The sequence below is a fragment of the Geotrypetes seraphini genome, chromosome 5 (genome assembly GCF_902459505.1).
Source record: "Geotrypetes seraphini chromosome 5, aGeoSer1.1, whole genome shotgun sequence".
NCBI lineage: Eukaryota > Metazoa > Chordata > Amphibia > Gymnophiona > Dermophiidae > Geotrypetes > Geotrypetes seraphini.
Genome location: NC_047088.1, coordinates 196837223 through 196981401, shown reverse-complemented (window position 1 = coordinate 196981401; position 144179 = coordinate 196837223).

Below are 144179 nucleotides of genomic sequence, written 5' to 3'. Positions count from 1 at the left end.
TCATACACACGGGCACTGTATAATCATAGAGATCAGTTATTGCAGTATAGGGAACCTGCACCTAAAAGTGACAAATTAGTCTGCATATTGAGACATTCCCAACAGGCACTTTTTTTGGAAAGATATTAAAGAAAAATTGGAATTGTTTATCAATTCATCCGTGCTTTAGAGATGTGCAGATGACTATAGCTTATTCTAGAAATAAAAACTTGCAGAAATTTATCTGCCCTACTAGTAAAGGTGCGATTTTAACTGAGGCTCAAAATGACCAGGGAGGGAGGAGTGGACATTCTAAATGTAATGTAATGTAATTTATTTCTTATATACCGCTACATCCGTTAGGTTCTAAGCGGTTTACAGAAAATATACATTAAGATTAGAAATAAGAAAGGTACTTGAAAAATTCCCTTACTGTCCCGAAGGCTCACAATCTAACTAAAGTACCTGGAGGGTAATAGAGAAGTGAAAAGTAGAGTTAGAGGAAAAATAAAAATAAAATAAACATTTTAACAAGACAGCATTGATCTAAATACTTTGGAAGGTAGAAGAGAGGAGAGAAAGGAATAGAAGCAGAAGGGGGAGCCGTTGAACAGTAGAATTCTGGAGAAATTTAAATGATAGAAATAGAACAAAACAAAGACAAAAGGCCATTGTTCTATCTGCTCTATTACCTTAGATTGCACTTCATTTATTAATCCATCGGACAACAAGAAGTATATTTTGAAATATTTAACCTCTTGTGAAACGAGTGGTGTGATATATGCAGTAAAATGTCCATGCAACCTGCTGTATATAGGACAGACGTCAAGACCTTTTAAAATACATATCATTGAACACAGATCTTGTCATACTTGCAATAAGTTGGAAGCACCTATGGTGCAACATTGTTTGGACTTTCACCATTCATTTTATGAGATGCAATGCTGAATTATTGAAAAACTGTACCCATCACAGAAGGGAGGTGATTTCAAGGAAGTACTGCGACGACGTGAGCACAAATGGATTTTTCAATTACAAACATGTACCCCGAAAGGCTTGAATGCCAGAATTGAATGGCGAGCCTTTTTTTGAGAGAAAAAAAAGGTAATAAGAAAAGAGTCATGTTTTTGTATAGAACCATAGGGATATTTTTTGATTGGTCTGCTCAATTTTTACCCCTTCTGATTGGAGAATACTGACGTCAACATACACTCTTAAACCAAGACAAACGCCGAGTCGCCATTTTCTCCAAGAAGATTTTTGAAGCAGTAGCTCATTTTCAAATGTAAGTGATATTGAAATTTGACTTTGTACAGTGTTTAAAGAATATATGTACTGGGAGTTATAAGATGGTAGTTACAAGATTTTCATTACGCTGAATCTCTGCACCGTGAAAATCGAGCAGCGGTGATCTTTCCCATACCTGAGAATAATATTGAGATAAGTGCAGGATTCTTTTTTGCTATAAGCATTCTTTTTTGCTATATGCATTTTTGATAATATATTTAAATATTTACTGCACTCTTACAGAGTTTTTCTATGACTAAGGATGTGCTCTCTATGACAACTTAGTAATTGTCATAGTAGTTTCCCGAGTTTATTCTTAGGGAACACTGAGGTCTTTTCTCCGTATTAGGACCCTGCCTTAATCAGTCTCAGATAAGAGGGTTAAATAGAGTGAATACTTTTTGGTGATATTTTTGATTTGTCTGGTATTCTGCTTGTATTATTTTTTTTAATTTTCCTAAGCTTTATGTGCCATTTCTTCATCGTCTCTTGATGTAAAGATAACTTAAGTTTACCTTTATAAGTATATACCTCCAACATCCAGTCTCCCCTCTTAATGGGACAAGATGGTGACGGCATCTATTGGCATTTATTTATATGTTTAAATTTATCAGCTGACTTTCCTCTTCACCAATACAAAACCTCCTGAACTATATCAATGGTGTCCATTCAAGCTCCACATTAAGTTCATTTGAATTTTATGGAACAAAGGTGGATTTATGATTTAAACACAGGTAAGCCTAATGGACTTACCCCTCTCCCCCTTTTACAAAACTGTAGCGTGGTTTCTAGCACCTGGCATGGTGGTAACAGCTCCAATGTTCATAGGATGCTAATCTTTTTTGATATCAGAGAGATTGTTCATTATGAATTTGTACCAACTAGACAAACAGTTAACCATGTTTATTATTTGGAAGTGCTGAAAAGGCTGCATGAAAAAGTTAGATGAAAACAATCTCAACTTTTCGCCAACTCTTGACTCTTGTATCACGACAATGCACCAGCTCACATGGCACTCACTGTCTTTGAGGGAGCTTTTAGCAAGAAATCAAATAACTGTATTGGAACACCCTAACTTGATCTGACCCCCAATGACTTTTATCTTTACAGGAAGATAAAGGAAATATTGAAAGGAAGACATTTTGATGACATTCAGAATATCAAGGGTAACATGATGACAGTTCTGATGGGCATTCCAGAAAAAAGAGTTCCAAAATTGCTTTGAATGGTGGACTAGGCACTGGCATTGGTGCATAGCTTTCCAAAGGGAGTACTTTGAAGGTGACCATAGTGCTAGTCAGCAATGAGGTATGTAGCACTTTTTTTGAGGATGAGTTTGTGAACTTAATTGTCACACTTCGCAAGTGCCAGGATTTACACCTGGTTTCAGTTAAAGATTCCTCATTCTGGAGTGCCACTTATAGAATAGAACTGAACACTATTTCTCAAGTTTCTGAAGTTTATCAAAATTTGGTTCACTGTTATTTAACATAGAAACATGATGGCAGATAAAGGCCAAATGGGTCATCCAGTCTGCCCATCCGCAGTAACCATTATCTCTTCATCTCTCCAAGAGATCCCATGTGCCTATCCCACGCCTTCTTGAATTCAAAACTTACCTACAACCTACCAATCATTTTCTATAGTGCTACTATATGTACACAGAGCTATATAAATTATATACAGGCACTTTCTTTGTCCCTAGTGGGCTCACAATCTAAGCTTTTTTTGTACCTGGGGTTGAGAGTTACAAGAGGCTGCAGTAGGAATTGAACTCAGTTCCCCAGGATCACAGTCTGCTGCACTACTCTTGTTGAATCTGGTCCCTAACTTCTAGTATTCTATAACCTGTGTCTAACACCAATTTCAGCGAAATACTGTGGGGGAATCTGTGGGACTGTTGGATGATCTGATTATTTATGTTTATTTGTTTAAAAATATGTAAGATTTTGTAAACTGTTTACGCTTTAGATGGTATAGAAATTTTTAAAATAAATAAAAATAAATGATCAAGGAGTAAAAGACAATTTAGATGCAAAGCATAGATAAAGAAAGGTAAACAAGAATATAAAGAACAACTTGCCAAAGAGGCAAAAACTCATAGTACCAATTTTTTTTGGTACATCAAAAGCAGAAAACCTTTGAGGGACAGTTGAATGATCAAGGAATAAAAGGTGTGCTCAGGGAGGATAAGGCCATAGCGGAGAAACTGAATGAATTCTTTGCTTTGGTCTTTAAGGAAGAAGATGTAAGAAATCTTCCTGAACCAGAAAGGGTTTTCAAGGGTGATGAAGTAGAGGAATTGAATGAAATCTCGTTGAACCTGGAAGATGTACTAAGCACTGGCCACAGCGGTAACAGCTCCAATGCTCATAGGATGGATAAATGCTCATAAGATGGATAAATCACCTGGACCAGATGGTATACATCCCAGGGTACTGAAAGAACTCAAGCATGAAATAGCTGATCTGTTGTTAGTGATCTGTAACCCGTTGCTAAAATTGTCTGTAGTAACTGAAGATGGTGGTCAATGTTATGCAGATTTTTTTAAAGGGTTCCAGGGGAGATCCAGGGAATTACAGACCAGTAAGCCTGACCTCAGTGCCAGGTAAAATAGTGGAAACAATTATAAAAAATAAAATTGTGGCAAATGTAGACAAACATGATTTAATGAGACAAGAGTCAGCATGGGTTCAGCTGAGAGAGGTCTTGCCTCACCAATTTTCTTGACTTCTTTGAAGGAGTGAATAAGCATGTAGATAAAGAAGAGCCGGTTGATGTAGTATATCTAGAATTCTAGAAAGCTTTTGACAGTTTCTCATGAAAGGCTCCTGAGAAAATTAAAGAATCATGGGATAGGAGTTAATGTTCAATTGGTTAGCGGACAGAAAACAAAGGGTAAGGTTAAATGGCCATTTTTCTCAATGGAAGAGGGTAAATAGTGGTGTGTCGCAGGGATCTGTACTGGGACCAATGCTATGTAACTTATTTGTAAATGATCTGGAAACTGGAACTATGAGTGAGGTGATTAAATTTGCAGATGGCACTAAACTGTTCAAAGTTGTTAAAACGCATGCGGACTGTGAGAAACTGCAGGAAGACCTTAGGAAAATAGAAGACTGAGGGCCTCTTTTACGAGGCCGTTTAGCACGGGCCGCTGCGGTAACGGACCTGAAGCCCATAGAGATTTAAAGGGTTCACCTTGGGGATCAGCGCTCAAGAAAAAGATCTGGGTGTCATTCTGGACAATACGCTGAAACCTTCTGCCCAATATGCAGTGGCAGCCTGAAAAGCAAACAAGATGTTAGGAATTATACGACAAGGGATGGTAGAAAAAAACTAAGGGCTCCTTTTACTAAGCTGCGCTAGCGGTTGACGCTAACGCCTCCATAGAGATGGCGTTAGATTATCCGCGTAGTGCAGGGGTTAGCATGCACTAATCTTCAGCACGCGCTAAAAACACCAATGCAGCTTAGTAAAAGGAGTCCTAAGAATGTTATAATGCCTCTGTATCATTAAATGGTGCGACCTCACCTTGAGTATTGTGTTCAGTTCTGGTCTCCTTATCTCAAAAAAGATATAGCTGGACTAGAAAAGGTTCAAAGAAGAGTGACCAAGATGAAAAGGGGATGGAACACTCGTATGAGGAAAAACTAAAGAGGTTAGGGCTCTTCAGCTTGGAAAAGGGACAGCTGAGGGGAGATACAAGGGCTGTTCAAAATAGAAGACCTTTATTCATAAAAAATGCTCGTATTCAGATACAACAGTCTTCAAAGTAGTCCCCTTGGGCTGCCACAACTTCTTCCAACGGTTCTGCCACTGTCGGAAACAGTGCTGAAACGCCTCTTTTGAGATTGCTTATAACTGGTCTGTCGCATTCTGCATGATGTCTTCTCTTGACTGAAATCTGGTCCCTTTCAGGAGCATTTTCAGCTTCGAGATAAGCCAGAAGTCACATGGAGCCATGACGGGAGAGTAGAGGAATCAAAGGTGTGTTGTGTTTACCAGGAAACTCCATATCAAATGTGAAGAATGGGCAGGTGCATTATCGTGACAGAGCTGCCAATTGCCCGCTGCCCACAGGTCTGGCTGTTTGTGTCTCACAGCGTTATGATGATGACGCAGAACCTCTTGGTAGCACCCCTTGGTGATTGTTGTGCCATGTGGTGTGTACTCGTGATGAACCACACCACTGGAGCCAAAGAAGATGGTCAGCATGACTTTGACATTGCTACAGACCTGCCTTGCATTTTTTTGGACTTGGGGATGTTGAATGCTTCCATTGTGATGACATCAATTTGGTTGCTGGGTCGTACCCATAAACCCAGGACTCATCGCCAGTGATCACTGTGCTGAGAAATTTAGGATCACTGTTCACAGTCTTCAGCATGTCCTGTGTGATCTCCAAACGGAGTTGCTTCTGCACGATCGTTAGCAGCTTTGACACAAATTTCACTGAAATTCTCCTGAAGCCCAAATCCTCAGTCAAAATGGAATGAAGGATCCAACGCTGATGCTTGCCTCATCTGCAAGTTCTCTGATTGTGATTCGACAATCCTGCATCACCAGGGTCCTCACTTGGTCAATGACAAACTTATTTCTGGATGTTGAGGGCCTACCAGAATGTGCTTCACTCTCCACTGATGTGTGGCCATCTCTGAAGCAGTTGCCCATTGCTTCGGCCCCGAGAGCCTGTTGAATCTTGCAGATCATTTCCACTTGGGAATTGCCAAGCTTTACACAAAATTTAATGCAGTAGCGCTGTTTGAAAATCCAACAGCGCTCACTTACACTTCCTTACTCATCAGCGGTCTGCCGGTGACTGACAGCTTCTGTAGGCGGAAAAAAATTCAAGCATGCGCATTAGGGTCACCTACATACGTGCACCAAACCATGCCTCCTTAGCTTTATTTGTTTACGTAAGAAAAATTAAGGTCTGATACTTTTTGAATGGCCCTCTTATGATCAAAGTCTACAAAATCTTGAGTGGTGTAGAATGGGTACAAGTGGATTGATTTTATACTGCATCAAGATTTACAAAGACTAGGGGACACCCAATGGAGGAAATATTTTTTCACTCAGAGAATAGTTGAGTTCTGGAATGCATTGCCAGAGGATGTGGTAAGAGAGGTTAATGTAGCTGTTTCAAAAAAAGGTTTGGACAAGTTCCATAAACTGCTGTTGAGACAGACATGGGAGAAGCCACTGCTTGCCCTGGATCGGTGGCATGGATTGCTGCTACTATTTGGGTTTTTACCAAGTAGTTGTGACTTGGATTGGCCTCTGTGATGACAGGATACTGGGCTAGATGGACCATTGATCTGATCCAGTAAGGCTATTCTTATGTTTTTAATTGTCTGTTAACTACAATTACTAGCCAATGCAATTAAGTTGTGCATACAACTGCCCTTTGTTCCGTAACTTGCATGTGCAAATTTGTGCACTAAGCATAATTTTGGGTGGTCAAATTTATAGAATCCAGGAAGAAACATCAGAAATCATAAAATGCACACAAATTTTATAAATAATTAAATTACTTAAATTAATTACTTAAAGTACCTGATTAGTTTAGTTTTGTGGTCATTATTGTAAACTGCTTTGAAGCCTGCATGATTATTTAGCAGTATATAAACTCTGCATTAAATTAAATTAAAATATATGAAAATCATGATTCTGCTTGCATGTACCCAGACTCCACCCCTGAACAAGCCTACATGCTGATCATGCATGGTATCTTGTCACTGTGCAAACTTTTATGTGTATAAAACCTGGGGTAATTTTATGAGTCCTTGCACATGCATACAAAGGCTTTTTATGCATTAAAATATTTTATAAAGGTAGCCCCTCAAAGTATTTGCTAATGACACATGCTGCATATTCTGTATTTGTGGGTTCATTGCAACATATGTTATTATCAAAATGAGAAAATAGGAGATTCTGTTTAGTTTTTCCAAAGTATGCTAAAATGTGATTATCTCACTTTTAAAAAACATAAGAATTGGTATTAGAAACAGAATTAAAGTGATTACTACTGGAGCCTAGGGCCTGTTTAGCTTTGTTTTACAACCACAGAATGATTCTATCAGCATTTTCACTACATCAATCTACTGCTTGTACTGCAGCAAAATTGCTAATGTGATATCCAATGAGTCTACATTTCATGATACTCAAATAAATCTTTGATATTTTTTGGATCCATAAAAGTAGTAAAACTGTGTAATTCCAAGTCAAGAAATGATGATGGAAAGTCTAATGTTCAGAAGCTTTTTTAAAGTGCTGCAGAGTGGATTTGTGGTTACTGCAACAAAGAATCAGTAGCACTAGACATTTTAGAAATATCAATTCAATAAACTGTTATTTACTATGCCTATTGGTGTGCATTAGGGATCTGCATTCATTAGTGTGTGTTTGGTTGGTGGCCTATCTCAAAAGCTTTAGTGGATGCTAAATTTATTAATTTTATATACTTTTAAAATTTATATTCTGCACTATCCAAAAATTCTAGGCAGATGATAATGCACATTCATAGAAGTCATGTCATAAGAACATAAGAATAGTCTTACTGCTCCATAGTATTAGAGAGGGTGCAGCAGCTTTCATAGACTTGAGACTCTGCTTTTGTGCACCCCAAGTGGCTCAGGTGGACATAACCACTCCTACTGTGATGCTAAAGAGTTTTAATGCATGTTTAAACATTTTTCTTAAAAGAAATATGTGAAATGTACTGCATAAAGTCCAAAAAGCAAAGAAAAAAGCCTAATAGATAAATTCTAAACTTGTCTGGGGCTCATTTTCAAAGCAGTTAGACACATAAAGTACCTTAAGTTTGCATGCATAACTATGGTACTTTGTGTGTCTAAGTGTTTTGAAAAAGAGCCTCGTTGCCGTGGTGCTGAAAAAAATGGGTGCTTAATGCTATTCTATAAACCGTTTCTGAAATTAGAAGCGGCTTATAGAATTACATGTAGTACCCATCCACATAAGTAACATTTAGGCTCAGGCATTTATGCCAATGAAAATCAGACTTAAGTGCTTATGTTGTACATTGATCAGGCACCTAACTTTTGAGAACACCCATGACCCGTCCATGCTCCTTCTCTGACCATGCCCCTTATGGAATCTGCACACTAGAATTTATACGTACAACTTTATAGAATGCTCTTAGAAAGCTGTGTATGTAAATTTTAATTAGTACCAGTTTGGGGGAGGCGACTAATCATAATAGCATGCACTAAACACTAAAAACACCTATTATATTCATATGGGTAGTGCCTGTTGATGTATTCCCCCCCTTAGTGCCAATAATTGCCTGTTAATTAGCAATTATTGGTTCTGATTGGTTTGCTAAACAATTAAGTTGCACATGCAAATTTACAATGTGCGCAGATTTGCATGCGTAACTTTGAGCGCAGAAAATAAAACTGGGGAGTAAATGAATGAAAAGCGAACGGAACATGTGTCTTGAGCACATCTCTAGCGTATATTACTTGGATCATATGAATATAATTCAGACCAAGCAAAACCCTGAGAATAAGTCAGAATGGATAAATTACTGTACATTATGAGCAGTCCATCTGGGATTACCAAAGCTTAGTTTACAATACAGTTTATATAAATGCCATACATAAATACTTGATTTTGATTCCTGAAACTTGTTTATTGGGTGTATAATGTTCCTTGCCCTACACTATCATTTTACAAAATGGAATTTCAGATTGCCCTGTTTGGTAGTTTATTGAGCACCAGAGAAGGAAACCAGCAGCCTTAGTGCAGACTCCCTTTGCAAAGAGCTCGTTATTGTTTTCAGTGTCTGTGTCTGACCAATAGGGGTCTCCAGTGTACCATAGAACTATCTGCAGCCAATTTTTCACACCACTTTTAGTGTTCATGCAGCATATACGAATTCCAAGCTCTCTGTCTCTCTACTTATATACATATACCTGTACATTTAAACAATATAGTTTGTTTTAACCTCAGTTTTAAATATTAGATTAAGAATTTTTTTTAAGCTGTCATACATCTAACAGCAGATGAATTAACATTTATAAGAACATGAGCAAGGTTTTATAAATATTTTTTACACCTTTTGCCCAAGGAGAGATTTGTCCCAAAAGCTTAGAGTATTTTGAAATGATAATGTAGCTGCAGAGTTGGTGACAATCTACGGCAGTTGATGAGTTAGTTCTAGAGGCTTTTGAATTTTAATGATGTTGGAGATGATATTGTGTGTCCTTCAGCTTGTTACAGTGACACCAGCACTCCATAAATCATAATACCTATGTATTGTAAAATCAATAGAAAAGTGCTACCTCAGCGCCAAACCTTAATAAGTTGTTCAGTGCTCTAACAATGTAAACTTTGCTGTAATGCCATTGGACCTGTAGGTTAGGTTTGGAGCATGCTTAATTTGTTTTTTTAATATAGACTTTCTAATCTTTAATGAAGGACCGATTAGTAAAGCTTTGGTTGCCACTCTGGTGATCAGTTGGCAGAACAGCCTGTGCAATTAAACTCATGTATCTCTGTCCTGAAGCAAAAAAGCAGGCTTTAAACAGTCAATAAATGTTAATCCAGTCAGAACCTGTCTGCGCCTTTGAAGACTGCTCATGAGGGGTTTTTCGGCTCACATTTTTTCATCGTGTTTTATATGTGGTGGTCCCAACAGAGTGAGTACGTAGCGTACAAGGCCTCCCACTGTTCTGTAATAAGATCTGGCATGCTAACAACATTCTGTACAGATCTGTCATTTACATGCATCTGTCCCTCCCTCCTCCACTCTAGACATTTGTCTCCTGCTTATGAAGAAATTAACAATTTTAGACTCTAAGAAATGGCAAACAATGAAGGAACTACTGCTTAGGATAGATTACGGTGACAATTCCTCTGTATAATCATTTTTTCACAGCTTTGATTAAGCTTTTAAAAAGACCTTTAAAATTAGGGACGTGCTTTTTTTCAATTTGGTTTTACCAGTATACGAGTTACATTTATGTTTAAAATGTGACAAATGAAATTGAATGGAATGAAAGAAAAAGAAATAAAACAGGACAAAGCACATAAAAAACAAAATCAAAAACTATGAACTGATATTGAAAGACTTATACAATTGACATTGATGCCAACTGCATACAAATACATCTTTTTTTTTTTTTCAAAATATACACCAATTATATGCTTATTTTCATACATAGATGATGATGATGATAAGGAGGAGGAGCTAGGAATTAGCTGGGATGAGCATTAAAGTTATTGTGGTCCCATAATCAACTCTAGATATAAGTTGGTGCACGAGTCACGGTACCTAGCAGGGTTCCCAAATAACTCCACACAACCAAAGGATTCAACAAGAAAAGAAGTATAAAGTTTATTGAGCAAAATTTTGTGAAGAGCACTAGGTAAGCTCTTCAAGGTAGGTACCAATTTGTAAGGCTGGATGGCATTCAGCAATTGGCAAGCTTGTTGTATTTACCATTTAAAGTTCATAACTTCTATGTACTGTATAAGTTAGACCAGCAAAATGACAGGCCTAACTTAATGTATCTATAATGTATTGACTATTGAATGTACAAATAAAATACAGTACTGCTGCTGGCAGTGCTTTACTTCATTTTGAGGCAGACGTCAAAATAACATTAAAAAAACCATGCTAAGCCAAACCAATGTTCCTTGAGCCCAACGGCTTGACTCAAACAGTGGCCCATCCAGATCACCAATATCCTGCATATCCTGAAAAGCAGATCTTTTTCTCATAGCTCATTACCAAAGTGAATAATGGCACTTCCTAGCTAATAACTTCTTAATGGAATTTTTCCTCCAGAAACTTATCCACATTCCCTGGCAACAATGACCTCATCCTTCTGTTGCATGATGCAAAGTCTGATATGAATTTGTGATAACACTACTTTTGGGACTTTTGACCTTGAGGCAGGCAAATAATGTGTAAATGCCAACAACGTCTTTTGATGATGTCAGCTATTTTTGATCATTGCTACAGAATTAGAAAATGTATACCTCATGTTCATAATATAAGCACAACGTTTTACATATATTCATGATACCACCAGTTTTGGGGTTTGCTGTTTGAGAAAAGAGTCAGCAAACTACACATGTATATAACAGAAATAGGTGATTATACTATTGTGGTGCGTTTCAGGTTTATTTAAAAATTTGATATACCGCCTTATTAAAATTCAAAGCGGTTTTACATAATATAAAAACAAAGTATAAAAAGAACATACGTTAAAAACGAATTACAAAAAATGCCACAAACAATCAAACGCAATGGCAAACATTAACTTACCGATCCAGGATGGAGAAGGGCAGAAATACAATTTGTATAAAGAGAAAGAGGGGAAAAGGACCGAAACAAAAGGAAGGGGAACAAAAAAAAAAAATAGTCTAGAATAATGTAAGATTAAGCTAACATGATTAAAATATGGCAAGGAACAGATTTCCATTACCGTCCTTAGAAGGACTATTATACACCGAATGCGTCTTTAAAAAGAAAGGCCTTAAAGTTACTTTTAAATTTATCCAGGGATGTAATTTCTCTTATATAATTTGGTGCTGAATTCCAGATGGTAGGGGCCGTAACAGAAAAGAAGCTAGTACGCAAACTGTGTGCCACCACAGCAGATTCTAGGTGTGCCCCTAGAATGAAATGCCAGTAAGGAGGAGAGGTGCTGACATTGTCTGACTGCTTATAGGATGTGCCTCTTGCGGTGAGAGGCACATCCTATAGGCAGTCAGCTGGTGCCGACAACTCTCTTCCTCTCCCTGCACCTCCCCTCCTCCAGGATCCCCCACCAAAGTGACAGGTTCAGGGTCGCGGCCAGATGTGATGTCATGCGTGCACGTGATGCCATTGCGTTGACTTCTGCGCACTTCCAGGTGCCTTCTGGCCGGGGCACTGGTTTTAGTGTGCCACTTGGTCGAAATGTTTGCGGGACACTGAACTAGACAATTGGTATTTTGAAGTGCCAGCTCATTGACATTGGACTATGTTGATATGTTCCCTGTATTAAATTATTAATAAACTGTTGTGACATAGGCATTTGGGATTCCTCTTGTTTTCCTTGTTTGGCTAAGGTATAAGTTTTGGATTTCCTTTGGTTCTCCTGATGCTTTTGTAAACATGCACTCTAATCAGATGAAGGCAGATTTTACATAGAATATTCAAATTGTAACTGAATACTTCAGCAAGCTCCTGAAATTTAATTTATGAAAATAATAGATCCTGAGGTGAGCTACTGTAACATCTTTGTTAGACAAATTCCTCATTGATCCATCAAACACTTTTTTTTCAAATTATTTTCAAAATTAATTTTCCAAAATAGCTCTTAGCTTTAACAAACACTTGATTTAAATAACCCTTCCCAACATGATATCATGTTTTCACCAACTGTATCAGGGTTGGGGTACTTGTATGAAAAAAGAGTCAAAACTCATCTGTGTGAGCAGCCAATCCACACAGAAGTGTGTTTTTGACTCTTTGCTTACAAGTACCCTGACCCTGATGCAGTTGATTGAAAATGTCATCATGTCAGGAAGGATTACTTCAATCAAGTGTATGATAAAGCCAAGTGCTATTTTGGAAATTCGTTTTGAAAATAATGTGAACAAAGTGTTTGATGGATCAATGAAGAATCAGGTGTTTGATAACGAAAATGTTGCGGTAGCCCATCTTCTGAGGATCCATTATTTACACAAATGTGGTGAGGGGCTGGTTGGTGTATTCTGTTATTATAGAAGCCCATTACATTAACAGGTGCTAGAATATATGTCTGTCTGTCTTTATTTCTGTCTCTCTTCCTCCCGCTGTCTTTCTTTCTGTCTGTCTCTCTCCCTGGCCCCCTTTGTCTGTCTTTCGGTGTCTCTCCCTGCCCCTGTGTCTTTCTTCTTTTCTTTCTGTCTCCCTTCCTGCCCCCTATGCAGCAGCATTTCTTTCCTCCTCCATTTCCCTGTGCAGCATTCTACTGCCCTGATGTACTCTGGCACGTCCCTGATGACATCATCAGAGACGCGACAGAGCAAATCAGGGCAATAGAAGGCCCTGAAGCAGCATGTGTAGAGTGCTGCGGACGCTGCTGGAGTCGGCAGGTTTGTCAGGACCGCGGGAAGGGGGGGGGGGGTACGGCAAGGGACTAAGTGAGCCGGTCAGACAGCAGGAAGGGATGGGAGGGTTAGACCCCGATGGGAGGATCAATGGGGGTTCGGGTGCATCGAGGAGGGGTGCAACGCTTTTGGAATGGCTCCCTTAGTTGTTTTGTGAAGTTTATTTTTTAGTTCAAAGTCGTCGCGGCTCCTCTCTCGATCCCCTCCTGCATCGGAAGCCTTCTCCGATGCAGGTGCGGCTCGAGAGAGGAGCCGCGGTGGCGGCTTTGAACTTAAAAATAAACTTTGTCTGTCAAGTGTAAGGCATCCGGAGCCGGCAAGCCCGCACATCACCTTGGGGTCTGCGAGAGATCCATTGTAACACGCATGCGCACTCCTGCCAACCACAGACCTACAGATCAGGGATCAGGGAACACGGCGGTAAGAGTGCGCATGCGCACTTAGCATTTTATTATTATAGATACCCTTTAGGTAAGATATTTAAATACACCACAGTTTATAGAGCAAATTGTAATTGAGGCATCCAGGTCAGGTTATATCAAATTCTGGAAGTATTTTCGGAAAGGGTCTGCCAGCCTACAGCCTTTTCTACAATACATACAGCAATGAATGTGCATGTGCCAGCTATGTACAGTGGGAGCATCCAAAATCTGAAACACCAATGGGGGCATTGCAGCAACATACAGTGTAGGGCCTACACTTAGGGCCAGATTCTATAAATGGCACCTAAGCATGCCTATGTGCTGCTTGGCATGGTTATCAATCAACCACTGGGCGCCGCTTATAGAATCTCACCTAGTGGTGCCTAGGCAAGCTTAGTTATCGCTAGGCGTCCTTGAAGTAGGCGCTGATATTTCAGGCCAGGTTTTACTTGGGCTAATTTATTAGTGCCTAACTCAGATGCCTAGTGATGCCTAAGTCAACCACATCTATTCTCTGCCCCTAACCACGCCTACTTATCAGGTAGGCGTTGTTAGGCATCAGAGGGCACCTTCACTTAGGCTTTGCTAGGCATCCTAAGAATTCGGCTCCAAGCTCTTAATTGGTCATTTTAACTGGGGGGTTCTTTTTTATTGGATGAAAACGGGCATGATCAATTACTTCGCCAATTAAAAAGAAAAGTTGAGCGTAGATTCCAAAGTTAGGTGTCGCTAGATGTCGTTGATTAGGGTGCCTAGTGGCATCTAATGTAGCCATCCTATACAGAATCTGGCCCTTAATGTATATTTTGGTCTTTTGGAATATAGATGTGTAAGTGCTTACAAATAGATGTGCATGTCAGAAATTTTGGAACTTACATGTTTGCATTTCCCAACTAGGTACTGAGTTCACAATCATTTAGAATAATTGATTCTTTCGGGGGAAGGGGAGGGATGGAAGGGAGCAAAGAACCACTGGGGGATTTCAATCCTTCCAGGAGAAAGCCCAACCTACTGGAACAACCGACTAACCCAATCCACCTCAACCAGGCACAGGAGAACCCATTCACTATTCACACACCCACCAACCAAAAATGTCAAAAGAGGAAAACTATATGACAACCTAATGACCACTAAAGCAGCTAAACTAGACAGACAAATCACAACAGTTTGGGCAATAAGATTCTGGAATTAGAGACGGAAATGAGGAACGCCGACCTAGATATGGTGGTGATATCCGAGACTTGGTTCATGGACTCCCATGGGTGGGATATGGCTATACCGGGATACAACTTACTTTGGCGGGACAGAGAGGGCAAAATGGGAGGAGGGGTAGCACTATACACTAAAGAGGACATCAAAGTTACCAAAATCGCAGATGTCAAGTACACCGGGGAATCCCTCTGGGTGAATTTGGCTAGGGGGAAGTATACAGTATATATCTTGGTGTAGTATACAGACCTCCAAGTCAACAGGAGGACATGGATATAGAATTAGTCGAAGACATTGAGAATATCACTTTGCGTGGAGACACAGTATTGTTAGGAGACTTCAATATGCCTGATGTGGATTGGAACAAACTTTCCGCTGCGTCCAGCGGCAGCAGGAAGCTATAAAGGGAGCGAGACTCAGACAAATGGTTTTATCAACATGGTTTTACGAAGGGAAGGACCTGCCAATCAAATCTGATCAGCTTCTTTGACTGGGTAACAAGAAAGCTGGATTTAGGGGAGTCCCTGGACGTTGTGTACTTGGACTTCAGCAAAGCGTTTGATAGCGTCCCACACCGCAGGTTATTGAGCAAGATGGGTTCGAAGGGACTGGGTGAAACATTAACCGCATGGGTTAGGGACTGGCTTAGAGGTAGACTTCAGAGGGTAGTGGTAAACGGTACCCTCTCCGATACGATGGAGGTGATCAATGGAGTGCCGCAGGGATCAGTTTTGGGCCCGATCCTATTTAACATCTTCGTAAGAGACTTGGCTGAGGGGCTTCAAGGTAAAATTACATTATTCGCCGATGATGCCAAACTATGCAACATAGTAGGCAACCGCACAACAGATGAAAGCACAGTGCCCGACAAAAGCTCAATGCCCGACAATATGACGCAGGACCTACTCCTGCTGGAACATTGGTCAAAGACTTGGCAACTAAGTTTCAATGCCAAAAAATGCAAGGTCATGCACCTTGGCGGCAAAAATCCATGCAGGACTTACACCCTAAATGGTGAGATCCTAGCAAGGACTGTAGCAGAATGTGACTTGGGGGTGATTATTAGCGAAGACATGAAGACTGCCAATCAAGTGGAGAAAGCTTCATCCAGGGCTAGACAAATCATGGGCTGTATCCGTAGAAGTTTCGTTAGCTGTAAGCCCGAGGTCATAATGCTGTTGTACAGATCCCCATCTGGAATACTGTGTACAATTCTGGAGGCCGCATTATCAAAAAGATGTGCGGAGAGTTGAGTCGGTTCAGCGAATGGCCACCAGGATGGTCTCAGGACTCAAGGATCTCCCGTATGAGGAACGACTGTGTAAGTTGCAGCTGTACTCACTCGAGGAACGCAGAGAGAGGGGAGACATGATCAAGACGTTCAAATATGTCACGGGCCTTATCGAGGTGGAAGAAGATCTCTTTTTCCTTAAAGGACCCACGGCAACAAGAGGGCATCCGTTGAAAATCAGGGGTGGGAAATTTCATGGCGACACCAGAAAATATTTTTTCACCGAAAGGGTGGTTGACCGCTGGAATAATCTTCCACAACAGGTAATTGAGGCTAGCAGCGTGCCAGATTTTAAGAAAAGATGGGATTGGCATGTGGGATCTCTTCATGGAGGTAGTTAGGGGGTGGGCCATTAGTGTGGACAGACTAGATGGGCCGTGGCCCTTTTCTGCTGTCATTTTCTATGTTTCTATGTTCTATGTTTCTATCTACGACCACAGACTACAAAACCTTCAAAAAAGAAACTAAAACCTTACTCTTCAAAAAACACATAAAACCTGTTTAACACAAGTTCCTTCCCTAACTCCACCTACCACACACTCTACCCATATCTAATCTAAAATGTTTCGAATTACCCAACATGTTGCTCCTTAAGTTCGCGAGAATTCTTATATAATTCTTAAGTTCTCGACAATTCTTATGTAATTCTTACGACAATTCTTATGTAATGGTACAACACCTGTAACCTCCTGACAACTCTTGTATAATCCGCCTTGAACCGCAAGGTAATGGTAGAATAGAAATCACTAATGTAATGTAATGTAATGTAGAGTACTGCCCAAAACAAGCACTTTTCTAAAACCTAGGCATGCTTGGAAGCGCTGTAAGTTTCAACATTGATCTCCGCAGCCATAGACATGCATTCCCCTTCTGAAATGGGGAATACATGTGTATTTTTTGGTGCTTCCAAAAAAACCATTTCCAAAACCAATTCCCCTTTGCTATATGCACATATTTGCAATTTATATGTATAAACATTGGCTTTCTAAAATTGCATTTTGTATGTGTATGCAAAATCCATGTGTAAATGTCGGTGTTTGTACACGTAAATTGTGATTCTAGAAACAGAAAATGACAGCAGACAAAGCCATATGGCCATAAGCCATAAGCCAGTTTGCTTATCTGTACCATCTACTAATCTCTGCTATCCCTTTATTTTATTTATTCAGAATTTGTTATGTTGCCACACCACAGACGTTACAAGGAAGTTAGTCTCAAGATGGTCACGGAAACATAGGAAAGGACAAAGAAACCATAATAACAGGGACATTAAGTTATTGAAATAAAAAGGAGTAATGAATAACACAACATTATATCCCTTTGGACTATTAAATAAATAACAGTGAAACAAGAGGAGGGCTTTGAAAAGGAAAAAAAGAAGAGACCTGCTGCATAGAAATGGATATAGTCAGTTACCATGTGTCTGGGAGAACAACCAGGTCTTTAGAGGTGACTTAAATGTCTGCTCTGTGGGTTCAGAAATTCAGAACGAACAGCCTTTGGCAGTGAATTCCATATAGTGGGGGCAATGAAAGAAAAAGGCTGTGGAATGAGAGGTATGCAGCCAAATCCTAGTGAAAAGTGGGACCATAAGGAGGTTGGTGTTTGCTGATCTCAGTAATCGAGCGGGGACAAAGGAATTGTTAAAGAAGATATGTTTTATGGTAGGCTAGAATATTAAGCCTGATGTACAAGCATAAACATTTTGAACTGGATTCTGTGTTTGACTGGAAGGCACTGCTGTTCAGCCAAGAGGGGTAACATGATTGGATCTGTTTGATCCATTTATTAACTGCTGTATTTTGGAACAGTGAAAAGTGTTTAAACAAGCAGCAAGAATGAACTGCAATAATCCAGGTGGTTCAAAATATGTAAGATCTAAGTGACCTAACTTTCCAAAGAGCATAGACAGATTTCTGAACAATTCAAAATACATGAGAAGTAAATGACTTTGAGTCATCCCAAAGGATTCCTAAAGACAGAACTGTATTCTTTGTTGGTACTGATATGGACAAAAAGGAATACGAGACTTATAATGTGATAACCATAGAGTTTCTGGTTTGGACGGGTTCAGAATAAGTTTGTTAAGTACAAACTAGAATGCTATCTTGTTCAGATTCTCAGAAACATTTTGCTGAAAAGCTTGGTCCCAAGTATTGCGTGAATCAGTAGCCTAAGTTGAAAATGAATAGGTTTGTACCCACTCAAATCCCCCTGTAGCTATGCAGTTTATATCCTTTAGAACAGTGGTTCCCTACCCTGTCCTGGAGGACTATCAGCCAGTCAGATTTTCAAGATAGCCCTAATGAATATGCATGAAAGAGATTTGCATGTAATGAAGATGACAGGAATGCAGATTTGCTCCATGCATATTCATTAGGGCTCTCCCAAAAACCCGACTGGCTAGTGGTCCTCCAGGACAGGGTTGGGGACCACTGCTTTAGAAGGTACAGTCTCTAGAATTATACACAGAGGGGTATTTCAAAAAACATGCTAGGCAGAATTAGGACCTCCTGCTCATAACGTTCAACCCCTCCCCATCTCACAACCCAAATGCCCAAAATGAATAGCCATTTTCCAAAATGAAATGCACCACTCATGAATGGCATCATTTTGAGATAAATGGCCACACAGACATTGAGGCACAGCAGAGGGGTAGGCTAATAGTTAGTGCAGTGGACTTTAAACAATTCCTACTTTAACTCTTTTAATTTGTAATAGTGAGCCCTCCAAAAACAGAAAAGTACCTACACCATTTAAATAGCCTTCAGGCTTGCAGGTGGCTTACATATTATAGGATAGCAAAATCCTTTAGAATAGGGATTGGCCACAGACCTTCCATAACAACATAAAAATACTTGAATAAAAACAGACCAAGGGCCTTGCAAAACTACAATGTCCACCAGAAAATAAAAACAAATGAGCCTAGGGATCCAACATAAATCCATGTTTCCACATGGAACGCCTACTTCAGGAGTCACAATTTCTAAACATAAAACAGAAATATTGAAGTAAATGAATTCATAAAACAACTACACATCTAAAATAATATGAAACTCATAGACATCACAAAAAATACATTAAGAATGACGACCTTAATTGAAATAAAATACTGTACAACCTAAATGTGTGAGTACTTAATAAAACAAAATATACATGTAACTTGAAAATATATAACTATAGAATAAAAAGAACTGTCTAAACAGAAAATCTAGACCCCTCTTTTACGAACACGTAGCGCAGGTTTTAGCTCCAGAAAGCAGCAGTAACTGCGCCGATGTTCATATGAGCCACTGCTAGTGCTAAAACCCGTGCTATGCATTCATAAAAGAGGGGGGAGATGAGTTACACATTACTTAAAAACATAGCTAGGTGACAAATAAAAAACTACCTAATAGAGAAACAGAGCAATCTACAGCATACTTGCAAAAAACTTAGCAGCAAACATGTCTAGTGAGCACAATACTAAAAGCAATGTTGAAAAAATACTTCAGTATGGACTGTAGTACAGAATGAGAATGACACAGGGACAAATTTGTCCCTTTCCCTGTGGGATCTCAATACCCTCCATCCCGTCCCTGCGAGTTCTGTCCCTGTCCCATTCCTGTAAGCTCTGCCTTAACTGCACAAGCCTTGAACACTTATGGTTTTAAAGTGTTTGAGGCTTGTGCAGATGAGGACAGAGCTGGTAGGAACAGGGCAGGGACAGGGACAGAGCTCGAAGGGACGGGACAGAGATAGAGAGATCCCATGTGGACAGGAAAAATTTGTCCCCATGTCATATATCACCTAAACAGAAAAAATATAAATTTCAAGCTTAGTTTTTGCTTGATATACTGCTTTTAACAGCCTAAGTGGTTTACATTTAAAACATAGTTTAAAAAGAAAAATAAAAAAAAAATAAAAAAAAAATAAATATATATATATATATATATATACTTACAGGGGAGGTTAACACAAACTCTTTAAAATGAAAAGGGGTCTTCACAGGAGACAGAAGGGAAACAGCTAGGGTTACATCATTTCGAAAAATAAAAAAAATAGGCTGGGGGTAATAAAAAACAGAAGAGGGTACAGATAGGCTTGAGGTAAACTGATTTCAAAATCTTAATCTATACGATGAAGGCATCTCAAAAGAGAGAGGATTTTAAGTCAGATTTAAATTTGGGTGCATTTGGTTCTTGTCTCATGTTCAACGGAAGAGAGTTCCACAGGGTGGGAACTTTAACTGAGAAAACTGTCATAAGCACAGGCAAAGCAATGCAAAAAAACTTCATTAAGAACATCAATATGTGAGCATAAATAAAACAAAAGGCTTCATAAGTAAAGATGTGTGTATTTATACCATGAGCCGAGTACATTTAATGTGAATGAAATCCACAATCTTAAATAAAGAAAACCAGAGATGTCCAAAAAGCGGCATAAAGTGGCATTTGGATTGTCAAAACAACTAAATCACTATTTTTGAAACCTACTTTCTAGATGTTTTTCTAGGCTGTTTGGCATCAGTGTGCCTACATCTCAAGGGGATGTATTAGAGCAGTGGTCTCAAACTCGCGGCCCGGGGTCCACATGCGGCCCGCCAGGTACTATTTTGAGGCCCTCGGTATGTTTATCATAATCACAAAAGTAAAATAAAACAGTTTCTTGAACATGTGTCTCTTTAGCTATAAATGACAATATTATTATTAAGACTTGGCCAAAAGGAAAGATTTATAAACTATAAAGAGTTCTACCGCATGCAAAATTGTCATTTCTTTAATAAGACATTAACTATTTTTTCTGCGGCCCTCCAAGTACCTACAAATCCAAAATGTGGCCCTGCAAAGGGTTTGAGTTTGAGACCACTGTATTAGAGGCATGTTTAGAGTGGGAATAGGGCAGGCTTAAAACTTGGATGTTTTGTAGCGATAATCAAACTTTTCACAAATTGTCCAGGGCACCATTTAGACATTTGGGGCTAGTCCTGTTTTAGAAATGAATAAGGACCAAAAGGTATCCAAACTGACCAGATGACCACTAGAGACGTGAAGGAATGATTCCCCTACACTCCCCCAGGGGTCATTGACCCCCTCCAAACCCCAAAGATGTGAATGAAACAGTACATTTTTGTCTCTAACAGCTTACAGATGTAATGGCCAGACATATTAGAGCAGCAAGCAAGTGTCTGGAGTAGCCTAGTGGTCAGTGCAGTGGACATCAGAGAAGGGGACCCAGGCCCATATCCCACCTTAATTAACCACTACACTAAAAAGTGTTTGTCCACCAAACCCCACCAAAACCCTACTGTACTGGCATATAGGTGATACCTGCTGGTATAAGGGTTATAGGAGTAGTAGACAGTCAGGTACAGTTGTTTTGGGGTGAGTTTTGGAGGGCTCCCCATACACTGTAAGGGGGTTATGGTGGAATGTGTACGTGGGACCCTTTATGTGAAATTCACTGCAGTGCCCCTTGGGTGCCTCACTGGGATGTCTGTGTGGCCAGTGTACCAAAAATTCTGGCCCCTCCTACATCCATAAGGCTTGTTTTGTATGTATTTCATTTGTATGTTTTGTTTTTCGAAAATGGCCAAAAAAGATAGATGCACAAGGGGCGAACACATCTAGAAATGTCCATTTTTGAAAACAATAGATATTTTTCGGTTTTGAAAATGGACATTTTTCCTACCCGATTTTTGGCCCTCCACATATATTGCATATATTCCATAAAAACATGAAAGGAAAAGGCCTTAATATGCTTGAAACGGAACCATAAATGATGCCTAACTAATTTAGGACTCCTTTTATCGATTAGCGATAAAGCCTTTTACCTCAGGCTGGTGAGGTAAACTCTCCAATGCTCATAGGAACATTTACCTCACTGACCAATGGTGAAAGGTTCTACTGCTGCTTGATAAAAGGAGCTCTTAGTTAATGCTGGGATTATTCTTATAAAAAAAACGTTACAATCTAGCATACACTAGAGCAGGGGTGCCAAACTCAATCACTTAAGGGGACAAAATCTAAAACACAGGCTAAGTTGCGGGCCAATTTTTAAAAATTGAGACACCATATCACACGCCATCCTCGTGCATTAATCATGTTCTGAAAATACCAACAAGAGCTGTGAGGCACTTGTGTAGAACGCCCTAGCTTTTACACTGGGACTGGGTCCTTCTGCCTGCAAATGGGTACTGAGGCAGTGCGGTGAGGCGCTTGGAGCACTGCTGGGACTGGAGCAGTGCGTTCAGGTGCTTGGAGTGCCACTGGGACTGGGGCTTCACGGTCAAGCGCTTGGATACGGCACAGTCACCGTGGGCCACATAAAACAGCCAGGTAGGCTGGATTTGGCTCGCGGGCCTTGTGTTTGACATGTGTGCACTAGAGGATGAATAGTGTTAATTAAAATCATTCTGTACAAAAAAGCCATCCGATTTTGTAGTGAGGCGCATAAATTAAAATATAACACTCACTGCTTATTTAAAAAGACAAAGGACAGTAAACAATAAGCAGCAGTACTCGATAACTAAATAATTAATTGGAACCACAGAAAATGTTATGAAATATAACTGTGAGAAAAAACATAATATAACATAACATAATATATGGCATTATAGCCCTCTAACACCTTGAGGTTCAAAATGAGTTACAGCTTTTTTATAAAAACAATGAAAATAAAAATGGAGAGGAACAATTACCCTGCTAGCATAAGGTTCTTGCTCTCCTACTTTTGTTACTATAGGTACAGTAGATAAATTTCTATTTTTGGAGAGCTCACAATTTAAAAAAAATCAAGCTTAAGTGGGATTTAAACCAGGGTCATTTGGTTTAATGTCCTCTACACTGATATGTGATTCCAGTGCCGGTTTGGTGTTTATCTTGGAAACTTGACTACTGACGCTTTTAAGTTACATGACCTCTGCCCTGTAGGCTATTCGAATTACTGTAGTTTCAGACTAACAGGCGGAGGGGGTGGATTAGCAATAGATCAGTCTGTAAACTATGCTTATCTTCCACACAACAAGATGATTTGGAAATTCTGATGCTTAGGCTAGATGATGATTTTAATCGAGGTCCATTATTTTATTGGTTTATCATCCCCCTGGGCCCTGGTCAAATATTCAGTCAGCTCTCTTTGAATCGATTATGTATATAGCTGCTCAATTCACGAAAGTATTAATTATTGGAGATTTTAAAGATATACATGATGATTCTAATGCTACAACTCATAATATTATTGCAAAATCTTCATTTTCATTTAACACCTGTTTTTCCAACACATGATAAAGGATATTCCCTTGATGCCATGGCATACTCCGATATAATGGTTACCTCTACTCAAATTTATGTTCCACTGCCCTTCCAAAAGGAACAGTTTTCAAGTGTATGGTGCTATACTATAAGGGTGCCGAAGCGGACATTTCTGCAAGGACATCCAAAAGTTGGGTCCAGAAAATAACCATTTTTGAAGCTGCATGATATCTATTTTTGTTTTTTTTTTTAAAAATGGCTCATCTAGACATTCTTGCCCTTAGAACTTCTATCTCTTTTGCTCATTTTCAAAAATCAAAATGTCCAAAACAAACCCATTAGGACAAGGGAGGGGCCAGCATTTTACTGGCCACACAGAAATACCAACAGAGCAACAACGTCAACGTGCTCCTCGCAACCATGTCAGCTCCCACTGACGTCACTTCTGGATGCCACACATAGGAAGTGATGTCAGAGGAAGAGTTGCCTCAGTTGCGAGGAGCACGTTAAAGTTGTTGCTCGTGGCAGTGAATAACTAGAGGTACGGGGGAAGGGAAGGGGGCGTGTGTGGTGGGGGATTAGGGAAGGAGGGGGACAGAGACAAGGGATGGGGAGGGTGTCACCACCCCAGATGCCTTTCATCCTTGCTATGCCACTGTAAAGAATGCCAGCTACACGTTTCACTATAACCTCCTTATAGTGTATGATGAGCTCTCCATAACTCCCCCACAACCTACTATACCTGCCTATGTACCACCCCAATAACCCTTATGGCTATAGGTGTCACCTATATGGCAGTACAATAGATTTGGGTGAGTTTTAGTGGCTCACACTTTCCACCATAAATGTAATGGGTAAGGTGGGATATGGGCCTGGATCCTCCTCTCTATGGTTCACTACACTGCCCACCAGGCTACTCCACACAGCATCAAGATTCAAGTTTATTTTTGCTTGATATACCACTTTTAACAGCCTAAGCGGTTTACATTAAAATATGGTTTAAAAAATAAACTTACAAGGGAGGTTAACACAGACTCTTGAAAATGAAAAGGGGGACTTCACAGGAGACAGAAGGGAAATAGCTTGGGTTATATTGTTTCAAAATTTTTTTAATCTGCCTTCAATCACTTCTGGGAAAAGGGTCAATATGTAAGAAAATTTCCCTAACACCCATACCTACTCACCAAAAACACTGAATTTCTTCTAAAACAAAACACTTGTATTGAAAAATTATATAGTAACAGCAGCAAATTACTATACAGAACACCTAAAGCAGCCACAAAATAGAAGAGGTAGGGTATATCTGAGGCAATAAAACATGATGATGATTCTCTTGGGCAATGGAAGACCCTTTCCAAGAAAAGCAGGGTATGGGTAGGACCTGCCAATCCCAGACAACCAGAAGGAGCAACAGGCGCATTTCATCACCAGTGAAGCCTGAGCCAGGGAGTGGGCAACCTCAGTTCTTGAGGGCTGCAATCCAGTTGGGTTTTCAGGATTTCTGCAATAAATATGCATGAGATCTAATTGCATGCACTGCCTCCAGATAGATCTCATGCATATTCATTGGGGAAATCCTGAAAACCCGACTAAATTGTGGCCCTCGTTGCTCACTCCACGCTCCAGCTCCATTGGATAAGTGTCTAGATTCTGGCCTTCATGCCTAAATGTAGGTTCCTATTTTCAGTAGGTACCTATATTTCAATGTCAAAAAAGTGGGCAATAATAGGGTTAGATTGGGGGGTGGGGATGGAGGCAGGAGATTCAGGAAACTAAGTTAGACACCTAAATCTAGGCAAATGATTTATAGGCTTTAATTTAGGATTGTGAGCTTCAGATTTTTGCTGAAATTTAGGATACTTTTCAGCAATGTTTGGATGAAAATTCTCTTTAATCTAGGATGCTGAATCCTAGAGACATAAGTGAAGTACTGAACATTTTTTTGACATTGATTCTTTAGGTTTCAGAAGTGTGTGGCTGGTAAGAAATCAGAATAAGCGGTAGACAAGAGACTTCTCCCAAGGTAGCAGGACCCTGCCAGAAGATAAGGAACAGGTCAGGTACTGCTGTTATCTGTCTGTCCATGCACCAATCATTCTGTTCATGCAGCACATTTGCCATACTACCCCTGGATTTCCACCACACTTCCATCTGTGAAAACATAGCTCCTTTAGCACAGATTTGATACCTTTGTATATGATGAGCAAGTGTGAGTGGAGAATCCAATGTTCTGGCTCCATGATTAGTATAGGAAAATTCAGGCCAATATTCAGCACTATTTGGCCAGCCAGAAACTGCTAAATATTGGCTTGGCTGGCTAAGTATGTGGTGGCGAACCTTGCTCCAGTTATTCAATGCCGGTGACTGAATATGGGCCCAGCATTGAATATCCAGGATTGCCATGGACCACGGGAGAAAGCTGGGCTGCCTTCCACAGTTTAAATATTAGGTCCATTGTGCATAGGTGTCAGTGGAGTGAGCTAGTGTGACCCATCTGGGATGTCTCTGATAGTAAAACTCTCCTGTTAGTTCTAGCCTAAGGTGACCACATGTCCCGTTTTGAACGGGACCGTCCCGTTATTACATTGCCTGTCCTGTTGTCCCCACACACCACTTCGGGACGCCAAAATGTCCCGTTTTCAGTGGTGAGGGCAATCTAATAACGGGACGGTCCCGTTCAAAACCCTGGAAGAGCTGGAGACATAACTTTCTTTACCTGCTGCCACTATTCGTGATCCTACTCCGATCTCTTCCTGTTCCTGCACTTGGATTCGCCAGTGCCGCCTCGACCTGCCCCTTGGAGCAGCACTCTCCTTCGTAAGAGGCTGGCCCAGCAGCTTTCTCTCTGAAGTCACGTTGGAGAGAGGCTTGTGCAGGGCTGGATTTAAAGATGGGCATGTGCCTCGGGCCCGAAAATAACAGGGGGGGGGGGGGGCAGGGCCAGTGTTAGGTGTTTCCTGGCTGCAAACAGCAGCGGAAGCTGGAGTGGGCTGGACGATTGGCACTCGGGGACAGCAGAAGCAGGTGGCAGGTGCCCAGAGGAAGAGAAGACGAAGGAGGAGGAACGGCAGCAGCCGTGCTGGTCGTGGACCCATCGCCTTCTCCCCCTGCTCAGCAGCGGCATGTCTTTGACCGGCTGAGGTGTTCTGGCAGCTGCCAATGGCACTGAGGTGTGGCCTCCTTCCCCCTGGATGTGCTTGTTAGCAGCTGATTGCCCCAGGTCGTGCGGTTAGACTGGTGAGTCGATCTGGGGGCAGTTGAGGGGGGAACTCCAGTGCAGAGTTGGCACTTAGCATGTGTAGGGATGGAGGGGGTGAAAAGAGGCTCCACTAGGGAAATATCAAGGTGTTTGAGGGGAGGAGGGTGACAAGGGTGGCCTTGTTCTCTCTAGAACTACACAAATTGCTATTTACATGATTACGGTTTGTATACATGTTATTTCTTGTGTAAATGAGGTAAATCTTTATTTTTAAAAATAATTTTTATTGAAAAATTTTCATATTATAATAAGAAATCAATGTAAGGGATAACAAGTTTATATGACATAAAAATATTCAAGAATACTTTATAGCGTCCAGCAAAAGAATAGGAAGGAGGCACTGGGGGCACTAAGGACATGGGAAGGAGACACTGGGGGCACTAAGAACACAGGACAGAGGCACTGGGGCACTAAGGACACAGCACGGAGGCACTGGGGGCACTAAGGACATAGGAAGAAAGGAGGGAGGGAATAGAAAGGGACAATTGTTGGGCCTGAGTGCAGAAAGAAAGAAATGAAAGAAAGGATACACGGTCAGAAGGAAACGCAACCAGAGACTCATGAAATCACCAGACAGCAAAGGTAGGAAAAATGATTTTATTTTCAATTTAGTGATCAAAATGTGTCAGTATTGAGAATTTATATCTGCTGTCTATATTTTGCGCAATATTTGTCTATTTTTCTATAGTTACTGAGGTGACATTGCATATTTTAAAGTCATCTGCCTTGACATCTTTGAAACTCCCCAAATATAAATGATAGTTAACATTTTCTCTGCGTATAGTGTGCTTCGTAGTTTTAAAAAATTTTATGGTTACCATTATGAATTAATAAGATATTATGTGTATATGAAAAATGAATAGAAGGAAGAATCTGGGGGGGGATTGGGGTGGGGCTAGGGCGGGATTGAGGGCGGGACTGACAATTAATAGATGTCCCCTTTTGATGAAAAAAATAAATGGTCACGTTACTCTAGCCTAAAGCTATCTTCCCTTTTTGAGGCTTATTCTGAGGAATGTGAGCCTTAGTTGCATAGTTTAGGAACATTAGACTTTAGGTCTCAGTACAATTTTTCATTATGGATCAATATACAAGCTTTGTCAGAGGAGTGCCAAGTATCATGCAGAGTGAGGGGAGAGCATTGGAGATGGGGGGGGGGGGGGCCTTCTGATGTTAGAGCAGCCTACTGGTTTCTATTAGAGGCTTACCGAAACCAGGATCTTCAGTTTCTGCTGAAATCTAATCTGTGACCAAAATTGTGCTCAAGAGGAGGTGGGCCCATTTTCAGGAGGAGGCTGCCACACAGTTTAGGAGAGGGTTCTTGGTGCTATGCTATTTTCTGCTGGGGGGTGCAAAGAGCGATCACAAGGGGGCAAAGTTATGGTTTTAGTAAAAAATGCACTGGCTGAAACCAAAACTGAAACCAAAATTCAATCAGCCTCTACCTGAAATTAAAGGCTAAGCTTCTTTCCACTCTTATCTGTGATAGACACCGGTTGATTCAGCCTACGGTATTCAGTATTTAAACCACTGACAGTATCAGACTGAATTAAGCCCGGATATTCAATGCTGAGCTATATTTAAGAACCAGCATTGAACCTCTGGGATCAACTGCTGACCTGGAAGTTATATGATTGTCAGTCTTTAAGATACCTAGGTGTTATTCATGATGCAAATCTCAGGTTTCTTCTGTCACAAGATCCTGTTTCTTTTCCCTGTGTACTATTCACTCTTTATGCCAGCACCTTGATGATAAATCTTGGCTACACTTCTTTATGCCCTTGTATCTTCTAAACTGGATTATTGTGACATCATTTATTCTGGTCTTCCATCTTTCCATTTAAAGAAACTTCAGTCTACTCATGCACCCTGTTTCTGAAACACCACAACTGGCTTCTGATCTTTTTCTGAATCTAGCGTAAGATATTGACTTTGACACGAAAGTGAGATCCCAGTGTGTAGAATTTTGTCTTTCATCTCTCATTGTCCAATACTAACCTGCCCACATCCTCTGTTCTTCTACTAATAACCAGCTATCCATTCCCTCTGTTCATTGTTCTCACCTCAAATCTACCAGACACTCAGCTTTGTTCTTTACCACACTTTCCCTCTGGAATTCTCTGCCTGTAGACCTCAAAGCAGGGCTCTCCTATTTCTGATTTCAGGCATCCCAAAAGGCTTATTTAATTTCTTTAGCCTTTTCCGGAAACCGCTAATTTAACTGTTTCCAGTGTTTTTCTTTTCTTTTTTGTCCTATCATCATCAAATTGTAGTTCTTTTCTAACTTCGTGTTGAAATGTCAACCACTTTGGGCTAGATTCACAAATCAAACCAATTGTGTACCGATCAGTTTGCGACCCCTTTATGATTAAATTTTCCTCCGGCCCCATTCACTAACCTCTCCAGCGATCCGCTTCAAATCCATGCATCCAAACCGACTGGGCTGGCCGATCAACCCAAGAAGCGACTGCTGGAGACCAGTCGAAAATGTCTTTCTGACTCTCCTTCTCCATAGAAGCCCTGCTCTGCCCCGATCTGTCTCCTGCCTGCTCGCCCCAATCTTCCAGTCCTGCTCTGCCCCGAAAACGAAACATGAGGTTCCTGTCCCTGTTGTGCTCTCTGCCCCAATCTTCCAGCTCTGCTTTCTATCCATAGCTCCTACTGTCTACCGCCTGTCCTGCAGTGCGAGCCTTCGGGTTTAAAGTGGGGCAGCACGTCGCAGTGCAGCTCCACTTTAAACCTGCAGGCTCGCACTACAGGGAAGGTGGCAGAGAGCAGGAGAATCTGAGTGGTAAGATTGGCTGGAAAGGGACAGCAGGAGAGCCAGCCCGTGCAAAGGAAGAGGCTGCCACCGCTGGGGGATAACAGGAGGAGAGTCGGGCCTGAAAAAACCCCCCAGTAAAAAAAAACAAACGAAGCAGACACAAAACGCATGCATAGACCATCTGCAGGGACAGCAGATGGTCTGCGCATGCGCAGGGATCACACACTAGTGATCCGGGCAGGCAGATGGGGGCGTTCCTCCAATCAGTGGCGTACCTAGCATTTGTGACACCCGGGGCTCATCAGTTTTTGACACCCCCCATCTATATGATAAATATGATTTTTAGTAACAATCCACATATCGCACAACAAGAGTGTACCTAGGAAAAGGCAGCATCTTAAACACTGCAGTGAGCACTAGAACACCAACACATACATTGTAAAACTAAACAAGCCAGATCCTGCACAGTCAATTGATCCTGTACAGTCGATGCTATCAGAAAGCCATGTCCCTTTCATACACACAGACAGATACACCCTCGCCCAATATGGAATAATCACAAACTAAAAATAGAAATATGTAGACAAAAGTTAAACTGAACCGCCAAGAAACCAGACTCAGCATACAATGCAACACCACAACACCACAACAGTAATACATGTCTTCTAATACTGTGCAAAATATAAAGACAGTAGATGTAAATTTGAAAAAACTGATACATAACAATCACCACTTTACAAATTAACAAATAAAAATAAAACAAATAATGAGAAATAAGAAAATACCATTTTATTGGACTAATCCCCGTAAGCTCGGTCCCCATCCCCACAACAGTGGTGTACCAAGGGGGGGGGGGGCGGTCCGCCATGGGTGCACGCCCCAAGGGGGTGCATAGCTGTCCACCCACCGGGGAATAGGCTGCCACCAGGGAAAGGCTGCCACTGCCGCCATCAGGAACAGGCTGGCGATGAGTTCCCCCTCCCTGCTTCTCTTCCCCGCGGGCCAACCAACTCTCGCCGCCCGACGTTAATTCTGACATTGGAGAGGACGTTCTGGGCCAGCCAATCGCTGCCTGGTTGGCCCGGAACGTCCTCTCCGACGTTAGAATTGACGTCGGGCAGCGAGAGTTGGTCGGCCCCGCGGGGAAGAGAAGCAGGGCGAACTCGGCACTGGCCTGTTCCCAATGGCCAGTGGCAGCATTTCCCTGGCGGCGGTGGCAGTAGCATGTCTCCCAATGTGGTGGCATGGGGGAGGGCAGGGAGAAAGAAAGAAAGAAAGAAAGAAAGGGAGGGGAGGCAGGGAGCCAGAAAGAAAGAAAGGGAGGGGGGACAGGGAGCCAGAAAGAAAGAAAGGGGGCAGGGTGAAACAAAGAAAGAAAGAAAAAAATGGGGCATGGGGGAGAGAGAGAAAGACAGACATAGAGAAAGAAAGGGGGCATGGAGAGAGAAAGAAATAAGGGGGCAGGGCAAAAGAAAGAAAGAAATGGGGCATGGAGAGACAGAGACAGACATAGAGAAAGAAAGGGGGCATGGGGAGAAAGAAAGAAAGAAGGGGGTAGGGTGAAAGAAAGAAAGAAATGGGGCATGGAGAGAGAGAGAAAGACAGACAGAGAAAGAAAGGGGGCATGGAGAGAGAAAGAAAGAAGGGGGCAGGATGAAACAAAGAAAGAAATGGGGCACGAAGAGAGAGAGAAAGACAGACATACAGAAAGAAAGGGGGCATGGAGAGAGAAAGAAAGAAGGGGACAGGGTGAAAAAAAGAAAAAGTTGGGGGAAGGAATGTGGTCTGGAGGAGAGGAAGCATATAGGAGGCTGAAAGAAGGGAAGAAATATTGGATGCACAGTCAGAAGAATAAAGTGCAACCAGAGACTGATGAAATTATTAAACAAAGGTAGGAAAAATGATTTTATTTTTAATTTAGTGATCAAAATGTGTCCGTTTTGAGAATTTATATATGCTGTCTATATTTTGCATTATGGCCCCCTTTTACTAAACCGCAATAGCGATTTTTAGCGCAGGGAGCCTATGAGCGTTGAGAGCAGCGTAGGTCATTCAGCGCAGTACCCTGCACTAAAAAACGCTATCAGGGTTTAGTAAAAAGGGAGGGGGTATATTTGTCTATTTTTGTATAGTTGTTACTCAGGTGACATTGCATAAAGTCATTGCCTTGACCTCTTTGAAAACCTGCGGAGAGGACGTTCCGGGCCAGCGAGGCAGCGATTGGCTGGCCCAGAACATCCTCTCCAATGTCAGAATTGACGTTGGGCGGCGAGAGTTGGTTGGCTCACGGGGAAGAGAAGCAGGGAGGGAGAACTCATCGTCAGCCTGTTCCCGATGGTAGAAGTGGCAGCCTTTCTCCAGCGGCAACCTATTCCCCGGTGGGTGGCCAGCTGTGCATCCCCTTGGGGCGTGCACCCGGGGCGGACCGCCCCCCCCCCTTGGTACACCACTATATTTTTCTTTAGTGAATTCGTCGGACCTGCCCGGATCGGGCCCGGATAGGTCCCGATTGGGCAGGTTAGTGAATCTGGCCCTTTGACTCTTGAACTGAAAGGCGTATAACAAGTATTGAATAAACGATGAACAAATAATGAAAGTAGGCCCCTACTTTCCTTTATAGAGTAGGCTTCAAATAGGCACCTTTTTGGACCTAAAAATAGGTGCTTCTTTATAGAATTACTACCAAAGAGGCTGATTTTGTAAGTGAAAACTATCACCTGCTGCTTGTTAGTCACGGACAGGTACTACTTACAGAATCATGGCCAGCAACGACCCTAGGTGCCGGAAATATAGGCCAGGGTTTTACAGGACTACATTTCTGGCACTTAGGGTCTTGTAGAATTGTGACTAGCAGCGCCTAGTAACAATGAAGTCCAGCGCCACCCCTAAACATGCCTACTTCCAGGTTTCAGCATCACTAGGCACCATGGACCCAGGCACCGGTCCTAGAGGGTGCCTAGCAACACCTAATTTTTAAAAAAAACATTAGTCACTGATGAAGGCGGAATATTTGGAAAAGAGCTGGAATATGGTAGGTTAAACATTTGATATCTCAACAGGAATGAGTTCCTTTTCATACTTTAATGGAAAAGCATAGTTTCCCTAAGCATCAACATTATAGATGGATCCAACTTGTGCATTATATAAAATTGGCTCATTTGCATGTTAAATTTAAAGATGAACAACCAAACTGTTTAACTCTTTGTTCTACGTTTATGAATATAAAAGGTGCTGCTTCTCAATGGTATAAACATTTAAACATGGCTACCTATAAACAACCAAAAGAGATGCAAAGTACATGGGAGTTTGATATGGGTATAAAGGTGAATGAAACACAATGGAAGGCGGTATGGTTATCTCTTATTAATTCACTTCATTCGGCAAGTATAACGCAGTCTTAACTTTTTCCTAATACATAAAACTTTATGGATGCCACTGAAACTATCCAAATTAAATGCTAATCAGCAGAACTTTTGTTTGTCTTGTAAGTCAAGTTTGTCTTGTAAGGCAGTTGAAACTGTGAGAGTATATGATATTTGCTTGTCCTTATGCCAATGCATATTGGGGGAAAATATGACCAAATAGTGTATATTTGTGATACTTTGTACAGTATATCAGAGCCCTTAACATATACAATAATTTTTTAGGTGCTCTTGGTTTGGATCCTGAGTTAGATGTTTATAAAGTACATTTGTAAAAAATCAAAATCAAAATCAATAATAACTGTTAAATCTATATTATCAAACTGGAAAGACTTTTCAAAAGTGGATTAAAAATTAGATTATAATAACTGGTGAAATATGCTATGTTTATATGTTAAATATGAAAAATCTTTTGCTTTTAGTAGTGGTAACTTGGGGAAATTTAATAAAAAAATAGGAATTTTTATATACAGTAGGTATGGTGATTAATGTAATATAAGATAAATGCGAAAAACAAGAAAGAAACTGCAGAATGGAATGTACAAGGCGCAGAAAACTTTATTTAAAAAACATACAAAATTGTGATCCTTAAAAAATGGCTCTCATATATATCCCAGGACTAATTATAATTATAACTATAATTTTTTTTAAAAGTATAACTTAGGTTGTTTGTACGAGGAATATTATTTAACTGTTTTATGGTTTGTATGCTCAAAAACTTCAATAAATTATTCTTTAAAAAAAATTAGTTTTTAATTGTTTTTAATGATTTGACCAATTATTGTGCCACTTAAAACCAATTAAAACACTTAAGTTAGGCATCTGCCAGTGCCTCACTTTCGGTGACATTGTGAAGAATCCAGCCCATAGAAAGAATCCAGCTTATTACAAAGACAGACACAGAACAAAAATGCTGACATATTTGTACATTTGCTTACATTTTTGCACTGTTTAATCTGCAAAGCCAACCCCCCACCCAGCATGATACTGCATTTTCTTTCAAGAGCAATATGTAATTTGTGGACCAGTTTGATTTCAACAAAATACTGTTTATATTATTTTATTTTACCCTGTTTATTTTATTTTATGTAGACAAATATGTCACAAGCAAAATAGTCCTTTGAGGCATGCCTGCAATATCCAATCTAAAAATAAATCTTCCATCCAGCAGTTTGATGCCTGTAAGGTTGTGCTCAGTTTTTCCTGGATGACAAATCCTTAGCTATTATATTTTTATCAACAGCTGACTGGCTTAAAATGTTTTCACCCTCAAATAAAATAGCATATTCTAAAGAAAAAAAATCATTAAAGCAGTATACTACCGGACGATTAGATGCTATTACACCACAGGGCTCATTTTCAAAGAAGAAAAGACATCCAAAAAATGGCATAAAGGAGCCGATGGAGGTTTTACTTGCCAAATCCTTCTAGTTCACTATTTTTGAAACCTATTTTCTACACAGATATTTATGCTGTTCGTCTGCAGTTTGTCTAAATCTCAAGGGTCCATGTTAGGGGCGGGGTTTGGGCAAGCTAATGATTTGGACATTTTTCTGTTATAATCAAACATTTTAGAATACGTCCAAGCACAATTTGGACATTTGGGGATAGACATGTTTTAACGAGGAATAAGTGCCAAAAGGTGCCCTAAATGACCAGATGACCACTGGAGGGATGTAGGCATAATACCCACACTCCCCTAGTGGTCACTGATCCCCTCCCACCCATAAAGATGTAAATGAAACAGTACATATCTGCCTGTATGACAGCTGCAAAGGTTATGCCCAGTCCTAGTAGATCAGCAAGCAGGTATCTGCAGTGGACTATAGAGAAGGGGACCCCGGCCTGTATCCCACTCCAACTCCTACACTTGTGGTAGAAGGTATGAGCCCATCAAACCCACCCAAAATCTACTGTACTGACATATAGGTGACACCTGCAGGTATAAGATCTATTGGTATGGTGTACAGTTGGGTACAGTAGGTATTTGGGGGGCAGTGGTTTGGAGGACTCACCATACAATATTAGAGGATTATGGTAAGGTATGTACCTGGGACCTTATATGTAAAGTTTAGTGCAATCAGTGGCATAGCGGTGATGCCCCTCTTCTGCCCTCCTCTCTGCCCCCCAACTCCATCCGCTCCTTCCCCGCTCCCTCCAGCCACACGCTTGTACCCCTTCCCTTCCTGGAACCTCTTTAACGTTCGTGGTGTGGATCCAGGAAGTGGCATCGGAGGAAGAGCCGATGATTGGGGTTGCTGCTCGCGCCATGAATATTAAAGAGGTACGGGAGTAGGGAAATGGCATGCGTGGTAGTGGAGGGGGGCAGAGAGGAGGGCGGATGCTGATGCCCCCATTAAGACAGTGCCCAGGGTGTACTGCCCCCCTCCTTACTATGCCACTGAGTGCAGTGCCTCCTAAGGTGCCCCACTGCTCTGCTGGGGTGTCTGTGTGGTCATTCTACTAAAAACTCTGGCTCCTCCTACATTATAATGGCTTGTTTTATGCGTTTTTCTTTTAGACATGTTTTTTTTTGGGGGGGGAATGGTTCAAAAATATAGACACACATCTGAAAAATGGCCATTTTCAAAAAAATAGGATAGATATTTTGCAGTTTTGGAAATGAGCATGTTTGGTACTGGATTTTTGTGTTTCATCCGCAAAACATCCAAACTCGAATTTGGATGCCATATTGAAAATGGCTTTCCATGTCTCAGGAAATTCTAGGAATATGTAGCCAAATTTATATAGTCGTTTTAATTAAATAAAAAAAAATTAAAAAAAAAAAATATATATATATGAAAAATCTTGCTTAATGTAATGTAATGTAATTTATTTCTTATATACCGCTACATCCGTTAGGTTCTATCACATGTACATTGATAAAAGAGCACTTGAAATGGGCCCATGAGAGTACCTGAATGTACAGAGTTTTCATTCTTTTCCAGCAATTTTCTTATTGCTTCTCAGAATGTTCTTGACATCAGACACACCAGTTCTCATTCTGATAGTTTTGGCATGAAAAATTGTTTCATCCCTAAACAAAATGAACCATTTTGTCACAGTCAATGGTGAGATGTAACGGGAAAGAGTGTTTTGAGCTTTCTGAATCATAATGAACCAGTTTGTTTACAATATCGTCTGTCCTACAAAATTTCTGAGCCATGCAAATGACTGAATATCTAGACATATTTTATTTTCTTACGGGGAAGAAAGGAGAATCAGTTCAACTGAGGGTGGTACAGTCGTTCTGTATTGAAAAGATTTACTACCATATTTTGTACACCTCAGAATTTTGGAATATAGACTTAATGTGATCATCAATGTACACTTTTCACAGAAACGTATATAAAGAGAGGGTGAAAGAACGAGACCTCAGTCCCACATAAAATTGCAGAATACTGGTATACAATATCAAAATGGGTAAAGAATGCAGACAGTGTCTGGGAATTATCTAGCTCTTCTGCATATGTTTGTATTGGTATATGTCTTCTCTCTGGGGCAATGTCTCACAGTAGATTAGTTTTGTGCATACCATGATAGTAATCAGTGACGTAGTAAGGGGGTAGCAGACCACCGCAGATGCCGTCTTCACAAGGTCGCTGGCACAGGTGCCTCTCCTCCTATCTGCCCCCTCCCCCTGCGTACCTCCTTAAACGTTCATCAGTGTGAGCATCTTCCACTTGCTGCTTGCGCTAGCTTTGGCTCCCTTCTGATGTCATGTCCTGGTCGCAGGACCAGGATGTGATGTCAGAAGGGACCTGTGGCTGGTGCGAGCAGCAAGTGGAAGATGCTGCTCATGCCGGTGAACATTTCAAGAGGTACGCGGAGGCCACTCAAGCGGTGGAAAGAGTGGGGGGCGCTCAACATAACATAACAGAAGAATAGCCTTACTGGGTCAGACCAATGGTCCATCAAGCTCAGTAGTCCATTCTCACTGTGGCCAATCCAGGTCCCCAGCACCTGGCTAAAACCCAAGGAGTAGCAACATTCCAGAATCTCAAAGAATAGCAAGATTCTGGAACCCGCAATGAGAGCAACATTCCAGAGCTGAGATTGTGATGTCATAATGCCTCATACCACAGTGTCTCAGAGCTGCCTTTATCAGTGATGCTACAATGGCTCGATTGTCCTATACTTGGTCAGACCAATGGTTCATCAAGCCCAGTAGTCCATTCTCATGATGGCCAATCCAGGTCCATGCTACCAATCCAGGGCAAGCGACGGGGGAGTGTGGGACGCACAGCAGTGCGATGCAGGGTGTCACTGCCCCAGACGCTAACCTCCCTTGTTATGCCACTGACAGTAATGCCTAAGCCAGGGGGTATAGAGTATGATTTCCATCTCTCAAATTTACTGATCAAATTCACCTTATTATTTGCATCACAGAAAAAAGAGTTTGCTTCTGGAGTGTGTAAGATGTTACATGTATAGGCGACCTATCCAGCTTTACTTGGAAATTCTTTGCAATCAAGCCTGTGGCACCCAAAATTGTGGGCGTTATTTCTTGGTCTCAGGCTGCATTTCTTGGTGCTTGAAGATCGTTTTGCTTTCAAAGAATAATCATTTGGAACTAACAGTTCTGTGATCAATTCCATTGTTTTTCTCTTTTACCAGTGTATCTGGTTTCCCTGCATCCAGCTTTGTTTTTTTTTTTTTTTTAAATTGGTTGGGATGGGGACATTCTATCCCGGTATAATCTGTGTGTACATATTTTTTGCATCTCTGCATGTATCTGTGCTGAATCTGTGTCTGACTAGGAGGATGAGGGCAGGATATATTTGAATAAAGCATTTTCAAAACATTTCTTTGGGTTTGAAACGAAAAGAAGTAAAATGAAAAGGAGACTAAGGAGGGAAATGATCAAAGTGGGCTGCCATTAAGAGCTGTTATTTTTCTGTTAACCAGTTATTAGTAACTGTAGGTCTCATTGCATAAAATGGGGCTTGTGCTAAAACAGCATGAATTAGGGGTAAAATAACATCTTAGTGGTAGCCCATGTTTTTAAGTAGGCCCCTAAATATGATAATGGCCCCAATATTTAGACCGTTGGAGACAGCCAGGCTACCTTCCACAGTCAGTGGTGATCCGGATATTCAATGCTGGGGTTGTATCTGGGTAAAGTTCACCACCTCGGACTTAGCCAGTCAAGGCAATATTCAGGGCCTTGCTGGCTAAGGCAAAGAGGTGAAAGGCCAGTCTATCTAGCTGCTAGCCATAGCTGGACAACCGTTGAATAATGGCTGTGACATAGCTAGTCACTGGTCAATCCAGTGAGCTGGATATAACTGTTATCTCCCACTGAATATTTTTGGGATAGCTGGCTAAATGGTACTTAGCTGTCCAGAAGCTGATTCCAGCCGGCTAAGTACAGTTGAATATTGGGGTGATATATCTAACCATCTAACTATGTGAAGAACAATTTTGTAAAATAGGCACCTACATTTACATACCCTTTGCATGCATAAATGTTTCTCTTCAGCAGCTGGTAGAATTGTGTTTCCCAGAAGACTACAATCCCCCCAAATGGTCCATGTCTAATTCATCCCGTGCTCAAATTCAATCTGTCTTTTCTCTGTTCTTTTCCATGCTATATTTGGACCTGCTCAGTTCACTTTTGGGCGAACTATTTTACTTCCAGATGGATGGTCAAACAGTTATTAACATGCAATTTATTTATTTAATTTTCTATACTGAATGGTTTACATGAATTTATTCAGGTACCCAAGCATTTTCCCTGTCTGTCCTGGTGGGCTTACAATCTATCTAAAGTACTGGGGCAATAGGGGGATTAAGTGACTTGCCCAGGGTCACAAGGAGCAGCGTGGGTTTAAACCCACAACCTCAGGGGCTGAGGCTGTAGCTTTAACCACTGCACAGCAAACACAACAACCACACCGTCATGATTGTGTGCTAACACCTTTAATTCATGTTATTTTACTGCAGATGCTATTTTATGCTATGAAATCTAGTTACTAATAATGTGTGTTGACAGAGTTGGTGCTTGCTACCTTGCTAGAATATCAGGGGCAGGATCACGGCAGAGAGAACATACTGTTGAGGACCAGGGGCAGCTGCAGGGATCGCTATAACACCAGCGAGCCTGTAGGCTGCCCTATTAGCTTTAAGGAGGTAAGAGCGGGGAAGGTGCCGTGTTGCGGGGGGAGCAGGTGTTCATTCATAGCGGACAGGAGGAGAAAGAGTGCCTTTGTGGCGGGGGGGGGGGGGGGGCAGGCCTTCGTGGGGGGGAGGAGGAGAAAAAGTGCCTTCGTGGTGGGGGAGCAGGCCTTCGTGGGGGGAACAGGTCTTCGCGGTGGGGAGCAGGCCTTCAGGGCCGGGAGGCAGGCCTGTGCAGAGGGAGGAGGAGGAAGGAGTAAGAGAGGGGACGAGGGATGCCAGACCTGGGGCTGAAAGGTCACTTTGGTCAGCCACAAAAGTTAGAGACTTGAAGAAAACGACAGGTATATCTTATACAGCATATGCGGACCCCTAAGCCCCAAGCTGGTAGCTTCAGAAGTGCTGAAACCAGGAAGTTACAGAGATATTTATTCATTTTTCTGTCTATACAACTGAATTCTAGAAAAACTTTTTACGTGTTACTTTTCTTAACAATCATTGGTCCTAAGCTCACACTAGCAAGTCACTAGCAGGTCACTTATCTAAGCCCTACTGTCTTTCTGTTACATGTCCAGGAGGGCGGAATACAATATCATGTATGCTGAGATAACCATAAGAAGCTAAAATGCCCAAGCTAAAACATCCAGTTCAGGCAGGCTAGAACATCAGATAAGTTAGGTCTGCATCTAAACATAATTCAGCATTTTATTAAAGAGAAAACTTAATTTAAAACTCAGGAAACCAGTCCCAGACTCCTTCAGGATGAAGTGAAGGGAAGAGAGAGACTAAACCAAAAAGAGGAGGAGGAAAGCAGAGGAGAGGTGCTGGACTAATGGAGAGAGGGAGAGGGGAAGAGAGGGAGAGAGGGGAAGGGTACAAGAGGGACAGATACTGCTCTAAAGTAGGTGGGCAGGATGCAGGATGGCAGGAGAGATAGTAGGAGAAAGCCTGTACCTGGGGAAGGGGATACAGGAGGTAAGGAAGAGAGAAAGAAGAAGCTAGATATGAGGAGAGATAAGATGCTGGGCATGGAGGAAACATAGGAACAGGGACACAAGGGGGACAGTACTGGAGAAGAGAACAGGGACACAGAAGAGAGATGCTGGATGAAAGGGTAGATGAGAAAAGTAGAGATGGTGGATCTGTGGATGGTGGGGTCTATTGCTGCAGCTGCAGGGGAATGGAAATGAAAAAATGAAAGATGCCAGACCTCCGGAGGAGGAAAGGGAAACAGAGATGGAAGATGAATGGTTAGCACGGAGAAAGAAGGAGAGCCTGATCAGAAGACCACCAGACCAACATGGGACCAACAAAATTTGAAAAATGACCAGACAACAAAAGGTAGGAAAAATAATTTTATTTTCTGTTTTGTGATTATAATATGTCAGATTTGAAATGTGCATCCTTCCAGAGCTGGTGTTGGACCGCAAACGTGAGCTAGGATTTAATAGAGAGAGGAAAAGTATTTTTTGTTTGTTTATACCACAGGACCAGTGTAGGTAGAAGAGGGCAAAGGGGGTGAAGAGGCTATAAAATAAACCCACCAGGATGTGTGGAAAAAACCACCCAATTGGGCAAGAAAATCAAATCGAATCGAATTGAAAAATCGATTTAATAGGTTGAATTGAATTGAATCAAATTTTTTTTTCCTGAATCAGGCAGCACTAGTACTTGCTAAGATTGAGTAACATAGTTCATTTTATTGAAGCAATATTTACTGCAGGAATCACTGTGGTACGTCAGTACTGAAGGCTAATCTTGCCTATGTGACATTTATAGAATAGCATTAAGCATTTTTTGTGCTGATTTTTTTGGCACCATATATAGCATTTAGTCCCAACTATGCAAATGTACTTTTATAAATTTATCCACCCTTTATCTGGATAAAAGTACAATGCCATGTTATTTGCACTTTTACCTGCTATAGAGGAGATACGAGAGGATGGGGCTTGGAACTACATGTACATACATCTTAATTCATTTTTAAAAACAGAAAAATTATCCACACAAGTTAGGAGGTGAAAATGCATGCAGCTGTTTTTCTTGGGCTAATTTTCAGAGTGGAAGTAACATGGTAACACAACGAATGATAGGAGATAATGACTGAAACAGCTCATCCAGTCTGCCCAGCAAGCTGTTTAGGGTTCTATATGCCAATTCACAATTCTAACAGTTGTTATTAGATAAATTACAACTACTATAAAATTCTACTCCAAATTTTCTGAAATCTTTGCAAAAGAAAATTATATTATTCTACTTGCAGTTTACTCTTAGATTTCCTGTAATGTTTGACATTTTTAAAGTATGTTTTTCTTCTGAAAATTATTTTTGGACATTCTATAGAACTAGTACTGGATTGTTAGACTATCTTATCTACTTTAAAATGGTCCTACTCTGTCTTCCTCACTTCTTCAGAAGTATTACTATTCATGTCATGTTTGTTCATTAAAAAAAAAAAGAATCTATTTTTACCTACAGCATTAGTTTGAAATCCTCTGCTTTAAAATGCTAAAGATCTTTCTTTAAATCAAGCTTGTCCAACCCACGGCCTTTGGGCTAGAACTTGGCCTGCCAACTAGAGAATGACACGGGGGCAATTTGTCCCCATCTCCGCAGGAACGCAATCTCCCTATCCCGTCCCTGTGAGTTTTGTCGCTGTCCCTGCCCCATTCCTTTAAGCTCTGCCTTAACCGCACAAGCCTCGAATACTTATGATTTTAGTGTTCGAGGCTTGTGCAGATGAGTACAGAGCTTACAAGAATGGGGCAGGGACAGGAAAAGAACTCATCGGGACGGGATGGAAAAATAAGTTCCCACGGGGACAGGGAAAGATTCATCTATTGCCATCCTCAGCTTTTCGGCCCACAGAAGCTCTGTGAAGTTCTCCATAAGATCCTTGCTTCTATGCTGTGACTAGTCTTGAGCTGTGTGATGGTGGAAGTTGAGGCTTTCACTCTTTCTCCACTCCATTTGCAGCAAGAGAGAGAATGAGAGAAGGACAGTGAGAAAGAGAAGGAGACGTTGCCAATGGAGAGAGGAAGAAAAGTTGGAGTTATGTAGGGAAAGAGAGAGATATTGGTTGGGTGAAGGGAATGAGGTCTGGAGGAGAGGAAGCGTGCAGGAGGCAGAAAGAAAGAAATATTAGATGCACAGTCAGAAAGAAGTGCAACCAGAGACTCAAATCACCAGACAACAAGGTAGGAAAAATGATTTTATTTTCAATTTAGTGATCGAAATGTGTCAGTTTTGAGAATTTATATCTGCTGTCTATATTTTGCACTATATTTATCTATTTTTCTATAGTTGTTACTGAGGTGACATTGCATATTTTAAAGTCATCTGCCTTGACCTCTTTGGAAAAAAAATAATATAAATAATAATTAACATTTTCTCTGCATATAGTTTGTTTGTGTTTTTTTTTAATTTTGTGGTTACCATTATGCATTAATAAGATTATACTGTGTGTATATGAAAAATGGATGGAAGAAATTGCATTACAATTAGTACTATTATTATGGGGGTGTGGTCAGGGTCGGAGCTTGTGTGAGTCTAAGGCGGAGCCTGGGTGGGGATACTCAGTTGATATTTGTAAGACTTAGGGGGTACTTGGCTTGAAGAAGTTGAGAACCTCTGATATAGGAGATGAGTCACAGCTAAGATATGTCAAAAGATGTCAAAATTATCAGTTCATATAAAAGGCATCAACCATCATACTTTATTTTACAAAACAGATGATGTTTTAACAATTTTTTAATTTACACAGATCTTTTTGTTGCCTGATATATACTGGAAGCCTATTCTACACTATAGGTCCCACACATGAGAAAGTTCTCATAGACTCTAAATGTAATTTCTTATGATTAGGAATAACCAGATACACAATCCTGTATTTTGGTGATAAATGATGTACACTTAAGTAAACCAACAATAACAACTTGCAATGCACTCTATATTCCATGGTCAACCAATGCAATGATATAAAATATATTATAATATGTACATAAAAGCTCAAATAATCAAATTTTGAATAACTTATAATACACGCATATCGGAAAACGTCTTTCCCAAATATACAATATTACAGCAGTCCAAACCATTAACACAACAGATTGAAGAATTTGTTTGAAATCATTGCCTGATATATACATGCAAAGTTTACTCAGCATCCTCAACTTATTTTAAGTCTTCTTAATCACATTCTTTAGATATATCTTAAAGGACAACTGGGGATCCAGAATCACACCCAAATAATGTCAAGTTCTTTAACACAGAAGGTATCCCAGCCCAAGGGGTTGAGACAAGGTCACAATGAAGCCAAACTGTTTTGAGTTGCATAAACATTTGGTCAATATAGTGCTGGGTTAGGCCATTTCATATGCAGCTTAACATGCATCTACTACTATGAATTGAAAATGAAGGCCAGGAATGGAAAGGCTAATGCAGAGGCTAAGAATGAAGTGTGTCTAGTGGCATAGCGAGGGTGAATGGTGCCCGGGGTGGTGGTGACCCTCCCCCCTCTTCTCTGCCTCCCACTACTTCCCAACCCCCTTTGCCGCACTCGCACGCCCTTCCCTTCCCTGTACCTCTTTAATTTTTCTGGCATAAGCAGCATGATGAACTTGCCCGCACTGTGTCAGCTCTCCCTCTGACATCACTTCCTAGGTGCCGAATCCAGAAGTGACATCAGAGAGAGCCGACACTCCTGCGGGCAGCAAGTTCAAGATGCTTCTCACGCTGGGAAAATTAAAGAGGAACAAGGGAAGGGAAGGGAAGGGGCACTCATGTGTGGCGGGGGGAGGGGGGGTCAGGAAGGAGCAGGTGGTGGAAAGGAGGATAAGTGCCAGTGCCCCCACCAAGATGGTGCATGGTGAAGACCCCCCCCCCTTATTATGCCACTGAGTGTATCCTAACTCAGTCCCTGATATATGTGCCTGCACAAATTGTTTCTGCTGCTGTTATCCCTGTGGTTGAGTGTAGGTTGACCCCTGTACAATAAGAATAGGTCCATTGGATAGTGTAGAGCAGTGGATTTGGAGGATAGACTAGGAAGATGGTCTGAGAAATGGATAAAGTGAAAGTTTGCAGATGGTAGATATCAGTAATATCATTGTCAGTTTAAAGGTCCTATCAGCACATTTCCTCTCTTCATTCAAACCAGCCAGGCTAAATAAAAACTGGCCAGTTGGTAATCTTACCTTAATCCTAGTCCTACTTTTATAGGCATGGATCAAAGGAAAAGGGAGATATTTAGAAGCCGAGTTATTTTTTTTTTAATTTGTAGCTCTAAATATTCTTGAATTTATACACACACAATGTGGGTTTGCAAATATTGATGTTCGAAACAGGAGTAGAAAAATCAAGCCTAGTTCCAAGAATGCCTGACTGGATCTAGGAATCTGTCAAAGCTCTCCGTTTATTTATTTATTTTTTATTAAACCTTTTTTGGGGAAAAGGAAAAAGCCCATGCGTGTTCTTCTTGAGGTTAGCCAGGTGATTTTATTGCTTTGCAAATGATTATTAAATTATACTTTGTGAATCGGTTTGTGTACAGATTTTTAATAGCATATTTTCAGTTTCTGGAAGGAGAATTTATAATTCACATTATAGGCAGTCATCCAGAGGACACAAAGAGTTTCTTTTGTTTACTTAGTAATGACTAATGGAAAGGCCATTTCCTGGCGATTAATGCCTTGGCAGAAGAATTGAAGCACTGAGGTGAACGTAAGGTCATTAACAAATCAGAATGACTATAGTTTGTTAAATAGAGAAAGAAGGGAAAACATGGATGGTTTTATTTATAAAAGTTTTATTCCTACAGTTATAATAGAACAGAACCTTTTGCAAATCAGGTGCAGCAAATTCTTTTTAAATTTTCAACAAAAACATGTAGGAGGGCGAGAGTTTGAGGACAGGAGGTTCTGGAAAGTGTTGGAATTGAGAAAAGAGCCTTCCTTATCTGCCTGCAGACTCTTACTCATCTCTCCCGATATATCATCTAGCTCTGTTTCAGAGTGAGGTGAGAGAGTTTGAGGACAGGAGGTCCTGGAAAGTAATGGACTTGAGAAAAGAGCCTTCCATCTCCGGCTGCAGTGCTTAGAGATTTTACTTCCCTCACCCAGTACATCACCCACCTCTGTTATAAAGTGAGGTATATTAGCCAGGTATGTTATATAGTGAGTGAGTTATAGGGAAATGAAGGGGATATGTGAAAAAAACTTGCTACATCTACACCGGTGATAAGGTTTTATGGACATTTGACTGGAATTACTCAAACAATAAGTACTTTTACGTCCTCTCTCTCTTCATATGGGTTATCTCTGAGTCCCGACACTAGATCCCCTCCACCCCTGCCTAAAGATGTAAATATTCAGGTGGAATACGTACCTAATGGGTTGCAGGACAAACCTGAAAGTGCAAAATCCCATTGTAGCATCTCAAGGGACTGATAACTTAGCTAAATTGCAACCGGTCAGTTTTGATATGGTTGAGATAGTTTCCACTCAAGATGTTCCTAAGGGTGATATTTCCTTAAAAGATATTTGGCAAGTTGTCACCCGGACTGAGAATTTGCTTAAAGGGAAAGTAGCACAATTATGTACTTTTTCTAATTAAGTTGTGTCTTCTTTCTCTGTATTACAAGATGATGTTACAAAAATTAAATCTGCTAGTGAGGAGATGCAAAATCAAGTGAAAGTACTTCAATCAATTAGTATATCAGCCGTGAAAGATTTTGCATCATAAACTGGAACAACTGGAAAATCATTTGCGTGTTAATAATTATGCTTTTTAAATTTCCCTTGTTCATCTTTACTTTCAGCTGAAATATTGCTTAGAAAATATTTTAGGAAAATTTTAAAACTGAAAATATCTGAGTCAATTCTATTTCAGAAGGTTTTGTACCTGCCATCATCACTAGCAATGTCAACTAGAGGAGCGGTGGATGTAGCCCCAGGATTAGTAACCGGGGAACTCACTGCCTTCTTAGAGGACACTCACAATGTAATTTCCACTTGTTCAACTTAGGGGTCCTTTTATCAAGCTGTGGTAGGGGTTTAATGCACGTTAAACCGCCTGCCGCGCTAGCCGCTAACGCCTGCATTGAGCAGGCGTTAGTTGTTTAGCCGGCCGCGGGGGTTAGTGCGAGACGAACTGTCCGATGCGCTAACCCCGCTAGCGTGGCTTGATAAAAGGACCCCTTAGTTGGCAACTCTCTCATCAGAAAGAGATAAATTTCTAGTTTTATAGAATTACTTTATATATAAAAAAGTTGTTTTTTGCGGGTAGCCAATTCAAATTTTTCCAGATGTAACAAGAGCCACTCAGGAATGTAGGAAACAGTTCTTGGCCCTGAAATCCAAGGTTTTGACTATTGGAGCAACTTTTTTTTTTTTTTACTGCGTTTTCCCTGTAGATGTATTTTACATTATCGGGGTAAACAATTTATATTTTTGATCATTCTCATTTGGAGAAATTTCTATTGGAACATGAAAAAATAGGTAATTAAAACAGAAAATTGATCTCAATGTTCACAGTTAGAATGCTAACTGGTTTTTCTTCAGGAACAAATTTTAAAAATGAAAGGAATTATATACTTTTAGTTTATCCTTGTAAATCTCTCCTTGAAGTGGATTTTAGAATTAGTTTCTTTCTATTGGTAATATTTCTTCTAAAATATGTTTCACCAATGTTATTCTTTGCTTGTATATCTATACTTGATATGTATGATTGATATTATAAGAACATAAGAATTGCCGCTGCTGGGTCAGACCAGTGGTCCATCATGCCCAGCAGTCCGCTCACGTGGCGGCCCTCTGGTCAAAGACCAGCACCCTAACCGAAACTAGCCCTACCAGTGCACGTTCTTGTTCAGCAGGAACTTGTGTAACTTTGTCTTGAATCCCTGGAGGGTGTTTTCCCCTATAACAGCCTCCGGAAGAGCGTTCCAGCTTTCTACCACTCTCTGGGTGAAGAAGAACTTCCTTACGATTGTACAGAATCTATCCCCTTTCAACTTTAGAGAGTGCCCTCTCGTTCGCCCTATTAAATAATAATAAAACCAAACAAACCATGTACTGTACAAGGTCTGTTCAAACAGTTCCGAAATGCATTAAACAATCTTACAACATATTCCATTGGGTCCCCTTCAAAGTACTCTTTTTCCCTATACATACACTTTTCTTAACATCGTTTCCATTTCTGGAAACAGTCTTTAAACACATTTTCAGAAATCGCCAAAAGTTGCTGCATCAAATTTTTCTTTGTCTTCAATGGTGTCGAATCGCTTTCCTTTCAGTGTGGATTAAGTTTACAAAACAAGATGAAGTCAGCAGGGGCCAAGTCAGGAGAGTAAGTTGACTGGGGAAGAAATGCCATGTAAGTTTGTAAGTTTTCCTAATTCTGAAAAAATAAAAATAAGTGTATATACTGCTTCAATGTGGTTTTAAAGAGATGACGGAAGGTAAGGATGGATGAACAATTTAAAGTTGAATCTGAACCATAGAGTTTAGTCTGGTTTGAATTAGAGAATAACACAGGAACAAATGTGTCCCTATCTCCGCAGGAACTCAATTTCCCTGTCCCCTTCCTATGAGTTTTGTTGCTGTCACTGTCCTATTCCTGTAAGCTCTGCCTTAACCACACTAGCCTTGAACATTTATGATTTTTAAGTGTTTGAGGCTTGTGCAGATGAGGACAGAGCTGGCAGGGATGGGGCAAGGACAGGCAAAGAACTCACTGGGATGGGACAGGAAAATGAGTTCCAGCAAGGACGGGGAAAATTTTGTCCCCGTGTCATTCTCTAGTTTGAATTGCATAAGAAATTTGTATTTTTCCCACTGGGAAAATCCATTAGAATTTTCTATCTGGATCTACTTTATACTGTAGCTTCAGATTCTACAGCCATAAGAACATAAGAGTTGCCATAATGGGACAGACCGAAGGTCCATCAAGCCCAGTATCCTGTTTCCAACAGTGGCCAACCCAGGTCACATGTACCTGTCATGATCCCAAAGAATAAAACAGATTTTATGCAGTTTATCCTAGGAATAAGCAGTGGATTTCCCCAAGCCCATCTTAATAATGGCTTAAGGACATTTATTTTAGAAAGTTATCCCAACCTTTTTAAAACCCTGCTAAACTAATGCATTCGCCACATTCTCTGGCAATGAATTCCAGAGTTTTATTACATGTTGAGTGAAGAAATATTTTCTTCAGCTTGTTTTAAATCTATTGCTTAGTTGCTTCATCACCAGTGTTGTATAGTAACTAAGGGCTCCTTTTACAAAGGCGCGCTAGCGGGGTTAATGCGTGTGACGTTTCATCACGCGCTAACCCCTGCGATGGCCAAAAACTACCGCCTGCTCAAGAGGAGGCGGTAGCGGCTAGCGCATCCGGCGGTTTAGCGCTTGCTATTATGTGCGTTAAACTGCTAGCACGCCTTTGTAAAAGGAGTCCTAAGTAAATGTTAACTACTGTACTTAAGTAAAAGTTTTGATACTTGTACTTCTAAAGAAGTATAGGATAACATTTGTTACTTTTACTGAAGTAATAGTTTTGCCAATTTTTACTACTTTTACATATGATACTTGCAGTTAAAAGTGGAAGGGAGATGTAAATGATAATTCCTCAGTAAACCAAATGAAACAGCAAAACTGGGAACAGGATATTACTATTACAAACCTTGTTATGCAAACAGTGGATCATTTCATCTTAAATTTTGCTGTTCAGTGAATATATCCTATAAGAACAGTGGAGCTGCCTGTGTTTGAACTGGTTAGATGAGTTGGGTCACTTTAAAGCGGAGCTGAAGCTGATAGCAATTCTTAGAAGAAAGCTAGTGTTGAACGTTGGCCTTGTGAAACGGTTTAATTCGATATTGGAACAATTATTTTTGATAAGGAAATCGTATGTAAGACAATTAAAAAGACCCCTGAGGCAGGCCAAGAGCTGAAACACTGGCAGTGTTGGGTCTCTTACAGAATAAAGAATTATTCATCCTAGTTCTGTTGGAATGTATATTTCTTTATGGGAGCAATTCTTGATGAACAGTTCACTTTAGTTGCACTACTTTTACCTTTTACTCAAAAAGTATTATTTTAGGCACTTAGGCCCATATTCTATAAATGACGCCTTAAGTTAGGCGCTGGAATGGACCCTACCAGTGCATAACTTAAGTGGAAAAAGCTGTTTATACGCAATTAAAATCATTTTTTAAAAATGTAGGAGCCTTCATCGTGGTTATGGAGGCACTTTACGACACTTAATGCCATTGTAGGCGTGGCTAATGCTGGAAGTTCCCACTGTGATGGTCAACTTTATAGTGTCACTATACTCGTAGCTGTAAACAGTCAAAATTCATAAAAATGCTCCGAGTAGATATATGACTTGTATAGCTTAATAAATTTTATTCAGAAGCCTCAGTTGCATCCCCTCCTCCGCTGAGTCAATTCATTAAGCGGGGAGATCTGGGCAGTAAATTGTCACCGGCCTCTTTTTATTTAGTGAAATACTACATGATTTAAAGTAATTCTTCTTGATAATTTTTAGGACTAAGTATTATTAAGAGTATAAAATGTATAATTTTCAACTTAGCTTGATGGGTAGCTTCATAAATTACAACCTGGGAGACAAGTCATACATCTAAAAGGAGCATTTTAATGAATAATGCCGGAAGTGGCATTAGGCATCGTAAAGCACCTCATGTAAAAGTAGGCACGGGAAGTGTAGGCCTTTCAAACCCTGGCCTACATTTCCAGTGCCTACCTTTCACAAAGCTGCAGTTCTATAAACGGCGCCATTGTGGGATTGACACTCCATCTACATGTGAATCAACACCACTCTGTTTCACAAAATGCAACTCATACAAAACACCGCTGTCAGATTAATCTTCAACCTGAGAAAATATGACTCGATTACAAACTTCATCAGGCAACTGCACTGGCTACCTATCCCAAACACCAAAAGGAATCCAACTCTCTTTGAGTCGCACAGTTGGCCCGAGAATTCATCAGTTGGCCCGAGAATTCATTTTACAGGCACTTGTTTTATACCTATTTATTGCGGTGTATCTTATACCTTATCTACCATGGACCCCTGAAGAAAGTGTGTTCTCTGAAACACGGACTGTGTCGGGTCCCTTGGTTTATAATAAGGTGGTATCATTGATTGCATTAAATATTTGGTATAATAAACACCACCTGCATCTTGTACATATCAGTCTGCGGTTTGTTTTTTGTTTTTTGCTGGCTACCTACCCCATCACAAATAACCTTCAAAACTGCATGCATCAGTCACTGTATACTTTACAAAAACTCCACGGCTCCTCTCATTCAATTCTTCTCCAAGGCATGGTCTACTTCCCACAGAACCCTCAACAGAATACTTTTAAATTTCCCTTCCACAAAAAATCTGCAATACAAATGTGTTTTCCACTCCATGCTCACCTTTCTAGGCGTAAAAACTTGGAATGACCTTACTGAAATGACTAGGATGGAACCTACCTACACCATATTCCAGAAGAAACTGAAAACTCATCTATTTGATACTTAATCACCTATATCCTCTCCTCCTCCACCACCTCTCTCCCTACCCCCTCCTACCCTCCTCTTCTCTTCTCCCATCCCTCCTCCCCCTTCTCCTCCCTCACCCCCCTCTTTAAGTCGCCTTGAGCCTACCTAGCTATGAGCGATGCAAAAATAGATTAGATTAGATTGGTGACCACCGCCAACAGCGCCGTTTATAGAATCTGGCCCTTACTTTTTTACTTTTACTTGAGTAAATTTTTAATTTGTTTTCCATTAGACTTTTTACTGAAGTATTAAAATATGCATTTACCTTTCCTTTTACTTAAATAATTTGGCCTAGTACTTGAAACAACACCCTGGTCCTAGTATTTTTGAAAGGAGTAAGCAAGTGATTCATAGCTACCCGTTCCACTCCACTCAGTATTTTATAGAGCTCTATCATACGAGGGTTGATTCATAAGCCATGACAACTATTTTTCTCTCTTGAAAATGCACCAATACTGGAAATCTAATATATCCTGTGCATTTGAAAGTGTGTGACATGCCACCTGATGAGAGATGTGTGCAGCGGTTTCTGGTAGGAGAGAAGCAAAAACACATGACATTGGAGCTTGAGAGTGAATATGTTAAACTGTTAACATCCTTCAAAGTATTGTCATGTAAGATTAAGGTGTTGTGCAACAGTTCTGCACGTTTCTCTCGTACTGCAAGATGCACAAGACAACCTGGGAGACTACTTTGAAGGATGTTAACATAGAAGCAGGATGGCAGATAAAGGCCAAATGGCTCATCCAATCTGCCCATTCACAGCATCCACTATCTCCTTCTCTGCCTAAGAGATCCCACATGCTTGCCCCACACTTTCTTGAATTCAGACACAGTCGTTGTCTCCACCACTTCTACTGGGAGACTATTCCACACATCTACTATCCTTTCTGTACAAAAGTATTTCCATACATTACTCCTGAGCCTATCACTTCTTAATTTCATCCTATATACTCTCATTCTGGAGTTTCCTTTCAAATGAACAGACCCACTTCATGCATATTTATGCCACTTAGGTTTTAAAACATCTCTATCATATCTCCCTTCTCCAGCCTTTCCTCCAAAGTATACATATTGGGATCTTCAAGTCTGTCCCCTTACACCTTATGATGAAGACCGCCAAACATTCTAGTAACATTCCTCTGGACTGACTCCATCTTGTTTATATCTTTTTGAAGGTGCAGTCTCCAGAATTGTATACAATATTCTAAATGAGGTCTCATCAGAGTCTTATATAGGGGCATCAATATCTCCTTTTTCCTACTGCCCATTCAAGTTTTAAGTTTCAAGTTTATTAAAATTTTGTTATCCCGCTTTTTCAAACATCAAAGTGGCTTACATTCAAAATACATTTGGTAGGGTGAGAACATCAGAATTTTAAAAACTGAATTTTAAGACATACGTCTAACTAATTAACAAAACAACAAGTTAGCATCAAAATTTTTAAAAAACTGAGCTTTAAGACAGAGGTGTAGACTAGCACAAAAGGGAAATGGGAGAACTACAATTTTTGAAAGGAAAGAACATCCTTTTAGCTTTTGCCATCGCCCTTTCAACCTGTTTGGCCACCTTTAGATCATCACATACTATCACATCCAAGGCCCAAAAGTTCTTCATCCCCCTAAACTGTACTGTTCCTTTGGGTTTTGGCAGTCCAAATGCATGACCTTGCATTTCTTAGCATTAAATCTTAGCTGCCAAATTTCAGACCATTCTTCAAGCTTCACTCATGTTATTCACAGCATCAGGGCTGTCTATTGCAGATTTTGGTATCATCCACAAAGAGGCAAATCTTACCTAACAGCCCTTAGCAATATTGCTTACAAAAATGTTAAAAAGAACAGGCCCAAGAGCCGAAACTTGAGGCAGACCAATTGTAACACCCCTTTCCTCAGAGTGATCTCCATTGACCACTACTCTCTGATACCTTCCACTCAACCAGTTCCTGACCCAATCTGTCACTTTGATGCCCAACCTGAGGGCATTCAGTTTATTAGCCGTCTAGTGCACTTTATCCAATTTTCTGGTCACCCAGTTAAAGAACTTGACCAGATTTGTCTGACAAGACCTGCTTCTAGTGATTCCATGTTGCCTCGGGTCAAGAAAAGTGTGAAATAACTCGTATGTTTCATGGCTTCACATCATTCTCTTCTTGGTTGAGCTGAGAACTTTTCAGCAGCACCTCCTATACTGTGGCTATATTGTTCAGAGCCTGTTTCCCCTTTGACCCTCCCTTCTCTCAAGTCTTTTCTGTTGTGAATTGTAGCTCTATTTGTAATCTGCCTTGATTTGCTCCTGCAAGAAGGGTAGAATATAAAGTATTAATAAACATGTGCCCTGTAATTTGATTTACATTGTTAGAAGTAATCGACCTGTGAAACTGTGTTTGAATAAGCATAAATCTTTCATTATGACTGGGAATATACAAGCTACTTTAGCGCAACATTGGCAAAATAAACAGCATGCAGTATCTGATATAAGATGGAGAGCTATTGATCAAGTAATTGGAGGATAGAAGACTGGTAATCTAGAAAGATATTTAAATTATATAGAACAACACAGAATTTATTGTTTGAATGCTGTAATCCTGAATGGTTTGAATGCAAAAAGAGAACAGATGATGTTGAATTGATCGGGCTCTGTAATAGGCTATGATGGATCATGTGATTTCTTTGATCGGCTGGAAAACACTGCCACCGTTAGTAATCCTATGGGAGAATTGAAGGATTAAAAAAGAATGGTGTATTGGATAACAATGCTTAATATATTTTAACATTTATGGTTTTTAAAATGATTGAGTACTTGAAACTTTCTTTTTATTTCCTCAGGACAGAGTTCCCCTTGATGCAGCTTGAGGTGAAACATGACGTTGTGTTGGGGTCTCCTGCAAAAATCCAGTTTTGGAAAAAATAAACTGGTTCATTGGACTGATGACAATTGAAGATAGAAATTACCTTTTACCTTTGAAAGCTTAAGTGGGTCGATACTTCAGATGGCTTGATGTAAACTAAAAAGTGATGAGAGGAATATTTATTTTTATGAATAGTTTTTTACCATGTGTATTAAATTTACTGTACAAGATGGTTTTCACTGTATTTTATAATCTAACCATGATGCCAGTTTACCCCAAGTATTTTTTAAAGTAGCATAAGAACCTATGGGGCTCATTTTCAAAACAGAAAGATGTCCAAAAAATGGCACAAAGGGACACTTTGGGTGCTTTTCTCACCAAAATGTCCAAGTTACCATTTTGAAACTGACTTTCTAAACATTTTACTAGGCTTTTTGTTTGCAGTGTGTCTAAATCTCAAGGGGACGTGTTGGAGGTTTGTTATGGGTGGGATTTGGGCAGGCTTAGGCCTAGATTCACTAAACTCACCGTTGTTGGGCGACCCGTGGCCGAGTCTTGCCAGGCAACCAATTCACAACAGACTCTGCATGCAAATGTTGTGATCAAACGCACGCCCTACAGTGATCCCATGGATCACTGTAGAGCGATCGATCGAGATGCATGTGCAGACCATCCTCGTTGGCTATAGATACAATCTGCGCATGCTCTTGTTCTCCGCACAAGTGAGATCAAAACAAAGGGGGAGGGGTGGCTGCAGTTTACTTGAGTGGACATTTCAATGGAACAGAATACACTTTAGCCAAGATTATGGAACAGAACACGCTTTTAACCCGCGGGTTAAAACCACGGACTTGCAGGGTGGCAGAGAGCAGGAGAGTCAGCAGGGACAAACTGGGATTTCAGGGCGGCAGAGACAAACGGATTTCAGGGCGGCAGAGAGCAGGAGAGTCGGCAGAGACAGTAAACGACTGGTCCTCAGCAGTCGCTTAATTTTGGATCGGCAAGCCCAATTGGTGTTCCTTCTTCTGTTTAGTGAATCGCTGTCTTCCTATTTATGCATGTCATTTCCCCTCATTTGCATAGGCTGATTGAATCAGATCGGGTGGGAGCAGAAGGTTAGTGAATCGGGACGAGGTCGGGAAATGCTCACAAACTGGTCGGGACATGATCGGTAAGCTTAGTGAATCTAGCCCTTAGTACTTGGACATTTTGTAAAAAGTTCAGTTATCACTGCAAAATGTCCAGGGCACAATTTGGACATCTGGAGCTAGACCTGTTATAAAAATGAATAAGGGCCATCAAGCCCAGTAGCCCGTTCTCAAGGTGGCCAATTCAGGTCACTAGTACCTGGCCAAAACCCAAGGAGTAGCAATGACCACTGAAGGTATTAAGGCACAAACTCCCCATGCTTCCCCAGTGGCCACTGACCCCTCCCACACCTCCACCCCCAAAGATGTGAAAGAAACAGTACATTCCAGCCTATATTACAGCTTCAGATGGCCACACAGAGACATTTCACCAGAGCAGAGGGACACTCTTGGAAGTACTGCAGTGAATGTCACTTTAAAAAGTCCCAGGTACAGATCTCACCATAACCTGCTTATATTATATGAGCCCTCCAAAACTCACCCAAAACCTTCTGTATCTATATAAAGATGACACCTGCAGGCATAAGGGCTATTGCTGTGATGTACAGGATACAGTAAGTTTTGGGTGGGTTTTGGAGGGTTATGGTGCGATATGTACCTGGGACTTCAAATGACGTTCACTGAAGTACCCCCTAGTGTGCTTTTCTGCTCTGCTCAGATGTCTGTGTGGCCAGTTTTTTTGTGAGTTTTCATTTGGACAATTTTGTATTTGAAAATGTCCAAAAAAGATAGATACACTAACCCCCTCTTCTATTATACCGTGCTAGCAGTTTTTAGCACAGAGAGCCGCGCTGAATGGCCCATGCTGCTCCCAACACTCATAGGAACTCTATGAGCAGCACGGGTCATTCAGTGTGGCTCTGCAGTTTAATAGAAGAGGCCCTAAGGGTCAAAACATCTAGATAGGTCATTTTTGAAAATAAAATGATAGACGTCTTGCAGTTTTGAAATTGGACATTTTCTCTACTGGATTTTTGGATGTTTTTCCCAAAATGTCCAAACTCAGATATCCTATTAAAAATGCTCCTCTACGTGTCTTCATAAAGTAGTCTAGAAATAAGCATCTAAATAGCTGTCCAAAGTAGTCAGATTATTATAAAATGACCTCCAAAGCAGCTGAATTTTGCCATTTTACATTTACACTTTACTGCCCATGCCCAATTGCACTTTCAGGCACATAAGATATAATATTGTGTGTAGGATGGAAGCACATTTAACAAAAAAGACAAGCTCAATATATTTAGAGAATATAGACAGTTTGACAACAAAGATGATTAGGGATTTGGAACATTCATAGAAGGAGAGACTCACAAAACGTGTATTCTTCAGCTGGGAAAGCAGACAACAGATGGAAAATATGATAGAAGCACACAAAATCAATAAATATGTGTGTGTGGGGGGAGGGGGGGGGGAAATAAAGAGAGAACTATTATCCAGTGCTGTCAGGTTACTTTTTGAGACTCAGCAGCAGAAAATACTCATTTTGCTGAATTGCAATGGTCATAAAGTGGGAAATCCTTTCAATTTCTGTAGCGCTTGCATACCCACACCTACTTTTATTTAATTGCCCTGAAAATAAATTTTCAAAGGCAAACCACAATGTGTCTGGAGTAATTTTTAGCCATTATAAGCACTGTTTCATTTTACCTGAATCTATATCTGCTGTATATGTATCTCTTTCTAAGTATTTATTTATTACTTAATGATTTTCAAAAAGGAGTTTCTTATTCCTGGGCCAGATTTAGGCCCTCTTTTATTAAGCTGTGATAGAGGTTTCTACTGTGGCCTGAGATGCTAAATGCTCCAATGCTGCTCTGACACTCATAGAATTCTGTGAACACCAGCGCAGCATCAGCAGTACCACTCCGGGAAAGGGGGGGGGAGGGATGTGTGTGTTAAGATGTTGGTACCCATAGGCAGGACTGCAAGGTGGCAAAGAGGAACGATTCAGGGAGGAATTTGCACTATTTTAACATATGTAATGACACCCTATGCTAAAATAGCCCAAGCTGTGGTAAAATAGCCCGTCTTAATGGTAGCCCACATTGATAATTTCCTCCTTTAGTCTCCTGCTTAGCCCTGGCATTTGGTGCCTTCAAAAAGTGGTGTCCTAAGCAGTTGTTTGTTACATATGTTAAATCTACATCTGGTTTAAACGTATAAATGCCAGCATGCAGAGGTTTAAAGGAAGAGTGCTCTGGGTGTGGTCTCAGAGGTCCTTCAATATGATCCCCCTTTTATCAAACTATAATAGGGTTTTTTATTGCCAGCTGGCAATAACCCCCCCCCCCATAATGTGGCTTGATAAAAGGAGGCCAAAATAACCATGAACCCTATAGTACAATAAGACAACAGAAATGTGTGTATGTAAGAATGGGGGCACTTTTATTCTTATGTAATATACACTTCCCCCCTCCCGATTTGTGGTTTTAGGACTCGCAATTACAATTATTTGCGATTTTCTAAAACTGAAATCACCCCCACCTCCCTCCCGCCTCCTGGACCTCACCAGACCTTACCTGGTGATCTAGTAGTCTTTTGGGGCAGGAACGATCTTCCTACACTCCTGCCCCATGCAGATCACTCATTCAAAATGCTGCCTCGAGTTTCCGTTGTAGTCTCAAGAGACTACGGGAACTCATGGCAGCCATTTTGTATGAGTGATTTGCACAGGCAGGAGCATAGGAAGATCACTCCTGCCCCGAAAGACCACTAGACCACCAGGTAAGGTCCGGGATGCTGGGGGGGGGGGGGGGGAGGAGGAGGCGGGAGGAAGGCGGGAGGGGGGAAGGTTTTAGAGCCGGCCCAAAAGTTATTTGTGAATTTTCAATATTCGCGGGCCAGCTCTGCCCCTAACCCCCACGAATATTTAGGGGGTGCTGAAAATTTATCAGCCCAGACAAGAAGAGAATGAGGTGAATATGGTTCAATCAATGATCTGAAACAATGTCAAGATAGAAAGTACAGGAAACATACACCTCTCCACCAACAAAATCCAGAAACCTATGACTTGCCAGATGTTTTTAGGACTGGTTGATTGACTCATTCTTTGTATTGCACTTTTGGTTGCTATTAAAGTTTGAAGACTTGACTTCTTCTGCTCTTGGTTTCTTAAACAATGTGAAAACATAGAATTTAATATCTGCAAATTGGCACTTAATGAAATAAGATAACACTCTTTTCAGCTACGGTGGGAAAAAAACGCTCAGAATTTAGGAGGGAATAGCATCAGTTTTCATTGATTTTCTAAAAGTTTGGTAAGAAAATGTGTTTGAGATAACTCACTCATTTGTTCCATTTACCAGCTTGAAATGTTGAGTTCTATCTAAGAATATCTTATAAATAGAACCCTTCCAAGATGGAAAGAAAACAGATAAGCACATGTACAACTAGTACCTGCAAGATCAAAATGGTATAACATAGAACATAGAAGATGACGGCAGATAAGGGCCATAGCCCATCAGGTCTGCCCACTCTACTGACCCACCCCCAAGTCTACTATCCTAGGATCCCATTCCTGGTGACAGGTTCCCTTGGCTTAACCCTCTAAGGGATCCCACTGGGCATCCCATTTGCTCTTAAATTCTTGCACGCTGTTTGCCTTGATCACCTGCACCGGGAGCTCGTTCCAAGGATCAACCACTCTCTCGGTGAAGAAATATTTCCTGGTGTCGCCATGAAATTTCCCGCCCCTGAGTTTGAGCGGATGCCCTCTTGTGGCTGAGGGTCCTTTGAGAAAGAGAATCTCTTCTTCCATTTCGATACGGCCGGTAATATACTTAAACATCTCGATCATGTCTCCTCTCTCCCTACGTTCCTCGAGTGAGTACAGCCGCAAATTTTTCAGCCTTTCCTCGTACGATAGATCCTTGAGCCCCGAGACCATCCTGGTGGCCATCCGTTGCACCGACTCTACTCTCAGCATATCTTTTCGGTAGTGTGGCCTCCAGAATTGCACACAGTATTCCAAATGAGGTCTCACCATGGTTCTGTATAATGGCATTATGACTTCAGGCTTCCGGTTGACGAAACTCCTGCGGATGCAACCTAACAACTGTCTTGCCTTAGATGAAGCCTTCTCCACATGATCAGCAGTTTTCATGTCTGCGCTGATGATCACTCCCAAGTCTCGTTCTGTTGAAGTTCTAGCTAAGGTCTCACCATTCAAGGTATAAGTTCTGCACGGATTTCTGCTGCCGAGGTGCATGATCTTGTATTTCTTAGCATTGAAGCCCAGCTGCCAGGTCGAGGACCAAAGCTCCAACAAATGTAGGTCCTGTGTCATACTATCGGGTGAATTGCCGTCTCTCACTATATTGCATAGTTTGGCGTCGTCAGCGAATAATGTTATCTTACCTTGAAGCCCCTGAGTTAGGTCCCCTATGAATATGTTGAAAAGGAGCGGGCCCAAGACTGAGCCCTGCGGTACTCCACTGGTCACCTCCGATGTTTTAGAGAGGGTACCGTTAACTACCACCCTCTGAAGTCTGCCACTCAGCCAGTCATTGACCCATGTAGTTAGTGTTTCTCCCAGCCCCATTGATTTCATCTATAAGAGATAGATGGGAGCTGAACCTGTTATAGTTTTTAAACAAAGACAGGCAACCTTAAAGAGAATCCTAGCTTCCACAGGTAGCCAATGTAATTTTTAATAATAAGGGCTAACATGATCCGATTTTTTTCAGGCCGAAGATGAGGTGAATTGCCGCATTCTGAACAATACTTAGTCACTTAATAGTTTTCCTAAAGGATCCCAGATATACAATGTTGCAATAATCCAGGATACCTACACAAAAAGGAGAGCACAATGACGTGTCTACGGGGGAGACCTTTTCAGGAGCGTAGCACTGCATCAGTGACCTTATCAGAATACTAAAAGAGAACTTTAAAACAATGCGGAAATGTAAGACTTTAGGATGGTCTGAATCTTTGAAAAAAGAAACAAGAAGGGACTTACCAGTAACACAGATTTGGGGTTTTCTAATGCATTATAAACCATAAAATTCTACTGATCACCCGTCCAACTCCCTCCCCTACCTTGACTTTTCTGCTTCAGACTATTATTTAAAATTCCCTTATGTTTTCTAGTCTGCAAAGGGGACAGGAAGAATCCCTAGTTCATTCTGTTCTGACCTGAGGAAGGGGCTTTTAGCTCCATTAAAGCAAGTGAAATCAATTGGCACTACTACTCTATTATCGAGTAGTAGTGGGTGAAGTCCCGTTTTATATGATTGATTTATTCTGGTTTTCCATTCAAAAACACTCTCAAAACTCTAACGCCTTGTTGACTTTCCCTACGGTGAAGGGTTGTAAAACTTAAAAGATATCATGATCGCATGCTTTCCTATTAGGTTACAATTTGGAATAAGGATTTCAAATCTTTGATACTTTCTTCAGTTTCTCATTTTCAATTTAGAAAACTACTGTAATAAACTCACTTGTTTTCAAAATTTAGGGACTCTTAATTTTGGGGCTCTTAATCTTTCAATCTTCCCTAGATCATACAACCTTCTAACTAAATTATCTATCTTGTAATGATCCTGATACAATGTCCAGATCTCCCCCAAAGTAACCCAATCTACTTTGTAACTCTCCTGGAAATGTTCAGATAACCTTTTGTGTAATCCACCTTCAACTGCAAGGTAATGGTGGAATAAAAATCACTAATGTAATATTTTACAGTTAATCTTTTGTAAACCGCATAGAACTCAAAGGTAATGCGGTTAAGAAATAGATTTTATGTTATGTTATGTTGTCTGAGGATAATAACTCCTTCAAAATGTTTTGTTCACCGCACTCAATTACCCAAATACATATAGGTTACTGCTCAAGCCACAATTCTTTATATCTCATTCAAAAAGATTATAGAAAACTTTTATAATAAAAGAGTTTTATTATGGAACTCAAGCGCTCACAATTATACTGCCATTAGAACACGTCTCGGAGTATAATCTTAATGTGAGCTATCATCGGTCCTTTTTACTCTTTCATTGTTCTCTTTGAATTTTACTTTTACTTTTGCTGTAGCTGTTTACTATAGCTGTTTATTATAAGTATCCTCTTATTTCATTATTGTAATAGTACTTAGCTTGTGAGTAGATTACTACACAGCCATGTAGAATCGACGGAAGATCTCCATTTCATTCTCTCAATCTGCAACAGAGCTTCTTCAGGAGCACTATAGTTGGCTTTATCAACACTATTTATGAAACATTATTATATAGCAGGTTCAGAGACTCCGAACTCTTTAACCTCGCTTAAAACTTCACAGCGTCTTTTGTCACATCCGGGAATTATCTACCGGACGTGCTTTAAGGGCCATGGTCTCTCCAAAATCTCCCATTGGTATACCACTGGAACTGATGGAAGCTTTCAAGCCTGGTAGTATTCTTACCTCCTTATTATAGTTTTATGTTAAATGAGATTCCTTGCAGTTGCTAGTCCACTGGTTGCTTTAACATCTGAGCTTAGAAAGAATAGGAGCCAGTGTTTATCCTGTTTTCCCACTATTGTCACTTTTCTGAAACAGCTGCTTATTCTGTATGCGCTTATGAGTGTTAATTTTGTCCAGGAATGACTTTTTATCTTCTTTAGTTAGCTAGTAAACTTTGGGTAGAAAAGAAACTGTGATCTGAATACGAGTATGTGATCAGCGAGTCTGAGTAAATATGCCAATGAAATCTTCTATGAGTACATATCAGTATTTTATTTAGTGTGCTGGACATAAGAACATAAGAATAGCCTTACTGGGTCAGACCAATAGTCCATCAAGCCCAGTAGCCCGTTCTCAAGGTGGCCAATCCAGGTCCCTAGTAACTGGCCAAAACCCAAGGAATAGCAAAAGGATGCTACCGATCCAGGGCAAGCAGTGGCTTCCCCCATGTCTTTCTCAATAGCAAACTATGGACTTTTCCTCCAGGAAATTGTCCAGTCCTTTCTTATAACCAGCTACATTATCCACTCTTAGCACAACCTTTGACAATACGTTCCAGAGCTTAACTATTTTCTGAGTGAAAAAATATTTCCTCCTATTGGTTTTAAATGTACAGTATTTCCCTGTAACTTCATCGAGTGTCCCCTAGTCTTTGTAATTTTTGATGGAGTGAAAAATCGATCCACTTGTACCCGTTCTACTCCACTCAGGATTTTGTAGACTTCAATCATATCTCCCCTCAGCCGTCTCTTTTCCAAGCTGAAGAGCCCTAACCTTTTTAGTCTTTCCTCACACGAGACATAGACACAGGACAGTGAGAGACTGAATTACTATCTTTGATTTTATTTTTACGGCAATCTCTCTTATGTTAAGTACCCCAGCCATGCTACTTGTAATGTTGTTACTAATTTCAATGCATTATGTATGTTAAATTGTTTCATAGGAGGGTTCAAAGAAAGAACCAGAGATGGCAAACTCTAAAGCCTTGGTCTTTTCTCTCACTACATCTATTTTATGCAAATCTCCCTCTTGTATATTCAATATTGTGATATGCAAGGTATGCCTGCTAGGGCTGTCCCTGATAGAAATCCCACTGTTAGAGCAGATGGTGCTCAAGCTGCTCTAGGTAATCCACAAGATATCCTTTTGCCTACTATTACTCCTGTGTCCAGCAGAGGGAGTGCAAGTGCCAGAAGGCAGATTTCCCTTCCCCCATCTAGGAAGGGAAAGAAAGTCAGGATATCCGGCACACCTGAGCGTTTGGGGCATGGTCCCCAGCTCCTAAACCTCAGGTCTGCATGGCTGGAGGGAGAGAAGCAAGCAGGCAGCGAAAGCAAGCAGTTGCAAAGCTCAGGGCTGAGAGCTCTGCAAAACTATGCTGTTCCTGAGCAGATGGAGCTGGTAGAGGCTGGGGCAGAGGCACCTGAAAATCCTTGCGAAGAGTTCCAAGATATGGAACTGGATTTTGAACCGGAGTCTTTCACTGAGGTACCTGCCAGCACACAGCCCATGGAAGTCTGCTAGCCAAAGGCAAGTGACTAATACTTTGACTATGGATTACAAATGTACAAGTTTTTGTTTTAAAGCCTATTTTTGAGCAAGTCTGCCTGTGTTTGTTTGAAGGTGGTGGGGTTTGCTCACGTTAAATGTGGAGGGATAGAGGGCCATATCTTGGCAGTATTCCAGCACGTGGAGCACACCACCTTCCCCAGCACTACTGCGGCTGGAAGAATCAGTGCCTTGACACTGGTTGAAACAGAAGTCTTTTTGGTAAAGACTATGGACTTAGGCTGAGACTATATTTTGAATGTACAGAGAACCTTTCTTGTTTGGAAGTCTTGCTACAAAGAAAAAGAATCCTTTTTGCTGAGATTTAAGGTTTCTAGTTTTGGAGTGTTGAAACCTCTTTTCTTTTTGAGAAATATTACACTGTACTAGAACTGTTAAGTTTACTTAAACCTGAGATTCAAGGACTTACCTATTGGTGGCTATTACCTGACAAGGTTTAGTTTCCTTGATTACTTTATGTTGAAGACTGGTGGCAAGTTGATATGTAAAGCATCCATTTTTGTTTTGGAAATTGCACAATTAAATCTAGCCCAGTTTTTTTTGTTTTCTTATTTACCGACTTTGCAGTGTGGTTTTTTTTCTTTCTGTTTGGCGAATCCCTGACTTATTTATCCCTGTGTTGCTAGCCGCAGCTCACAGGAGCCAAAACATCTATGTCCCAGCGGCTCGGGACCCATTGCCCTGACCCCGCTGGTGACAATATAGATATCCTATAAACCTGACCTGTTGGCAGCCCTCGAGGACTGGGAGTAAAGTCCAAGATTAGGAGGATATACAATGTGGCATATCAGCTTCTAGTTACCCCAAGGAGATTTAGTTCACGTGTTCATTACTGAACCATTTCTTAAGAAAAAGAAGGTCCTATAGAAATGCTTCCTTTCTCCTCTCCTGCCCCCCCTCCACAAATTGAAAAGGGCTCAAAGTTCCCAGGGAAAATAATGCTCTACTTTTTGCTCCAATACCCAGAGAGTAGTTATACAATATACGATTCAATATGCTGTACATGTCAAACAGAAAAAAATCATTTGTGTGGTATTTTTTGTTTTTGTTTTAAAGGAATTAATTTCCTATTTTCCAAACTATTTGGGATCATATTGATTCTTCTATTTATCTTATGACTGCAATTAGCATACATTATACTTTATATCTATAGGGCCAAACTAAAAAAAATATCAATTTTGTTTTTAACAGCAGCAATCTTGTACTTACATTGTGCCCCTCACAATGTTGCCTCCAGACAGTAAATAGAAAATTGACTAATACAATTTTAAATTAAAAGTAATAGATATTTTTTAATGTATTCATGTACTAACACTTATAATTCATAGAGCAATTGCATTTTCATTCTGAGTTAATTAGATGTGCAGACAGTGTAACATGTTCTTGCATTTCTTCATTCTCTCCTCTTCATTTGCTTAGATTATCACTGCTGTACTGGACTTCTGTTGCATACTTTTCTTGTCCCTTGGTTAATCACTTTTTTCCCTTTCAGAACAACTCTAAAACAGAAGCAGCCAGACTTTGCATGGCTGTCTTAGGAATTTTTTTTGTAAAAAACACTGCATTACAGGCAAGCGCTCATTGCTCTAAACTAATGGTAGTGTAATGGGTTAAACTTTAGAAGAACTGAGTTAAAATTATTTTTCTACCACTGACTCTTACTATGACCTGAGGCAAGTCATTGTATCACAAACTGCATCATGTACTCACAATTTGGGCTTAAGGTCACTGAACAGTAGTCAAAAGTCAGGATTTTCTATATGCTGTCTATATTTAGTCATTATTGTCTGTGTTCTGAAAAAAATCTACTATATTTGTCCCACATAGAAAGCAGATTTAAGCTTAAAGGCACTGATTCCTTAAAAGTTAAAAGGGGATAGATTCCGTACAAACGTAAGGAAGTTCTTCTTCACCCAGAGAGTGTAGAAATCTGGAAAGCTTTTCCGGAGGCTGTTATAGAGGAAAACACCCTCCAGGGATTCAAGACAAAGTTAGACAAGTTACTGCTGGATCAGAACCTATACAGGTAAGGCTAGACTCAAATGGGGCACTGGTCTTTGACCTAAGGGCTGCCATGTGAGCAGACTGCTGGGCACGATGGATCACTGGTCTGACCCAGCAGCAGCAATTCTTATGTTCAAGATTGCCATAAATAGCCGATCTAAGCACCTAGGCCCTCTTTTACTAAGTCGGGGTAGAGTTTTTTTTACCATGGCCCTGGGTGCTACATGCTCTGATGCTGCTTCAACGCTCATAGGAATTCTCTGAGCATTTAGTGCTTTGGGCCACAGTAGAAACCTCTACTGCGGCTTAGTAAAAGGGGTGTGTGTGTGTGTGTGTTAATTTATTAATTGGTTCAATCGGCGCTGTTAATTGAAAAGTGCCATTAGAAACCAATTTTTTTTAAAAATAATTTTCTGGTAGGTGTCTACAATCAGGCGCTTACTGGTGCCTACAGGGGTGGTTAGGGGAGAAGTTTAGGTATGGATTGAGTTAGGTGCTGGTAGGCATCTATGTGAGGTGTCGGTAGGTTAGGCCAGGAAAACCCTAGCCTAATGTACTGGTGCCTAACTTTGATTGACATGCAATAAGTGCTATTTCCCTTGATACTTACTGAGTTAGGTGCCATTTATGGAATCAGGTCCAAATTCAAACAGATACATCCCAGGAAATGCAAACCTTGTATTGTAACACCATTACAAACCTCATATAAACTGCTCTGAATTGACTCCCCCAGTCATTAGCAGTGGTATAGAAACTTTCAATAAACAATACTTACCTAGATATGTACCTTTATTCTAGATATATACCTTTATTCTCCTCCCTGAATCCTCTACTCCCCCAAAAAGTTATTTTTGTCCAGGGTAGGGGTAAATTCAGAACGTATTTCCTATGAGAAGATATCTGTCCCATAGAAGTAAAAATTTAACCCTCTGATAATGAGCGTGTGGTAGTTAGCAGTATTGTTCCCTGTAAGCTGTGTAGGAGTCTTCCACTTAACAGTGGAATGTTTGTGTGTGTATGTGAGAGAAGGGCAGAGTGGCTGAGGCCAGGTGGGATATATGTGTGTGAGGAGGGCAGAGTGACTGAAGGCAGATGGAACATGGAGAGGGGTGGGAGAGAGATTAGGGGAGATGCTGGATATGATATGTGGAAAGAAAAACAGGGAGAGATGCTGGATACAGGAGTAAAAGGGAAGATTGGGGAGATACTGGACATGGGGGCAGGGCAGTGAAAGCGAAGACCATGGGAAATACTGGGCATGTGGGTCAAAGGGGAGAGCAGGGAGATGCTGGATATGGGGAGGGAGTGGGCAGGAAGATTTGAGCAGATGCTTGATATGTACAGGTAGAAGGAAGGTGAGGGGTGACGCTAGACATAGGGGATGGAAGGAAAATCAGGGAAGAAGCTAGACTTAGGTAAGTAAGGAAAGAGAAGATGAGATGCTGGACATGGATGGGAAGGGAAGAGATGGAAAGCTATTGATAGATACAGTAAAAGGTCAGACCAAAAAGACTGGATGGTGAAAAGGAAGGTTGAAATCTAAGCATAAAAATAAAAAGAAAGCTGAAAGTAAAAGATCAACATGAAAAACTGATGCAGGGAGGGAAATGAAGAAAACAGGAGGAGAATAAAGAAATGTCAAGTAGATAGAAGTCCCTGGAAAACAAATTAAAAAGATAGAAGAAAGCAAAATCAGAGACTAGAACCAACATGATTATAAAACTAAACACAGTGCACAATAAAGGTAGAAATTTTTTTTCCAGTTTAGTGATGCTACCTGAATACAGGAGGAAGTGCATATCTTTGTATTTTGCTGGTATTGTACTGCATGCAGAGTGTTGCTTCTTGGGAGTTTAGGTTTAATTTTTGCATATTTTAAAATTTTCATGTTGATTTTACTTTTATTTATTATATTCTCTTATGATCAATAAAGTATCAAAAATATAAGAAACAAAACAAACTCTCATCTATGGGGAGAAGAGGAGAGAGAGAGAGAAAAAAACACATGAGCAATAAGCAAATAGGATAGAAATCCACAATATAGTAAATATCAAGGTTAACACTAAGGGATCTTTTTAAAACTAAGGGATCCCTTTTAGAGGAGCCTCTTAGTAGCCTAGGCGATGCAAAGTGGAGCTAACAAAATTTTTGTTGAACAGCAGTTCTACATATTCTTCCTTGCCTCCAGGTATTGTAATTTGTGAATGATTGTCCGATTGGCTGGCCCGGAACTTCCTCTCCGACATCACACTTTTTATGGCTTAGATTTATATTTGTTATATTTTTACTCAAGCACCACAGTTGCAAAGCTAAAAATGTTTCTGGCATATATTTCTCTATTAAGGTAAAGACTTCTGAGGCAGGGCATATAGCTGAAACATGTATGTCGAGTCTTGATCACAATAAAGGAATTGAGCATCACAGGTCACCTTTTCTGTCTTTTTTGTGACTTTGACTAATGTCATCCGTTTGCTCCTTGATTATACATTACATTACATTGATATCTTCTATCCAGCCAATACCTTTCAGTTCTTGGTGGTTTACAACAATAAATTAGCCTGGGCATTCCCAGGGAGATTACACGGTTGATAGCTATAGTATGTGTCGGGATCTGGGAATGGTCGATACGGTTTGGTTAGATCATTTGACAAATTTCTTGAATAGTATGGTTTTCAGTTCTTTCCTGACTGTTTTGTAGTTGGGCGTCGTGGTCAGCAGATTTGAGAGGTAGTGGTCTATTTTTTGCTGCTCTGGTGGCTAGTAGACCGTCGTATAGAAAAATTACTGTTGTGTTCTTAGATCTTAGTATGACTATCTTAATGTAAACCATTAGATTTTGTTTGAAAGACTATTGGAGCTTGGCATGGGTGGTGTAATTTATAACTGGTTTGGATCACTTAGGGAGATGGGAAGAGATTTGACATACTGCCTTTCTGTGGTTACAATCAAAGCAGTTTATATATTATAAACAGGTACTGTTTTTATACCTGAGGCAACAAAGGGTTAAGTGATTTGCCCAGGGTCACAAGGAGCTGCAGAGTGAATTGAACCCAGTTCCCCTGGAGTTTCAACTTTTAATTCATACTCTTGTCGTAAGTTACATTGATTATCATACTGCCATGAAATGACTTTGATTAATTCAAAATACTGCTATAAGGTTACATTGTTGAGTATACAAATTCTTGGTATTTACTATTGACTTCCTCTTAACAAATCATATTTGACTTATTGTATTGCCTAGATCATTTTGAACTAACAATCTAGTTTATCTTGCTGATTTCTTGATAGCAGAGAATCCAAGTAGCAACTTGCTAGTAGTTCTAGCACCTTCTAGGCCAGGGCTGGGCAACTGCAGTCCTTGAGGGCTGGAATCCAGTCGGGTTTTCAGGATTTCCCCAATGAATATGCATGATATCTACTTGCATGCACTGCTTTCAATGCATATTCATTGGTGAAATCCTGAAAACCCGACTGGATTCTGACCCTCGAGGATCGGAGTTGCCCACCCCTGTTCTAGGCTATGAATGGAGAACATGAGTCGATCATCTTTTACATATTTGATTCCAGTATTGTGGAAGTCCTTGCCCTTTGTCCTAAGCTTAGATCTGTCATTCTCTTTAAAACAAAAATAAAAACATGTTTCATTCAGGGTTTTGAAAGCTAATGCAAAAGTGGGGAGTGGGAGGGGGTTGATTTTAGATGGATTGGTTCTGTACTCTATACTTTAAGCTCTAAGTTGTAGCTCTCCTTTCTATTTTTAATTTCTTGTGTCTCTGCTGAACTTTCTACTTGTAATTGATTTTTATTGTACACAGCTTTGCTGTATAATTCAAAAAGCAGTTAATCAAGCTAGAAGTCATAGATTAGTTGACAAATCGTGCACTTAGCACTTGTTGCTCTACCCCCCACGGTCTGTCGTGAAACAATGACGATACTCAGGTGTTTTCAACTAGTGTGGAATTTTATTTGGCCGCAGCCATAACAGCACTATTACATCACAACTGTCATCAAATGAGCAGAATACAAATCATGAACTGTGATCAACTGTACATCAAAACAGAACATCTGAAGATGACATAACACTCCATGTAGAACACTTATTAGATAACCACCACATGATCAGGTGCACAGCATATGCCTCTCCATCCTCTCCCAATGTGGGGTGCCTTAAAAGCTTCCCCTGCTCACCGGACCCATCCCGTTCAAGGATGTGTCATCTCATCAGCTGTACGTTGCTGTGAAGATCATGGCCTGGCCTCCCTGCCATCCAAGCAAGGTGACATGCCCCATTTCATAAGCACTGTAAAAGTGTATGTCGTTTACTCATATGCTGTGCTTACCCTCCACTACCCGGGATAGCGAAACCTCGCTTATCGCGGGTTCCCCCCAAGTGCTATGGCTGCGGCCAACGTGAAACAACATTGCCTCTGTGTAATGATAAATATATATCCAAACCCGATGTACTGATAAACTTCACCAAACCACTGTACTGATGAACATATCCAAACCAATGTACTGATGAACATATCCGAACCAATGTACTGATGAACATATCCCAATCATTGTACTGATGAACATATCCCAATCATTGTACTGATGAACATATCCCAGCCAATGTACTGATGAACATATCCAAACCCATGTACTGATGAACATATCCAAACACCATGTACTGACAAACTTCACCAAACCAATGTACTGATAAACTTTGCCCGATGTGCTGATGAATCTATTCAAATGAATGTATTCCCTGTACCGATGAACTTCGCCACCGATGTACTGACGAATATGTACTGATGAATATATATCCAAACCACTAAATCCCTCCGAAAGAATGTACTGGTAAATTTTTCGCGCAAAGTTGAGCCGGTAAATACTGTCACAGCCCTAGCCTTAAGGCTAGGCTTGTGACAGTTAAATCTCCTCCAAATCCTCCCCTTATCTTGAAAAGGGCTGATCACTGCAGCAGGTTGAACTCTGATAGACAAACAGGGTCTCTGTTTCCTTTGAAACATCAGTCTACAGAATCCCAGGGAGTAGAAGAGGAGTGGGAGAACAGCCTGTTGCAGAGGGAGGGCACTTATTCAAAAGGACAGCCTAAAAGTCAGGCTCAGAGAGCAACTAATGAGCCTCTGCTAGGGCCAATTAAGGCTAAACTGAGAGGCCAGCAGAAGCAGCAGGTTGGCCCTCCCCCTTTCAGGTCAGGGCGTGGACAACTCAGAGCATTAGAGGCTGTGCTTAGGAAGAACAAATCAGTTTTCCCTGGGGCAGCCCAGGAAGCAGTCTCAAGGGACTGGGCTCCTGACTTTCCACTGAATAAGGATGTTGATATGGCAGAGGTATCCACTGTCCCTGGGGTGAACCAGCCAGCTTGCCAGGAAGCCGTGAAACCTATGGATACTACACAAGAACCAGATGAAACACAGATGGACCAAAGCTAAGTTGAATTACCTTTTTGATTGTTTGCTTTTGGAATCTTGTTTTCTCTGGGTTTGTTTGGAAGCACCAGTCAAGTGCTGACAGCATGAGCAATGCTGAGCTAACTGCTGCAGCTGTACCTTAGGCTGGTGTCAGAGAGGAAAGTGTTGAGTTTTTGGTACATTTTTTCCTTTTGTTTTTTTTTTGCCTATTTTTGTGAATGAATGTATAAAAAAGGAAGTAGTGGGGAGAATCCACATAATATCCTCAGGGAGGGATCGTGGGGCCAATTTTTTGGCAAGCTTTGTGCTAAAGTGGATTCAGCTACTCCCCTCCCCCACCAACTGTTTGTTAGGTTGGCTGGGGAAGGCCTGTTAAGCCAGGCTTAGGCAACACATTCATTGGAGTTTGAAAGACATTGGGAATAACCAGCAGAAGCACTGGGTGTTCCGGTAGCCATATTACTTTGTGCCCTTTTTGGACTGTGAGATTGTGAGGGCAAGGCTACTATAGTACCATTTTAAACGTACCTGCCAGAAAGGTGTGTGTGGGCTTTGTTTTGCAAGCCCGGATTTTCTTTGTATTTGTTTGAAATTTAAAGACTAAAACTGTAGCAGTTGCTACTCGAGAAATAAAGTTGGACACAAGTTCAGTTAAATCTTTATTGTTCCTGACGTTTATCTTTTCTATTTTTGATGAGAACCAGCAGGACCTTCAACATCCTTTGAAGGCACGGCGAGTTCGGCGTTGGGTGAGCATTGGCCGGTGGCCTGTTGCAAAACCCGGCACCGGCAGGCTCACAATACTCGGACCTAATGTCCTGTATCAGCTGTTGAGGCAATGTAAACCCTAATTATCCAGTCAACCCTAATAATCCAGTAATGTCAGACCTGTAAATACTTGGACATACTGTCCTGTAGCAGCACTTGAGGTAATGTAAACCGTAAGGTAAGCCCCAGACATAATGTCCTGTAGCTGCTCTTAAGGTAATGTAAACCCTAATTGTGAAGCAATGACGGACCGGTGCATAAGGTAATGTAAATCTTGAGGTAATGTAAACCGTAAGGTAAACCCCAAATCTAAACCCTGATTTGTTACATCCCCAACCCAAAAGTAGAGCCCGATTCTGACCATCATCCCCCCGAACCCTAATGTCAACCCTTTGATATAGTTACATCCATAGATGCATAACCCTCCTGTAGACCCCCGATTCTCACCTACATCCATTTATAACCTCAATGTAAATCCTAATTTAGACCTTGTTTCTAGTCACCATCTATCACAGATATATATAAACCCGCCAGTTCTACCTATATTCCTAACTCCGATGTAACCCCGATAATAACCCTAATGTCCACATAGACACAATCCATGTAATGATCTTCTTACGTGACGCAGATTCTCGTTCTGAGTAAGAGACTCACTCTCGTTCTTACCGGAAGCTTATGAGTAATGGACTCAACATGTTACTTGTAATGGGCTCCTGTGAGAGCAGCTAACAGAGTGAGCTGGTCTCTGTCTCCGGTAATGATGTCGTAAGCAAGGTGGTAAATGATGATATCTTGGCCATGTAGCTGATGAGACTGAGTGAGGAAAGAAAAACAGTTAATACTTGAAGTATGCAGGAAGTGAGGTCAATCGAGCTGGTCTGGCACGTAGCCCTTGTCAGTAGCATCACCTCGTATGAGGGCCCGCTATGCAGGAAGTGAGGTCAATCGAGCTGGTCTGGCACATATCCCATGTCAGTAGCATCACCCCGTATGAGGGCCCACTGTGATGTCGTAAGCAAGGTGGTAACTGATGATATGGCTGTGTAGTTGATGAAGAGACTGAGTGAGGAAAGAAAAACAGTTAATACATGAGGTCAATCGAGCTGGTCTGGCATGTAGCCCTTGTCAGTAGCCCTTGTCAGTAGCATTGCCCCGTATGAGGGCCCGCTATGATCTAGGACAAACCTCTAGGAAGTCAAATATAAGGTCTCCATGCGGTAAGGCCTATTTCTTACCTCCCCTCCTGCACTATACTCGAGTAACAGTGCAGAACTTGGGAGGCCTAAGATACAGCATATGGCTAAAGAGGAATCGATACCACCTGATACCACGTTCGGATGCAAGGATTCTTGTTAAAGAGGATTTGATACTACCTTGATATGGTCCTTTCGATGCTAGGAATTGTGGACGACGAAAATCTTGAGTGGGGAACTAAGACTGTTAAGGCCCATGAGGATGCTACTGAGATGCATAACCCTGGTATGCTTACCATGAGTCGACCGTCATGATCGAACCTGTGCATAACCAGCCGGGATCGCAGTCCCTCCTAATCTACCACTAAGAGCAGAACCGAAGTCCAAGTGTTCCAGTAACACCTGTTTTGTCAGTGAGTGAACCGATTTATTTAATGGGGATTGATTGTTGCTGACTGGGCTGATGCGGAACTGTTAAGCAGAAATAATAAGTCACACACATTATTTGACCCCATAAAAGCCTTCTCTACTATAATGTGAATGCTGCCCAACTCACAGCCGTCGTGGGCTGATGTGAGCAACTCGGCTTTTCCACATTGTTCATACCGTCCAAAAGCCACTGGCAAAGGACATACTGATTCGATTGGACAAAATATGAATGATGAGGGAGCAATTATGCGATAACCATTATGATGTGGAAAAGGCTGGCTAGGAACCTGGGGGACATGAAGCAGATATCGGCCAAATAGGCCCTCTACCGTAACCCTTGCGTGTCTCCCCGAGAGATCCCCATGCGACCTAGAAACATAGAACCGACTAGGAATTCTGCCGATCTGTATAAAACCCAGGATTTGTTTCGGTTCCATCTAAACATTAGGGGACCGATAAAGGCCCATAGCAGTTCTTTTGTTTATCTCAGAGAGGTTGTAGATGTCAAATAGACGCCTAATGGCAAGTAGGGCTAAACGGCCTACCTGCCCTGCTGTCGGAATCATTGTTCAATCTAGTTAGAACAGGACTGGAGATAAAAGGTGAAGTGGCCTATCGCGTCTGTCCATCTGTAGTATATTTCACTCGTGCCTAGAGAAATCAGATGGCGGATAAGTCTGCTCCTCTGTAGTAAGCCTTATCAAGTCCATCAAGTCTGCCCTGTTGGCGTAAGTGTGAACTCTTTCTGATGGCAGATAAAAGGCAAAGTTGCCTATCTCTCCTATCTATTGTACTATTATATATTTCACTCTATGATGTGACCCCCGTGCTTCAATAAACCGGATGGTGAATGAAAACCATGTGGACCATCTAGTCTGCCCATCAGCAGTAACTATTATGTATTTCTCCTGAGAGAGAAAGCCATGTGGACAGCTCAGTCCGAGCGTGGCACGGAAGGACTCACGAAATCCAACTCATGCTGGTAAACTTCAGGCGAGACCTTATGAATATAGAGGGCTAATGAAGCACAGTATGGGACGCCCAGACCTTTGCACGAACGTAGATAACTGCTCAATTGACCTCCAGCTGCAGAGTCCCGTTATACCGGCAACAGGTAGGGGCTGATTAGTGGAGTTACAAGTAAAGACCCCTTCCATTAGCTACCAACTTTCTTTTATGAGATGTAATCTTTGCACAGTGAGGGCTGTAATAATGTTTCAAGTTTCAAGTTTATTAGGTGTCTTGATTAATAGAAACATAGAAACATAGAATATGACGGCAGAAAAGGGCTGTAGCCCATCAAGTCTGCCCATGCTAATGACCCACCCCCAGACTTCACCCGGCTAGAGATCCCACATACATATCCCATTTCTTTTTGAAATCGAGCACGCTGCTGGCGTTAATCACCTGCAATGGAAGTTCATTCCAATGATCGACTATCCTTTCGGTGAAGAAATACTTCCTGGTGTCGCCATGAAATTGCCCACCTTTGATTTTCAGCGGATGACCTCTTGTGGTTGAAGGTCCTTTAAGAAAGAAGATATCATCTTCCACCTCGATGCGGCCCGTGATATATTTAAAAGTCTCAACCATGTCCCCCCTCTCTCTACGTTCCTCGAGCGAGTATAGTTGCAGTTTATTCAGTCTTTCCTCATATGGGAGGTTCTTGAGTCCCGAGACCATCCTGGTGGTAATTCGCTGAACCGACTCGATTCTCCGCACATCTTTTTGATAATGTGGTCTCCAGAATTGAACACAATATTCAAGATGAGGTCTCACCATGGATCTGTACAGGGGCATTATGACTTCGGGCCTCTGGCTGACGAAACCTCTACGGATGCATCCCACCATTTGTCTAGCCTTGGATGCAGCTTTCTCCACCTGCTTGGCAGTTTTCATGTCTGCACTAATGATTACTCCCAAATCACGTTCTGCCCTAGTCCTAGCTAAGGTCTCACCATTCAGAGTGTAAGTTCTGCATGGGTTTTTGCTGCCAAGGTGCATGACCTTACATTTTTTGGCATTAAAGCCCAGCTGCCAAGTCGAGGACCAATGTTCCAATAAGAGCAGGTCCTGCTCCATACTGTTGGGTAAGGTGCTGTTATCTACTATGTTGCATAGTTTGACGTCGTCGGCGAATAGTGTTATTTTACCTTGAAGCCCTTGAGTCAGGTCTCTTATGTATATTTTGAAAAAGATCGGTCCCAAGACCGATCCCTGTGGCACTCCAATGGTCACCTCCGATGTATTGGAGGCGGTACCGTTAACCACCACCCTCTGGATTCTACCGCTTAACCAGTCATTGACCCATGTCGTCAATATCACTCCCAATCCCATCGAAGTCATCTTGCTCAACAATCTGCGGTGCGGGACGCTATCAAAAGCTTTGCTGAAGTCCAAGTACACGACGTCTAGAGACTTCCCCATATCCAGTTTCCTTGTAACCCAGTCAAAGAAGCTGATCAGATTGGATTGACAGGACCTTCCCTTTGTGAATCCATGCTGCTGGGGATCCTGTAGATTCTCCTCGGTCAGGATCGTATCTAATTCTTGTTTAATAAGTCTTTCCATGAGTTTGCTCACTATTGAGGTGAGACTGACCGGTCTGTAATTCGCAGCCTCCGTTCTGCAACCTTTTTTGTGTAATGGAATGACGTTAGCTGTTTTCCAGTTCATGGGGACTTTTCCGGTACTTAGGGAAAGATTGAACAGCACGGATAGCGGTTCCGCCAGGACATCACACAACTCCCTAAGAATCCTGGGGTGTAGATTGTCCGGTCCCATGGCTTTGTTCACCTTGAGTTTTGATAGTTCACCTTGGACGCTGCTGGGTGTAAACTTGAAGTTTTGAAACGGGTCTTCCGAGGTTTGCCTTGCCTGCAGTTGTGGACTGGTCCCCGGCGCCTCACAAGTAAAGACTGAGCAAAAGTATTCATTTAGTAGTTTGGCTTTATCAGAATCCGTTTCTGCATAGGTCCCATCTGTTTTCCTGAGACGTACTATCCCATCTGTGTTTCGTTTCCTGTCGCTAATGTATCTGAAGAAGGATTTATCCCCTTTTTTAATGTTTTTCGCTAGTTGTTCTTCTGTTTGAATCTTGGCCTCTCTGACTGCTGCTTTGACTGCTTTAGACCTGGTCAGATAGTCTTCTTTTGTCACCCTGTTTCCTGTATGCTTGTAGGAAATAAAAGCTTTTTTTTTTCCTTGACAAGATCCGAGATCTCTGCAGAGAACCACTGGGGCTTGTTCTTTCTCCGTCGTTTGCTTACTGTTTTTATATAGCGGTTTGTTGCCTCATGCAAGGTGCATTTCAGGATTGACCACATAGCCTCTACATTATTGGTTTCAGCTTGGTTTTGTAGCGCCTGATGGACGAAGTCTCCCATGCGTTTAAAGTCAGTGCCCCGAAAGTCGAGGACCTTTGTTGCTGTGTTTGATCTAGTGAAGCCTATCTTGATGTTGAACCATACCATGTTGTGGTCGCTGGAGGCTAGTGTATCGCCTACCGAAACTTCTGAAACGCTTAATCAAACGCTTAATCGCTTAATCAAACTTCTAAGCGATGTACACATTAAAATTTACATTTGTTAGGGGACAATACAATACATATAATGCAGCTAAAGGACCTCATGACGTGCCGGGAAGCTCTATTAATCAAGCTAAGGTACTTTACACAAGCTGTGACTTGTCCAAGGACATTTATGAGGCGCAGTAAGACTTTGTGCGCTTGACCATCTGAGTAGTGGAATTGTAAGGAAAGACAAACATTCATCATCATTATGAGAAGTAAGCCTTGGCTCTTATCCTTTTGAGATGTAATCCTTGGCTCTTATAATCCTTGGCTCTTATAAGGACGCCCATGAAAGGAAGAAATTATCCTGTAGCTAGGGATGCAGTATGGATGAAATTAAAGGTCATTACAGAAGACATAACTTATCCCTCCTCAGCTGCAATTGCTATAGTACCTTCCTATGTCTGAAATTATCAATATCAGGGACTGCTGTAAAGTTCTTGGTGTCAGCGTCTATCAATCTTTTACTTAGCTTGCAGGTACCTTGAGATTATCGAATAGCAGCTACGTTAAGAGAGGCCAGGTGTTGAACTCACCCCTCGCTTGTACTCTTTGAGCTGCAGCACCTTCCTTGGCTGTAGTTTGGCACTCCGCACCCGGCTGTCTGCTGTGAAAGAGAACATGGCAACGGGTTCCCTATGTGTTCGTCGGCATTTAAGTAGCTCTACCCTCGGTGCGCTCCCATTCGATGTGAATAAGCTATGAACTGTCCTTTTAAATTGGGAAGTGCACTGAAAACAGCAGTGATAACAGAGAATAACAGAGAATAACACAGAATAACGGTTTAGTGCCGGTAGCGCTGCGAGGACCCTGGGATAGTACGCCATGAGGTCACCGCCCCCTTTTTTTTTTGGCTGTTATGGGGTCGGCAGAACGTGCAAATCCTAATGGGCCCCTGCTCATGCAGTATTGTAGCCGCCTGCTATTTTCAGCCCTTCACCACGGCTGCTCTAGGGAAGCATGGTTTTGCCGACCACGTGGTTGCCCTACCCAATGCATACCATCAGCGCCGGAGACTTTACCTGGCCCGTGGATGCTCTGCCCTCTCCTGACCGGCGGCGCTGGGAACTTTACTTGGCCACGTGGGCGCTCTATCCTCTCCCGCCCGGCGGCAGCGGAGACCTTAACTGGCCGCGTATGTTGCGGCCCCGCCCACCTCCCGGCTACATGGGGCTCAATCGCTCTTACTTTTGGGAGTCCCGCTATGCGAGAGTGCATGCTGGGCTGGATATTGCGATCGTACCGCGTTGGTGGCTGAATGCCGCTGAAGCTGCTGATGCCCTGCCGCTCTGTTCCAGGAGCGCTGAAGATGAGGAGAAAAGGCTTTGGCCGCGTGTGTAGCTGCTCAACCCCCTTTCTGCGTGTACTGCGGTCCTTCCCACCTCCCATTACATTGGAGCACAATAGCTTTGCTTGGCCATGCGTGTAGTGGCCCGACCCACCTCCCGGCTACCTGGGGCACTTGCTTACCTAGCGGGCAGCTGTATCAGCGTCCCGGCGGGCCCTGTAGAACCGACACTCTGCCCGAGAGATTCCGGCACGTACGCTGCGACTCACACTGTGGGTGCACCCGTCGGAGAGTGCATGCTGGTAGCCGGGTTCGGGGCCGTCTTGCGGTGTGCGCGCCTACTTAACAGGAGAGGGAATGCCGCTGGAGCTGCAGACGCTCGTGAAGGTGAGAGAACAGTTGCCACGTCTGCCTCGTGTGATCGCCAGATTGAAAGGGGCGACCTCCCTTCCGCTGGTCCCTAATCTATCTGGCCTTCCCCCCCCTACTCCTTGTTGATTGGCCCCAAGGCTTCGGCCGATTTGTCCGCGCTCCTCCCTATCCGGAATCGGAGCTTGTCTTGAGAGTTTTTTAGAACACATATAAATTTTCTTGCCTACTCTTTATCTCTATAAAATCAGTTAAATCTGAGCTAATATTCAAAAAAGCTGGAATGAAAATGAAAACTGATTAGTTTGAAAAAAAATACAAATGCTATTGAGTTTGAAAAATGAGAGGTCAGAAACAGAAATTCAGGTTGTACCCCAATGAGGTTACAGATAACTCAAAATAAAGACAAATATTCAAATTGAACTTGGAATTGGATTCCAGCAGACTTACTCAGCACTAATTTAGACTCATATTTTGCAAACTTTGGCAATAAATACACTACATAATCCAACATATTTAAATTAAAGAGAATAATGTGCTAAATTGCCATTTACTGACCAAAGTACAGATGTAAACACAAATGAGTTCAGTGTGTTCACTGAAATCCAGCCAACAAGAATTGTACTATCCATTGAATAGTTTATCAAAGGTGGAATTCAGCCCAGACCATTGACCTCAAATGAATTATAAAACACCTCACTGCCTATAACTCTGCCAGTGCCTACTTATAAAGGGTTATTATTTTTGCTGCCAATTGTCTGTCTCTTTCCTGTTTCATATAACTGTGCTTAAGTTTTCCCTTACCCTCCTTTCAAACCTTACCCTCCCTATCTCCTAGCTTTCCTTTCTACCTACGTTGATTGTCTTTCCTTGTGTGAATGTAATTATCTTTCCTGTCGCAAATTGTAGTTCCTTTCCATATTGATTTTACTTTATTATCGTAAACCACTTGAAGATGCATGTAATTAAAGGCTCTATGACAAATTTTAAATAAACTAAATTAAAAGTATCAATCAACCATAGTACCTTTTTATCCAATTACACTCTTGACCAGTGTCTCTCAAACTTTTTTTTAACTCTGGCACACTAAACGGAGCAAATCTTTTTCGTGGCACATTATAATTGAAATCATAAAATTGCAAAACCAGCAAAAAAATAAATTTGAGAGTTATTTTCCCCCTCCAAAGCTGTGCTAGCGTTTTTAGTGCTGGCCGCCATGGTAATAGCTCCGACGACATAGAATTCCTATGAGCATCCGAGCTGTTACTTCCACGGCTGGTGCTAAAAACGCTAGCGCGGCTTTGTAAAGAAGGGGGTTATTTAAAGTTCTTTAAGCTATGTATAAGTAATTGTAACAATAGTGAAACTAAAGTAGATAGAATAGAATTGCTAATCAATGCGATAGATGTGCTTGATTTTGAGTCAAATTAACTCAACACGTGGCTCGATAGTCGACGAGCAAACACGTATTTCATCATCCACCATCTGCTGCTGTTCTCTTTTTTTAATTTCATTTCTCTCAGAGATGAAAATCCAAGTTTGCAAAGAAAAATTGATTGTTTTGTTGCTCAAGTTAGGATAACTACTACATAAAAAATAAAATTACTTGCTGTTAGTTTTCAAGGACCAATCACGTCAAAGAATGATGCTTGTCTGGGCTCATAACATTGACAGATTCTTGTTTACATGATATATATGTCATCTATTCTAATGTATACTTATAAAGGGAATTTTTTTAAAAATAAAGTAAAATTCTGGAATCTCTCGTGGTACACCCGTAATCTCTTTGGGGCACACCACTGTGCCGTGCCACGCAGTTTGAGTCTTCACTGCTTACCCCACGCTGTATGACCAGCCCTTCTTATTGTAAACCGCCTCGACCCACTTCTTATTGTAAACCCGCCCCTACAATGTAACCTTACTCTGTACAAATATTCATGTACTCAAAGACTTCATTGGTTTTTTCGCTGAATGTCCAGCTCTTCTTTATTGTAAACCACCTCAAACTACTTTGGCTTTGGCGGTATATAAACAATAAATTATTATTATTATTAAATTATTAGACAGAAGTTACAGTAACAGAACATATTCTGGCAGTCACTGACAGGTCCTTTTACAAAGCTGCACTGCCAAGCGGTGCACTATAACCCCCCTCTTCCACAAAACTGCGCTAGCGGTTTTCAGCGCAGAGAGCCGCGCTGAATGGCCCATGCTGCTCCCGATGCTCATAGAGTTCCTATGAGCGTCAGGAGCAGTGCAGCTGTGCAAAAGCCTACCTATGGCCCCAGCGTGCTTGACTTTAAGAATAAATGGGACATACACGTGGGATCCCTACAAGGGTGGAGTTAAGGAACTAGGTCATTAGCACTCAGACTTAATGGGGTGGGTCAGCAGAGTGGGCAGACTTGATGGGCTATAGCCCTTTTCTGCCGTCATATTTCTATGTTTCTATGTTTTATGAAGCCGCATTAGGCTTTTTTATCGCCAACTATGGCGGCATTAGCTCTGACGCTCATAGGAATCCTGTGAGTGTCTCAGCTTTTACCACCATAGCCAGCGATTAAAAAAAAGCCTAATGTGGCTTCATAAAAAGGGGGTTATTTTTCAAACATGGAGATGTTTCATTAGCTGCTCTGAAAAATTTTCACCCAAGTCAAACAAATCTGCAAATATGTTTAGATTTATTCCAATTTAATATGCTGACTTATGGGTAATCTAAACAAGGCAGTTTATGTTAGAAATTCTAGTGAGAAGAAAAAGGAACACCATATCGTGATAGGACAGGAAAGGGTATTTAGACAAATCAGAGAATAAACTAATAGAAAAGAAAGACTGCAAGAGACCTGGAATCTTCATAAACATATTCATGTTCGAATGAATTTGCCACTGGAATGTGACCGTAGTATATGAAGAAATTAAAAGAAAATACAGCATTAGCATGGGGAGAGGGAAAGAGAAGTTATAAAACTGTTGTAGGGATGTCTGATGTCTAAGCTGTTGCAGTAACAAGTTCCAGAGCACAAGACCTTGAACTGAAAAGATGGATCTTCGTGTAGTTTCATAAACAATTTCTCTAAAAGAGGGAACAATGAGTCTATTTTGCTCCAGTGATCTAAGTGCTCTGGCAGCAGTTAAATATCATGAGAGGAGTTTGCGAGACCGGGAGACTGGGCATCAAAATGGCAGATGACGTTTAACGGGAGAGTGTGGCGCAGTGGTTAAAGCTACAGACTCAGCACCCTGGCAGGCTTCTAAAATGTTCGATTAGCAGAAAAACATTAAAATCATAAGCCCAACCCAGTCCGGTACAAACCATGCCTCTATCATGTTCCCTTGAGACTTACATAGAAATCTGTCTACAAAATGCATTTCAAAAATAGCGAATTGGAAGAAAAATATGCCACATTTTAGGTGTTTTTCTTTCTTGAAAATGAGAACATAAGAATAGCCTTACATGGTCAGACCAATGGTCCATCAAGCCCAGTAACCCATTCTCACAGTGGCCAATCCAGGTCCCTAGTATCTGGTCAAAACCCAAGCAATAGTATTATTCCATGATACCGATCCAGGGCATGCAGTGGCTTCCCCCATGTCTCTCAATAGCAGACTATGGACTTTTCTTCTAGGAAATTGTCCAAACCTTTCTTAAAATCAGCTATGCTATCCACTCTTACCACAATCTCTGGCAATGCGCCCAGCCTTGGGTGAGCTTAGGGTGAAAAATAATTTCCTTCTATTGGTTTTAAAAGTATTTACCTGTAACATCAAGTGTCCCCTAGTAATAGCAGAGAGAAGGCTTCTAGGGCAGACCAGTGGTAGAGACACCAGATTCAGCTGTATGAAGTGATAAAGCAGATTCCTCCTTGAAAACTCATGCTGTAATAAATCCGTTAATCTATAAGGTATCACCAGCTTTGTTGATGCATTTCTATTACAGATTAACACAACTATCCCTCTGCTAGTTGGACTTGTATTATCTCAAGTAGGAAATTTCTGCCATGAGATACAATCCATGTTATTTCCTTTCTAGTTAAAACATACGGATAATGCGGAACCAAGATTCTTCCATATAACTTCAGCCTCTTGTTAACACTGAGATATGCTATATTAATCTCTGTTTACCATTCTCATATGTATATCTGCTGTAGTGCAGACCCAAACTTTTAATGCAGACAGTTAAATCTAGGTAGAACAAAGAAGAATCTTTGTTACCTTGTTTTACTGGCAAGCCATATGTACTTTAAGCTGCTATTGGGTTTCCATTTCTTTTCTGAAAGTGTCATCATTTTCAGTAATATAAAACATGCATATGTCTTCAAAGCAAATAATAAAGTCATGAAAATAGAGTTTCTTTGAAACTGACATCAGTACATTGGCTGAAATCCCATCTCAAACTTTGAGCATGGAATAGGTTTTCTCTGCTTGACTGAAAAAGTGGAGTCTCCGGTTCCCCTTTAACAGTGTTCCTTTTTCCTTATTCTTGTGGTGCTCATTGCCATTTGGTCAACCTCATTGCCTCAGGTCCACCAATCAGAACTTATTAACAGTCCCTCCAATCAAAGATTTATATTATACCAGAAACACCATTATCTCTGTTGTCGCGCCTTCCCTTTGGAATGCCATGCCAACAAATCTTTGTTCTGAAACTTCCTTAAACAAATTAAAAACACTCCTTAAGACATTCCTCTTTAAAGATGCTTATCCAAACTCCAATTAAGTTCATAAATAAAAATGGGACAACAAAAATGCTTCCAGGAAGAGACACCTCATTTTTTTCCTCTCGTTTTATCCTCCCCTCCTCTCCTCATCTTATTTTTATTTATACAATGTAATTTAAAAACTTGACCTTCCCTCTTCTCCCCTATGTCTTATACCCTTTGCAATTAAGTCTTTGTATCAATCTTACTCCACATTTTTATTTTTTGCTTTTAATATTTTATTTTATATAATTTGTATAATTTGTATTTCTTACTATTGTAAATAGACCAGATACTTGTGATGGTCGGTATATCAAAATATTAATAAACCTGAAACTACGAGGGGCCACTGGAAAGTTCTCAACCCAACCAAGAAGAGAATGGCGTGAAATGAAATGAAAAGTGTCAAGAAAAGTGAGGAATAACTTGTAAGTTTTATGGCTCCATATCATTCTCTTCTTGGTTATGCTGAGAACTTTTCTGCGGCCACTCCTACTAAATCTGTTATCCATCCTGTCTGATGGCAGAGTCATATCAGAGGCCAAGCAGAGTACAAGACCAGTACAAGAGAAACATACCCACAAGAATACTGTGGGGACCGGCAATGTTGCATTGAACATGCAAGGAAAACAAAAGCAAAATTTAAAAACTGGGCATATCTTAATGGGCTATTGGAATGCTAACCAATCTGAAATTCATCAAGCACTTGGAGTAGATAATGAGATTCTGTTTTAATACGAAAGAACGAGAACCCTTTTTTAGGGTATAGTGCAGAATCCAGCTGTTAGCCTAGAACACAGAATATAGTATTCTAGAAAAAAAAAAGTAGTGAGCATCTGCTGGCCTATACCATACAGTGATAAATCAAATGACAGAAAAACAAATGTCACTTATTAGAACATTGAGGTTTACTGTTCAAGTGATTAACTAAGAATCATTTGTATGATAAAATGTTGTAAAATAATTTGCTTTCAGCATGAGCCTATAGCATAGATCTCATTACGCAGAAGTGCTGCATATTAGTTGAAGCAAATTAACATTCCAACACTTTATAGAGCGGATGCTAATCACAGGCTGTTAATTACTGTCATTACATGAGGCTGCTGAGGAGGCTAAGCAAGGAATCATTCTCATGATCTCTCAGTATTTGAAAGTGATCTTCACCAATAAAAACATGTCAGATGTACAGAGATTGCAAATTGGTGAATTTGCTGAGCCAGTTGAAAATTTCGCTGACTCTAACTAGACCCTTCGCGTGATGGATGCATTCTTGACACAGCTTCAGTGTTTGGACTTAGGAAATAATGAGTATCAATGTTCTTGCAAGGGAATATGCAAAGATGAAGGAGCCTTTTGTATCTTTAATTAAGGAAACTAGTAGCAGAATTCATTCACAGTTAAGAGATGTGACATGTTAATCATGAATTTTGTAAGGGACTATTAAATTGCTGTATATTATTGCAGTGCCAATTAGACATCTGTAAAGTAATTTAAAATTTCAGACATATTTATTTAACTATTGCAACCAATTTCCATATCATATTCTCAATACTGCATCACTTTAAAAATATTTAACATTTTCTATACATGCAAGCTAATAATATTATACCTTAGGTACTTAATTCTGTGCCCATAACACATTTCTAAGAGGGATTTGGTAAATTGGTTTATTTTGTACTATCTACTGTAGCAGTAATGTGCTGTTTTGAAAAGATCTCTTCCCCAAAGTACCAGCCTTGATTTTCGAATAACAATACTTAGCTATGCCATATTTTTCCAAATAAATATACTAATTAAAATGCATGTGTAGTAACACAAATAAAAAGAGGTATTTTACTTTTTGATTGAAATTCACAAATTATAAAACTTAGTATCATCTACTAATGAATGTACCTATGAAAAAAAAAACATAGTTTAAATGCAGATATACTATAAATAATTGACCAGCTTGGTATCAAAACAGTTTCTTTTGGCACAGTCTCAGTATGTTTAATTGTTTCATATTTATAATTAATGAGAAAAGGACATTTCTTATTACTCAGATTCATTCTCTAAAGGGCCTATGTACTAATGAGCATTAGCGTTAATGGAGGGGGGAGGGGGGCTTCCAGCATTAATGAACATTGTCATGGATGTTTGCTATCACCTAAGTACCAAGGTCATTAAGGTTCAGTATTCGTATGTATGTTAATGTCACCACTGGTTCCCTGATGGTAATCATAAGGCATATGCAAATTATCCTTTATGCCTCCCTCCCAAAAAATTATATTGTTAATATTGAAAGTTCTATACAGAGTTAATTGTATGGAGAGCAATTTGCAGTAGCCTGCCTTTTGCACCTGTGAAATTTCTTTTTCTTTTAATTCTAGATTGATTATTTCTCAATATGAAAAGGATAATACAAACATTATCTTCTGCAGCAAAATAAAATGTTATCTAGTAGAAAAAAATATATATTGCAGGTCACAAAGGTTTATAACATCAAAACATGGAAAGAATTACCATAATAAAAAAGGATAACACCTTGCAAAAAAACAAAGTAATCTAAAAAACAAACAAACAATATTGAACTCTGGGTATCTACTTATTAATCAAACTTGTTTAAAACATCCTGGCAGGCATCTACCACAGAGGTAACAGCACTCCAAGGAATTCTGACCAGGCTATCCATTCCAGAAGGGAGACTTTTTGGCCAGTGCTGGATTTCTGCCAACCTTAGCCTGGAGCATTGTGGGATCTGCAACACTGATTTCAATGGATAGAGCCATAGACTGCAAATACTACACTGCTTTGGGATGTAATTTTAAAACCAGGACTGGCCAAAATGTCTCCCTTTTGGAATGGTTAACTTGACCACACTACCTTGGAGTGCTGTTGGCCCTATGGCAAATGCCTCCCAGAATATTATAAGCAAATTTGATTAATAAGTGTTCAAAATTGCTTGTCCCCCTGACTTGAATCGAAATGAATGAAACAAACGATCCAAATAATTTGAACACAAAACCAAATTAAAATGATGAGTGATCCAAAATGAACTAAACTGGACATTTTTTTCTGTCCACATCCCTACAAACCACATAGGCTAGGAAGAAAAAATAATTTGTTGAACATAGTGATATAATGAGTTTAGGGGCATCCATAGAGACCTGAAGATTCCATGACACCAAAAAATAGGCAATAGTAGCCAATTACGGTATAAAGACTCAGAGCAGCATCAACATTAGCAGGAAGATCCCAAAGCACCAGAAGAAGAATACAGAAGCAGTAGCTTTTGCAGGAAAACCCTAAAACACAGAGGGAGGGGTAAAGCAGCCCCAATATGGTATGAAAATGCCTTTATGTACAACAATCTGAGGATTTCAGATTAACAGATTAGTCAGGATCAGAGTTTTAAAAGGGTACATGAAGGAGAATCTGAGTGTTTCCACAGACAGGTTTGCTAGGGAGAATTTGATTTCCAATGAAGTTGATAATCAGTGATTAAAACAGACAGGAGAACTTCCTGCTCAGTTAAATCGCATGTGCCTGCCTAGCTGCTGATATACGGTAGCATTTAACTGAACAGTGCCACTAAATATCAGCCATGTATGTTGGAAGTGGGCAGGTGAAGGGCAGTACAAGGGATGGAGCTGAGGAGGAGCCATGAGTTATGCAGGTACTGGCAATATTTAGTGCCAGTGCCCATTTAGCTAACAGGGCATGTGGGATCACATAGAAAGCAGTCCTAGCTTTGCCTGGTTAGCTATGTGCTTGTTAGCAATTGGCACCTGCATAACTTCTGGGTCCTGGCCTGCAAAATACAGTGTCCTCCCCATCCTCCCATTTACCCATCCTGGCAAGCTCCAAATACCTCCCCCTCCCGTTGACATAATCCCCTCCTACCCCCAACACAAACTTAGGCCCCCCTTCCACCCATTACAATCGCTAACCTAACCACCTCAAACAACTCTGACATAATTTCTGATATACTGTTCTACCCTCCAATACAATCAAGGAACCACCCCATCCCCAGTTAGAACAAGCCCTCCAGGCCTGGTGGCATAATGGGGACAGAAGCAAATACCATTCACTCTTGCCACTTGTGGCTCCATTGTAAAAACAGCCACTGTAACCTCTAGGATGCACTGTGTGGTGCAGGATGATGCAATTTTTCCAAGAGGCAGGGGCGAGAACAGAGCTAAGTACTTGGGGCCCGAGTTGGTCACTGTTGGAAACAGGATACTGGGCTTGATGGACCTTTGGTTGTCCCAGTATGACAATTCTTATGTTTTTATGTTCTTAAGTCTCTTTGCCTTATCAGCGCCTTGCATTTGACTTGCCATTCCTTATGCTGCTTCCTATTACTTACAGTTGGATCCTTCCACTTTCTGAAGAATTTTCTTTTAATTCTAATAGCTTCCTTCATCATACTTATAAACCATGCCAGCTGCCATTTTGTCTTCCTTTCACCTTTTTTAATACATGGGATATATCTGGTCTGGGCTTATAGGGTAGTATTTTTGAGTAATATACGCACCTGATATACATTTTTGACCTTTGCAGCTGCTCATCTATGTCTGTTTTTTAGCATTTTCCTCATTATCTCCTTTTTTAAAGTTAAATGCTATTTTATTGTTTTTCCTGTGTGTACTTCAGAGTTTATATCAAATCTGATCATGTTATTATCACTATTACCAAGTGGCCCCAGCACTATTGCCTCCTGCACAAAATCATGCACTCCACTGAGGAATAGGTCTAGAATTGCTACACCTCTTGTCAGTTCCTGAACCGGCTGTTCCATAAAGTAGGTCTTGATTTCATCAAGGAATTTTATCTCCCTAGCATGCCCTGATGTATTTACCCAGTCAATACCGGGGTAATTAAAATCATCCATTATTATTGTGTAACCCAGTTTGTTAGCCTCTCTAATTTCTGATAACATTTTAGCATCTGTCTTTTCATTCTTGCCAGATGGATGGTAGTATACTCTTATCACTATCCTTTTCAGTTTTACACATGGAATTTTTACCCATAGGGATTCCAAGGTATGTTTTGGTTCCTGTAGAATTTGTAGTCTATTTGATTTAAGGCCCTCCTTAACATATAATAATATGGGGCTTATAATCAAAACTTAAACACGTCTAAAAACCCACCCAAGTCTGCACTTGGACGACCTAAAAAAAACAGGTCGTCCAAGTGCCTATAATCAAACCTATTTTTGGGACGTATCCAGGGACTTTTTAGGCCTCTGAATGCCGCTGTGCTCCCAGAGCTGAAAGGGGCATATTTGGAGGAGTGGTTGGGGTGGGATGTTGGTGGTCTGTGGGCCAACCTAGACTTAGAGGTCCTTTTACTAAGGCGCGCTAGCGATTTTAGCGTACGCTAAATGCTAACACGTCCATAGGATATAATGGACGTGTTAGCATTTAGTGCACGCTAAAACCGCTAGCGCGCCTTAGTAAAAGGACCCCTTAGTTGTCCTGCAGGAATAATCAAATGTTTTACTAGACTTCCTGGAAGGAACTTATAAATTGTGAGTTATACGATGTAAAAACAGGTATAAGTGCCATGAAGGTATCCAAAGTGATCAGATAACTATTGCAGAGACAAAGTAAAGACCCCCACATACTCTCCCAGTGTTCACTGACCCCCTCAAACCCCCACAAAAATCAGAAAAAAACATACATACCTGTCTCCAGAACATCAGCACCTAGTATAGGAAGCCTAGTAGAGCTGCACACAGGTCTCTTAAATAGCCTGGACGGTGGGCTAGTGAACTATAGAGAGGAGGACCCAGGCCCATAAGCTATTCTAACCACTACATAAGGGTGGAACATGTGTGCCCCCCAAAGCCCCCCAAACCCTACTGACACCTGCAGCCATAAGGGCTGCTGGGGTTGTAGACAGGTGGGTATAGTGGGTTTTGGGGGGGCTCACCATAACTCTTTTTGAGAAGTTCACAGCAGTGCCCTGTAAGGTATCCCACTACTCTGTTGCCATGTCTGGGTGGCCATTCCATCACAATGCTGGCCCCTCCCACGTCCAAAAGGTCTTGTTTTGGTCGAGAATGTGGAATAAAGATAGATGACCTGGAGGTCTGAATGAACAATAGCTTGGACTTCCAGATAGACGATTCTTGAAAAAAAATGTTTAGATGTATTATTCGATAATGGACATTTTCCTGCTGCTGACTTTGGGTATCTAGCGTCTTACATCCGAATTGGACCTAGACGTATCTTTTGATTATGCCACTCCAAGCATCTACCAATTCAATTCACCCTATCACTGTGATATAATTTATACCCAGGTTTTACAGTGTCTCATTGGTTTTCTTCCTTCCACCAGGTCTGTATAGGACGATGGTGCAACCTCATCTGGAGTGCTGCGTTCAATACTGGTCACCGTACCTTAAGAAGGATATGGTGGTACTTGAGAGGGTCCAGAGAAGAGCAACAAAAATGATAAAGGGCATGGAGAACCTTTCGTATGCTGAGAGATTGGAGAAGCTGGGGCTCTTCTCCCTAGAAAAGCGGAGACTTAGAGGGGATATGGTAGAAACCTACAAGATCATGAAGGGTCTAGAGAAGGTAGAAAGGGACAGATTCTTCAGACTGACCGGGGCAACAAAAACTAGAGGGCACTCGGAAAATTGAAGGGAGACCGATTCAGAACAAATGTCAGGAAGTTCTTCTTCACTCAGAGGGTGGTGGACACCTGGAATGCACTTCCAGAGGAGGTAGTAGAACAGAGTACGATTTTGAGTTTCAAAATGGGACTGGACAAGTTCCTGAAGGAAAAAGGGATTGAAGGGTACAAATAGAGGGGTACTATACAGTAAAAAATGCTTTAGAGTAATAGATAACTTACAGGTCATTGACCTGGGGAGCGGACTGCTGGTAATGATGGACCTGTGGTCTGACTCAGCAGAGGCGATGCTTATGTTCTTCATGTTCTTTTATATTTACATTTAGTGCAATATATTCTAACTATCCCATCTTGTTTCTTAGGTTTCTGACATTTGCATATAGACATTTCAGACAATGTTTGTCATACCTATTTACAATTTGCTTAGCAGTTGACATGGATAATTTGAAATCTTTAAAACCAGTCTGCTCTGTACTTAAGGACACTTGGTCTACTATGGTTTCTATTGCAAACTTGCTATCAGTATGCCCTATCTTCCCTATTGTGATGATATCTTTTAAAAATACCTTGTTTCCCCAGTTTCTATTTTAAAAGCTGCTCCATCTTCTTTTTAAATTTTGATTCCTGCATCCTCTCCTCCAGAATGTTCCCAGTTCCTAACAAATCTAAACCCCTTCTTCCCGCACCATTACCTCATTCACGCATTGAGACTATAGAGTTCTGCCTGTCTTTTGGGTCCTGAGCATGGAATGGAGAGCACTTCTGAAAATGCTACTGTGGAGGTTCTGGATTTTAGCTTCCAACCTAAGATCCTAAATTTTGCTTCCTGAACCTCCCTACCCTATTTCCCTATGTCATTGGTACCCACATGTACCAAGACAGCAGGTTCTTCCCCAGCATGGTCTAAAATCTTATCTAGGTGATGCATGAGGTCCACCATCTTCACACTAGGCAGGTAGATAACTAAGTGATCCTCAGATCCACCCACCATCCAGCTATCTACATGCCTAATGATCAAATCTTCCACTACAAAGGCCATCCTAAGCCTTCCCTCCTGGGCAGAAGCCCCTGCAGACTTATTCTCATTGTAAAAGGATATTGCAAACCCTGGAGGGTAGGTCCTGGCTACAGGATCACTTCCTGCATCTTCATGGTGATACTTTCCCTTCAGGAGGCCTTTCTTCTCCATGGCAGCACAGAGGTTGTCAGACCAGATGTGGGCCTTCTCTATTGTTCCCTTTAGGCTTCTTCTCCATATCTTTCTGTTTGCCTCAGCTTCTCCAAATCTGCTATTCTAGCCTCGAGAGATCAGACCCAATCCCTGAGCCTAGGAGCTCTTTGCACCAAATATACATCTATAACTTCTCACCAACTAGGAGATAATCAAACGTAAGCCACTCAGTGCTAAAGACTGGCTAGCCCCTATCTCACTGCTGGACTGCTGCTTGCATCTTAATATTGGTGATTTCTTTGTTAAATTGCTAAGAGAGTAGGAATACGTGCTAAAATTGCTAATTATATGTTAGGTTATGGTAATATTTAGTTTTTAATAATATTATTTTATAATATTATTGGTAGGTTCCCCTTTAAAGATCTAGTATACTATATTTCTAAGAGCTAATTACTTGCTAATCGAGATGTTCTAATTACTTTTATGGCCTTCTAATTGGTGCAAGGGAGTTAGGGTAAGTGGGAAGGAGGGAATTAAAATCTATACTGAGACTTTCTGTGCCTACTAGCTGTACTTTATACGGACTTGGACTGGCCACTTTGAGAATGGGCTACTGGGCTTGATGGACCATTGGGCGGACACAATAAGGCTATTCTTATGTTCTTATACTATAGCAATTTTAAAATAGCCCCCTTAAATGCTATCCTATGAACTGCAACAGAGACTTTCTAGACTAAGAAAAATCCCTTAAACTCCCTTGCTAAGTGAGCAGAGTATTTAAAATAAAATAAAGTCCCTGAGCTTACCTATTTAACTTTGGGGTTCTTTTACTAAGGCGCGCTAACCAATTTAGCGCGCACTTATCAATTTAGCGTGTGCTAAAGATTAGTGCGTGTAAATATTAAGGTGCCCATTGTATTCTATGGGTGCCTTAGCATTAGCTAAATCGATTAACACGCGCTAAGTTTGCACGCACTAAATCGGTTAGCGCGCCTTAGTATAAGGACCCCTTTATGTCTACCTTTCCCCAAGTTTGCAAACAATTTCTCAGCAAATTATTACCAGTGAAGGTCTTTCTGTTTCTGGAAGTCCTCTCACTGCACTTCTTCTGCACTGAGGGGAAAAAATCAGACCTGTCCTACTTATGTGCTTATGGTTCCTTGATGATTCCCTATGAAAAGCAAGACTAAAATCTCTGCGTACAATTGGGTAAACTCAGGACTAGATCAACCTTGTTGGGAAAATCTGGATCCAGTTGGTAACCTTACCTCTAGTCTAAGAGGTACTTTGCAATGTTATTGGAGCTAGAGCAGTTGTCTCAAACTCAAACCCTTTGCGGGGCCACATTTTGGATTTGTAGGTACTTGGAGGGCCGCAGAAAAAATAGTTAATGCCTTATTAAAGAAATGACAATTTTGCATGAGGTAAAACTCTTTACAGTTTATAAAACTTTCCTTTAACAGTTAAAAGGAAAGATATATAAACTATAAAGAGTTTTACCTCATGCAAAATTGTCATTTCTTTAATAAGACATTAACTATTTTTTCTGCGGTCCTCCAAGTACTCTATTTTTTTCTGCAGCACTCACATTTAAAGTTCAATATCTTTTCTTTCTCAAAACTGGCACATTTCAATCACTAAATTGAAAATAAAATCATTTTCCTACCTTTGTTTGGTAATTTCATCAGTCTCTGGTTGCGCTTTATTCTTCTGACTGTGCATCCAATACTTCTTCCCTTCTTTCAGCCTCCTGTATGCTTCCTCTCCTCCAGACCTCATTCCCTCCCCCAACTTTTTCTTTCTTTCTCTGTCTGTCTTTCTCTGATTCCGTGCCCCATTTTTTGCTTTGTTTCTGGTTCCCTGTCCCCCCTTCTTCTTTCTTCCTTACTCCGTGCCCCATTTTTTGCTTTTTTTTCTGGCTCCCTGTCCCCACCCCACCTTCTTTCTTTCTTTCTTTTTTCCTTCCTGCCCTCACCCATGCCACCGCCGCCGCGGAATAGGCTGCTGCTGCTGCCGCTATCGGGAACAGGCCATCTCCCTGCTTCTCTTCTGCACGGGGCCGACCAACTCTCGCTGCCTGATGTCAATTCTAACGTCGGAAAGGACGTTCCGGGCAGCCAGGCAGCAATTGGCTAGCCAGAAAGTCCTCTCGACGTCAGAATTGACGTTGGGCCGCCAGAGTTGGTCGGCCCTGCAGGGAAGAGAACAGTGGACCGCCCCCCCCTTGGTACGCCACTGGAGCAGCAGCGTGTCTGGCCGGCTCGTTCATTCAAAGCTGCGGGTGGTGGCTCCTTGCGAGATCCGCGCCTGCATCTGAAGCCTCTCTGATGTTGTGACATCAGAGAGGCTTCCGATGTAGGAGTGGATAGCGCAAGGAGCCGCCAACCCGCGGCTTTGAGCGAACTAGCCGGCTGCTGCTCCAAAAGGAAGAGAATGATGGCCTCCAGACCGCGGGCCGCAAATAAAACCTGGAGAGCCACATGCGGCCCGTGTGTTTGAGACCGCTGAGCTAGAGACTACTTCTGTGATTAATTTACTCTGATGAGCCAATCTGGTTGTGAACACCAAGATGATAAGCTATTTGTATTTGAATGTAATTGGTAATTGCAACATCACAAATCTTTGCTATTTCCTGGCAGGGAGATCCCATGCCTTTCTGGCTATTGCCAAAAACTGGTTGTCCATTTGAATTAAAAGTGAGATGTCTCTGAGAAGATGAACAAAGATTTAAAGGACATAAATATTATTCAAAGCTTGAAATGATTGTTGTGAAGAAGTCTTACAACTCTGGTAAGGTGAGAGCCCACTTGTGTAAGAAACATCTGTTGCCCAGACAGATTTATTTTCCAGTGAAGGAAAAGGGACATCTGTATTCTGTATTGATGTCTACCATTGTGGACTGGTTCTAAGTCTCAGTGAGAAATAAAGAATGGTAGAAAGAGGATGAGTACACTAGTTCCCATGGACCTTGAGATCTCACTCAGGTTTTTTTTTTTTTAATTCTTTATTGATTTTTAAACAAGAACGATGTTATATAAATAAAAGAACAGTATATTATTGCATTCAGTCATAACACTAATATCTATATAGATAACAGAACTATCCTTCAATAATTACATTATTTTGCATATAGTAATAACATAAGAACCAAGTAAATAATATAAAATGAAACCAAGTTACCTAAAATATCATTATCAATAATTCCTCCCAACCCCCCAACCCCCCACCTCCCTGGATGTGTAAAGATAAATAAACCAAGAAAATAGTAAGACAAAATACAGTATTATATTTGTACAAATGTAGGCACCAAATTTTGTTGAATATTCCACTAAGTCCCCTACACTCCGCATTAATTCTTTCATATTTGTATATAGTACATACATTCACCCACCAGAAAGTATAATTTATTCTATCATGATTCTTCCAATTACTTGTATCAATTGAATGGATATACCTGTAAGAATTAAAAATAGACGACATTTATACTTATCTAACTTAGGTTTTATAATTTCAGTCAAACAAGAAGAACTGAATGGACAACAGTGATCAGGAGGCCCAGGATCTATAATTAAGCAGTGGCTATGACTATTGTAGATGTTTAAATGTTTTGTACATGAAATACCAAAACACACAATGTGTAATTATCAGTGGAAAATCTTTGGCTTGTATTAGGTCAAAATACTGTCTCTATGAAAGTTGGAAGTGATGGTTAGCTTTAAAATCAGAATTGTGAACGCCGTCACCATTCTTGATCTTAAGAATGTAGAGAGAATGGTGGTTCAACTAACTAGATATGTATTGGAAAATATTTTTACTTCATTTATTTTTTTGTGGCACTGTTAGTTTAGTTTGAGCTTCAAAAGAGAGTTTAAATGAAAATGTTTTTGGTTTCAGAGGAAATCCTTGAAAAAGCATATGCGAAACATGACGGTTGTATTCTACCCCCGACTGTGAAACCACAAATACTAAGCTAAGTTAAAGAATGCTTAAATATATTATTTAAAAGATATAGAATATTTATATGAGAATGAATAAGGATTAATAAGAATCAATGACGATTGAACACATGAAGCTTAAAGCAATGATAGCTTGAGCTTTGAGTGTTGTCGCTGAGGTTCAATGAATTGAATGAACAGGGGATAATTCTAGTACGTTGAATGAGCTGTGAGATGTTCTAGATGTGAATGGCATGGAGTATAGGGCTGGATGGAGTTTTGGCGTACTATAGTGGCTGCATGACAGCAAGAGCTTCAAAGAGTAATTACTATGTGTGCAGGTTATATGCCAGCAGACAAGAAACATAGCCAATCTTTGAGGTTTTATTGAGGTTTTAATGCTGAAATGTTGGACCATCTTTGCTTGCCAAATTCATTAACCATATGTTGGAGGATCAAGTGAGGGTGATTAGGACTATTCTGCTCTATTTCTGATTGCAGATGATCCAGTATAGATAATGGAACCAGAGATAGCAGAACTGGGCTCAGGTGTATAATCTTGTGAAGAATGAGCCTTTAATTGTTCTAGTAAAGGTCTCCATTGTTTTTGTGTTCTAGTAGTTGGAAGTAGACTTGTGCTGGTAGGGAAGGAACAGTGTTTTGACCTACAAGACCACATTACTAAACTGTGCTGGGATTGTTCAGGGGAGAGTGCGCTGACAGAGGCTTGCAGTCTGGGTCCACAACAAAAACTGTGCACACACTGTCTTGGGGGTAGCTATGCAGGACAGTATTCAAAGGATGCCAACCATAAGCTACAGCACCAATAGGATTATTAAGATCCTGTTAAGTTATTGTGCTCTTGAGAAATTGGCAGAGTTTCCAAGTTACCTATTCCATGACCAATCCTGGATTTCTACCAACCTCATTGTGGTTAGGACAATTTCCTGGAGGAAAAGACCATAGTCTGTTATTGAGAAAGAGATGGGGGAAATCACTGCTTGCTTTGGATCAGTAGCATGGAATGTTGCTACTCTTTGGGTTTTTTCCAGGTACTGGTGACCTGGATTGGTTATCCTAAGGATGGGCTACTGGGCTTTATGGACCATTGGTCTGATCCTGCAGGCTATGTTCTTATAGTGCATTATGGAACATGCAGCACTACTTTTAGTGGATAGAATCATGGACTACAAATACGACACTGAATGTAAGTTTAAAACCAGGACCAGCCAAAAAGTTTCCCTCCTGGAATGGGTTATCTTGATAGCTATGGACTGGCTGCACAAGATAGTGTGCAGAGGATAGCAGTCAGAAGCTTTGGCCCTGATAGGATTATCAGAATCCTGTGCCGTTAAGGGGGCTTGTAAAGACACCCATTCCTCAATTCTGTGCAAGCATCATAGAGATGAATGCACTTTCAGCCTGGAAACTGTCAGTTATTCTGCCTTATGACCAGAGAGTCATGCTTCTTTGTAAATGGACCTTGTAGGCTATTGCTTAAGGAGAGAGAGAGAGGGGTATGTTGTAAGAACAAGAGAATTGATATGAAGAGCAAAGTGAGATGATATCTATACATGGATGTTCTTTTCTTCATTCTGATGGAGTTGAATGTCTTAATGATACCTCTGAGGCAAGTAAAGACTATTTCCTTTCTTCAGGAAAGGCATGATAGTACACTCCTCACGCCATGTTGGATTGCACCTATATAAGCAAGTCAAATTAAATGAGGATCAAAATCCTAGATGTTTCTGTTGCATTGCAAACAGTGACTAGTTTCAAGACTGAGTGGGACTTGATCCCTAACCTCAAGCTTAAATCAAGGAGAAGTAGTGAAAAAGATCCAAGGGGGTCTTACTGTAGAAATGAGATGATTCTGAAACAGAGGAATCTAGGGTTCAGAGGCAGAGGGGCTCATTTTCAAAAAAGATAGATGTCCAAAAGGCAGCATAAACCAGCACTTGAACATTTTACTAGTCAAAATGTCCAAGTGGGCATTCTCAAAACAGACTTTCTAGACATCTTTCTGGTTGTTTTCTCTCCAGTGCATCTGAATCTTAAGGGGGTGTGTTAAAGACATGTTTTGGGTGGGCTTAGGGCAAGCTTAGGACTTGGACACTGTGTAGGAATAATCAAACTTTAAAAAAAATGTCTAGGTTTAAAAAAAAAAAGACATTTACCCCATGTTTTACAAAGCTGCGTGGCAACGGCCCCGAAGCCCTTTAAATCTCTATGGGCTTTGGGGCTGTTACCGCAGTGCAGCCGCTAGTGCGGCTTCGTAAAACAGGCCCTTAGAGCTAGTCGTTTTAAAAGCATCTAAATGCTAAAAAGGTGCCCAAACTGACCAGATGACCACTGGAGGGATTAAGGCATGACCCCCCCTTACTCCCCCAGTGGTCACCGATCCCCCCCCTTCCTCCCCCAGTGGTCACTGACCTCTTCCACCACCCAAAGATGTGAAAAAAAACCCAGTACTGTCAAGCCTTTATGACAGATTCACATATATTGACACAGCAGAGCAGAGGTGCACTCTAAGGATTACTGAAGTGAATGTCATATTAAAAGTCCTGGGTACATATGTCACTATAACTTGCTTATATTATATGGTGAGTCCTCCAAAACCTACTTTACCTACATAAAGATGATACTGGCAGGCGTAAGGGCTATTGTTGTGTTGTACAGATGGGTACAGTACGTTTTGGAAGACTCACAATACTATATAAGCAAGTTATAGTGATATCTGTACCTGGGACTTTTAATATGACTTTCACTCCATTACTCCTTAGAGTGCTTCTCTGCTGTACTCAGGAATGCTCAGCTGTCTGTGACAGTTTGCTAAGAATGCTGGCTGCTTGAACATCAGAAAAACTTGCTTTTGTGTATTTTTCATATGGATGTTTTTATATTCGAGAATGCTCCCCCCCCAAAAAAAAAAAAAAAAAAATGTACTAAGGACTCAAAAGTCTAAGTAATTTATTTTCAAATAAAAAAGACAGATGTTTTGCAGTTTTGAAAATGAACATTTTCTCTACTGGATTTCTGGACGTCTTTCCCCAAACTTCCAAACTCAGATTTAGACATCCTTTAGAAAATGACCCTCCAGCTGCTTGGAAGAGATTAAGTCAATGTGGTGAATGAAATCCCTAAACAGGCGCATCTCCCATCCCACTTGAGAAGACACAGTGTTGCAGAGAAAGGGAGCTGTCTCCCAAATCCACCTCACTAGGTATGCCTCTAGTTGCTCTTTCACGGAGGAGAATAAATATCCCTCATAGGTCAAAAACCTTCACATATTTTTATAACTCAAATTCAAATTTTTATTATTTATGAGTTTATATTTATCTTGTAATTTTTTTTCTCACAAAATTTTCACACCAATGTTAAGAAATAAATTATGTGCCATGTCATAAAGTGTTAACATGGAATCCTAAAATGCTGAATATATGCAGCTTTCATTTTAAATAGCAAATTTTGTGCAAATGAAAGCAACCACTACTTATCTTATGTTTAGGACTTTGTAACTTGATTATAACATTGAATATTTTTAGCTTCAATGCAGATGCCAGAACTTATGCATATGATTTCTCATGCAAAAGTAAAGATAAATCGCCACTTATCTTAGGTTTTAGACTTATAGCCAGATTAAGCTTGGCTGTAACGCCAGAACTGCCCTTTCAGATAGGTCCCGTTTTGCCTCACATTGTAGGCTTCGTCTGAGCTGTTACTGCTGTGGCCGGCGCTAAAATCGCTAATGCGGCTTTGAAAGTTATTTATTTAAAGTTCTTTAAGCTATGTAAGGGTAATTGAAACAACAGTGAAACTAAAGTATATAGAATAGAATTGATAATCAATGCTATGGATGTGCTTGTTTTTTAGTGCTAATTAACTTAAAACGTGGCTCGATAGTCGACAAGCAAACATGCATTTCATCATCCACTATCTACAGTCATTCTCTTTTTTTTAAATTTAATTTCTATCAGAGCTGAAAATTTAAGTTCAAAGATAAGAAGATCCAAACGATAACAAAGCCTTCATTGTTTTGTTGCTCAAGTTAGGATAACTACTGCATAAAAAATGGAACTAAAATTACTTGCCGTTAGTTTTCAAGGATCAATCACGTCAAAGAATGATGCTTGTCTGAGTGGTTGTATCTTTATGCACACAGATGCTCATAACAGAGACAGATTATTGTGTACAGGATGTACGTCATCTATTCTAATGTACACTTATGAAGGGAATTTTTAAAAACAAAGCAAAATTCTGGAATCTCCCATGGCACATCCGGAATCTCTTCGGGAAACACTATTGTGCAGTGGTACACAGTTTGAGAGATACTGGTCCAGAGCATGAGACACTAACTTGTGCCTACTTAAGCTGCATAAACAGATATACGATGAGGAGAAATCCGAGGTACCCTGTTTGGGACCTAAGAATCAAAGAAGTGAAGAAATATCAGGAGCTGCTTCAGGTTCAAAGGGTCCAATATTCAGCACTGTAGATGGTTGGGAATGACTTAGCTGGCTCTCCACCAATATTCAGTGGGGATTAGCCACTGGATTGGCTAGTGACCAGTTGTTGTGTGGCATAGCTAGTCACTGCATATATTCAGCGGCTCACTGGCTACGTTTGGTGGCCAAATACAACCTCCTAAAAGGCTTGCATATCTTTGGCCGTTGAGACTTAGCTGGCTAGTCGCTGAATATTAGCATAGCTGCTTTCGGCTGGCCAAAAATAAATCAGAAATTCAATGCTGGTGGCCAGATATGGCGCCGGCATTGAATTTCCAGTGTTGCCACTGACTTGCGGGAAATCACCAGCAATCTGAATATGAGCCTGAAAGAACTTGAAACTTTACTTCTGTTATAATTTTGAGTGATTTTACTGATGATTGATTTTCCATTTTGTTTTCATCCTCTTTTGGACTATAAATATTCTATTTGTGAAAATTACCAGTAAAGGTGTTTTATGTAAAGTTACTCTTGATGCCCACTTGCCTGTTTTGAAAATTTTGCCTTTTATTTCACTTCAGTTTAATCCTTAAGGTTTTTGCCTCCTATTCTCCACTAGGACTCTTTTCTCCTCTATACTTTATTGCCAGTTTAATCTTTTATGTTTTGCAATGCAATGCCAAAACAAGAAAAACTGCAGATGGGCGTACAATGATGCAGGCAAAGTTTATTAATAAAATGCGGTTAAAAGAAAATGAACCAATGGACTCGACACGGTCCGTGTTTCGGAATGCAATGCGACGCGAGGTAGTACTTATAATCCACCATTAACGGGTGCTAGAATAGATGTCTTTCTTTCTTTCTGTCTGTCTCTCTGGCCCTGTCTGTCATTCTTTCTCTCTGCCTCAGCACTGTGAGGTTCTAGAGAATGACACGGTGACAGAATCCGTCACTGCCACCGTCCCCACACATAACCGTGGGAAACCATCCCATGCCATTCTTTAGTGTTTATCTCAACCTCAGTCCTTTTACACCAACATTCTTCAATGCAAGGCTTGAGGGTCAGTGGTTGTGTCCATTCATACTCTTGATTCTTCCCTCTCTCCTGAAAGAATGCAGATGGTTTATTGCGGTTATCCGTAGGGATGGGGACAAATTCTGTCACCATGTCATTCTCTAGAACCTCACAGTGCTGAGGCAGCAGCCTTAACCATATCAAATTTGGTACCTTTCCATTACATTTTCAGAGAATAGTTTTGCCCTCATTTATCCAGTCACTGGTCTGTTTTTCTTCCCCCAACCTAACTAAAGCAAATTAGCTCTGACATTCCTGCATCTGAGGCATATGACTCCTGCCATTGAAAGGCTATGTTTCAAGAAACAGATTGATCTGACAAAAGTTAACACCAGCCTTTTTGTGAGGGAGGGTTGGGGGGGGGGAGGTGATCACATGGGTAACCAAGTCTACTTCTACCTTTGTAGTTACCCTGGAAGACTGTGTATAAGCATCTTAAATAAACTAAAACCCACAGGCAAAGCCAGCATCTCTCTCTGTTAACAGGCCACTTCGGTGTGTTTGTAGAGCCCTAGGAAGCCGCTGTAGCCCTTCAAAATACCGCTATCAATAATTTGAAGGTGGGCTGTCCAGGATGTCCACAGGGCTCCCTCACCACAGGGGAAGTGCCTCCGGGTGGGGTATTTGGCCTAACGCACCTTACCGTCACTCTGTACTTGAGCGCAATGCCCTACAGCGTATCGCTGTCGCCCACCCGGTGCTCCATGTAGCTCTCGGCCAGAGGCGCAGTCACGCTAGCCACACTGCCATAGGAACGCGTCTTGGTGCGGGCCAGGCTCTGGGAGAGCTCGCGTAGACCTCCATCACGGAAAAACAGCACTACCGACCAAAGTTTATTTTAAAGTTTAAAGCCGCTGCGGCGGCTCCTCGCACTATCGCTGCTTGCATCAGAAGCCTTCTCTGATGCAGGTGTGGCTCATGAGAGGAGCCGCTGCAGCGGCTTTAAACTTTAAAATAAACTTCGGCCGGTAGTGCTGTTTTTCCTTGATGGAGGTCTGTGCGAGCAGGGAGGTGAGCCTTTCTCAAGGGGGCGAGACAGGCTGCTGAGGAGCTTCGAAGGCTGCTGCTGTTAGCCCCGCAGAGACAGAGCGGCTGTGCCAGTGCCACTCTCTTTCTAAGCGGGCTGGGCCAGAAAAGGAGGAGGAGAGTTACGGTTAGGTGCAGTCCGTCTGTTGTATGGTGACGTATAAGCTGTGACCACCACTGTGGTCTAACCAGGACTCCACAGCACCTCTAGTGGTTACATTAACAAAGAGCAATGGCGTGTGACCCGGCCTGGAGTCACTCTACAGGCTTGAACTGACACCAATTAGAAAACAAAAATCACACTGTTCCAAAAAGGTAATAAATCAAAATGTCTCAGATTTATTCTTTCCAAAACACCAAACGTCAGGATAATTATCAGTTCCACAGAACAGGTAAGAAGGCCATCAAACTTCAAACAGTCCAAACTCAAAAGGTAAGAGCAATAAACAGTTCAAAATATAAAGTCCAAAGTGTTTTCCTTCTTTCACATCTCTGAGGTTTGTGCACACCTCAGAATTTAAATCAGCCTGCTCCTAAGCAGGATATTCAGTTCATCAAAAAAACAAAAACAAACAATAGGGTTCAAGACACTGGATACCCTATTCTCAGTGCTTCAAAATGAAGCCTCTGGCAGTCATGCACTAAACTGCCAGGCAAAGGAGAGTGCCTCAGGTTTGCTTTAATTTAGCTATTAAATAGCCTACAAAATTCCCTCCCAGGTAACAGCAAACCTCTCCCAAACAGACACTATCAGCTTCACAGAAAATGCTAAATAGTAAAGAAAAGAAAAGCAAAAATCCCAAAAAGGTTCAGCTTCAATAAACAGTCTTTTCCAAACAAAGCAAGCTGAAAACACTCACTGTTTCAATCCAGTTGGGACTTGCAGCTGGTGGAAAGACCAACCTCCATGGCTTCTTCATCAAAACTTATTCCTCAGGCAGGTTGTCCAATTCCATGGGGAGATCAGAATCTGAAAAGACTTCCTCCAACATTTCTCCGGCTTCCTGCACCTCCATAGGTGAGACTGTATCACCCTTGCTTGGCCCGAGGAGACTCTCAGGGAGTAAAGGTCTGAACCTTCTCCCTAGCCTGCCTGTCTGCTTGTGCTCAGCTGCTGGTTTTTGTACTCCAGGGGCACGCCCTATTCTACCTGGGTCAGCAGACCTGCCTGGGGCTCTTGGGCTCCTCCTGTGGTGACCTAGATATGGCTCTTGCAGGAGGTCCTTGGAGATTTCAGGCTCCCCCTGGTAGTTAACCTGAAAATCATCCCTAGCACAACCCTTGTCCATTCCCTTCTGGGTTTTCTTTTTAACTTTTTCTCCAGGCTTAGCTGGGACCTTGGCATGCTTCTGGTCTGCCTGGTCACAAAGTGCGTATGCGCACTCTTGTGGCCACATCGCAACGGATCAGGGAACACGGCTTTAGAGTGCGCATGTGCGCTTACCATTTTTTAATATATGATGCAATTAAAAGCAAATGAACCAATGGACCCGACATGGTCTGTGTTTCGGAATGCAATGCGATGCGAGGTGGTACTTATAATCCACCAACTCTCAACAATTAAGTTCAAAGCAGATCATCAATTAGAACTGATCTACAGATATCATTCAATCAGAGTTACAAACTCAGCTTCTGAAGCAAATAAGTCTTCAACCTTTTCCGGAAAGATAGATATGTAATCGGAAAGGAAGACCAAAATTGAACTGCCTGCTATGAAAAAGCTAATTGTAAAGATTAATTTTCAAGTTCCTACATGGCATTCTTCCTCCCCTAATCCCACTATCCTGGAATTCTTCAAGACCTGACACTACCAGATCCGCCCACATACTCATACTATCTTTCTCTTTGTTAAAAGGTGTCATGTATGCAGGCAAATTAGGGAAATCCCTTTTCTTAAAATTCACTGAGCTTTGGAATAACCTCCCTGCCCCACTGCGGAACCTAGGCTCATTCCAATTATTCCGATAGCATCTGAAAACCTGGCTTTTCTCCAAAAGGTAAAGCTATCTATTTAAAATGTAAAGCTAGCTATCCTCTTCATAACCTTTAATTTCTTATTATGTCCTTCCCTCATTTATTGAATTACCTGTAAACCATGTGGAGCTCTATATTTATGAAGATGATGCGGTATACAAACTTAAGGTTTAGTTTAAAGATTTTTTTAGATCTAATCCCTGTAAATGATGGAAAGTAAAGCAATCGATGATCTCCAACCCGAGAAGAAAGAAGCGATAAAGGAAAAGAAAACAATCCTATTATACATTTAGGACAAATGCCTGTAAAAATTTTATAAATCCAACATGCAAGTTTAAATAATATTCGAGACTTTACTGGTAGCCAATGTAGCCTTAATAGACAAGGAGTAACATAATCAAATCTGATTTTGGGTTTTTTTTAACAGCAACTTTGATGCTCCATTTTGCGCAATCTGCAATCTAGATAATAAAGAGACCAATAAAAAGCAATAAAGATTATTGCAATAATCCAGAGAAGACAAAATTTTTCATTGGGTCAATATAGCAAAATGTTTTTCAATAAAAAAAGAAACTGAACATTTCTAAGTTTTATGAAGGGCCTCTTGGGCATATCCTCATTTCCTCATGAGAGGTCCTCTACAGTAGGGTGCGCAGCCCATAAGTTTTTGTGTCGTGTCATTTCCAGCAATGTTCTTTTTGTTTGTTTGTTTGTATTTTGCAATTTTCCTGAAAACTTTGTTGTTCTTGCAATTTTTAAATGGTTTAACTACAGCCTCAACAAAATGATAATATTATAGTTATTTTTCTTATGCTTTTCTTATGTACTTTATTTTTTAATTAGTACTTCCTTCTCCTATGTTTTCTGCTATGTACTCTAGTCTTAAGTATATGTGAACTGAGTCGAGCTCCACTGGGAATAAACCAAAGATTAGATTAGATTAGATTTTATCATTATGGAAGCCATGTTGGAAAAAAAGCATGCTGTTCTGACAGACTTCACACTCTTTCAAAAGAGTACATACATTTTTACAATGAGTGTTCACTATTTGCAAAAAGAACACAGTTTCCTGATAGTGTGCACAAACGTGATGTTTTGCACATGCCTGCACTATTAGAAAAGAGTACACACTATTAATGACACAAAAAAATCTCAAAATGTCATAAATTATATGCAGATACTTTATCTCTAGTTAATTCAAATATTTCAAAGTTGGGACTTAGGAATACTCCTGGAATTTGTTAGGAATGCCCAAAAAACTAATTTAGTTTTATTCGAAGATGGTTTGTTGGAAGGATTTGATGGCTTCTTCCCTTACATCCCTTGGAAACCCAAATGACCAAGTGGTCCCTGAGGACTGGGTTGAAACCACTACCATAGACACCTATGTATATGTGCGCTGATATGCTTCGATTTTTGGCAGTTAAGGAATTTTTACTCTAATAATGTCTCTACCTTCAATCTGAATAGCTCAGCCATTGTTGCAGTGGCCCTCCACTTACTAAGGAACACAGACCACAATTTCCTATAGGAATTGAAAAATATATGAAAGACAGCAGGTATCATTGTTGCATGACAGCATGGCGGGTAGATGTGAATTGTTTGTTTACTCTTTCCAAATATACTAGGACTAGAAGGCATGTGAGGAAGCTACTAAGTAGTAAATTTAAAACAAACTTGAGAAAATAATTCTTCACTCAACATTTAATTAAACTCTGGAATTTGTTGCCAGAGAATATAGTAAAAGCAGTTAGCTTAGCAGGGTTTAAAAAAGGTTTGATTTCCTATAACAGAAGTTCATAAGCCATTATTAAGATGGACTTCAGGAAATCCACTGCTTATTCCTGGGATAAGAAGCATAAAATCAGTCTTACTCCTTGGGATTTTTCCAGGCACTTGTGACCTGAGTTGACCATTGTTAGAAACAGGATACTGGGCTTGATGGACCTTTGGCCTTTCCCAGTATGGCAACTCTTATGTTTTTATGACTCCATACAGTCTGGTGATATGTTTGCTACCTACACTCCAATGTCCACATTTGCTGCAGTTGGGTTTGAACAGTGTGCAGTATTGTTGTTCAGTATGTAGCCTGGACTCAAGGTTTCTCACATTTAACTGTCTGCATAAAAAGTTTGAGAGCCATGTTTACTGCCAGTGAGGCAACAATTCCGATTTGCTCCAGAGATGATATATACATTAGGTACCTGAGTTTTGGCAGGACCTTTCTTCGGTGTACATCCTTGCCACTGACTTTGCATGTAAATATCACAAATAAACAGAAACAGACAGCCCAACTGGCAATCAGTTCCACATGAGTGGAGGTCAGTTTACCATTTGCATTGCTTGCCTTTGTAATCATGCATAAGTCTGCACGTGTCCAAGACAGCCTCAAAATATAGTTTATTTTCCAGTGATCTGAATTCCTCTGCTCTTGTTTGTTGTGTTGTATGCTGCCACCTCCATGGATCAAGTAAAATTCTTTTTCCTTCATAAAGTAGTTAAGCTTGTCACAGTTGTTTTTGGGTGCCAGATGCTTTCCATTTTATAGGTGCTTGCGAAGGTTATTGAGCTGCTGATGTTATGTGATATTTATCTAGACATGAAGGACTTTTTAGAGATTTTACAACATTTCTACTTAGCTCAGGATATGCACATTAGCTGACTTAGGTTTAGGAACTCTTGGGTCAACATGCAAAGGACATCAAAGGGGCAGACAAGTTGCTTTAAGTCGTAGTCACACTGTGGACAGCCATATGAGATAGCCCTGTGCTGCAGTATAATTTAACAAGAAAAATCTCCCCTATCAGGACCCCCTTCAATTCATGTCATGGTCTTTGTACTTTGTAGCACTACTTGTTCATCATAGTAATCTAAACATTCATTTCATTCAAGCCACCATGCTTAGTTCATTATGATAACTGACCAGCATGTATGTAATCCCCCTGATCCATTTACTATTGGACACAAATTAAATGTACCACATTTGCAATTACCAATTGATATAAACCAGTGGTCTCAAACTCGTGGCCCGGGGGCCACATGCGGCCCGTCAGATACTATTTTGAGGCCCTCGGTATATTTATCATAATCACAAAAGTAAAATAATACAGTTTCTTGATCATATGTCTCTTTAGCTATAAATTACAATATTATTATTAAGATTTAGCCAAAAGGAAAGATTTATAAACTATAAAGAGTTTTACCTCATGCAAAATTGTCATTTCTTTAATAAGACATTAACTCTTTTTTCTGAGGCCCTCCAAGTACCTACAAATCCAAAATGTGGATTCCAACATGATAACATGTAGATGTGGCATCATGTCAAATGTACATGCTACAGCCTTTTCTTAACCACAACATCTCCAAATAATGTCTATGTTGCTAACATTACAATTGCTTCTAAAATGTCAACATAAGAACATAAGACTAGCCTTACTAGATCAGACCAATGGTCCATCAAGCCTAGTAGCCCTTTCTCACGGTGGCCAATCCAGGTTACTAGTACCTGGCCAAAACCCAAAGGGATAGCAACATTCCATGCTACTGATCCAGGCAAGCAGTGGCTTCCCCCATGTATTTCTAAATAACAGACTATGGACTTTTCCTCCAGGAACTTGTCCAAACCTTTATTAAAACCAGCTACGCTATCCACTCTTACCACAACCTCTGGCAATTCGTTCTAGAGATTAACTGTTCTCTGAGTGAAATTTTTTTTTTTTCCTATTGGTTTTAAAAATATTGGTTTTAAAAGTATTGGTTTTTAAGAAAATGCTGAAAACTCAATAATTTGCCCATGCCTTTTAAAGCAAGACAGAACATGAATTGATATTAGAAAAGAGAGATGATAAACATTTTCTTACCTCTTTATGATCCATGCAGGTACAGTATCCACGAGTGAATTCACTGGGTGCAACTACAGTTAACAGTGACTCAGGCCTCTGTGCAGATGTGGTGCAAAACTATGTCTTAGCCTTTCAAGTTAATGGTCTTGTGTCAAAGAAGGAAATTCATGTCTCTATCTCTGAACTTATAAAAGCCAACCTTTCATCCTCTGTGGTCCTATGATTCTGGTCATTGTCTAGTGACCTTTAGGAGCCAGTTGAGTCCTATTAATTGTCACTTTTTAAATAAAATAGCTAGAAAAATAATTTGACACCAGCTAATTCCCTTCTTTCATAAAATTCTGATTTTGTAATGAGGACTTAAATAGGCTTTTAACAATCTGGAATAAATCACACAGTTTATTCCTAGACTGGAATAACTTCATGAAAAATACTCCCGCACTATGTCTTCAATGCTTTTATTATATAATTTAATATATTTATTATGTATCTCTAAGAGCAAGTATATTTTGTGACTGACATCAGATCCTTTCTGGCTTTCAGTTCTGGTGCCTCCATGACTGAACCTCATCAGAAAACAATGGTGCTTTTTTCATTAAGAGTAAAATTCTTAATCTTCCATGAGCAGCAGCTGAAGACTATTGAATGCCTTAGGCAAACCTTCAACTATGCAACCCTACCCTTCAGCAACTCCGCTTCCTTTTTATATGCCCCCAGTTTGCCAGTATTTCCCCTCTCCCCCTCAACTTCCTCCTTTCCTCTCTACTTCCCCTCCATGGCCAGCATTTCCCTTTTCTAGTCTCCACTCTCTGTGGTCAGCATCTCTCTTATCCCTCTCTACCCCTCCCCCCAGATTACTAGCATCTCCCTTTCCCCCAAGTTTGCCACCACCTTATTTTCCCTTCCCTATCCCCACCCTGCATGCAGCATCTTACCCCTTTCCTCTGTGCTTCTTGGTCTGCTGCCACTGCTCCCTACTTCCTCTTGTGCCGACCCCAGGTTAAAGAACAGTAAGTCTTGTGTGAGCCCTGAGAAATAGAGAGAAGCAAGTCAGAGTTCTGTTCACCTGTGTTATGCTAGGAAACTACTACAGTTTTTTTTTTGCTTTGAAGATAATGCTGCAACTGGTTTGGGACTGTTTGTTTTTCAAACTGGGAAAAATTAATACTGCTGCCATTGAGTCTGCTTAAAGGAACTGTGTGTATGGGGGGGGGGGAGGGAGAGTCCTTTCCTTCTTTTTGAATTCACTAGTCACTTTCCGTGTTGCTGGAAAAACACAGTGTAGGAGTTGGGGAAGGGTCTGTGTATTTGGGTGGGCCAGTAGGACTTGTGTTACAACATTTTCCTAGCAGACCCGACAACTCTCCCTCTTTAAAACTGAGTTCTTATTCTCCAGAAACGACCACCAGCCTCTTCAGTTAAGAAGGGTTTATCAATATTGCCACCGGCCAAATGGTGTGTGGTCTTCATCATAAGGCTTATGGGGACAGACTTAAAGATCTCAATATGTATACTTTGGAGAAAAGGCGGGAGAGGGGAGATGTTTAAATACCTACCTGGCGTAAATATGCATGAGTCGAGTCTCTTTCAATTGAAAAGAAGCTCTGGAATGAGAGAGCATAGGATGAAGTTAAGAAGGTGGTAGATGTGTGGAACAGTCTCCCAGAAGAAGTGGTGAAGACAGAGACTGTGTCTGAATTCAAGAAGGTGTGTGATAGGCATGTGGGATCTCTTGGAAAGAGATAGTTACTGCAGATGGGCAGACTAGATGGGCCATTTGGCCTTTATCTGCCATCATGTTTCTATGTTTCCAGTGGACTTGCCCTTTCGTTTCAGTTCTTTTTTAGAATTAGTCTTGCAGCTGTGTTTTGTGGTAGTTGAAATCTTTTGCATTCATTTTCTGCAATGCTGCCATATAGTGAGTTGCAGTAATCCAGGTGTGGTAGTTGGACAGATTGTGCTACTCTCCTGAAGTTGGTTTCAGTCAGGATTGGTCTTATTGTCCTCATTTGTCTCATCTTAAAGAAGAACTTTTTCACTAGAGTGGTAATATGTGTGTTGAAGGTTAATTTTGAGTCTAGTATAATTCCCAGGACTTTGGAGGTATTTTCTATTTTTAGACTCTTGCCAGTGGATAGTTTTAGCTATGTGCATGGTAGCGAGTTATAGTCTCCGAGCCATAATATTCTTGTTTTAGATTTGTTCAGTTTGAGGAAGTTTCTCATCGTCCAGGTAATTAAGTCAATGGTATTTTTCAGATATGTTATGGTGCTATTGAAAGCTTCTTTGGCTATGCAGAGAATGAAGATGTCGTCTACATAAGAGAAGATATGATCCTTGGTCAAGAGAAAGTTATTCCTCACTGATCATAAATAAATGTTAAATAAAGCAGGAGATCTTGGTGAGCCTTTTGGGACTCCACAGTTAGCCTTTTATTTTTGTGATCTCTTGTCGTCTTTCCAAACTTCATAAGTTCTATTTGTTAGGATATAAGAAAACCATTGCAGTACTCCAAGTTCGTGTAGTTTGAGAAGCAGGAGAAAGTGGTGTACTGCATCAAACGCTGCAGAGATCTATGTCAAATTGTAGCAGTATGGATTGATAGATTACTTTAAATGTTAGTTCAAGTAGTAGGGATTCAGTGTTGTGCTTAGGTCTGAAGCCATGTTATGATCTGTGGAAACCATCTGATTGATCTATGAATTTAGCTAGTTGTATACTTATGCAGAATTCAAGTAGCTTTGCAGGTCATGGAATTCCCGCTACTGGCCTGAAGTTTTCTACTTTGGCCAGGTCAAGGTTTTTAGCTTTAGGTTTGGGGGTTAATTCTGTAGCTGAGGTAGAAACTGTTTTCTAGGCATCTTGTTTATTAGGTTTGTCAGCCAATTTAGAAAGTTGGAGGTGGCCTGAGTTAGCAGGCTAGCTGGACATATATGTAGGTGACAGGGTTTTTTGGGGATATTCTCTTCAACCAGTTTAGGATAAATATTCACCCACGGTAAGTTGGGAAAGAAGAAGAAATAAAAGGGGTCTTTTCCTTAAATGTGTTAGACAGTTAGGACCTGATTCCAAATATAATGCCTCCAAAATCAGCATCAGTCATAACGGCACCTACCCCCTCTTTTACTAAGGTGCGCTAACCGATTACCGCGTGCTAAATGCTAACGTGTCCATAGACTAACATGCATGCGTTAGCGTTTAGCGCGCGTTAATTGGTTAGCGCATCTTAGTAAAAAAGGGCCTTAGTTATAAAAGGCACGTGCCATATATATAATTGTACTTAGCAGTGGGATATATCATTAAAATTTTGGCCCACTCATTTAGGCCAAGAAAAACCATGCCTAAGTACTTGCACCTAAGTTGTGGATGTGTTCTATAACAGTGCACTTAACTTTTAGGAATGCCCGTGATCCTCCCCTAGCCAAACCTTCTTTTGAGATTCGCATACTAGAACTGATGCGTACCACTTTAGAGAATGTGCCAACCATGTTGTGTGCGTAACTTCTAATTAGTCTTAATTAGCATCAATTATGAGGTGGTAATTGCCAATTTTCAGTGCTGATCGATCTTGTTAAACAATTATGTTACACACACAAATTGGCTATGCAGCTGATTTGGTCGCACATCGTATGGCACTATGGACTTGATTCACAAAGCAAGCCGATTGGGTAGTGATTGGTTTGCGACCTCTTAGCGACCAAATTTCCCTCCGGCCCGATTCACTTATCTCTTTGCCGACCATCCTCTGATCTGTGCATGCAAATGAGGTGAAACGCATGCAAAGTAGGCAAGGATGCGATTCACAACACAAAATTTCTTAAGCGGTATATAAAATGTTAATAAAACAAAAACAAAACATAAACATCTGACTGGGCTGGCTGATCAACTGAAAAAGCGACTGCTGGGGACCAGTCGAAAATGTCTTTCCGACCCTGTTCTCTGCCCTGCTCTGCAATCTCTCCTGCCTGCTCGCCCCAAATGCCGCCCTGCTCTGGTCTGTGGGGGAGAGGGGGGAAGGTCTCTCACCTATGGCTGCAAAATTAAAGGGTGAAAATGCATTATTTTTCATTAAAAAAGTTTAATGGGGGGCTGTGTGACCGATTGCCACCCTGCTCTGCCCCGTGTCTCCATAATGCCACCCTGCTCTGCCCCACACTGCACGCCCACAGTTTTAACCCGTGGGCTTTAAGCGGGTTAAAACCACAGGCTCAATTAAAAAAATGGCAAAGCGAGCCGAGGCTCAGGGAGGCTGAGCATGAGCGAGGAGTTTGTGGGTGTACGTGCGAGGAGCCTGCCGGATGCAGCAATGGAATAGTGGACGCGTCAGGGCCGCCGCAGCACGTGCCCCCTTTCCCCTGGGGGCACGAAAGCATGGGGAGCACGGAGTGGCGGGTCCATGCGGTCCGGTGAAAAAAACAAACAAACGGACACAAAACGCATGCGCAGACCATCTGCAGGGAAAGCAGATGGTTTGCGCATGCGTGGGGATCACACACCAGCGATCCGGGCAGGCAGATGGGGGCGTTCCTCCGATTGCCCCCATCTGCATATTTTTGTTTTAAGAATTCATCAGACCTCCCTGGATCGGGCTCGATCGGGCAGGTTCGTGAATCTAGCCCTATACAGTATACAGAAGTTGGAGGTTAATGAGTGAATTAAAGTGCTTTAACAGTTACTGCAGGGGCATGAAGGTTTGTACATGCTAATTCATGCATTAACTGCAAATTGTGTTAGAAGGCAGGAACTAGGTGGGTCATGGGCAGAGAATCGGCATGAACTGCATAATGTGGTGAGTGCACAATATTTAATGTATGTTAGTTTCCCTTTGTGCAGTTAGTGCGGAATTGCAGCTCTTTCTCAATAGGATGCACTAAGTACACCCATGCTAAATGTGCCCAGGTTCTATATGTGTTCATGCACATATCCATATGTTAATTCTGTAAGACATGCTGAACATGCCCCTTTAATTAGCGTGCAGCCTTCGTACTTATTGGGTGCTAATTTCTGTAGTGGGGGGGGGGGCACAAAGTGCAAAAACTTAACACGTTTTAGTACAAGATTCCTAAAATGCCTTATATTTATATACTATTAGTACTTATCATTTCTATAGCACTGCCAGACATACGCAGCATTGTACATTAAACATGTAATAGACAACCCCTGCTCTATAGAGCTTATAATCTAATCAAAACAGACAAATGGGACAAATAGGGGATAGGGGATTTCTCACCATGATTCTTATCAATTTATAGGGTAGATATTCAGCTGGCATTATTCCTGGATATTCAATGCTAGGTCATGTCCAGGCACTGACACTCAGTATCCTAGTTTATGCAGTTGGCTATTTCTAACGAAGTTAAAACCAATAATCAGCACTTAACTGCATAAGTGTCACTACAAATACAAGGGGACACTGAAAAGTTTTCATCCCAACCAGCAATAATGGGGCAGTCTCCTCCGAGGGCTATACACTTAGGGATCTTTTTACTAAGGCGAGCTATTGGGTCTTAGCGTGCGCTAAAAATTAGCGAGTGCTAAACGCTAATGCATGCTAATGTGTCCATTATATCCTGTAGATGCATTAGCATTTAGCGCGCGCTAAGACGCACTAGCGCGCCTTAGTAAAATGACCCTTAAGTCCAGCAATTTTCCACTTTTTTCATTTTCTATGGAACAAAAAAAGTGGAAAATCACTGGACTAGCCCCCTCTTTTACTAAGGTGCGCTATCCGATTAGCGCGCGCTAATCGAATTAGCACACGCTAATCGCTAATGCATACACATACTAACATGCATGCGTTAGCATTTAGCGTGTGCTAAATCGATTAGCGCGCGCTAATCGGTTAGTGAACCTTAGTAAAAGAGGGCCTAAGTGTTTAACCCTCGATGGAGGCTGCCCCAACTTTGTTGGCTGGACTGAGAACTTTTCAGTAGCCCCTCATAAATAGGACTGATTTTTATGCAGTCCAATTTAACCACAAAACTTAGGTGGTTAAGTGCTGAAAATCGGCACTTGACTGTATAAATGCTTACTCCGCCCCTGGACCAGCCACTAAATTGTCAGCGTTGAGGTTAGCGATGGTATAACTCAGGGGTAGGGAACTCTGGTTCTTGAGAGCCGTATGTCGGGTTTTCAGGATTTCCCCAATGAATATGCATGAGATCTATTTGCATGCATTGCTTTCAATGCATATTCATTGGGGAAATCCTGAAAACCCGACTGGACTACGGCTCTCGAGGACCGGAGTTCCCTACCCCTGGTATAACTGGTTATGTGCTGCTGAATATCATAATAGCGAGTGATTGAATTGGTCAGGAGCCATTTCTGGCTGGTTAAATTGCTTTGAATATTGATTCCTTATATTTTAGTCCTGTTTTTCATGTGTTATTTTTCTAACACATTGTGTTTTATGTTGTTTTATTAGTCCTACAATTTTTTTCAGCATTAAGTAAATGGCTTACAGCAGCAGAAGCAATATTTACCTCTATGATAATATGCTACAGAAACAAATCTTTATCTTTGCTTCATTTGCCTGGCTGTTGCAAAGCTAGTTGAAATGATTCATCGGTCTGACAGATGTCTGGTACAGCTGGATGTGTCCTTGATTATCCCAAAAGTCTGGATAGTACTGTCATTCACTATTGCCCAAATTATCTCTGTATTGACTGCAGAACCCTCTGTGACAGTACTGTAATGTCTAATTATCCAGGATACCTTTCATATTTATTTTGTTATGGGTTAGGAGGGTAACATTTGAAACTTGAAAAATGCGCCAGTAATATTCATTCTGTAATTTGAAAAGACTGTCAAATATTTTTAGTCATGGACAATTGAAATTTGTACATTTATCTAGGATAGATTCCTTGTTTTCTTATAGGAACATTTCATAAGTAAAGGAAACTACATTAACAATTAATATAAATCATACTTAATTATTATCACTCTATGTTTAGATACAAATAATGAGATGCATAAGTTTATTTGAAAGCATGATTTTTGTATTATTTTATATTATTTGTTATTAAATAAATTAACATGAAACAAATAGAACAAGAAAACATATTTGACCAATGCAGGGAATAAAATAATGCTTTTTTTTTTTTTTCTTTTTCAGGAGATGGCATTTTAAGGTATTAAAGAGAAATGAAACAGATAAAGAGGGAATAAAAAGTGAAGAGCCTTGGCATTGATGGATTGTGGACACTAGAAAGAGCTATTAGCTGAGACAGAATTGTAAGTGCATCATACTTGGAGAGGGCTGATGAGCAGCCATATGCCTGCATGGCGTCTTGTAGGAAAGGAACATTTCCTGATTAACAACCAGCTCTCAGAGAGGGGTACTAAGTATGTGCCTCTTCTCGTTCTACCCTAAAACAGCATAGGCAGATCTTTTTCTGCACAATGGCATAAATAAGCACATTTTGTCAACATTGTTTCCATAAAGCTGATATAGTTGGAAAAAAAAAAAATAATAATAAGGTGCAGGAATAAAAGGAACAAAATCCCACACTGACTTTTAGTAAAGATGATAAGTTCCCAGGAGGGCAGAGCAGCAAAGTGGGAACAGATTTCCACACAAAGAATACAGTAATTTACCACATTCCGTTCAAGCTACTTTTGAATGTCACTCCTGTCTTAATTACCAGACTAACACAGTAATTCTGTATCGCAGAATGTATTCCCTTCTTGTCTTTGATGTTAGAGAGCAATCCAGGTGAATTAACCACACATCATTGTTTTAAAGTAAATCGACTGGAGCTGATTAATGGATGTGAAGTAGATGGTGGCTGGATATACCCTCACGATAGGTACTGGTTTTGGGGAAGCCTACACCAGATCCTTTAGAAGGGCAAAAGTCAGGAACATATTATTGTCACTTAATATTAGGACTCGGGGGCCATTTTACTTACCCCCCTCATTAAGGTGCGCTAATTGAATTAGCACACGCTAAATGCTAATGCATCCATAGACTAACATTAGCGTTTAGCACACGCTAAATCGATTAGCGCGTGCTAATTGGTTGGCACACCTAGTAAAAAAGGGCCTAAGCTGCACTAAGTAATGGGCTTAGCTCATCCATTTCTTTATTGGAAGCAGTGGCGTAGTGAGGAGGGGGGCGGTCCACCCCTGCATCATGTTGGTGGGGGCACCGGCACACCGCCTCTTCTCTGCACCCCCCGCCTCTTCCCACTCCTTCTCTTGCTACACGCGCGCGCCCTTTTCTTCCCCTGTATCTCCAGTTGTTCGCTGCCGTGAGCGTCAACTTCAACGTGTCCCTCGCGACCGTGTCGGCTCTCACGCCGAGGTCACTTCCAGGTGCCGCGTGTAGGAAGTGACATCGGAGGGAGAGTCGATGGGGTTGCAAGGAGCGTGTGGACATTTTTTGCTCGCGGCGGTGAGAAGGGGACGCGGGCGCAGTAGGGGGGATGGGGGAAGGAGCAAGGAGGTGGAGACAAGGGCGAGGGAGGGGCGCCACCACCCTTGGTGCCTCTCACCCTCGCTATGCCACTGACTGGAAACTTCTATACTGCTACTGAAAGGTCACTTGGACAAACAAAGTCAGAGGCGTGAAGAAAGTACAAGAGGTTTATTACAGCATGCCGGACTCTAGTACAGTGAACAGCCTGCTTACTAGAGTGTTAGAATCAGGAAATGCATGGACTTTTATGCCCTTTTCACTAAACATATGCAAACTAATACATGCAAAAACTACAACTTCTCATTTGTTACTTCTATAACTTTTCTACAATTATTATTGGTCCTAAGCCAGCACTTATGATAGGTTCAGGGCTACAACTTATAGTCCTATAGGAAACTAGCTCATTTCTCTGCTTATCTAAATCTTACAGTTCTAAATGTTACATGTACAGGAGGGTAGGGTACATCATGGCTCAAACTCTTATCTATTTAGCTTACAGTGTGGTAAGGTGGGGACATACATTTTAAGCAGATGAGGTCAGTAGATTGTACACTGTTTTTAGCTATGTAGGCCAGAGCAATATTTTAAACAACAGTTAACCATTTCATGACCTTACACTACTAATGACTGCGGAGTCAATTCAGAACGGTTTTCAAAGACATCTGTAATGGATTTTAAATACGGATTCAGATGGATTCCACTGTGATTATTGTCGGCCTCCTGGCTGCTTGGCTAGGGTATCATGTTTGCATTATTACACTATTATATTTGTATACTATACACGTCTCACACAAGATTACAGTGAACCATTCTAAGGGTGACCCGTCATATGCGCGCAGGACAATTGCGTGCTGGCAATTGTGCCCTGACATTTGTGCGCATGGACAAATGCGTGCTCTAGCAGGGACCGTCCCAACAGGATACCATTTCACCGTGACCGCCCCGATAGGATAATGGTGACTGTCCCGACTGGATACTATTTTGTCTTTTTGAGAGTTTTGAAGTAGCCCTCTTTTTCGAGGGGTACACTCAAAAGATTCACTCCCTATCTAATGTTAGGGTTAGGTTTACATCATGATTATGGGAACCCTTTTAGTGGATATCTGGAAGGCCCTGATTTGCTCAGACTCCTCAGGCCCCGTACCTTGGGAGGCTTATATTTACACTCTCCTAAATAGGTTAACCGTTACAACTAAGTGATCCATATTTACATGTAGCGGTATAGTGAAGGTGGGAGGTGCCTGGGGTAGAGGTGCCCCCGGCTCCTTCCCTGCCCCTGCCCCTTCCCTTTCCACATATCTCTTTAGCTTCCCTGGCAGAAGCAGCACCTTGAGCTTGCTGCCGGTGTCGGCGCTCCCTCTGATGTCACTTTCTAGTTGCGGGATTTGGAAGTGATGGAATGCCAACACGCACCGGCGAAGAGCTAGAGGTACGGTGGGGGTGGGGGGTGGGCTGGTGAAGTGAAGGTGCACGCAGCAGGGGAGGAGTGAGAAGGAAAGGAGAGAGGTGCTGGTGCCCCCACCCAGATGGTGCCTGGGGCAGTGCGCCCCCACCCCACCCTTACTATGTCACTGTTTACATGCATCCTAAATAGCCCTAGCTATTTAGGATGCATGTAAACCTTCCCATGTGCTAAACCCAATTTTAGCACGGCCATCACACAGAGATTTTTTTCTATTTTTGATCATATGGTTGTGTGCTAATGTTAGCATTAGCTGCGGCCATGAAAAATAATTAGTGCAGGATCCCTTATTGCCATAGGAGGTGCTAAGGGCTCTTGGGTTATGGAAGCACTAACCAGTTGGTGTGGCAATATTGTTACCACACTAGCTAATTAGTGTATCCATGACATTCTTTGCTTCTGACATGCCCCTTCTAAAAAATAATCATAAAAAATTACCCTACTAACATGGGACGATTTAGTGTGTCTCGCATTAGACCATTTTTGCTGTATTAGAAGTGCAATAGCCCCTAATAAAGCTTAGTGAAAAGCCCCTTAGTGAATTGGTATATGGTGTAGCATACTGTAGACTAGACTAAATCTCATATTTGTTGTATTTATTATAGGACAAAGGTAAAATCAAAAATGCTGATAATTTAACTGACTGATATGCGGGCTGCTGTGAAAGAGTATGTTTCCAGGTTATATATTTCTTGAATGCATCTATTCCTGAGCTTACTATGGCATTTGAATACCATCTCATTACTCAGTCCAAGGAAAATCATCCATCTTGATAATGGTGCAAGCATTGTTAATTTCCATGATCAAGAGCTAGCCTCCCTTCTACAATGATGTTTTTTTTTGTTCCACGTCTAGAGCAGATCAGAGTTCGCACCATCATTCTTACCTTGCGTATATACTGTATATACTCGCATATAAATCGATCCAAATATAAGTCGAGACCCCCCTTTCCCCCCATAAAAGAAGAAAAATGGTTGACTCAAATATAAGTCGGGCAGCTTAATATTCAAGTGTCCTGCCCTGTCAGGCTCTGCACCCAGCACCCTTCCTGCCAAGCTCTGCACCCAGCCCTCTTCCCTCCATCCATACCCTTTCAGGCAAAGCACCCAGCACCCTTCCTTCCTCCACGCCCCTGTCAGGCTCTGCACCCACTACCCTTCCCTCCCCTGTCAGGCACTGCACCCAGTACTCTCCCTGCCAAGCTCTGCACCCAGTCCCCTTCCTTCCCTCCCCTGTCAGACTCTGTACCCAACACCCTTCCTTCATTCCCCTGTCAGGCTCTGCACCCAGCACCCTTCCTTCTTCCCCTGTCAGGCTCTGCACCCAGCACCCTTCCTTCCTTCCCACCCCTGTCAGGCTATACACCCAGCACCCTTCCTTCCTTCCCTCCCCTGTCAGGCTCTACACCCAGCACCCTGGCTTCCTTCCCCTATTAGACTTTGCAGTTTTCTCTCCAGGCTCTGCCCTCTGTCCCTCCCTCCCTGCCCTATCTTCATACCTCGGTAAGAAAGCCACTCAGCGCCGAGAAGCAACGCTAAATTGAGTTGCTGCTCGTGCCGCTGTGATGAACAAAGTGGATCTGCGCAGCTGGTTAGCAGTGGGGTAGGAGTTCAGAAAGCTTGCTCCTGCCCGCTGCACCTCCACCAGAGATCAGCAGAGGACCCGCTGCACCTCCACCAGGGATCGGCAGAGGTATCCAGATAGGGCAGGGAGGAGGAAGGGGGGCAGAGTTTTGCGGCGGCGGTGGTCTTAAAAAATTCTGGGAGGGGGCATTGACCCGAATATAAACCAAGACCCCATTTTGGCCAATTTTTTTGCCCAAAAATCTTGGTTTATATTCGAGTATATACGGTAAGCCAGAATTAGAAAATAATGCTATGGCTCTCAAGCACAAAAGTATAAAGTGGCTTTACAAAAGTGCGCTTTGAAGGAAAACTTTGACAAAGAGCCAGATTCAGTACATGGCACTCCAAATTAAGCGCTGGGAAAATCCACGCCATGTGATTAGCTTGGATTTCTGCAATCAATATTGGGTACAAGGACTTATGCCTGCTGAAACCTGGTGTGAAGACTGGCACGCAAGGTGGAAGCACAGCTTCAGTATTCTATGGTACCCTAACACTGACTCTAACACTAGATAGGAAGTGAATTTTACTAGATAGGAAGTGAATTTTTTAAGTGTAGTGAGGGGTCCCCCACCCTCCTCAAAAAGACATTACATTACATTACATTACATTAGTGATTTCTATTCCGCTTGTGCCTTGCGGTTCTAAGCGGATTACATTAGAAGATGGCTGGTCATTTCCAGGCGATGACAATACAATTATTTGTATAACTTTACAAACTTTGCATACCTAACTTTACATAACTTTTCGTACATAACTTTACATAACTTTACGTGGTGTTACTTTGTGTTACTTTACATTATCCTTACCGTGCTTGCATAACTTGCATTAAGTTTACATAATTTATCTTACATAATTTATCTTACATAACTTTACAAGACTTTACGTAGAGTTATTTTATGTTATTTTACCTTATTATTCCAGTACATTGCATAACTTACATTACATGATATTACAAAGCATAACCTTATGTTATATTACAACGCATAACCTTATGTTACTTTACATAATATTACAAAGCATAATCTTATGTTACCAAAAAATCGTCTGTTCCTAGGTTGTTATATCTGATTTTTCGGTATTTGGGGAAACTGTGTTTCTAGATATGAATTGGCTTTTCGCCCGATGCAACTAGTTTAGATGTTGCCTATGGGGACGAAATTGCAGTTGGTTGTGAGTTGCAGGAGGTTATGAAGGGAGAGAAGATGATGGTAGATTATAATATTGGGATGTGTTTTTTGAATAGTATGGTTTTTATATCTTTTCGAAACGCTTTGTAGTCCGTAGTTGTGGTCAGCAGCTTGGATATGATGGGGTCAATTTTCGCGGCCTGTATAGCAAGTAGGTTGTCATATAGCTTTTTGCGTTTTGTGCCTTTGAGTGAGGGGTAGGTGAATGGGGTCTGGGTTCTCCTTACTCTAGTTGAGAGGTTTCGGGTTAGGCGGCTGTTTAGGTAGAGAGGTGCTGTTCCGTTTAGTGCTTTGAATAATAGACAGTATAGTTTGAATTGAGTTCTTGCTTGTATCGGTAGCCAGTGTGAGTCGAGATAGGCATTAGTGATGTGATCGTATTTTCCTAGCGAGTAGATAAGTCTGAGTGCTGTGTTCTGTACTGTCTGTAATTGTTTGGTCATGTAAGCGGGGCAGGGTAGATAAAGGCTGTTGCAGTAGTCTACAAGTCCTAGTACAAGTGATTGGACTAAGATCCTGTATTGTATTTTGTCAAAGAATTTTCTTATTTTTCGCAGGTTGCGCATGGTGTAGAAGGCTTTTTGGATGGTTTTGTTAGTATGAGTCTGCATTGTGCATCTCCTGTCTATTGTTACTCCCAGGATTTTGAGTGCTGGCTGTATTGGGTATGTGATTGCATTTGTCATCAGATCAGTTAAGGTAGGTTCTTTGTCTTTTTCTAGCAGCAGGAATTTGGTTTTATCCGTGTTCAGTTTCAGTTTGTGGTTGGTCATCCATGTATCCTGTCAGGGTGGACCTCCATGCACGCATTTGTCTGTGCAATTGTGGGTACGCAATTGTCAGTGCACATTTCACGGTATTCTATAACACTTAGCTGAAATTTTTGGAACGCTCCTGACTCGCTCATGCCAATGGCCAGAATAAGCATGTCAAGAGCACACATCTTTATTTGTCAATCTGATAGCTAGCTATACTACTGAGAGACCAGTGCTAAGGTCATGTGGTCAGTGGCATAGTAAGAACTGGGCTTGGGGGAGGGGGTAGAATGCCCTAGGCGCCGTCATGGTGGGTGCACCAGCACCTCTCTGCCCCCTATTGTGACATGCCCATCCCCAAGGATGACCCTGTCAAGGTTAGAATAGGAGTTAAGCCGACTCCCCTAACCAGGAATCCAGAAGCAGGTAGAGCCTCAGAGGTTGTAGAGGACAGGGCTGCCTATACAACCAACTCCCATAGTGTAATATTACTACTGAACTAAGAGGAAGCCAAAGAGCCTCCAAAGCAGTACCTCAGCCAGTTAGGATTGGGAGTGGCTCTTCTCCCTTAAAGCAGCTCTCAAAGAGTCTGAGAGGGACAGCTCAGGAAGGGCTGGCAGAAAGAATCCTCCTGGCCAGGCAAGGGCAAGCTCCCAAACCAGAACCCATGGATTGGGAAAGTCCTGTAACACAGGACCTGGAAGCGCAAGAGGTTCCAGAGGAACAAATGGAAGTGGCAGAGTCTGTAATGCCTGGAGTGGAATCTCTGGAACCCATGGATGTAAGTGTGGCAGTTTCCTGCCCATGAATTATTCTTTTGTTTTTCGAAGCTTTCCTTAAAGAGTTTTTTTGGGACTATTTTTTTGATTAGAAGGACCTGGTAAAGATTGTTTGAAAATTGTTTTTTGTTGTTGCACAGCAGCTGGGGCTGGGCTGGAAGCAGTATTGAACTTGTGCTTAGCACTAATTACCGTATTTTCGCGGATATAACGCGCGCGTTATACGTGATTTTACGTACCGCGCATACCCCTCGCGCGTTATATGCCTGAGCGCGGTATAGAAAAGTTTTTAAACATAGTTCCCACCCCGCCCGACGCCCGATTCACCCCCCCAGCAGGACCGCTCGCACCCCCACCCCGAACGACCGCTCGCACGCGCTCCCACCCGCACCCGCATCCACGATCGGAGCAAGAGGGAGCCCAAGCCCTCTTGCCCGGCCGACTCCCCGATGTCCGATACATCCCCCCCCGGCAGGACCACTCGCACCCCCACCCCGAAGGACCGCCGACTTCCCGACAATATCGGGCCAGGAGGGAGCCCAAACCCTCCTGGCCACGGCGACCCCCTACCCCCACCCCGCACTACATTACGGGCAGGAGGGATCCCAGGCCCTCCTGCCCTCGACGCAAACCCCCCTCCCTCCAACGACCGCCCCCAAGAACCTCCGCCCGTCCCCCAGCCGACCCGCGACCCCCCTGGCCGACCCCACGACACCCCCACCCGCCTTCCCCGTACCTTTGTGTAGTTGGGCCAGAAGGGAGCCCAAACCCTCCTGGCCACGGCGACCCCCTAACCCCACCCCGCACTACATTACGGGCAGGAGGGATCCCAGGCCCTCCTGCCCTCGACGCAAACCCCCCTCCCTCCAACGACCGCCCCCCCCAAGAACCTCCGCCCGTCCCCCAGCCGACCCGCGACCCCCCTGGCCGACCCCCACGACCCCCCCACCCCCCTTCCCCGTACCTTTGGAAGTTGGCCGGACAGACGGGAGCCAAACCCGCCTGTCCGGCAGGCAGCCAACGAAGAAATGAGGCCGGATTGGCCCATCCGTCCTAAAGCTCCGCCTACTGGTGGGGCCTAAGGCGCGTGGGCCAATCAGAATAGGCCCTGGAGCCTTAGGTCCCACCTGGGGGCGCGGCCTGAGACACATGGTCGGGTTTGGCCCATGTGCCTCAGGCCGCGCCCCCAGGTGGGACCTAAGGCTCCAGGGCCTATTCTGATTGGCCCACGCGCCTTAGGCCCCACTAGTAGGCGGAGCTTTAGGACGGATGGGCCAATCCGGCCTCATTTCTTCGTTGGCTGCCTGCCGGACAGGCGGGTTTGGCTCCCGTCTGTCCGGCCAACTTCCAAAGGTACGGGGAAGGGGGGTGGGGGGGTCGTGGGGGTCGGCCAGGGGGGGCGCGGGTCGGCTGGGGGACGGGCGGAGGGGCTTGGGGGGGGGCGGTCGTTGGGGGGAGGGGGTTTGCGTCGAGGGCAGGAGGGCCTGGGATCCCTCCTGCCCGTAATGTAGTGCGGGGTGGGCTTAGGGGGTCGCCGTGGCCAGGAGGGTTTGGGCTCCCTTCTGGCCCAACTACACAAAGGTACGGGGAAGGCGGGTGGGGGTATCGTGGGGGTCGGCCAGGGGGGTCGCGGATCGGCTGGGGGACGGGCGGAGGTTCTTGGGGGGGGCGGTCGTTGGGGGGAGGGGGTTTGCGTCGAGGGCAGGAGGGCCTGGGATCCCTCCTGCCCGTAATGTAGTGCGGGGTGGGGTTAGGGGGTCGCCGTGGCCAGGAGGGTTTGGGCTCCCTCCTGGCCCGATATTGTTGGGGAGTCGGCGGTCCTTCGGGGTGAGGGTGCGAGTGGTCCTGCGGGGGGGGGGATGTATCGGACGTCGGGGGGGGGGCATCAGGCTTTCAGGATGGGGACAGACCTTCAAGGGGGGACAGGACTTCAAGGGGGGACAGTGCACGGAAAGTCAGGGGGGGTGAACGGAGAGTCGGGACAGCGCACGGAAAGTCAGGGCAGTGCACGGAAGTCAGGGGCGTCGGGACAGCGCACGGAAAGTCAGGGCGGGCGAAAGGAGCGTCGGGCATCATGCGCGTTATATGCCTGAGCGCGGTATAGAAAAGTTTTGGTACATATCATCGTGATTTCTGCGCGCTATACCCCTGTGCGCGTTTTACACAGGTGCGCGTTATATCCGCGAAAATACGGTAAGTTACTCCACACCAGCTGGGAAAGAGCTTTGTGAGAAGCTGGTGTTAGTACTGGACCAAGCTTAAGTCTTACAGGATTGGGGTTGGGTTCACAGAAGATCTCGGGTTGGGGAATTTTGTGGGTGCTTGTGCAAAGCTTTTTGTGAGAGTGAACCCGGCAATCCTGTTCCTGCAACACCAGGACTGGAGTTTAAGTTTTGCTTGTTTAAAAAAAAACCCAAGGACCTGGTGAAGACTGGGACTGGGATAAGCTGAAGTCCAGGGATCCTTGGGGGTATAAAGAACTGATGTCTATGAGTTCTGCATTCCCTGCTGGAATAGTGAAAGACTGTGCTAAACTCAGAAATTAAAAATACTTACCTGGGGCAGGATATTTTTGTTTTGATGTTTTTTTTTTTGTTGTTTGCTAATTAAGCTTCCAAGCACCGTCCTAGGCAGAAGTATTGTCTGTTGCTATCTCTGTGCTGAGACAGGAAGCCAGCTTTGCTACTTTGTTTTTGTTGGAATTAAAACTGTTGACCATATGCAGTGTATCTGATGTTGGTTTAGTATCATTAATAGACCAGTGAACTAAAGTACTAGGCAGGGTCAAGTTTAATAATTCAAGTTTCAAGTTTAATAATAATTTGATTAATCGCTTAATCTAAATTCTAAGCGATGTACATGTTAATAAAATTACAAAGTAAGGGGGATAATACAATAAATAAAAAACTAAGACTAACATGACTATTGACAAGTTTGACAAAACTAGGAACATAAGGGAGGAGATGGGTAAGAATTACAATTTGTATAAAAGTTAAAGAAACAAGTAAGGGGGATACATAAGGGAAGATAAAAAATTACTTCAATAAAATTGTAAAAAGAGAAATAAAATTAGTTCAAAGACTAAATGATTAGTTTATAAAGGCATCTTTAAAGAGAAAACTCTTCAGTTTACCTTTAAATTTTTCTATAGTGGGTTCTTCCCTTAAATGACTAGGGAGAGAATTCCAAGTTTGGGGGGCCGTAACTGAAAAGATCAACTGTCGTCTAGTATTAATAATTTTAAGGGAAGGAATCGTTAGCAAATGCTGTTCAGTGGATCTTAATGTTCTATTGGAGGTGTAAGGAATTAATAACTTGTAGATGAAAGCCAGAGTTTTAGAAAGAAGAGATTTAAATGTGAGCAGACATAGTTTATATGTTACCCGATGGGCAACTGGAAACCAGTGGGCTTTCTTAAGAAGGGGTGTTACGTGATCGAACTTCTTAGCTTTGAAAATGAGGGTCTTCCCTCTTTGGGGAGCCACGCCAGGGCTGTGCTGCCACCAGTCGGCAGGCTCCGCAGTGCCCTCATGGACCCGGCTGGGTGACACTATGCCATGCTTGCGCCCTTCCTACCCCACCAGCACAAGCAACTTCTCAGGCCTGCTGCTCGCACTGGTCTGGCTCACCTCTGAAATCACTTCTGGGTTGCGGGGCCTGGAAGTGACATCAGAGGGAAAGTCAGTGCTGGTGCGAACAGCAGGCTGGAGAAGCTGCTTGCGCTGGCAAAGATTTAACGAGGTGCAATAGGGGATGGGAGAGCATGAATGTGGAATGGGGGTGTGAGGAAGGAGCGGGTGAGTGGAGAGGATGGCATGGGGGGATTAGAGAGGAAGGTGCAGAGGGGTGCTACTGCCCCAGGAACCTCCTTCCCTTGCTATGCCACTGCATGTGGTACCATTTTAGAGTAGGCTACTACCAAGGCAAGAGAAAGTCCTCCGCTTAAGATCTAGCGTGACCTCATTGACTACTTCAGCACTATCAGATTCGGATCAGTAACCAAATTCTCCTATAGATTGCTTCTATAGCCATCCGGCATTCTCTTAATGTTCCTGTATCCACTGCTGTTAACAAACTAATTTCCTCAACAAAGATCACCATGTGTGTTTAGATCTGTGCCCGTTTTCTTGGCTTAAAGCCCCTCATTTTGGCCTGACTTTTTAAATTACTACTAGTCTTCCTATGGGCATTTTCCCAGAGGCCTGGAAACAAGCCGTAGTTCATCTACTTCTCAAGAATCCAAAATGAGATGTTTCACATTGTGTGAATTACCACCCTGTATCTAATTTGGTATTTCTACTTAAAACTTCTAGAAAGACAGTCTTTATAAATCACTTCTCTTCTGAGTGAACTTCATAGCATCTTTAACTAGGGAAAGACAACTTTGATGGTTTTCTTAGATCCTACTGTAGCTTTTGATCTAGTCCAGTGGTTCCCAAACCTGTCCTGGGGACCTCCAGCCAGTCAGGTTTTCCAGATATCCCTAATGAATATGCATGAGAGAGATTTGCATATAATGGAAGTGACAGGTATGCAAATCTCTGTCATGCATATTCATTAGGGATATCTGGAAAACCTGACTGGCTGGGGGTCCCCCAGGACAGGTTTGGGAACCACTGATATAGTCAATCACAATCATCTCTTACATAAGCTTATCTCTATTTACTTTCTAGGTACAGTAATTAACTGGCTTTCATCATTTTTTACAGAACTGTACATTTCAGGTTGATTTCCATACATCCAGTTCAACTACTCGTTCCCTTCCTTCCTGTCATATCTCTCTCTCTCTCTATATATATATATATATCTATATCTATCTATATTAGCAACTATGAGCCAAGACTGCAGAATTAGTGCTTATTATTACGCTTATTTTGCTCTTAAATCATACTAACTCTTTGACTCCCAATAATACACGGATCCTACTGATCCGTTTTAAGCGGCGTGCTCTTCCGCCCGGCCACCCCGCCCTCCAGCCGACCTCTTTGTTCGTGTTCCGTCAGGGGTCAGGTTCCTGAAGAAGGGCTCCTCCCGAAACCAGCGCGGTCGAACCTTTTCTCCTGGCGCGGTTTTTTTGCGTTTATCAGTTTGTGAGATAGTTTCAGATAAGTATTGTGTTTATTTGATTTTTGCATGGTGATTTTTGATTTTGTTGTGTGAGTCGGGGGGTCTGGCTGGCAGGGTTTGTTTGGGGGTCGCTCAGGTTGTTTGTGTTGAGTTTAATTTACTCACTTTGATTGTTTGATTTGTTTGATTTAGTGGACTCAGGTCCGTTTAATTTCAGCACACTCAGGGTGCTCAATGATGGTGTGTGGGTGGAGGCTTACCGCCTTGACCCAGAAGTGAAGTGTCGGAGCTGTGCTCCTATCACTGAGGGTTCACACTGAGAGCACCCTATATTATATTCACCCCATTTTGGTTTGTTAGTTGCGAGCCAATTTTGGCGTCTTGAGCGTCCCCCACACAAACCTTGATGTGACTAGGTTGCCTTTTTGTGTTTTTTCTACAGTAGGAATTTTGGCAAATTTGGAGTGTATTGTTGTTGTTGTAACTAGGATCTTGGACAGGCTCAAGGATAATCTACTCATGCTCTTCCCACAAATTGCACTATGTGCAGCTATTCAAATTTTATGTTGCACTCAGAGATTTGACCATGTTTCTCCCCTCCTTTTCAAATATCATTGGCGCCCATTGTGTTTTTGATTTCAATATAAAATTCTTATTTTGGCACATAAGGGCATTCCATGCTGATACTTCACCCTATCTAGCTTCCTTGATAACCCTATAGCACATTTGCAACATCTCCATTCCTCCACTGAACTTCTATTGTTCTGTGTCACCATTTCATACAGTGCTAGATTCTATGAGACATTCTGCCTTTTTCTTCTTGGCTTCTACTTTGCAGAATTCATTACTTCTTGTATTAAGAGACAGACTTTTTTTTTTAAGTTCATAGTGGATGTAAAAAATTTCCTATTTAATGAAGCCATCCCTAAGTAGGCACTTGATGAGGTACTACATGGATAAGACTGCTCACCTCAAATCTCACTGTTGCTAAGTTGACTTCTCTCTTTCCTTGTTTGAAATGATTAATTGTATTTTTATCCTATCATTATTTTCTTCTTTCTTATTTGACCACTGGGTTCCTTCCTAGCTTAGTTTAGTCGGTGCGCTTCCTTGATATGGCAACATTAAAGGTGGTATAGCAAGTCATTAATAAACAATACAATGTGATCATTTCTGCTTCCACTGTTCCTTGCCATGTTTTATGTGGATACAGGAAAGGCTGTAGGTATATGAGGATGTTATTAACATGGTTTACTATTAAGATGTGCTATTTTAATATTAATTCCAGTTAGTAACTAGTTCTCACTGGAAACTGTGCTAAAATAGCATGAGTTAGTGGTAAAATAACACATTGTAACAATAGCCCATATTGATAACTATACCCCATACAGTATCTAAATTTTCAGAATGCTTTTGATCTTTTGATAAAGTCTCTCATAATCGAATCCTGTGGAAATTAAAAAGTCATGTGAATTGGGAACTTTATAGAAGATAGAAACTTAGAAACATGATGGCAGATAAGGTCAAATGGCCCATCCAGTCTGCCCATCCGCAGTAATCATTATCTCTTCCTCTCTCTAAGAGATCCCACATGCCTATCCCAGGATTTCTCAAATTCAGACACAGTCTCTATTTCCACCACCTCTACTGGGAGACTGTTCCATGCATCTACCACCCTTTCTGTATGAACGTATTTCCTTAGTTTACTCCAGAGCCTATCACCTCTTAACTTTATCCTATGCCTTCTCATTCCAGAGTTTCCTTTCAATTGAAAGAGACTTGACTCGTGCGCATTTACGCCACGTAGGTATTTAAACATCTCTATCATATCTCCCCTCTCCTCCCTTGCTTCCAAAGTATACATATTGAAATCTTTAAGTCTGTCCCCATATGCCTTACGACGAAGACCACATACCATTTTAGTAGCCTTCCTCTGGACAAATTCCATCCTTTTATATCTTTTTGAAGATGCGGTCTCCAAAATTGTAGCTGTTTCTTAAACCTACACAGCTCTTTTTGTTGCCTAATGTATACTGGAAGTTTGTTCCACTCTACAGGTCCCACACAATAAAAAGTACTAGTTTTCAAAGCTTCTAGATGTAATTTCTTCTGAGTAGGAATGACCAAATCACATCATGCAGTAGTCACGAGGGCACATAGGATGTCACACAGTCTTGTAAATATTTTGGTGATAACCAATGTACACTCAGATAAACCATCAGTAATAACTTATACTTTACTCTGTATTTCATAGTCGGCCAATACAACGATATGAAGTATGAAGTAAAATGCTCATACTTTCCAATCCCAAATAAATTGGGAATAATGGAATTCTGAACTTGTAACACACGCATATCAGAAGATGCCATGCCCAAAAACACATTATTGATTAGTGCAGGAACACCTCCTCTCTCTCCCCGACATTTCCTTTAAAAATTTTTTTTATAATTCTTTATTTAATTTTATAATTTGACATAATAATCAGTCAATTCAAAGAAATATTATTAAAAAAAAAATAAAAAAAATTTTATCACACGGTCAGTGTGTACCGATTTGGCAGTTAGGCACACATTAGCACCTAACACAGCTTAGGAAAAGGGGTCCTTAGTCATCTAGCCCATATCTTGCCAAATATTTTTCCATCCACTTTAATTAGTGAGATAGATCTATAGTTGATATGTCATTGAATATGGGGCAACAAGTTTTGAATATGGTTCAAAAGTGTTTGCTCAGCTTCATCTACTATATAGATTGAAACTGGAACTTCCTCTCTGACGTGGGCCAGGCCTGGCGTTGGGGTAGCATGGAGAAATCGGCAGCGTTGGCTTGGGGGGGAGGGAGAGAGACGGAAAGACAGACAAAGAAAGGGGGGCAGAGAGAGAGGAAGAAAATGTTGGACTCATGAAGGGACATAGAGAGATATTGGTTGGGGAATGGAATGAAGTCTGGAGGAGAGGAAGCATGCAAGAGGCAAAAAGAAAGAAATATTAGATTTACAGTCAGAAGAAGGAAGTGCAACCAGAGACTCATGAAATCACCACACAGCAATGGTGGGAAAAATTATTTTATTTTAAAATTTAGTGATCAAAATGTGTCCATTTTGAGAATTTATATCTACTGTCTATATTTTGCACTATGGCCCCCTTTTTACTAAACCGCAATAGCAGTTTTTAGTGCAGGGAGCCTATGAGCATCGGGAGCAGTGCGGGGCATTCAGCGCAGCTCCCTGTGCTAAAAACCACTATCATAGTTTAGTAAAAGGGGAGGGGGTATATTTGTCTATTTTTGTATAGTTGTTACTGAGGTGCATTGCATATTTTAGTCATCTGCCTTGATCTCTTTGAAAGCCCTCCCGCCCCGAATATAAGTGATAATTAACATTTTCTCTGCATACAGTGTGCTTTGTGTTTTTTTAAATTTTATTATTGGTAGATCATTTTGACTTGGTCATTTTAAAAGTAGATCATAAGCCAAAAAAGTGTGTGCACCCCTGCTCTAGTATATACAGTATGTATTTTTATGTATATTATCCTTGAAACCACTGAGATTTTTGGCAGTATAAAAACTTTTAAAATAAATAAATAGTTTGTAAAGAATTCCTCTTGAGTTTCCTGTGATGGTAGTGATAGTGCCATTGTATAAATCTCTGGTGAGACCACACATTCAAAAAAGGTATAAATAGGATGAAGTTGGTCCAGAGGATTGCTACAAAACTGATTAGTGGTCTTTGTCATAAACGTATGGGGATAGTCTTAGAGAACTCAATATTTATATTCTGGAAGAAAGGTGGGAGAGAGTCGATATGATAGAGACGTTTAAATATCTCTGTGACATTAATGTACAAGAGGTGAGTCTTTTTCAAATGAAGGAAAATTCTGGCATGAGAGGGCATAGGATAAAGTTAAGAGGGCAAAATGGTAGAAACAATTATAAAAAATAAAATTGTGGAACACGTAGACAAACATGATTTAACGAGTCAGAGTCAGCATGGGTTCAGCCGAGGGAAATCTTGCCTCACCAATTTGCTTGCCTTCTTTGAAGGTGTGAATAAACGTGAATAAAGGTGAGCCGGTCGATATAGTGTATCTAGATTTTCAGAAAGCTTTTGATAAAGTTCCTCTCGAGAGGCTCTTTAGAAAATTAAAGTGTCATGGGATAGGTGGCAAAGTTCAGTTATGGATTAGGAATTGGTTATTGGATAGAAAACAGAAGGTAGGGTTAAATGGACATTTTTCTCAATGGAGGAGAGTACACAGTGAAGTACCACGGGGGTCTGTACTGGGGCCAGTGCTATTTAACTTATTTATAAATGATTTGGAAATTGGAATGACGAGTGAGATGATTAAATTTGCAGATGACACTAAACAGTTCAAAGTTGTCAAAATGCATGCGGATTGTGAAAAATTGCAGGCGGAGTTTAAGAAATTGGAAGACTGGGCGTCCAAATGGCAGATGAAATTTAATGTGGACAAATGCAAAGTAATGCACATTGGGAAGAATAACCTGAATCACAGTTACCGGATGCTAGGGTCCACCTGGGGATTAGCGTCCAAGAAAAGGATCTGGGTATCATCATAGACAATACAATGAAACCTTCGCCCAATGTGTGGTGGCGGTCAAAAAAGCAAACAGGATGCTAGGAATTATTTAAAAAAGGGATGGTTAACAAGACTAAGAATGTTATAATGCCCCTGTATCGCTCCATGGTGCGACCTCATCTCGAGTATTACGTTCAATTCTGGTTTCTTCATCTCAAGAAAGATATAGTGGCACTAGAAAAGGTTCAAAGAAGAGCTCCAAGATGATAAAGGGGATGGAACTCCTCTCGTATGAGGAAAGACTAAAAAGGTTATGGCTCTTCAGCTGGGAAAAGAGATGGCTGAGGGGAAATATAATTGAAGTCTACAAAATCCTGAGAGTAGAACGGGTACAAGTGGATCGATTTTTCACTCCATCAAAAATTACAAATCCTAAGGACACTCAATGAAGTTACAGGGAAATACTTTTAAAACCAATAGGAGGAAATTTTTTTTCACTCAGAGAATAGTTAAGCTCTGGAACACTTTGCCAGAGGTTGTGGTAAAAGTGGATAGCATAGCTGATTTTAAGAAAGGTTTGGGCAATTTCCTGGAGGAAACGTCTATAGTCTGTTATTGAGAAAGACATAGGGGAAGCTACTGCTTGCCCTGAATTGGTAGTATGGAATATTGCTACTCCTTGGGTTTTGGCCAAGTATTAGTGACCTGGATTGGCCACCGTGAGAATGTGCTACTGGGCTTGATGGACCATTGGTCTGACCCAGTAAGGCTATTCTTATGTACAGAAGGGATAGTAGGTGTGGAATAGCCTCCCAGTGAAAGTAGTGGAGACAAAGACTGTATCTGAATTCAAGAAAGTGTGGAAAAGGCATGAGGGATATCTTGGGGAGAGGAGGGGATAGTGGATGGGCCATTTGGCCTTTATCTGCTGTCATGTTTCTCTGTTTCTACTGAAGAAAAGAAAAGACTACATTCCCTAAGCATAAAAGTCCAGGAACAAGTACCTAAGTTTTAGAGCCAGCAGCTTCTGAAGTCTGGTAATATTCATCTGTAAAGCCATCTTGACTGAGGATTTATGAGATGATAAATCCTTTATTGCCATCTTAATCTGCTCTTCAGTAATCTCTGTATCTAGTAAATCTTCTGTCTGTGTTAAATATGGGCATGATAAGTCTTTTAAGAAATCAGTAGGTTAACATTTATTTATTTACTACATTTCTATGTTGCCTGTATTCCCAAAAGACTCAAGAAGGCTTATAATATGCTTAAATAATAACTCACTTCATGACTAAAATCACAAAACAAGTTAAACATTAGCTTAGACACAAATCACTCTCTCAGCAGACTAGATAAACTTATCCACAATAAAATTCAGCAAACTGCTAGGCTTTAAAACATTTACTGTATCTACAATATCTGACATCTTGTATCTTTGTGAAGCAAATTCCAATTTCTAGGGAATGAAAAGGCCTTTTTTTCTGTATCTACAAATCTGGGACATCAACAATACTTTCTCCTGAAAAAAAAGTAAAGAATCATTCCCAACTTATATTCCAACATTTTTCCCTCAGAAAGACTAATGCAACTCCCAAAGTGCAGGGCAGGGTGAACCATAAACATGCTCTTTTATTTAATCCTGAGCATTTATACAGATAACTTTAGTTATTCCAATGGCCAGCACTATCTATTTTAAAATTGGGTGTGATTTGAGGCAGGCTGGGCAGTGTTCAAACATAACTGTTCAGTGGTGAAATTCAGCTGCTGAATAGATAGCACGTGTTTATCTGTACATAAAAGACCAGAACATCTTTCCACTGATAAATCATCCATTTAAAGTTATATGTGGATTTTAAGTGATTCAACTTGTGGATTTTGGCTTGCAAAAAAAATCCACATAACCTTTAAAGGATACCTTGTCTGTTTAGAGTTTTACAGTCTGTGGCTGCTGAAAATTGACCTGACCACATTAGGTCCTACCTGACCTATATCTGGGGAATAAACTTTAGAATAGTATTGTTAAAATTGCAAAATCATCAGTAAAGGTCCTTAATCCATCCTCACATATTAATGCTTGCATGCTCTATTTTTTCCCTCGCTTTTAGATAATGCACCAATAAATGTCAACTTTTATGTTATCAGCATAATATCTAGCACTGTTCAAAATATTGATGTTCTGGTTTGCTGACTAAGGATTGAGTTGTATTTAAATTTTAATTGTTGCCATCTCATTTGCGATATATTGCTGTTCCGGTTCATTAATACTTTTATCTAGGTTTGTGAGCTCCCTCTGTCTCTCTTTATTTTTTTTCCTTAAGCAAAATAAATGATCACCCCTCTAATTGGAGCTTTAAATGTTTCTCATCTAAGGGCCACCAAAGTGTCCCTATAATTATTAAAATGAAAAAATTCCTCATTAGAATGAACTTATTTTTTTTAATGAAAGAAGGATCATTAAGTAACCCAGCATTAAATCACCACATAGAGTTAATAGCAATATTCCTACTCCTTTACAATGAGAGATAGGCTAGCATGGTCATACACAAGAATATATTTATATATATATTTATTTTATTTTCTGGCCTGTTCTCCCCAAAGAGCTCAGAACGGGTTACAGGTTAACATGCATAATGTGTATAACATACATAACATACAGTCAGATGGGTTACAATTTGTCATTTTTTTTTTTAAACATTGTGTTCATACCACATTATATCCATCAGTCGTCCCAAGTCCATCCCATAGGAGCACCCTTAGAAGCTCCTTTGACAATGCACCATGCCTCCAGTGCTGCTCTGACTTTCTTCACCCCATGATCTGGAGTGATGTCACATGGGGGGGAAGGGGGGAGGTGAGCCAGCAATGCCCTAGACCATGCCATGGAGTGGTCCCAACAAGATCTTAATTTAGGAGGGCAGTTGGCAGCAAATTACCAAGGCAGGTCTCGCAGATTTGCATATAATAGAAGCGACAGGCATGCTTATCTGCTTCATGCTCATTCATTAGGGATATCTTGAAAACCTGAGTGGCTGGGGGCTCCACAGGACAGGTTAAGAACCACTCTTTCTCTGACATCACTTCCTGGACCTGCACCTAGGAAGTAATGTCAGAGGAGGCGCCAACGCTGGCACGACAGCAGCTTAGGGGTTTGTACCAGGAAAGTTACAGGGGAAGGGTAATAGTATGCACGTGCAGGATTGGACGGGGAAGGAGCATGTGGAAATGGGGTTGGAAAAGAGGGTGGGGAGGAGCACCACCTCCGTGGGTGCCTCTCACCCTTGCTGCACCACTGCTAAACACACCTAGGCATTGTTAGGTAGGATTGTATAAACAGCGCCTAGTGGTCGATTGACAACTATGCCAAGCTGTGCTTACAGTGTAGGCACCGCTTGGTGCCGTTTATAGAATCAGGACAAACAAAAAAAAAGGAAGAACCAACAAAATCTGCAGTAAAAGGGGTCGCAGACAAAACAAAGCAAGGAGAACTGCAGTAACATGTACAATGATACAGGCAATGTTTATTAAAATAATTGCGGTTAAAAACACCACCTTAAAATTAAACTACAGGACCCAACAAGGTCCGTGTTTCGGTACACGCCTTCTTCAGGGGTCCTAGGTTGGAAAGGAGTCAAATTGAACCGCAAAAAGCATGCTGAAGCCTGGGTGAAGACGAACGTTGAAGAGCAGCTTGTACGTGGGTTGATAGATTTCGAAAAAAACTATGCCAATGATGCTTTTTATCCTGTTAAATAAGGAACCTATGAATTCTGACCTAGCAAAAGAGTATAAGAGATATTGTAAGATAAAAAAATATTCAGTGTTACGATAATTTCCAGGGAACATGGAAGGAAATTGAATGCATTGCTTCTTAATCTGACACAGATTGAATCACATTAGTGTCTTCCTTCAATTTTTAAAATAAACTGCTTTTCCAATAGGCAAAGGAAAACACTTCTTTCTGTGTAAGCTCTCTCTTTACATTTATATTTTGCATTTTAATTTATGAAACACTTTTATGGTGCTTTGTGCAAGTCTTCATATCCTTATACCTTTTTCATATTCTGTTCTTTATATAATACTAGCTGATCACCCAGCATTGCCCGGATATAAATTCCCTTGAGGAACATACTTGAGGATTAAAATCACACAAATTTTCAGTTTCTTTTTTAGGCTTCACCATACCACACCATAACTGCACTTCTTTATATATTGTTATATGAAAGTGACATGATTCCCGAAGCTGGTTACCTCTCCTCCTCTCTGTCCGTTCCCCCCCCCCCCCCGGCCTCTTCCCATTCCTCCCCTCCACGTGCGTGCCCTCCTTCCCTTCCCCCATACCTCTAGTTGAAGTTGTTTGCGGCATTGCCCAGATATAAATTCCCTTGGGTTTTGGTTTACATTCACTTGAGGATTAACATCACACAAATGTTCAGTTTTCAGTTTCTGTTTAGGCTTCACCACACCACACCACAGCTGCACTTCCTTATATACTGTTGACTGTGATATCATTCTGACTGTGTGACATCATTCCCCAAGCTTCACACCATTGGTCAAAGCAATAACTAAAATTTTTCGATGATTCTTTACATGTCGCTCCCTTTCCACCCCCACAGTATTTTTTCCCAGATAGTAATTGATATGTATACCAAGTTTGGTTGAAATCTGTTCATGCGTTTCAGAGTTATGCTGGATCATATATACATACATCTGATTTTATATATAGACTAGTCTTATAGCCTGTTACATTAACGGGTGCTAGAATATATGTGTGTGTGTCTGTCTTTATTTCTTTCTCTCTCTCCTTAGCCACTTTCTTTGGCAACGTATTTTTAGACTTCCCTTAAGTTAAGAGGCAGATGCTTTAAGGCTAACGGCTACCTTAGTTATTTTGAGAATTTTATTTTTTAGTTCAAACCCGTCGTCGCGGCTTCTCTCTCGTTCTCCGCCTGTGTCAGAAGCCTTCTCTGATGCAGGTGCGGCTCGAGAGAGGAGCCTCTGCCGCGGCGGCTTTGTATATTGGAAAATGTTCTGCTCTGCAAAAATCTGAAATGTGCAGTGGGTATGGAATAAGATACCGGTCAAAGAAAGAGGGAGTTTTGGTTTGTTTACTTTTGAAAACTTAGAAGGAGGGTCTTGAATCTGTGAGTTATGGGAAGCTAATCTGAGGCTTGTAGCAGAGGAGTAATGTGATCAAATTTAAGTGCTCCTGTATTGGAGACGTTTGGTACTGATATTTTGCTGTGTAAATAGAACTACTTTTGATTTGAAGCGTTAAGGGATAATTTATTTTTGCTGAGCCACAATGTTATATAGATGAGAGACTGATCTATGTTCTGAATTTCTGTGGCATAGTAGGGCAGAGTAAAAAAAGGAGTGAATCCTAAAGTTTGAGCAAGTCTTGGAAGAGGTGCAGGGAAAATTTTTGAAAATATTGGAGTGAGAATTTAGCCCAAGCCAGGTGGAATTTAGCCGAAGCCGGGCAGATAACAATGCGCAATGTCGCTCATGACTCCGTGCCTCCGTGTATGAACAGCGCATTATTTGGCAGCGGGAGCAGCTGAGAGGGAGCATTAGACGGGGATCGCAGGCCGCCAGCGCTCAGCCGCACCGTGGGAGAGCCTCCTCTCGCGTCTGCCCTCCGCCGCCAGCCGCCTCAAGCCGCTGCGGCCTGCAGGCGCCACCAGCCGCTTTGCCTGGAAGCCCTCCTCCCGGCAGCCGCTTCAAGCCGAGCCGCGAGTGTGGGGCTGTTTGTGCCCGAAGTTTATTTTTAATTTTGAAGGTGCCATGGCGGCTCCCCTCATTGCAGCAGCACAAGATGGAGAGCAGGGAGGCTTGTCTGGCGCACATGTGCACTCTTACTAGCCACAGCCTGACAGATCAGATCTCAGGGAACACGCCGGTAAGAGTGCGCATGCGCGCTTAGCATTTTATTATTATAGATAACTGAAAATGTATTAGGTTTTGGCAGCATATTTTCATCGTTAAAGCACACAGCATACAGATGAGGCATTTTTGTTGCGTGTGTTTGGTAACCACCATCCTATGGGACCCCTGAGGAAGACGTGTTGATTGAAACACATACTGTGTTGGGTCCCATATTCTGTAAAAAGTGGTCTATTTGTACGCAACAATTTGTTTGTTAGTTCAAAATAAACTTTACCTATATCCTGTACATTAGTCTGCAGTACCTTTCTTTGTCTTTGGAAATGTATTAGAACAGAGCAAGATGGAGACTCTAGCTCGCTGAGCAGTGCTCCCTTTTTTTCCTGTTTGATTTCCCAGCTAAAATGGGTAAATGGAAAGGGCACACCTGAGGAAGGGTGAAGTAGTTTCAGCTTCTTTATATCATCCCCTCCTCCTAGGCCCCTCCACTTGCTCTCTGAGCCCCCTTCCCTCTTCTTTTCCTCATCCTCATTGATCTGTCACCTTGAACTTGTATAGGATTGTGCGACTCACAAATGGAAGATTAGATTAGATTAGTTGGTTTCCTTACCCATTCTTAGACCTCTGGATCATTTTGTGGAGTGTTGCTCTGGTTCATCTGGAGCCTTGATAGAGCAGCCACTGGAGGTATCAACTGCCTTGGGAGAGGCAGCAACCTGCTTAGCTTTTGAAACCAGCTCGAACCATGAGGAGTACAGGTGGCCACCCTCCCCCTCCAACCTCAGCCTGGAGAGTTTTCTGGTGTAATTTGGAAGATCTCCATGGAACACATGAGGCAACCCCAGCTCAGAGTTCAGAGGTGTTGGAAGAGAACACTATGGTTAGAGGAGAAGATACCATCTCCACTCCCTGTATGACATTTAAGGCACAAACTTCTACCTATGAAGATAAAAGCTTCTTTGGAGACGCTATCAACTGGTAAACCAAAAGTTATAACATGAGTTCAGTATGGCTTGCTATAAGTAACTGGACAGTTTAAATATGTGAATAAAGATATACAGTATGAAAAAAAATTCTGAACATAGAACCTTAAAGGACCTGCATATAAGAAATGTAAAAAGGTTTGGTTTATCACAGAAAGGTACATAGTATATCAAATCTATCTGTAATGGTAACTATAATTGAAATGCAAGTTTAAAAAACTTTGAAAAACTGGAAGAGAGTTTTAAAATCTGAAATGTTGCAAACTGCCTTGATTAACGATAATTTAGTTTTATATAAAAAACTGGAATCCTTAGAAAACATCTCAAGGAGTAAAAATCAAGTTTATTAATTTTTCAAAGAAAGACGGCAAATCCACATTAGAATTGTTGAATCATTATTTGATAGAGAATTTGAGTTTGTTAAAAATGCCTTGCTGGTTTTGACTAGGATCTATTATAATCTTATGATCCTTTGGTTTCCCTGGATAAATTTATATTTGTGAATCCTGCTCTAGAACTTATTCCATAGAAAAGATAGAAAAATGGAGGCAGATAAAGACCATATGGCCTATTAGTCTGCCTATCCATGCCATCTACTATCTCTTCTTCTCTCTTAGAGAATCATGAACTTTTCCAAAACTTTATTGAATTCAGATATAATTTCCATCTCTACCACCTCCATCAGGAGGCTGTTCCGTGCATTCACCATCCTTTCCATGAAAAAGTATTTTCTGAGGTTACTTCTTAGTCTATCCCATTTTACCTTCATCCTCTGCCTCATTCCAGAGGTTCCTTTCAGTTGAAAGAGACTTGCTTCATGCACATTTATGCCCTGTAGATATTTAAACATCTCTATCATATCCCCCCTTTCCTCCAAAGATCTTTAAGTCTGTCCTAATATGCTTTATGATGAAGACCACCAACCATTTTAATAGCCATCCTCTGGACCGACTCCATCCTGTTTATATCTTTCTGAAGATGCAGTCTCCAGAATTGTACATAATATTCCAAATTAGGTCTCAGAGTCTTATATAGGAGCATCTTACCTCCTTTTTCCTACTGACTGTTTCTCTCTCTGTGCACTCAAGCATCCTTCAAGCTTTCACTATCATCTTTTCTACCTGTTTGGCCATTTTAAGATCATCATATAGTGTCACACCCAAGTTCTGCTTCTCTTTCATGCACAAAAGTTCTTTTTCTTTTTTTTTATTTTTTATAAATCTTTATTAATTTTCATTTCGAGAACAGTGCATTAAATATATACGTACAATTAACGTCATAGACAGCACTTACAATCGATCAAAGAATACTACAAAATTTCTCCCTCTCCCTAATTCAAGAACAAAGGCAAAGTGCTTTAAATTATGCATACAATTAATATCATAAAGCAGCACTTGATTTACACATCTGGGGGGGGGGGGGGGTAATATATTATGTTGTATTCATTGATCGAATCCAATTGCATGCACAAAAGTTCTTCATCCCATACATTGTACCGTTCCCTCAGGTTTTTGCATCCCAAATGCATGACCCTGCATGTCTTAGCATTAAATCTTAGCTGCCAAATTCAGGATCATTCTTCAAGTTTCACTAGGTCCTTCCTCATGTTATCCACACCATCAGGGGTGTGTACCCTATTGCATATTTTGGTATCGTATACAAAGATTCAAACCTTAACAGACAGCCTTTCAGCAATATTGCTTACAAATATATGAAAAAGATCAGGCCCAATAACCAAACCTTTTGGAATACCACTGGTAACATCCCATTCCTCAGAGTGATCCCCATTTACCACTTCCCTTTGTTGCCTTCCACTCAACCAGTTTAAAGCTTCCATTCCTCCCTGAGTTTGGATTCAAACCCACAACCTTGAGCTCTAGATCCAGAGATTGTACCTGTAAAGGTGGGAAGTTCTGAATAACCCTATATGTGTGTCATATTCCTAGCCTCGTAAGTTCTTGGAAAAGTATTCTGGAACCCTTGTTAAATTTTTTCTTTGTTGAATTCTTCGAATTACAACCTTGAATTCTTGTGTGAAATTTCCAGTTACCATTACACTATCAGAGACACTTACCAAGTCTACTTTAGATTCTGGTTGTTCATTCAGTTCAGCAATTTTGTGAAAATGTTTCTAAGAACGTAAAAGCTTGCTATTAGCTCATATGCCTGGAAATGTCTAGCAAATCTTCAGAGCTTTTCCATGAAAAGTTTCATGGCACCCGAGGAGCATTAGCAGAGCCAGGGCCGCCATCAGGGCAGTACCACCAGTCCTGCATTCAGGGGCCCGGAGCTGACAGGGGGCCCGGGCTCCCCCAGGGTCCTAGGCCACAGTCTAGGGGGAGGGGCGGTCCACCCCACGTGGACAGGAAAGAGCTGGACGGGGGACCCGCGGAGTTCAATACATCTCGAGCCGCGAGGCTCGTCTTCTGTTCCTGCCTGCCCTGCCGCTCACATATAACCGATCGCAAGTGTTCCCTGATGTCAGCGCTGATGTCGGAGGGAGGGCTTAAGCAAAGCCTACCCTCCGACGTCAGCGCTGACGTCGGAGAATACTTCCGGTCGGCTATTTGTGCATGGCAGGGCAGGCTGGAACAGAAGACGAGCCTTGCGGCTCGAGATGTATTGAACTCCGCGGGTCCCCCATCCAGCTCTCTCCTGTCCACGTGGGGCGGACCGCCCCTCCCCCTAGATGTGGCCTAGGACCCTGGGGGAGCCTGGGCCCCCTGTCAGCTCCGGGCAGGAAACAGAAGACAAGCCTCGCGGCTTGAGCTTCGTTTTGCTGAGAAAGTTGCAAAGATGGGCTGGGAGGCAAACGCGGAACACAAAAGGGGGGAGGGAGTGCGTTTTGGACACAAGGCATGAACTTGGGAGAGAGGAAGGGAGGGAAAGAGATGCTGAGGTGGGGGAGAGAATGGGTTTTTGGACACAGAAGGCATGGACTTGGGAGAGAGAAAGGGAGGGAAAGAGATGCTGAGGTGGGGGAGGGAATGGGTTTTTGGACACAGAAGGCATGGACTTGGGAGAGAGGAAGGGAGGGAAAGAGATACTGAGGTGGGGGAGGGAATGAGTTTTTGGACACAGAAGGCATGGACTTGGGAGAGAGGAAGGGAGGGAAAGAGATGGTTGTGTACACGGGGAATAGAAGAAAGGAGAATTTTTGGTCATAGGGAGGGAGTGAGGTACAGAAAGTGGCATACCAGGGTGGGGGGGGGGGGCGGTCCGTCCCTCCCCGGGTTTACGTCCCAAGGGGGTGCACAGCTGGCCACCCTCCAGTGTTCTCCCTAGGCCAGCAAACTGCGGCTCTTTAGTCACTTGAGTGCCACCGCCGCCATCGGGAACAGGCCGGTGCCAAGTTCTCCCTGTTTTTCCCTGTGGGGCCGGCCAACTCTCGCCACTTGCGTCAATTCTGATGTCGGAGAGGACGTTCTGGGCCAGTCAATTGACGTCGGGTGGTGAGAGTTGGTCAGCCCCGTGGGGAAGAGAAGCAGGGCGAACTCGGCGCTGGCCTGTTCCCGATGGCGGCAGTGGCAGCCTATTCCCCAGTGGCGGTGGCAGCATTTTCCCAATGGTGGTGGCATAGGGGAGGGCAGGGAGAAAGAAAGAAAGGGGGGACAGGAAGCCAGAAAGAAAGAAAGGGGGCAGGGTGAAACAAAGAAAAATGGGGCACGGAAAGAGAGAGAGAGACATACAGAACGAAAGAGGGTGTGGAGAGAGAAAGAAGGGGGCAGGGTGAGAGAGAGACAAACAGACATACAGAAAGAAAGGGGGTATGGAAAGAGAGAAAAAGAAGGGGCAGGGTGAAACAAAGAAAAAGTTTGGGGAGGGAATGAGGTCTGGAGGAGAGGAAGCATACAGGAGGCTGAAAGAAGGGAAGAAATATTGGATGCACAGTCAGAAGAATAAAGTGCAACCAGAGACTGATAAAATTACCAAAGGTAGGAAAAATGGTTTTATTTTCAATTTAGTGATCAAAATGTGTCTGCTGTGAGAATTTATATATGCTGTCTATATTTTGCACTATGGCCCCCTTTTACTAAACCGCAATAGCGTTTTTTAGCGCAGGGAGCCTATGAGCGTTGAGAGCAGCGTGGGGCATTCAACGCAGCTCCCTGCGCTAAAAACCGCTATCGCGTTTTAGTAAAAAGGGAGGGGGAATATTTGTCTATTTTTGTATAGTTGTTACTGAGGTGACATTGCATAAAGTCATCTGCCTTGACCTCTTTGAAAACCCGCGGAATATAAATGATAATTAACATTTTCTCTGCGTACAGCGTGCTTTGTGTTTTTAAAATTTTATTGTTGGTAGATCATTTTGACTTGGCCACAAAGGTAAGGGGGAGGGAGGGAGGGGAACTGCTGAAAGACATCTAGTAATCCTTGAAGGCTTGACTGTGCAGGGAATTTAATCATGTTTTGTTATGTGACTGGCATTATTTAGACTTTAATTTCTATGAATGAATAGAATGAAAATTACTTGCTTGTTTTTATGTGCGTGTGCTGAAGGAAAGTGGAGAGAGAGTGGGCTGAGGACGCTGAAGAGAAATGGGGAAGAGAGAATGGGGAGAAGACGCTGATTTATAAATTGACAATTGTACAGAATATTGTTTCTTTTTTATATTCATCCATAGCTGCATGTTAATGATGTGCTCATATGCACTTATTTATCATCATAACATATACATCATCATTAACATGCAGCTGTGGATGTGTAAGGACAGGCTGAGGAGGATGGATGGGAAGGAAGGAAGGTGCACATATCAACATATTGTAAATTTTTAACATGCATGATGCAGCTATAGGCAAGCAGAGGAGGATGGGATCATACAGATGTGTATGTTCAGATATGCGCTCAGATGTGTAGTTTTTTCTGATATATTTATTAAGCTTACAGTATTTATAAAAACACATTTAATACTTGTTACAAAAAATATTGTGCAATTGTGATCTACTTCTGGCCTACAAAGGTCAAAAGAAATCCTTAACTGAGATTTTACATTCAAAAGTGAATTATAGCTACTAGCACTATTATTTATTAGTTATTTATTATGCAGATGTTTGTTAGTTTGTTATTAGTTCAGTATTAGACATATGCTAGTTTAGAATAGATAGGTATAGATTAGTTTAGTTTAGGTTAGGTTAGGTTAGGGCCCTGCTGAAAGAGTCTACCTTGACGTGGTTGCAGGCTTACAAATCTTTTGGTCAAAGAGTGCGGCGACAGAGAAAAGTATATGTGTATTCGGCCCATGGAAGAAGGGGGGTCGGGGGGGGGGAAGGGGTGCGTGGGGGGCCCAATAGGATTGCTCAGTAAGGGGCCCAGAAATTTCTGATGGCTGCCCTGAGCAGAGCTGACAATTTATCAAATCCCAAGAAGGTGATTTTAGGCCAATTCTGGCTTTCGGACAGCCCTGCCATGAATGATGCATTATAGAACCTGCACCATAGATTTTAGTGGGTAGAATCAGGGACTGTAAATCCCACACTGTTTTGGGGTGTAAATTCAAAACTAGTATTGGCCAAAGTCTCCCTCCTAGAATTGGGTAACTTGGAAGTTCTGTATTAGAGATTCCTTATAAAGTACTGCCTGGCACACTTCCAGAAGTTTCTTATAGAAGAAACCAAGGTAAACCTGACTTCATTGGTTGGAAAACCAATAGAGATGCTGTTGAAGGAAAGGTTAGTGAACATCCTAGAATCCAATAGGAATCCCTCTAATGATGTGGTTGACCGATCAGAATTCCCTTCTGAATATACAACCATATGCTACTGACTATGTAGTGGTTCAAGAGGACTCCTGCTGCTACATTAACAGCATGGAGAGCATTCCTGGTGAGCCACATTAACATCTTTGTGTCTAACACCTTAGGTAATCATCCACCTCACCTTTCTCCTTGTGACTTGTGAAACTCATAATTTGTGGAGAGTGATCTGATGAGTGGAAGACAGCTCAGCATTATTACAAGAAAATTCAACATATGGTGGTACATGCAGCTTGACCTAATTATCTTGGTGGTAGTTCATGAAGCAGCAAAGGTATTGATCTAGTATCTAGTTGATCTTTTCAGTCTCGCCATCAGTCTGAGTAATATGCCACACAGGAGAAAATATTTTTCCAATCAGAGAATAGTTAAGCTCTGGAACGCATTGCCAGAGGTTGTAGTAAGAGTGGGTAGAGTTGCTGGTTTTAAGGGTTTGGACAATTTCCTGGAGGAAAAGTCCATACTCTGTTATTGAGAAAGTCCATACTCTGTTATTGAGAAGGCTACTGCTTGCCCTGTATCGGTAGCATGGAATGTTGCTACCCTTTTGGTTTTGACCAGGTACTAGTGACCTGGATTGACCACCTTAAGAACGGGCTACTGGGCTAGATGGACCATTGGTCTGATCCAGTAAGTCTATTCTTATGTTCTAAATAATGTGACTTTTAGTTACATATGCATTGCTTTCCAAATGTAAGTTCCATGGTCGGAGATAATTCAGTCAAGAAGTCCATGCCGGAAACCTCACTGGAAAAGAGATTGGGAAGCTTCCTCAACAGTAAATAAATCCAGGCAGTTGGTAAAATTGGACATCCAGGCAAACTGATCCATTATCACAAGGATCAATGCTTCTTTATGAAAGTAGGAAATTAATGATACATTTTTGGCTTTTTACTACTCATGGTCAAGCAGAACTTTCTGCCAACAAGAACAAGCCCTAATAACCTTTTGCCCAGACACTGGTTTTGCATGAACTGGAGGTACTGGGCCAAATTAGAGGTCAACATTGTCCACAAGAAATGCTTTAAAAGTTGAAGAGTGGGAATAGTGAAGTGATTACATTTGTACAAGACACAAAATTCTTCAAAGTTGTTAGCAGATTATAAGAAGTTTCCTGATGCCTTTGCAAAAACCAGAGGGCTATGAATCCAAATGGGAAAGGATCTTGGAGTCATGGGCAAGACATTGAAATCCTTAGCTCAATGTGCAGTGGCAATTAAAAACCCAAAT